Source organism: Pistacia vera, unplaced genomic scaffold (assembly GCF_008641045.1).
Source record: "Pistacia vera cultivar Batoury unplaced genomic scaffold, PisVer_v2 Contig421, whole genome shotgun sequence".
Classification (NCBI taxonomy): domain Eukaryota; kingdom Viridiplantae; phylum Streptophyta; class Magnoliopsida; order Sapindales; family Anacardiaceae; genus Pistacia; species Pistacia vera.
The window spans coordinates 340,170-484,348 of record NW_022196248.1 but is presented as its reverse complement, the minus strand read 5'-3'; the positions used below and the strand labels follow the sequence as shown (position 1 = coordinate 484,348).

Here is a 144,179-nt window from a genome sequence, read left to right as displayed (position 1 = left end):
GTGAAGGTCAATAAAACTTGTAGGAGTAGGAAGTGGCCTTAAAATCATCTTAGGCCATTGTTTTACAAAAGTGGCTTCTTTGACAAAAGTGGACAATGGCCTAGATGATTTTAAGGCCACTTCCTACTCTTACAAGTTGTATTGACCTTCAACGAACAGAAGCCCCACAATCAAAAGCACAAGGAGAAGGTAGTGACATCCATGTCATCTTTAGCGGCCCCATATGGAAGGAAATTTGCACCATTCGTTGAATCTTTATGCTCGAGAAGCACAATCTGATCCATACGTGAACGTGAATAGTCTTGGTTTATGACCAACCAAATGCCAACAAGCTGACTCTGAGCCAATCATTTTCACCAAAGAGGACACAAGATGGGTCCATGACAGATACAAAGTTTAATTATTTGCAAGTGCACGAGTCACAATCGCAACATAGTGCACGAGTAAGGGTCGATCCCATAGAGACTAGAGATACTCTTGCGATGCTAGCCTGATGAGAGTAACAAGAATGAAATAAAGAAAATCACATAAACAACATTAAAGTAAATCTAAATCTAACTATCTACAAAGAATCCTAGGGCTTTAACTCCATCATAATTATCAGGCTACGTGTTCATCATCAAAATATTATTCTCTCCACTACATTCTAGGGTTTGTACATCATCGAGTTCAACCTAGTACTTTCTTTATCTAAACAAGCTAGTGGCATATAACCTAGTCCCAATATTATTCTGACCAAGGACACAGATAATACATTCAGGCTAACATAGTGTTGAATGACTCTGTCGAAAGACAGTGACTGATCAACTTGTCAAGGTTGTTTGCCGACAACCTGGTGCGACACATGGGTGCTTGTTGTAGGCAAGTTCACTGGACAGACCTACTAGAGGATTCCATATAGATGGTAACCCTAGTGTCTATGGAATAAATCCTCTAACAAATAGTGGCGCATGTGATCCTTAAACTTGAGATCACTGGAGCGCCTTGTGCACCAATTAGTGTAGTTTGACACTAGCCTAACGTAGTTCTATTTAAAGCTATCAATATAGTAGTGATTGGTTGAATCAAGAAGTGTATCAAGACAATGGTGGATCGACAGAGGATTCATCACTCTCGGGTATGGGAGAAGTTATCTCACAACGCAATTCAATATATGGCAATGACACTAAAGCTATGGCCATAGTGGGATTGACTTGTTACTCAATCCAATTTATTATTCCAGTCATTGATCTAGTAACTGAATACAAAGATATCGAAGATAACTGAGGTTGACTCTATTTTTGTATCTCAGCCTCGATGAGATAACAGATGATTAAAGGATTGGTTTGCACGGTAACCATATCATTGATAGGCAAGCTGTTTCACTGAATCTGAATCTATCGGGTGGCCATGATGTCTTGCCAGAGGCCAATCTTGGTCTGTGTTTAGTGAGACGATTGACTGGTGTCAATCTGTCAATCGCAAGACTACTCACTACCGATATGATGAGGAGCGTTCGGGTCACACACATAAAAGACAGATTAAGGATGAATTGATGAGAAAGGGTATTTTCGTTATTAGCGATGAAATGGTATTTTCGTCATTTATGATGGAAAGGATATTTTCGTCTTTTGAGATGAAATGGCATTTTGGTAATCTCACAGTATAATTAAATTTGCTGAGGTCGTTGCCTATATTTAATTTCATAGTGAAATTAAAATTTGTGAGATTATGCATTTAAATATATTGAAATTCATATTTGAATTTAAATATATATTCAATATTAATATTTGATGATATTAATAAAGATAATATATGAATATGAAAATCATATTTGAATTTGAATAAGATGTCATGTGGATTATTACCTTGTTTGGTAATGAGGATTTACTATTCTAGTCATGGAATAAATTTATTCCTAACTAGATTGGGGTTTTAATTTTTGTTGTATATAAAAGGCAACTTAAAATTAAAATAAAATTGGAGAACACATTAATTAAATCCAAGCCACTCACCTGACTCTCTGTCACGTTTTTCTCTTGGTGGAGAAGATAATTTTTCTTGAAGAAAAATTATGCATCCTTTTTGCTTGTGTGTCTTGCTAGCACTTGAGACCACAAGTCGAAAACGCAACAAAAAACACACATAATTCCACAGGGTCTAATCTCGCTTCCTGTCACATTGGGTGAAGAGCATCAAGCAACCACAATAGCCACTTTTCTAGTGGTGGATTGCCCTTCCTTTAACATTTAATGTGATAGTTGGGTGACCTCTCCTATAGAGTTTAAAGGCTACAACTTCGATATACCATCAAAGAATCAAGCTCCCACGCCTCGGGGAATGGGTTATGTTAAAGGTTCTCAATAAGACTCCCAGGAGTGTTATAACAAAGCTATTCAGATCGCCTGCTGAGGTTGCCATATGATGATGGTAATCAGAGGAAACTCCCAACCAAAGGAATAGGAGATCGTCGATCCCCAAATTATTGATGGAGAAACTTCTATCGGCCGAGTCAAAAAATTAAAGGAGATCGTTATTGATAATAGCAACCCAGATCATACTTTGCAAATTGGGAGCGATCTAAACAAAACAACTACGGAAGAATTGATTAGTTCTTTTAAGGAAAACCAGGATGTACTTGCATGGACCCATAGTGACATGACAGGTATTGATCTGAAGGTCATGTGCCATCACTTGAACATAGACCCGGATAAGCGACCTATCCGGCAAAAAAGGCAAGCTATGGATCCTGAACGCTATGAAGCATTGAAAAATGAGGTGGATAAACTCTTGTCCATACTTATTTGAGAAGCTCATTATCCTAACTAGGTCGCAAACCCAATTCTTGTAAAGAAATCCAACAATAAATGGTGGACATGTGTTGACTTTATAGATTTAAACCAGGCATGTTTGAAAGACGCCTTTCCTCTATCGAGAATTGATTAGCTTGTGGATGCGACCTCAGGCCATGAGCTACTTAGCTTTATGGACGCTTACTTCGGTTACAATCAAGTCCCCATGTATGGACCAAATGAAGATCATATCTTGTTCATCACCGATCAAGGTCTATATTGCTATAAGGTCATGCCATTTGGCTTAAAGAATGTTGGAGCTACTTATCAACGCTTGGTGAATCACATGTTCGCCGAGCAAATAAGGAAGACCATGGAGGGGTATCTAGATGATATGCTCGTCAAATCCAAACACGCCTCTGAAGATGTCCTCCACCTCGCGGAAACCTTCCATATCCTTTGGAGGTATAGGAAGAAGCTAAATCTATCTAAGTGTGCCTTTGGGGTTGGCTGAGGGAAATTTCTGGGATTCATGGTCAGCCAGCGACCAATCGAAGTAAACCTAGAAAAAATTTAGGCTTTGTTAAATACGAGTAGTCTAACTAAACCAAAGCACGTGCAAAGCCTAACCGAAAGAGTGGTGGCCCTCAGCTGATTTATCTCAAAGGCCACTGATCATTGTCTTCCTTTCTTTGAAGTCTTAAAAGGAAACAGAAAATTTCAGTGCAAGCAGGCGTTCCAAGAACTCAAGAGGTACCTTGGACAACCACCTCTCCTTTTGAAGCCTATTCTAGTTGAGATATTACTGTTATATCTATCAGTTTCTTTATACGTGTTTAGTGCCACATTAGTTTGGGAGGAGGAGCGAGTTCAATGGCCGATATATTACATAAGTAAAAGGTTGCTTGAAGTTGAAAAATGATATCCGGAGATGGAGAAGCTTGCTCTCGCTTTAATTACTGCATCAAGGAAACTACGCCCCTTCTTTAAGCCACATTTGGTCCCAACGAGACCTTGAGGCATAGTGTTTGGTTCTCTTAAGGCCGGAGCGTCGTCGCCCCTTGATGGAACGCTCGGGACCTCACGATTATGCATTGTTTCCCCATGGGGAGGAGAGCACGGGCAAGGTCGAGGAGCATCCTCGCGGTAAGAACAAGGCATATTTAGTCTCTTCCCTAGAGGAGGACTAGGGTGATGTTTCTTCCTTTTCTTTAGATATGGGATCTAGATTTTCTTCCTCTTCTCTTCTTCAGTAAGAGGCCTCCTTGGCCTTGAAGAAGCAGCGGGGGTTTGGTCGTTCCTACTAACCCCAACAATAGGAGTTCTCTCTGTGGCTCCTTCTCCTTCGCCTTGAGAGGCAGGAACCTCTGCCTATATTGGGACCTCAGTTCGTTGTGCCCCACTTTCAGTGACAGCATTTCTCTCTACGATTCTTCCTCCTTTGGTTCAAGAGATAAGAACCTCGGCTTGTGCTGGGACCTCATTTTGTTGTGCCCCACTTCTAAGAACCCTTAGTGATGACGTATCAACACCATGGAGAGAAGGAGACGGCTCTTCCTCATCTATTACCAGTTTATATTTTCGCCTACGATGGCCCGTCAACATCTTTTTCCTCATAGAAAGGGCTGGAGAAGCCTCCTCAGTCTGTCTAGGGAGCTTGGGAATACGGATGGTGAATGTTTCCATGGGATTAGCCCCTCCCCAATCAGAACTCTTCAAGGGCAATTTCAGCGGTAGTTCTACAGAAAAAAAGGGAGAAAATACCTCGGATATTAGCTCGCATCTAACGAGGGGGGGGGGGGGGGGGGGGGGGGGGGGGGGGGGGGGCGGCAGTGAAGGGAATATGGGGGAATATGTCTCTTACTTCTTCGAGCAGGAACCGGTAAGAATTCAATGGTAGCTGACGTGTTCAAAAATTTGTGCTTCTTCAGTTTCTCAACAATAAGCAGATTCGTTATATCTCGAATCCTTAAAGAAAGTCCACTAAACAATCGGATTCTAGCACGAGTCTGCGAGCTGAGAAAAGTCTGCAGTGCGATTGTTTACATGAAAAACACAGCTCGTATGAGTATTTTAAAATAACAATGGACATAGGAATTGTCCCATGCATCCGAACCACTTTAAAAATCTCTCTTGTCTAGTTCTCTATTTTCTTTACGCATTTATTGCTTTATACCTCATTTTTTACACACACAAACCCAACTGAATCCTTTGGTTCAACATCAAATTTGCTATTTCATGGTCTTGCATAGATCCTTTGCGCAAACTTGTCGAAGGCTTGCGTACATCGTGGTGCAAAAAACCGCATCAACATACAGAAATTTCGGTTATGTCCCCTACAATTTGGACATTTTTAGATTTTACATCCTATCATTACCTCCAGTCCATCTCAATTAACCAAGTACCATAATCAGCAACAAAATAGTGCCTTAGAGTTAGGCACCCATCCATTATTACTATAGAACAAAATAAGTTGTGGAGTTATAGATTTAACAGTTAATACAACAAACAACTATATTACTCACAACACCCATCAATTTTTATCACATGCATGCTTCCCAATTAATCTTTCATATATCAAATGCATACTTCTGGGGCATTATTCGTGGGGACTGCCACCCTGTAAATTTTCAAGCCAACATTTGTTTTGGACATCCATCACCAACGATAACTCGAACAATGCAAGACAAGCCTCTTAATTCATAACATAATCTAGAACATTGCACTAATCCACTCCTGAAATATAAATTTTCTAGAAACTTAAAATGTGAATGTGATCATTGCATAATCTAGAACATTGCATTAATCCACTATTGAAATATAAATGTTATGCAACCTGAAACACAGAGTGTTTGATATGAGTGTAATTTATATATTTTTATGCCTTCCATATTATATTTTTGGTTATGTTTTATGCCTAGTTGAGTTGATTAGAGTTTATTTTGTAAGTTTGGCATATTTGGATAGACTTTAGGAAATAATTGAGAAAAGTTTAGGAAATTCAAGATTTTTGTTATTCTGACCAGTGCTGCTGCGTTTTTCAGGTTGTTCATGGAGTCAGATTTCTCGATTGCAAAAGTCTTCTTCAGAAAAAGTAAATTAGATGAATCAAGCTTTCCAGGAAGGTATTATGGGTGAGAATCCGAGTTCGTTTGGGTTCTCAGTAGTTGTTGCAAAACCGGACCTAGAATCCTAGTCGCGGAAGGATTTCCTAGCTGAGTATTGAATCTTCGAACAGGCCTAACTGGAGCTTCAGATATCGAAAGTGGGTGATTCAAAAGCCCAGATTCATCTACACATCCAGGAATACAACTTTTATGAAGTGACTAAGCCCAAAAAAGTTCTTTTACACTGCAAGAATCCTGGTGCAAGCTGGAGACGAATTTTGTTTTCCATATCTGATAAGATTTTGACAGTTTTGGAAGTCTATCTTTTAGGAAACATCTAGGAAAGTAATTTCTGTGATTCCTAGGGTAGAATTAAGGAAAAAACATGTTATTTATTGAGGAGTGTTAGGTTAACCAAAGGAGAGCAGCAGTAGAGTTTTTTGGTTAGTTTTTTATATTCTAAGTCAAGATGCGCGGCTAATTTTTCTTCTTCAGTTCAAGGGGATTTTGAAGCCTGAATTCATGTCATTGGTGTAACTTAACTTCAGTAACATTGTTCTTAATCTCGTTTTTATTCGAATTGTTTATGTTATTCTGTTTTAATTGTTTATGAATTTTGTTTGGGTGATTTAGTAATGGTCTGCTAAATTGTTTAATCGGAATTTCATCTGTTAGAATTAGGAATTGTGATACGTAATTGTCCTCTTTCTATTCAATGAGTAACACATGATGATAGATGATTATGGACAAGTTTTCAGTCTGCTATCTTGAATAACATAACCTAAGTTAAATAATCCGATCTTGTGTGATTATTGCTTGGATTGATCTATTTTCCTAATTCTTAAGGTTGCCATTGAATTAAACTTAGAGAGTTTATTTCTAGGTTGTTCAAAGGTTAGGATCTACTTGAAGAGCTTGTTTTAGTATTGACAATTAAGGGAAAATTCGGGTAACAGAGCTTGTTGCTTCCTAGGGTCAATAATTCCATAATAATCAGATAGAATAATGTTACGGTTAGTTCATGTTCAATGCATGTTTAGGTGGATCTTGAACCGAGAACTGATTGTTTTTAATTTGATATTTTCTACCATTTGAGATTTATTTGTTTCACTTTAGATTGCATTGAGTACAACCCCTTTAATTACTGTTGTCATGTTTACTGTTTAGGGTTTTATTTTATTTTACTATTGTTTTCGTTGTGGTTAGTAGTTAGAACATAGGAATTAATCAAATCATTCCCTGTGGGATCGACCCTTGCTCACCCTATATACAATTTAGTAGTTAGGTTTTAATTAATTTGGTGCATTTGGCACGCTACCAGTGTTCCCTACTAATAAAAATGCTTGAAAGCAATCACATACTATCTAAGACAATAGGATCTTGCGTGGCAACATCATTCACCATATCTTTGAAAGCAATGATATTCATTGTATAAGGAATATATCATGCATCCTTGTGCACATCGATCACGAAATTTATACCATCTTAAGGTAGAGGGCCTTAGATGAATTGAGAATCATGAAAATATGTAAATTTAAATGGGAGAAATGTAAGACATTAAACTTGAGATATGAGTAGGACCACAACATTATAGTTAGATGAAATGAGATATCTCATTTCAAGCATCATCGTGCAATAATCATATTTAGGATTTTCTTCAAAATTTGAGATTGAACTCAAAATCTCATTTCCTCTCTCTGCATAAGGTTTTTCAATTCATCAGCTAAATCCCTTGGTACTTCTACCCATTCCTATAAAGTCAGCTATTGCTCAAAACCACAATAACCCTCAGTAACCACATCCTTAACATCACGAATATAAGGAAGTGAATTGATTATGAAATTATTCTTCAGTGATTGACATTCATACACCTTTTTGAGCCTCGTTTTCGGCTGAGCCATAGTACTTACAAACTTACAATGTATGAATGCTTATCCTTTGTAGACAGAATATATTCAAACCATAAAAGGGTCTCAACATGTAGATTTATCTTTCTTCACTAAAGAACAACCATGGGTAATAGCTTTAACATTTGGCTCAACAAGAAAAGTTGAAGTTAATTTTGATAATTCTTTCAACTTCTTTATTAACTACGACTCGTCAACATCATTATTATCATCCAAAAAGTTTCAAAATAAACTCTTAACTCCTTTGCAAACTTAACATATTACCATTTTCTCTGATGGTAAATACTAAATCAAGTTTCCTCCAATGGTCATGTACCGAATATAAAGAAATAAGTCGATTTTGTCGCTTGTACTCTACAATCCCATGTGCACATAAGCATCCATCTGTTCTTCAAATTACACATCTTCAAGCTATTACATCAACACAAACTGAATCAGCCTGTTCATACTCACCAAATAACAAATCAAATGCATTTCTCAAGGTGAACCTTCTTAACTCTTTCAAAATGATGGTTTAAAGTGATGTTGCACAATCGTTGTACTATATTTGTTAAAGCCTTAATCTCGATGTTTTGTAATTTTAATATAGAGTGCATAAGAACCTATTGTTGTCTCTTTAATTTTGCATGTGCGCTCTTAGCCTTATTTAAAACAAAAGAAAACAAACTAACATTACTACATGAATTGGAAAAAAAAAGAATGAGTTTTTATATTTAATATTTACCTATTTCTGGTCACATTTTCAAAATGCATAATTGAGTTTGTGCAAGCTCCAACAAAGTTCTCCTTATACCTCTCTCCTTGTGGCCAGATGGCAAACCCTTTAGTCACTAGGGTTAACTATATCTAGGGGATCTTGTGTTCGAGTTATAGGAGACGTACTTATCACATTTATGCAATTACCTTGGTCCATTGGACTTTTAGGGTGTTTTGTGGCCCTGAGGATTAGGTAGGCTCCAATGTGGGCCTCAATACCTCAGATACCTAAAGATAAAAAAATTATCCTCGTATTTATTCTACAAATAAGATTAGTTAAACTAGGGAAAATACTTTGAATAGCATTGATTAGGGCTATCTCTTGTTTCAATCATAATCACACTAGGCAACATTAGGGATGAAATCGAATCGATTTGAGTCAATTATCTGGGTATTCGAACTTGACTCGAGCACTATAGTATCAAATTCGAGTTCGAGTATGAACCTGACTGACCCTAAGGATGTAGGTGTTAGAGTAGATGCCCTAGAGCCAATCAATTATTGTAGAATTGATTCTTTGTAATAATGTTCATTGATCAATAAAAGACATTTTATTCTATATCATGTAAATCATCATTGTATGTATTGATATATGTCCTTAGAATGGTAGAATCGTGACGAGGGTATCAAGTGTTTCAAATCTTGATAGTGAGAACCCTATGAGCACATATGGTGGCCATTCTAGAAACGTCCGTAACCCTAGTATTATTCTGAAGTAAGGGCACAGATAATACAGTAAGGCTATCATAGTGTTGAACGACTCTGTCAAAAGGCAGTGACTGGTCTCACTTGTCAAGGTTGTTTGATGACAACTTAGTGCAACACATGGGTGCTTATTGTAGGCAAGTTCACTGGACTGACCCACCAGAGGATTCTACATGGATGGTAACCCTAGTGTCTATGGAACAAATCCTCTAACGAATGGTGGTGCATGTGATCCTTAGACTTGAGATCACCGAAGTGCCTTGTGCACCGATTGGTGCAGTTTGACACTAGCCCAACGCAATTCTATTCAGAGATATCAATACGGTAGTGATTGGCTGCATCAAGGAGTGTATCAAGACTATGGTGGATCGATAGAGGATTCATCACTCCTGAGTTCAGGGGAAGTTATCTCACGATGCAATTCAGTAAATGGCAATGACACTAAAATTGTGGCCACAGTGGGATTGAGTTGTTGCTCTATCCAGTTTATAATTTCGGTCATTGGTCCTGTAACTAAATACATACATATCGAGAGTAACTGAGGTTGACACTATTTCTATGCCTCGATCTTGTTGAGATATCAGATGATGAAAGGATTGGATTGTACGGTAACCATATCATTGACAGGTAGCTGTTTCGCTGAATCCAAATCTATCGGGTGGCTATGATGTCTTGCTAGGGGTCAATCTTGGTATGTGTGTAGTGAGACGATTAATTGGTGTTAATCGCGATACTACACACTACCGGTATGATGAGGAGACTACGGATCACACACATAGAAGATAATTTAAGAGCCAGTTTATAAGAAGGGCGTTTTTGTCTTTTTAGGCAAAAGGGTATTTTGGTAATTTCACAGTGCAATTAAATTTGCTGAGATCGTAGCCTTTATTTAATTTTTTAATATAATTAAATAAGTGAAATTATATTTAAATATGTGTTTGCATAAATTTAAATGAATTATTGTTATTGTTATTGTTAAATGTTAATATATGAAATATATATATTAATTTAATTTAATTGAAATAAAAATAATAATTATTAAAATATCTAAATGGGGCTGTTTGGACATAGGAGTTGTTTGGGTTGGTGCCCAAGCCCATTCCATGATGGAATAGGGCATAGTGTGCACTATATAAGTGCAACACTTTGTGAAATAATTAATAGAATTCATTTTCATTCACAAAGCCAAAAAACTCCGGCCACCTTCTCTCCCACGCTAGATTGCTTTTTTTTTTTTTTTTACTTGAAACAAAATTTGCTTGATTTTGTTCTTGGTTCTTAAAGGCTAAAGAGGATATAGCAAATCTCTCTTTAGTTCGTTGGGGTTATCTTCGTGTGGACTACCGCCAGTTCGATCCTACTCTTGGGTTGGTAACGAAACCCGTTCAGAGACAAGTTGGAGGAGCCTCCAAACGTGTGTATGATTTCTTAAACTCTAAACTGATTTTTCTGCAGATTCTAATATAATGTATAAACTATAAATTTCTGCCCTGATCTTGGTTCTAAGGAACGATCTATGATGTAAATAATTTTTTTGTTTTCCGGTGCCATGTATGATCGTTTCCTAACAGTAGGTACATGGATCGAGTTTACGCAGCGGAATATAAAAACTTTATCCTGGTCCACAACCATGAACCCTAGATCCTTATACCCATTTTACATTGTTTGCATATGAAACAAATATTAAACAATAAATATCAGATTTCATACCAACATTTGAAGGCTCCTTCAATTGATACGAATCATTCCCACTCCAAGTTAGGAATGAACTCTCTGTCTCCATATGAAGACAGGATGTCGATCGCCAAGGGCTTCGATGTGCTAGCCAAACCCGCAAGGATCAACAATGAGAATGTAGGATTTTTCCTTAGAAAAATTCTCCTCCTTCACTATGGGTGTCCACGGTTTGGGAGAGAGAGAGAGAGTGGGCGGCTAGGGTTTATTTGAGTGAATTCATTTTTGTTTTTGATTTTCAATTGCACTTAAATAGTGCACAACCAAAACCCTAATCTAATATGGAATTGCAATTAACTAATTCCATATTTAGATTAGGCATATTCAATTACCAATTCAAGGTAATTCCCACATGGTATTTAATTCCAAATTCAAATTTGATTTTATATTATCTTTAATAGTAATATTATTTAAACATTAATATTAATTAATAATATATCATTTAAATACATAATCTCACTTATTTTAATTTCCCTATGAAATTAAATATAACTAACGACCTCGGCAAATTTAATTGCACTGTAAAATTACCAAAATACCCTTTCATCTTAAATGACGAAAATATCCTTCTCACTTATTTATCCTTAATCTGTCTTCTATGTGTGCGACCTGAAGGCTCCTTATCATAGTGGCAGTGAGTAGTATCACAATTGACACCCAATCAATCATCTCACTAAACACAGACTAAGATTGGCCTCTAGTAAGGCATCATGGCCACCTGATAGATTCAGATTCAACAAAACAACTTACTTATCAACGATATGGTTATCATGCAATCAAATCATGTCATCATCCATTATCTCATCAAGGCTGAGGTACAGAAGTAGTGTTAACCTCAGATATCCTTGACCTCTCACTATTCGGTTATTGAACCAACGATCAGAATAGATTGGATTAAGCTACAACTCAATCCCATTGTGGCCACAGATTTATGTCGTTGCCATTTATCGAATTGCTTAGTGAGATAATTTCTCCTGTACCTAGGAGTGATGAATCCTCTGTTAATCCACCATAGTCTTGATACACTTCTCGATGTAGCCAATCACTACCGCTTTGAAAGTTCTGAATAAAAATCTTAAGTTTAAGGATCACATGCACCACCATCCATTCAGGGATTTATTCTACAGACACTAAGGTTACCATCTATATGGAATCTCTGGTGGGTATGTCTAGTGAACTCGCCTATGGCAAGCACCCATGTGTTGCACCAAGTTGTTGGTAAACAATCTTGACAAGTGAGATCAGTCACCGCCTTTTGATAGGATCGTTCAACATTATGATAGTCTTACCGTATTATCTGTGCCCTTTAGTCAGAATAATATTAGGGCTATGAACACTTCTAGAATAGCCACCATATGTGATCATAGGGTTCTCATTATCATGATTTGAAACACTCGATACCCTCATCACGGTTCTACCATTCTAAGGACATACATTACGACATAAAATAAATATAAATTACATAATGTAGAAAAAGCCTTTTATTGATTATAAACATTACTATAAGACAACATTACAAAATGGATTGGCTCTAAGGCACCTACTCTATCAAAGGAATCGAGTTCGAACTCGAACTCAAAACCTAAAATTGGAATTTGGGTTCGTACATCGAGTTTTAGTCGAGCTGTAATCGAGTTTTATTCGAGCCTTAATTGAGTTCCATTATTCAAGCTTTAATTGAGTTTGAGTAATAGTTGTAATCAAGTTTGAGTATTCTAGCTTCAATCGAATTCTAGAAAATTTTGTGGGGATTTTGGACCACCAAACACTATCCACACACTTCAGAAAATTGCACAAGCAACAACTAAAACTTCAGAAAAAACTAGACGTTAATGGCCAAAAACCGACTGTCCCTTGCCAAAAACAATCCTTCGACACCAACAAGCAGCAAACAACCAAGGCAATCCAAGACTAGGGTTTTGAAGACCAAACCAAGACGGTTTGAATGGGACCAACCACGATCATTTCCAATCAATAAATCGACCGCAAATGAGACTAAAGAACACTTGTTTTCGCGAAAAAGCAATACGCTTTTCCAACAAGCAATGAGTCGAAGGGTGACGAAAAGCACACAGATGGAAAGAAGAGATCAAGACCTTTCTAACAATGGGTGGGGCATCGATTTCCAACATCGGTAACAACTGGAATCAGGCTAAGAAAAACCGAGATGAGCACCGACAGTTGGTGAGTTGAGAGAAAAAATTTCAAAGAGAAATTCACTCAATCCAAAATTAGTAAATGGAATACTAATAATAGACAACATTACAAATTTTAAATTACTCAATCATCTCAAGGGAAAGACTCTTGACAAATATCACTAAATAAATTAGTTGTATGCATTTACCCTTAATACGCACATATAGTAAGAACTAAGAATGACAAACAAAATTTTCAAAGGGAAAATAACAAGTAAACAAACCCAAGAATTTGCAGGACCCGAAATCACACATAGTCAAACAGAAATCTGCAATACCTAAGAGGTTGATACGCTAAGAGGAGATTAAGTAAGACAACGACCGACAAAGGAGAGGGAAGAAAACAGCGACGGGAAAGATGACGAAGGGAAGTTGCGATTTCAGTTTTCAAAGAGAAACGGTGAAGAATGAGAGAAGAGATATTTGTGATTTAGGGATTTTAATTTTAATTTTTATTCCCAAATTGTGTTTTACATTATTTGAATAGGGGTGGGTTTGCAAAATTTACAGTTTATAAATTTTGTATGACCCGTATTACTTTACAAACTATCTACTTAATCTGTTTAAAGAAAAAACTGAATCTGAGATTATTCAATGGGAATTGGGTCCCAGCTGAATCCCAATTTAGATGTGTTATAGACAAAGGACAATGCCAAGTAGCATCTACAACTACAACCACGGCTCATTTCCAATATATGGTCGCTGATCCACCGTATCATGTTAGATGGAGCTATATCACGGTCTTTTGTTTATCATATCAATGCTTATTTTACTAAAGAAACGCAAATTGTGTTTATTTTATTCGTCCATGTGAGTCCTACCGCGTTAATTATTTAATTTACTTTTGTGCCATGTAACATTCATTTTCCGTCAAATCTTATAGTCATACCTACCTTGTTCATTAGTTTATTTTGAATAATATAGGCAATTAGGCAAAAATTAATCTTGTTTATTATATATCTTTAATTAATTGGGATCAAACGTTCTTTAACACTAAACTAAAATGATTTATTTTTAACAGGTTCGGAATGAATGACTCAAACCAATAAATTTCTTTTCTCGAATGGCTTTATACCGTGTTAATAGTGCAATTTTGTGAGGTGTATTTTAAATATAAACCACAGAGTAACCTGAGTTTAAGAAGCTAACCACGTCCTCTTCGCACACCGCCCGCCCATCACTCATCACTGTCCAAATCCAAATCTCATTTTAAAAAATCACCACGTTTATATTTATTACATGATCTCTACATCATATATCCACAGGACAGGACAACCAACCAAACGATTTGTATAAATAAAAGCCTTCTGCTTCCAGCAGATCCAATCTCCCCACTCACTCACTCAAATCTCCACACTCTCAATACTCTCCACCATGGGCTTTCCAGCCAACGGCTCTGATGGCGCCAACTCATTCAAGTTCTTGATCTACGGCCGCACTGGCTGGATCGGTGGCGTCCTCGGCAAGCTCTGCCAAGCTCAAGGCATCGACTTTGTCTACGGCGCCGGTCGCCTCGAGAACCGTTATTCACTCGAAGCCGACATAGCTGCTGTCAAGCCCACTCACGTCTTCAACGCTGCTGGCGTCACCGGCAGGCCTAATGTGGATTGGTGCGAATCACATAAGGTCGAGACTATCCGAACTAATGTGGTCGGTACTATTACGCTTGCTGACGTTTGCAGAGAGAAACGTTTGGTTTTGATTAATTATGCTACTGGTTGTGTCTTTGAATACGATGCGGATCACCCGCTTGGATCAGGTATTGGATTCAAGGAGGAAGATACTCCGAATTTTATCGGATCTTTCTACTCCAAGACCAAGGCCATGGTAAGTTCTAAATCTAAGATTCTTACTTTATAATTTTGTCATATAGTAACAAATGTGAATTAATGATTCATGGAACTGATTGAGTATGCATGAAAATGTGTTAGATCTGATGATTTGTTTATGGGATCTAACTGCTTTTGTTATCTAAATTTTGGTAAATGGGGGAACTTGCATTTACACTCCCATTTTAGCTTCCTAAATGATATGTTGAATTGTCGTGTCATTGATTGCCACGCTTAGTAACTTGGTCCACACGCAATATTAAGATTCATGGTTATGGCATGCTTTACAGTTGAGGCTAGTGTCAAAATTTCATTTCCTTTTGCTTCTTTCTCAATTGGTATGAAAATACTGGCTAGATATATAAGCTACTGTGCGTAGCGCAATAAATCCCACTACTTTACCTTTTGTCATTGTGAAGATCTTAGCTTTAGTATTTGGAAGTAAGATAGGCATATCATGTTCGGTTAAAAACTGTGTTAAAGGTTACAAATTGTATAGTTTCGAGTTATTTTTCTAATGAAAAAGAAGAAATGTTTATGGTTGTTAGAGGTTGTTTGGTTGTTCTGATTGGTTGTTTCCTTATATATGAAAGGTGGAGGATCTGCTGAAGAATTATGAGAATGTGTGTACATTGCGTGTGAGGATGCCAATCTCATCTGATTTAGCAAATCCCCGCAACTTCATCACAAAGATCACTCGATATGATAAGGTAGTCAACATTCCAAACTCCATGACTATTTTGGACGAGCTCCTCCCGATTTCCATTGAGATGGCAAAGAGAAACCTCACTGGAATTTGGAACTTTACAAATCCTGGAGTGGTCAGCCACAATGAGATCTTAGAGATGTATCAGGAGTACATTGACCCCAATTTCACTTGGAAAAATTTTACTCTTGAAGAGCAAGCAAAGGTGATCGTTGCCCCAAGGAGCAACAATGAGCTTGATGCCAACAAATTGAAGAAGGAATTTCCTGAACTCTTGTCCATTAAGGAGTCCCTCATCAAATACGTGTTCCTGCCAAATAAGAAGACTGCCTGAGCTTGAAAATTTTAGGTTTGAATTTTTAAGTTTTCTTATTTATTGAATTTAGTTCCCGCAGGTTGATGTGATCTCAATGCTATATGGGCTCTTCTTCCCACATAACATACATGATTGCTCCTATTTGTATCTGAATACTTTATTCACAAATAAAATAGTCAGAAGTAATTTGTCAAGTTATAAATAAGTATTTGTAAGTTGATTGGTATTGGACTGCAATTGCTGAGGATTGCAACATTTCTGATCTTCTGCTTTCCCTAGCTGGTTCACTCAATGTAATTTTACAAATATGTCCTATTGCCATCTGTTTGGACTGCCAAACAGATAAAAAGGGATAGCACATTACTTAGGGATTTGAAATTAAGAGATTTGTACCCATTTTTATTGATGTAATAGAATGTTTGGTCTATTTTACATTCCCAGCCAAGTTTAAATTCTCTCTCTCTCTCTCTCCTCTCCCCCCAACCACCCCCCCTTTTTTTTTAATTATATTTATTTACAATTCTTTTTGTTTGCATGAGGATTTGATCTGTATAATGTAAAAAGATCTGTTAAGTTGATTTCAGGGGAAAAAAATGCAATTGATGCCACGGCTTAGTATGTTACTGGGATGCCTAGTTTTTGCAGCTTAGTTACCATTTAGTTGTTGCAGAATCTTTCTTCAAATGCTATGGCTTTATGGACAGATTCTCCTTGCTAGTTCTTTTTTTTTTTTTTTTTTAATCTAGACAAATAAGAAAAGAAGTTGTCCTATCTTAATGCTGACAGAGTTGGTGCAGACATGCTAGCAGTAGCAAGATAGCTCGAGGTGGCAAATCCTCACCATTTACTTTCATGGTAATTTTTCTGTCATTGCCAATAGCTAGCAATTAGATGAATTGTTCTGTCATGTTCTCTTAATTAATACTCACAACTCAAAAGTCAAGAACAGAGATAAAACAACTAGGTTTCTGTTTTCTTCAACCACTAAAAGTGATCCAACCATGAATTTTTTGTTTTTATTTTTGTAATCTGGTGTTCCCGTTGTTGAATTAGGTTCATCTAATGATTATTGACATATGCATAGTTATTTGATTGATTTTGTGATTTTTTTTTCTTTATTCCAAATGATAGTTTGAAGTTGAAATTATTGTAATTTATGATGCTTAAATATTTATTTCTAGATACAATATAAGGTCCTATCGCCCATTGAAGGCCAGATAGCATAGCATGTTAGCATTAGAGGTCGTAAAGTTACTTTTTCTTTTCTCTTGGAATAAAAATGGCTTAACTCTGTAATGACAATCCTCCCAAAAAAATAAAAATTAAAACCCTCAGGCTGTGGAAATATTATTAATCGACTGGTTGTATGTTTTATTGCATATGACAAGCCCGCTAAAATAAAAAGGAAACTGACTGCGAGGTCATTTGCTCTGCGGATAGAATACAAGAGTTTGAAGAAGTTTCATGGAATATTAAAGGTACAAAATCCAACAAGCAAGCATTGTAGTAACACTAGACATATAAAAGCAGAAACTAAATACAACAGAGTTACCAATTGCCTGTGTGATTTGACAACAAATGCCAATGGCAGTGTTATTCAAAGTCTTATTTCCATCTTGTAGAAGCAGTTCAAAATTACATGCCATTATCAGAGGACGGAAACTGCATTATGGATAGGGTTTAATTGCGTCCAAGGATTCCATTCTTAGTATACATGGAAGGACCGTTGAATTTCAGGCTTTTCTGAGATGCTGAGAAGGATGAAATAGGAGAAAGAGAGAAGATATTATATACCACAATTGGGCTTCTTACTTGATGAACTCCATCTTCCCAGATAATTGCACCTGACATAATTGGCTGCTGTGAAATCTTGGGACCTTTGACTGTCAATGTAAATGATTTCTTCTCCCCAACGCTGGAGAATGACAGGACCGACGGCTCAACATCAACACTAACATTAGGAGGCATATATGGTCTAGCAGTATAGGTTGAGTTTGGTGAGCCAACATTGGTAACTGTCCTGGTAAAGACACTCCAAATCTTCTGGCCATCTAGCAAAGCTAGAGAGAACGATGGGTAATTCAAATCCCAAGCTCTTCCAGACTCTGTGCTTGAGCAAACACTGCTATTGTCGCTGGTGACCAATCTTAGAGTGGTATCGTTATACCCTTGCATGCAGAGGAAGTTTATGTAATCTGTCTCATTTGCATCATAAACAAGCCCAGGGTCTATTGCGTCCACAGGGTTGAGGTGACCCGAACCATATGCAAATTCAAGGTCTGGGTGCTTTTTGGTGTCCATGGCATGAGCTATTCAGAAACAATGAAAAAGGGAATTAGTGGTCTATGTCATTTATATGTCCATGGAAATGGTAACTAGGAAACAAATTCACTCACCTGTGGTCATAAGGGCTGATTTAATGGCAGAAGAAGACCAGTTGGGGTGGGCAGCCTTGACGTAGGCGGCAGCACCACTAGCATGAGGACATGACATGGATGTGCCAGAGATTATGTTGTAATTGACAGCTCTGGTGTCTTCATTGTAGATGGAAGGTGGTGACACAGGAGACCAAGCGGCAAGGATGTCCACACCAGGTGCAGTGAGATCAGGCTGTGGGTCATCCATGGACAGATTTCAAGACAGACTCTAAGATTGAACAACTGGTGTAAATTGAAGCTTTTTTTTGTTAATACCTTGAGAATGTCAGGGCTGACAGGGTTTGGTCCTCGAGAAGAAAAGGATACAACATAAGGTGCCATGATATCCTTCCAAGTCTGACCAACAAGAATAGTTGCAATTGGATTTCTGAAAATTTACCCTTATTCCAGTTAAAATCATAATCAAAATGACTTTGTTAAACTAGCTATAATATCAGATACAAGTTGAAAGAAGGATGTGGTAGAGATGTTTGTTTACTCTGTTGTTCTGATGTATTCCAAAATTTCCTTGCCGTCTTCTGTGCTGATTTGAGTTGCTGGTAACGGGTAACTGAAGGCAAAGTCAGTAATAGAAGAATCAGCCATTATGGTACCCACACCGTCAGCTATCAGAATGCCAGAACCATCCCAGAGAGTCTCACAGAAAACAATTTTTCCTGCTACTTTGTATGAGTTCATGGCACCAGTGATGCAATATTTTGAAATTTCCGGGTCAGCTCCAGCGCTGTAGTTGGCTGCATCTCCTCCCCAGATCAAGGGATATGTGGTCCCATTGAGATCAAAACTATTGATGGAAAGCCCCTTTACGACGTAGATAAAGTGAAAATGGTATTAGAACACATAAACTTGAGGAAAAGTTACATGTTGTATACAAGGGGTTGTAATTTCACTCACAGCGTAAACTTGTCCATTGCCAAGCACCACTTGGGCAATAAATTTTCGGTCAATTGTACTGGCAGCAACAGTCAGGGTCCAGGGTGCATAATTGGAAACTGATAATGGCCAGGGCCCTGAATTGCCGGCAGAATTTGAGGTCAATATACCATGTCTCATGGCATGGAAAGCACCAATAGCGATGGGATCTTCAAAGTATTCGAGTGGGACATCAGCACCAAGAGACACTGATATAATATCAACTCCATCTGCTATGGCATCGTCAAATGCTGCCAAGATATCTGCAAGAGCGCATCCGAATGACCAGCAAACCTTGTACATGGCTATCCTTGAATTGGGAACTCCACCTCTGGCCTTTCCATTAGCTAGCCCGTAGTAGTTTGCATTAGGTACCTCGCTGCCTGCTGCAGTCGAGGAAGTATGCGATCCATGTCCCTCGGAATCTCTTGGAGACTGGAAATCGGTAATGTCATAGTAGTTTTCACTGTTGTAGTAGCGAGCTCCAATGATCTTACTGTGATTTCATTAATTCCATTAACTACTGATAGAAATGAAGCACAAATGATGTCACAGAGTATGGGAAGAAGAACAGAGCTTTACTTGTTGCAGGTGAAGTTGGCACCTTGACAGATTCCTTTCCATTTAGAAGGTGGAGCAGCGAGTCCATAGTCACTGAAACTCTCAGATTCTGGCCAGATTCCTACAAAAGAAAGAAGGTAAAAGTTTCATTATATTTAGAGCATCATCTACGATTTTTCGGCAAAATGAAGTTAATAGTGAGTATTTAAAATCAAGACCTGTGTCAAGAAGTCCAACGACGACGTCTCCTTCTTCAGCTGCTCCAACCTTGCTTTGGGAGAAACCCATGAAATCCCATGACCTTGTGGTGTGAAGCTTTAGTATATGGTTTGGAATGACTGATATTACGCCTTCCAGTGCTGCATAAAATCCACTTTTGTATTTAGGGTGAAACTCAAAAATATATATTTTATTTTCCATCAGTAGACACTTGTTTACAATCTCACCGGAAAACCTTGCAGCTTCTTCATCTGTTAATTTAGCTGCAAATCCGTTGAAGCTCCTTCCATAACTATAGATTAGAGACTGTTTGGCTGATTTTTTGCTGCACTCAAACGTTACAGATTATTCAGAAAGTAAGGTTTATTTTCAGCCTGCTCCAAGGGTGAGTAATCAGGCATTTTTAAGTTTTGTTTGCATGGTTTTGATTTCAGCCCTTGTGTGGGCAATGATGTGCAAATTAATAATTTGGACTGAGTATAGTAAGTGATCGTCTCTTGATTATACAAATGTGCCCGGTGGCAGCTCCACCCTTACAAGACCAATATTTTTTACACAAATAATAACCTAAAAATAGTTTTTTATAGGTTGGAAACGATTACAGAATACTCAAAACTACGACTAACTAATTTTGAATCCGTAAAAATATTCCACAAAGGAAAAATATTATAATTAAGGTTTTGTTTGAGATTATTCATTATTGTAGCTTCTCTTAATTACTTTTGGTCAAAAGTTTATGAATGATAAAAGTTTCTGAGGTGTTCTTTTTTTGTTTAATTTTTAAATCGCTTTTACTTTTAAAAAAGTATATGTGATAAATGTAAAATGATCAAAATACATTTTTTTAATTAACTTTTTTATTGTTAAAATATATTAAACATAATTTTTTTTGTAACATAATAATTAAATTAATTTAATAAATTGATGTAGATTTTTAAAACCCTACCAACAACACGTTAGAATTATGTTAATAATAAGCGTATTTTTGTAATCAACACTCCTTAAGCAGGTTTTGATTTGCAAACCTACTTTTGGAATCCTTTAATAAAATAGATTATTTCATAATAAATGGTTGTATAATCACTTTTTAAATTAGTTTGTTAAGTACTTTTTAAATTATAAATTAAGAAATGAGTCAATATGGGAGAAGTTACAGCAAACTCAACTTATTCTGATTTTATTGATCAGATTGATTGAAACGTTAATATAACATAACTCATCCTAAAATAAGATAATCTAAAAATTAAAATAATAATTAATATATATCAAATATATCAAAATTTTCCTACATTACTATGTTGTAGATATTGGAGCACTTGGTAAGATCTTGCTCTATTATCGAGATCATTAATAATTTTGGCTGCAAAAGTCAGTCCTGTTTTGTATGTACATGGCAAACATTAATAGAGTAATACCCTAGATAGAATTAAGGTGTTAAGTAAACTGTAAAAGTGTAACCCTAAAATAAAACTAATAAATAATAATATTTACTTGCTAATTTCATAGGTTAAAACCCTGCTTTGAGTGCAACATCAAATTTTAAATAGTTAGTGGTAGTAAGTAACCTTCCAATAACATTTTGTAGCATGGAATGGTGCGTGGATGCTAGTGGAAAATCTCCTTGAGGCCGATCTCCCATATACACAACATGAACCTAAGAAAACAAAACAAAACAAAAGTATAAATATGTATCCTATAATTATAAATATATGTATACTGGAAAAAACCATAAATACCTTCCTCTCATGGGCATGACAGTTTAGCGCAAATGCTATAAACAACAATGAATACAAAAGAGAATGGAGAGCCATTGACACCAAACTTTGTTGTATCTTGAAATGATTTAGGTTCAAAATTTAAGGTATTTATAAGAACAAAACTTGAAACTTAATTGTGATCTCCGCATACATCAAGCCGTCCTTTGTTGCTTCTGTATATTGTTATTGTCATCAAATTATGTTTGAATTTGTACGATAGTTTCAATTGAAATTACAATGTTTCCTATACTTCTCCCTTGTTTTGTTTGAAATTTATCTGTCTTTGTTGGCTTCGTTAGTATCAAGGAAATTTAATTTAATCTTTTAGCCGGTGACATGGAACCTTTTTCTTCGGTGTGGTAGCGGCTCATCAAAAATAGCAGTCGATATACACTTATGTCATACAAAACCCAAAAGAGCCCGATCAAAGATTTATCTCAATGAGGTTCCAGTCAAAGTCATTACACATTTCAGCAAGGCCCATTAACTTGAAGGTGATTTTCTTAAGAGTGATACTATTGGTCCCCTACTACTCCCCTACCTTTCATAATTTTTTTTAATTCCAATTTTATCCTCTTCAAATTTACTAAATTGGATAAAGTAAAAATACTAACTACATCTAAGATATATAATTATTTTTAAAACTCTAATTTTTATTCTACATTATAAAAGTTTTTTTTTAATTATTTTTTTAATGCATCTTTTATCAAAATTGGTTTAACTAGTTCTTTTTTTAATAGCTAGAACGAAGCAAATGATGTATTGTTTTTGAGAAGCAAGGCTGAGAAAATTATTTCATAGACCTAATAGTAGTATTTGTCGATGTATAACTTAAATTATTTTGTACATCTTAGTATTTTAAATTATTTCAAAATTACAAATAATATTGAATGAAGAATAGTATCTGATTAGTAAAAAAAAAAAAAAAAAATCATCAATATTTCATTTTGTAATCAAATTAGTTACATTTATCTCCAATAATTTAATAGTTGTATTGTATAAATTGTATTTGATTTAATCTCAATACAAGATTTCTTAAAACAAAATATAATTGATTTTTATCTAAATCCACAGAAAATAAAGATTAATAAAGTATGAGAAAAGTAATTATTAACATTTTAATAAACAAGGATTGTTTTGGAAACACACGAGGTTTATTTAGACATTTATTTAATAATTTAAAACTTTTCATGTGTAATAGATTATGTGGCTTTCCACACTTATGCCACATTATTCTTAATGACAAACGGATTGGCCAAGGACAAGTGTATCATGCACTCTCCATGTAAAGCCACCTATCACTTGTGTTGGCATTGAAGGATTGGATTAATGGCTGCCGTAAAATTGATCTTCCATATCAGAAAATATGGTTAGTTCCTAGGTAATATATTTTTGTAATTGTTTCCTGAACTAACCAATTGACTTTATTTCTTTATACGTATTGCTAATGTTGTTACATTTTGCTAGTAATGGCTTAAGGCTTGTTTAGGACATTACTTGAGATATGATGTTCTGAAAAACTATTCTAAATAGGATAAGATATGATTAAATTAAATATGATAGGATTTTAAGAATGTATTTGGTACATTTTTGGAAAACCTTTTTTGAAAATATTTGGAGTATTTTTTTACCCTCTACATTTGTTAATTTAGTTAAACAACCCCCACAATAAAAATTTATAAATTAACAAAAACACCCCCACCCACCCAACCGATTGCCAACAGCCAGACACCATAGCCGGATGGTGGTCGATAGTCGCCAGAATGACACAGGAACAATTGGATTTGGCTGGTCGTATGTCGATATGGCTTTTTCTAGTCAGATAAACCAGATCTACAATCAGAATCTGGTTATCATCAACGACTAGATCTCTAACTGTAGATCTGGCCGTTTTCAGCCAGATCCATGGTGGATCTAGCCGAAAACGGCTAGATCGGTGCACAATCGGCTAGATCCAACCTATTGTGCGTCATTCTGGTGCTGCTGACTGATGGTGATAGCGATGGCGGCTGGCGGCCGACGGTGGTGGTTGGCAGGCAACAATGGCTTGGGTGGGTGGGAGAGTTTTTGTTAATTTATAAACTTTTATTGTAAAAGGTAATTGTTAAATGTTTTGAGTTGAATAGAATAAGATTAGATTTTGAATTGAATAGTTAATATTAAAACAAACACGTTTTTTACTATTTAGGATAGGATAAGATAATAGAATAGAGTTTTAAAAACTGTAACAAACAGGGGGTTAATTGCATTACATATTTATTTTTCTAAATTGTACTATATTACTGAAGACACCAGAAATTATGGCAACTTGAAGTTTTGTAAATAGAAATGATAAATGAACATAGAGTTCGAAGAATCAATCCCCAATCATGAACTTAAAGTTCTAAATTTAAAATTTTGACTTTTATCTTAGAATCTGAAGTTTCAAACGTCAGAACCTGAAGTCCTGAGCTATGATTGTGATATATAGATTCTAATATCATGCAATTTATTGTTATTATTGTCATTTTATTATTCATTACATTTTATGCAATTTATCATTCTTTTACAATTATCGCATTTTATATTTTTATTTTTATTATTGTTTTGGGATGCCAGTATGCATTCTATGACATGCATCCGGAAGATGTGCATTAAGGAAAGAAAATTACTTATCCTTGTAAGATAAAGTAAAATCCTAAGTTATACAATATTCTAAGGAACTTGAAGTTCTAATATGATTCTTTTACCTTAATACCTAAAGCTTTAAAGCTTTTTCTAAGATTAATAAATGATCTTTTTATATGTTAATCTAACATGTACACTAATTACGCTACTCTTATTAATGAATATTTTTTGGAAATGTTGAACCTTGTGAAGCCCTGAGACTAGATGGAAAGAACTATGTTGAATAGGCCTTAGACACTATTCTCCACTTGGAATTTATGAACTTGGGTGAGGTGATTGAGGGAGGAAATACAACGTCCCTACAGGACAAAGTGAAGACTACTATTTTCCTCCGACATTATATTTAAGAAGGATTACAAGCTGAGTACATGGATATAAAAGATTTACTTCAATTTTTGATTAATTTGAAGGAGAGATTTGAACATAACAAATCAATAATGCTCCCAATGGCTCAATATGATTGGACTTATTTGTGTCTAGAGGATTATAAGTCAATTAGTGAGTATAATTTTGTTTTGTGTTTACAATTATTTTTTAAATTGAGGTTATGTGGAGAGATAATATCTGAAGAAAATATGTTAGAAGAAACATTATCCATTTTCTGCCCTCTTAATATGCTCCTAAAGCAACAATACTGGGAACGCAACTTTAAAAAGTATTATGAACTAATTTCTTGTTTGCCTGTTACTAAACAAAATAATGTATTGTTGCTAAGAAACCATCAAACTCGTCCAATTGGCACTCAACCGTTCCCTAAAGTGAACGCGACTACCAATAGTAATAATCGTGAGCGTGGGCGTGGGTGTGGGTGTGATCGAGGTCATGGGCGAATAAATTTTCGACCCAAAGGTGGTCATACTAAGAAGTTTTAGTCAAACCACCAAAAGTGGAACAAGGCTGAACCAAAGCATGAGAAAAGAAACAATTCACATAACAAGATCTTGAATGATAATGAAAACAAGTGTTATAGATGCAGAGGAAAAGTCCATTGGTCGCAAACATGTTGTATATCCAAATACTTGGTAGAACTATATCAAGCATCAATAAAAGGATAAGAAGATAAAGACAAATCACACTGATAATCCTGAGACAAACCATATTGATAATCCTAATCAAACTGGGTTTGCAAATCTTAATGTCTCAGACTTCTTTGGAGATGCTGATATGTGCCATTCAACTGGTGACGAGAATGCCTACGATTTCTAGGATTTATGTTAATCACCTTATGACATTTCATTATGTTATGAAATCATGTATAGTTTTAGGATCCATGAATATTTTTCTTTTGTTTGTTATCATGTAGTCCTTCATGTTTCATAGACATCTTGGAAAATAGCTTCAGTCTACTATGCCAGCAAGTCAATGCTTGATATTGAAACATGCTACGACTCACTTGAGAAGCTTGCCCTAGCATTAATCACCAAACTCATAAGTTATGACCATATTTCTAGTGCCATCCGATAACCATCCTCATGACCTTCCCATTGAAGAAAGTGTTGCACAAACCCCAGAATTCGGTCGACTCACCCATGGGCAATAGAAAGTACGTTGTGTCTCACCAAACGTCCATCCTCTAAGTGGACTCTGTCGATGGACAGATCCAGCAACATAATGGCATCGATACAGGACTCGTACTTGCTGTTAGGAAATGACCCGTTTGCTCAGCGAAACAACAAAATTTTATACAACTGTAGATCGTTCCTTAAAGCCCAAAATCAAGGCACAAATTTTACAGTTTATGTATATATCAAGAATCTGCAGAAAATAAAATAAATCTAAAGTTTAATTCATACCCACTTGGGCTCCGCCATATTGTCTCTAAACGTGTTTGCTCCATCCAAGTATAGCGAACCGTAGAGGTCTACACGAAGACATCACAGAACCAATGAGGGATTTGCTAGATCCTCCTTGGCCTTAAAATCAAAGAAGAAACAAAAGTGTTTGTTTTTCAATGAACAGTAAAAGTGCGGGGAGAGTTTTTAGGCTGGGTTTCTCTCTTTTCAAAAATTGAAGAATGAATAAAATAACACACACCCTTTTTCCAACTAAAACCTTTTCTTTTATAGTTATTTTAGTTGCCGTATTCCCATATGGAATGGCTTGCTCCAACCCAAACACCCCCAAATTTGCCAAACACCCCAATTAGATATTTTAATTTAATTCATCATTATTTCAATTAAAATCAATTAATATTTAATTAACATTTAACAATAATGATGATTTAATTAAATATGTGCGAACACACATTAAACCGAATTTCACTTATTTAATTTTTCTAACAAATTAAATAAAAGGCTACAACCTCAGCAAATTTAATTGCACTGTGAAATACCAAAATACCCTTTCGCCTAAAAAGACGAAAACACCCTTCTTTCTTTCTTGCTCTAAATTATCTTCTATGTGTGTAACCCATAGGCTCCTCATCATACCGGTAGTGTATAGTATCGCGATTAACACAAATTAATCGCTCACAAATACACAACCAAATTGGCCCCTAACAAGGCATCATGGCCACCCGATAGATTCGGATTCAGCAAAGTAGCTACCTGTCAACGATATGGTTACCATACAATTCGATCCTTTCATCATATGTTATCTCGACGAGACAAGGCATAGAATAGTGTCAACCTTCAGTTACTCTCGTATTAATATTCAGTTTCTGGACCAATGACCCGTATTAAATCTGGATAGAGCAACAACTCAATCCCACTGTGGCCACAGTTTTAGTGTCATGCCATATACTGAATTGCGCCGTGATATAACTTTCCCGTACCCGGGTGATGAATCCTCTGTCATCCACCATAGTCTTGATACACTCCTTGATAAGTCATCACCACCGTACTGACAGCTCTAGGCTAGTGTCAAACTGTACCAATCGGTGCACAAGGCCTCTCGATGATCTCAAGTCTAAGGATCACATGCACCACCATTCGTTAGAGATGTTCCAAGACACTGGGGTTACCATCCATATGGAATCCTCTGGTGGGTCTGTCTAGTATTTGCTACGATATATCCGCCTACAACAAGCACCCATGTGTTGCACCAGGTTGTCACCAAACAACCTTGACAAGTGAGATCAGTCACTGCCTTTCGACAAGGTCGTTCAACACTAGGACAGCCTTACCGTATTATCTGTGCCCTTACTTCAGAATAATACTGGGGCTACAGACGTTTCTAGAATGGCCACCATATGTGCTCATAGGGTTCTCACTATCAAGATTTGAAACACTGATACCCTTGTCACGGTTCTACCATTCTAAGACATATATCAATACAATTTGCAATAATATGATTTACGCGATATAGAATAAAATGCCTTTATTATTGATTAATAACATATTACAAAGAGTCAATTCTATAATAATTGATTGGCTCTAGGGCATCTACTCTAACAATCTCCCACTTGCACTATAGCCAATCATTCATGTATTTAATACCAAATGATTTCAAGTGCCTTTCATGCTTCTGCTGTGACAGAGGCTTTGTCAGTGGATTCGAGATTGTCGTCGGTATGCACTTTACTAATCTGCACGTCTTTCCTCTCAACTATCTCTCTGATGGATGGGATCGTCTGAGTATGTGTCTGGACTTCTGATGAGACCGTGGTTCCCTAGCTTGAGCAATTGCTCCATTGTTGTCACAATAGATGTCTATAGGATCAACAATCGTAGGAACCACACTAAGTTCTGGACGAACTTCTTAATCCAGGCTGCCCCTGTGCCGCATCTGATAATGCAATATACTCATCCTCCATTGTAGGATCCCTGCAGTGCTTTGGTGGGACTCTTCTACTCACGCACCGCCATTGAGACAAAATACAAACCCTGATTGCGATCGATAATCATCTTTGCGTTTGGAAACTAGCATCACTGTATCCTCTTACAGTGAGCTCATCTTCCCCTCCATAAACCAAGAACATATCCTTATCTCTTCAAGTCTTAAGAATATTCTTGACAGCCATCCAGTGACGCTCACTTGGATCCGATTGATATCTACTACAAGTGCTCAACACATGAGACATCAATCTGTACATAGCATGGCATACATGATGATCCAATTGCTGATGCATTGGGATCCTCTTCATCCTTCTCTCTCATCTTGTGTTTTGACACAATTCCTTAGAGAGATAAACACCATGTGACATCGGAAGAAATCCTTTCTTGGATTCTTCCATACTGAATCGTCTCAGTACTTTGTCAATATATGCACTCTGACTTAGGCCAAGCAACCTACGCAATCTATCACGATAGATCTTTATACCAAGGATGGTCTGCTTCCCCTAAGTCCTTCATGGAGAAGCTTGGATAACCAAGTCTTTACCGACTGCAAGTTCGGTACATCATTCCCGATCAGAAGTCTGTTATCGACATCAACACTAGGAATGCTACTGCGCTCCCACTCACTTTCTTGTAAACATAGGGCTCATCTTCGTTTTTGATAAAACCGAATTCTTTACGGCCTCATCAAAACGAATGTTTCAGCTCCTTGAAGCTTGCTTGAGTCCATAAATGGATCTCTGCAACTTGCATACCTTATTACTTGACTATCATGAACGAAACCATCAGGTTGTGTCATATACACATCCTCCTCAAGGTTTCCGTTCAGGAAAGCAGTTTTGACATCCATTTACCAAATCTCATGTCATGATATGCAGCAATTGCAGCATAATCCGATGATTTAATCATGGCAACCGCGAAAAGGTTTCTCTTAGTCAATGCCATGAATTTGTTTGAACCTTTGGCAACCAGCCTGCTTATAAGTATGCACGTTGCCATCCATGTCAATCTTCTTCTTGAAGACCCATTTATACCCTATGGGTTTTACCCCTTCAGGTGGTTCCACCAGAGACCACACTTGGTTCTGGTACATAGTCCATCTCAATTTCATGGCTTCAAGCCATTTAACGAAATCTGGATCCGATATAGCATCTTCGTAGGTTCTGGGTTCATCGCTTGATAGACTAGTACGTCACCATGTTGAGTCACAAGATAACCGTATCTCTCGGGCTCATGCGTACTCTCCCAGATCTACACAGCTCCTGTGCTACCTGAGGTGGTTCACTTTGATCCATAATTTGTGGAGTAACCTCCTCGATGCTCAACCACTTCCTGTGGCACATCATCCTGTCCTTCGTCAGTATATCTTGTGGTTCTAGAACTTCATCGAGTTCTACTTTTCTCCCATTAGTACTTCTTAGAAAATATTCCTTTTCTTGGAAGACACCAAATCGGCAACAAAGATTTTGCGCTCTTCTGGATGGTAGACATAGTATCCTTTGGTCTCCTTTGTATACCCCACAAATATACATTTACAGGATTTTGGGCCCAGCTTTGATTCAATTATTTCTTAACATAAGCTTCGCAACCCCAAATCCTTAGATAAGACAAGTTGGGCTTTCGCCCACTCCATAGCTCTATGGAGTCTTATCTACAAACTTTGACGGCACACGGTTCAAAACGTGAGTCGCAGTCTCTAGGGCATACCCCAGAATGGTGCAGGTATCACTAAAACTCATCATGGACCTAACCATGTCAATAAGGTCCTATTCCTCATTTCTGACACTCCATTGTGTTGGGGTGTATAAGGAGGGTGGTTGTGATACTATCCCACATTCCTTCAGGTACCTAGAAACCCCGAGCTTAAGTATTCACCTCCTCGATCCGACCGAAGAGCTTTAATACTTTTGCCCAACATATTATGTACTTCATTCCTGAATTCCTTGAATTTATCAAAGGCTTCAGATTTATGTCTCATAAGTAGACATAACCATATCTACTGAAATCATCAGTAAAGGTGATGAATATGAATTCCACCCTAGCTTTAACTGTTAGTGGACCACATACATCACTATGGATGATGCCTAACAGTTCAGTAGCCCTTTCACTTTGTCCTGTGAAAGGAGACTTGGTCATCTTGCCTAAAAGGCTGACTCCACTACCTCAAATGACTGGAAGTCAAAAGGGGCCAAAACTCCATCTCTTTGAAGTTTTACAATGCGAGTCTTATTAACATGACACAATCTACAATGCCAGATATGTTTGGTTTTGTCGCTATGTTTGCTTTCTTGTTTCAATATTGAGAATCTCTTTATTGTTTAAATCAAGAACATATAATCCATTATATAACCTTGCAATTCCAAATAGAATACGATTCAAACTAAAGGACAACAGTCCATTAGATATCTCAAAATGATACTCCATATTATCCAAACAGATACTGAATAATATTTCTAGAAATAGAAGGTACGTGATACAGTTATGTAATTCCAACAATAAGCCCGTAGGCAAAGATAAACAATATTCCCTACAGCTAATGCAGCCACATGTGCTCCATTTCCAACTCGTAGGTCCACCTCTCCCTTGGCGAGCACTCTACTCTGCCTTAGTCCCTGCACATCAGTACAAATGTGAGTACCACATCCTGTGTCCATGACCCAAGATGTTGAGGGAGAGAAGTTAATCTCAATCATGAAAGTACTGAATCGTAGCCTCTGACTTCTTCTTGCTTGTGAGGAAAGCCTTGCATGTTTCCTCCAGTGCCAGGCTTGCCACAAAAAGTAGACTACCTTGCCCTTTCCTATGCCACTCTCAGGACCAAGAGCCACTGTCCTTTAGGCTTGGCTTGGGTTTGGCCTTAGCCTTACCCTTGCCGTTACCCTTTGCTTTACTGCAGCAACCAGTAAAACAGGCTTAGACTTTTTCAAGTCCTGCTCTGCAGTCTCAGCATGTTCAGAAGTTCTGACAGGTTTTTCTCCATCGTGTATATTGAAATTCATTAACGAGCATAAGACAGGAAGGAGGATGAATGCAGAATTAAATCCATTTGTAATTCTGCATCCAAGCCACATCCCAAAGTCTCAAGCCTCTCTATGTGCTCGATCATCTTGAGCACATGAGGACCAACTTGGGCACCCTCAGTCAGACGACTCCCAAACAGTTTTCGCACCTTGTACCTTTCATGTCGAGCATTTGTTTCGTAAAGCTCCTTAGGTGTAGATTATGGAAGAAGCATCCATATTCTCATGCTGCTTTTGCAGCATAGGTGCATCGATGCTAACATCAAGCATTGTACGCTATCAGCATCATCAAGGAACTTTTGATAAGTCCTTTAACTTCCTGAGTGGCATCAGGATCAGGATCAAGCTCAACCATGTATGGCTTTTCAAGGATATACAATTTCTTTCTGACTTAAGTATAATCCAAGATTACGATACCATTCTAAGAAATTGGATCCATCCAACCGTTTTTCTTTTTCGATTATCGGTCGCAGGTTCATAATGCCATTTTCAGTGAATCTACAATTGCAGAAAAGAAAAGTTTATAAAGTTCTTATTATTTATATGGTCTTTTATTAAACGATGCTCCCACTATTTTACTCAAGCCAATAGCCCTCACTATTAACTCGGAAGGCCCGTTGGCTTTCCTAGTGGACTGAGATCCCATCCTGCCCATTTCAAACCTCGCTTTGGCGAACAAGCCAAAAGGAGTTGATTAGGTAGGCCAACAAACTTAATCCACACCAGTTGATAGTCCTACTATCAACCTCAAATGGTAAAAGCCAACAAGCCAATCACACAATCTAATGGCTCAACCATTGTCCTCAAGTGTGATCTCAGTATCAGTAGATGGACACTACATGTCACCACGTACACATAATATGTGTACTGTTCTACTTTTCCTATGTGCGTTTATCAACCTTCGCTTTGGCGAACAAGCAAAACCGTCATTTTAAGTCGACCCATCACCATTAAGGAAAACTCCAATGAATTTTAACCTCCCACTGGTAGAAGTGTACCCTTCGCCTTGGCACACAAGGTTCCGACGAACAGTGGTTTGATTAAAACCATGGTGATGGAGGCATTCGTGACTTAATATACTTAGTTGAGGGTTTTTTATTTAATGTCTCATCGGATTATTATCTTTGTTAGAATGACATTGTTTGGCTGTTATTCAACATTCAACCTTAGCATGCTTCTAAGAAAAATATTAAACGTGCCGGTACATGCCTAACTAAAACCGATCTCCTCGAGCCTAGAGGGATCGGTGGGTCACCTAGGGGTCCTGTATAAATATCTTGAGTCTTCAAGTATGGTTGCTTCATCTTTTGCTCCGCCTCCAAGTACATTACAAAAACGTCATTCTAATTTACAATAAAATTAATATTAATTTTTACATCAACAAATTTAGAAACCTCGTTTACATTCGAGGGGAATGAGATGAGAAAAGAATGTACATCAAGAAAGAGAGAAAGGCAGGAATATTACAGCCTACATACCCAAAATAATTTAAAACATTCACCTTAGGTCTAAGGCTCATGTACCGGGCACCATGCATATACAAACAAGTACAAAGCATACATTTCAAAAATAATCAATTTTTGAATTGGGTGGGTTTATTAATTATACCCTCTTAAATGTGCAGAATGTACATTGCCTTTACAGGTTATTAAACTGCAGATTAGACCCTTTGCAAAAATAACAGAATTGGGAAAGCTACAGTCTTCGCCGCGGCGAAGGTTTTATCTTCGCCGCGGCGAGGAAGCACAGACTTGCCACGGCGAAGGTTTTACTTCGTCGCGCGGTATACATGTACTTCGCCGCAGCGAAGGTTTTATCCCCGCCGGGCGAAAATTTCGAGAGGCTCAAGAGGTTCCAGAGGCAGCTGCGGCGAGACCTGGAAATCCCCAATTCGTACAGCTCACGTTTTTTGCAGTTTTTGTGTATAAACACGAATCCAAATCAAATCAAACGCACACATGTTCAACCAGGATATTAACCAACCAATATTACATTCATCAACACATTATTAAATCAATTTAACAATTGATTCATTCATCAAAAGTGGAATTACAGATTTTTCAGATTTAACAAATCTAGGTTTTCATGGCAGATTCATCAAGGCAACATGTTATCAACAAACCATTTAATCAACCATCATAAAAACTGTAAAATCTAGTACCTTAGGCTCTGATACCACTATTAGGATGACCTAGTTGCTCAACGGAAAACAAAATTTTTAACAACCGTAGATCGTCCTTAAAGCCCAAAATCAAGGCACAAATTTTACAGTTTATGTATATATCAAAATCTACAAAAATAAAATAAATCTAAAGTTTAGATTCATACCACGTTGGAGGCTCCGCCAATATTGTCTCTAAACGTGTTTGCTACCGATCCAAGTAAGGATGAACCGTAGAGGTCCACACGAAGACATCACAGAACCAATGAGGGATTTGCTAATCCTCCTTGGCCTTAAGAAATCAAGAAGAAACAAAAGTGTTTGTTTTTCAATGGAACAGTAAAGTGGTGTGGGAGAGTTTTTGGCTGGAGGTTTCTCTCTTTTCAAAAATTGAAGAATATAAAATAAAACACACACTTTTTCCAACTAAACCTTTTCTTTTATAGTCTTATTTTAGTTGCCCTATTCCCATATGGATGGGCTTGGGCTCCAACCCAAACACCCCCAAATTTGCCAAACACTCCCAATTAGAATTTTTAATTTAATTCATCATTATTTCAATTAAAATCAATTAATATTAATTAACATTTAACAATCATGATGATTTATAAATATGTGCGAACACACATAACCGTAATTTCACTTATTTAATTTTTCTAACAAATTAAATAAAAGGCTACGACCTAGCAATTTAATTGCACTGTGATTTACCAAAATACCCTTTTGCCTAAAAAGATGAAAACACCCTTCTTTCTTCTTGGCTCTTAAATATCTTCTATGTGTGACCCATAGGCCCTCATCATCCCGTAGTGTATAGTATCGCGATTAACACCAATTAATCGTCTCACAAATACACAGACCAAATTGGCCCCTAGCAAGGCATCATGCCACCCGATAGATTCAGATTCAGCAAAGTACTACCTGTCAACGATTGGTTACCATACAATTCGATCCTTTCATCAATGTTATCTCGACGAGACAAAGGCATAGAAATAGTCAACCTTCGGTTACTCTCGATATTATATATTCAGTTTCTGGACCAATGACCCTATTATAATCTGGATAAGCACAACTCAACCCACTGTGGCCACAGTTTTAGTGTCATTGCCTATACTAATTGCCCCGTGAGATAACTTCTCTCGTACCCGGGATGATGAATCCTCTGTCAATCCACCATAGTCTTGATACACTCCTTGATATAGTCATCACCACCGTACTGACAGCTTTGATAGAACTGCGTTAGGCTAGTGTCAAACTGTACCAATCGGTGCACAAGGCGCTTCGGTGATCTCAAGTCTAAGGATCACATGCACCACCATTCGTTAGAGGATTTGTTCCATAGACACTGGGGTTACCATCCGTAGGAATCCTCTAGTAGGTATGTCTAGTGAACTTGCTGCGGTATATCCCCTACAACAAGCACCTATGTGTTGCACCAGGTTATCACAAACAACCTTGACAAGTGAGATCAGTCACTGCCTTTCGACAAGGTCGTTCAACACATGATAGCCTTACCGTATTATTGTGCCCTACTTTAGATAATACTGGGCTACGGATGTTTTCTAAATGGCCACCTTGTGCTCATAGGGTTCTCACTATCAAGATTTGAAACACTTGATACCCTCGTCACGGTTCTACCATTCTAAGGACATATATCAAACATATTGTAATAATATGATTTACGCGATATAGAATAAAATGCCTTTTATTATTGATTAATGAACATTATTACAAAGAGTCAATTCTACAATATTGATTGGCTCTAGGCATCTACTCTAACACTTACCTCTCTAGAAGGTCGACATGATTCAACAATTCATTCATTGTACCTTTAAGGAAACCAATAATGAGGCAAAATACGAAGCATTAATTTTCGGCCTCTCGCTCGCCAAAGAATTGGGAGTTCAAAAGATCGAAGTTTGCTGTCACGTAGGTACCTCGCTTGGAGAATAACCATGTTGACACATTAGTAAACCTCAGGTCGGCCATCCAAACGACAACTTTGCAGACAACCCCACTCGTCTATCTCCAGTGGGCAACAGTGTGGAAGAAATCGTCATTTGAAGTATATGTCGTCAACACAAATGACTTATGGATGACACCTATACTACGTTACTTGATAGATGACGAGCTTCCAATCAATAGCAATGAAGTGCGATAACTCAAAGCAAAGGCAACTAGGTTCACCATTCACGACGACCAATTACTAAAGAGATCATTCTCATTTCCCTACATTAGGTACATCACTCTAGAAGAAGCAAGTATGTTCTAACCGAGCTACATGAAAGTGAATGTGGCAATCACACATGAGGACGTAGCCTCGATAACCCAGCTCCCACAACAGCCTACTATTGGCTACCATGTAGTCGAACTCTAGGAATTATGTTCGATCATGCAACAGCTGTCAAGATTTCGCACAAGTATCCCATCTTCCACCAGAGCGACTTAATTCCATCATCTCACCATGGTCCTTTATGAAGTGGGATATGGACATCGTTGCGAAGCTACCAACTGCACTAGGACAACGGGTCTACATGCTCGTAGTCACCGACTACTTCACAAAGTAATCAAGGCTAAGGCATTCCCCCAAGTCTGAGATCGTGGAATGAAGAACTTCATTTGGAAGAATGTCATTTTTTGATTTGGCGTGCCAAAAGAGATAGTCACTGACAATGATTCGTAGTTCATTAACTTTGAGTTCCAAGACTTCTGCAAAGAATGTGGCATCAAGCTAAGTTTCTCGACACCAAGCTATCCTCAGGTGAATGATCAAGCCGAGTCTTCGAACAAAACGATCATCAATACTTTAAAGAAGCGACTCAAGAAAGCTAAGGAAGCATGGGCTGACGAACTACCAAGTGTACTATGGTCTTACTAAACCATCGCTCGAATATCGATTGGTGAAACCCCATTCTCACTAGCCTATGGCTTTGAGGCCATGATCCTAACTGAAACTGGTGTTTCATTAGCGAGGTATCAATGGCAAGATAAAGACTCTAATCAACAATAACTTTGTTATAACCTTGACATCATCGACAAACTCCGAGACCAAACCCATCTACGAATGGCATCCTACCAGTAGAAGGTCGATTGACGCTACAACAAGAATGTTAGGACAACGGTTTTCAAGATCGATGACTGGGTGTTATGACGAGCCTTTCAAAATATGAAATAAGCGGGCAAAGGTAAACTCGGTCCTACTTGGAAAGGAACCTACGAAATCACTAAAATCAACGGATAAGAACCTTAAAAGTTCTAAGCACACGATGATCGTGACATCCACAGCAATTGGAATGTCATCCATCTCAAGCTCTATCACTTATGAGCCTAAAAAACGACCAGCAAATTCAACACTAACACTAGGGGACAAACTGAAGTTGGTTCAAACCTGTACATCCCCTAGCTTAGTTAGCCCAACAACAAAAACATACTCTATGTTAGAACTTGCAGCTCTACCTGTTAGTAGTAGCTCGTTTGATAATTGTAAACATACTTACAACTTTACCCATGGAATAATAAAAGTCTAGTTTTTATTATATCTCTGGTTAATTCAATATTGCAATTGTCGGCTCTATACCAAAGTTGTTGGTTCAACATCGCAATCATCAACTTTACATCAAAGTTGTCTACCCTAAGTTCAATCAACCTAATCGTTCTATACGACTCGGAAAGTTTGGTCATGAAGAGGGTTAAATCACTTGACTCATACCACAAACGACAAAGAGAATAAAAAGCGTATGACCCCTTGCATAAACATATTTATATTCCTCTAGAAGGAAGGAGTAATCAAGCTGAGGATGCTCCACCCAGAGTGTAAGGATTTAATAGCACATTGGGAGGTATTTGTAAAGGGAAAGAAAACTTGCTTGGGGTTTGACAATGAAGAGTTAGTGGAATACTCTAATGGATTGAGCTGGGAGGAGTGATGTAGACCGGTTTGGGCTGAACCACTATACATGGCACGTTTGCTTTTCTTTTCCCTCAAATTTTTTACTGTTATACTTTATTTGCTTGTTCTTTTATAAATTGTTTGTCATAGCTTTTGCCTTATCCAATAATTGCATTAGAAAAGTCGAAAATCACAAAGAACCTAAATTTGAGCATATAGAAAAAATGGCCTTAGGAGCTTTAAAAAGGCTAATTCACCCGCTTTCTCAGGCCATCCGATCCTTCAAACCTTTTCAAAAATATTACAAAATTTACATTCTAAACACTAAATTAAGAGAAATTTGCTTTAAAAACCCTTTTTAAATTAGTGAATTGAATAATGAACACATTTAAATGGTACTTCCAAGAAAGACCTTTCTATTATTTTTCTTTCCCGTACACTACATCTTCCTCATAAAAATACCCAATTGCTATGAAAGAGGACTTGTGGCTATGGGCTTAAAACAATTCCATTTTTTTTTCAAAATTAAATATCTCATACCAATAAACAACCATTTAGAAATTCATAATTGTCCGGTTAGGATCGATCTAAACCAACGTACCCCCTTAGTTTTATTTTATTTTATTTAATTCAGGGGAGGTCAAGGTAATTACGCAATGAGCTCAACCTCGTGCTTAGTTGCCACCGTTGAGTTTGGAACTCCGCTTGAATTGTATGTTTGGAACAATAGGGAAATACTTGCCAATTCCTTATTAACACCATTTTAATTATTAATCATATTGCTTTTTTGTTTGATTTTGTGAAATTCCTTAAACTTGGGCAACATTGATGATTTGAGACATATGTAATTCAATGTTTTTCATTGGGGTTATTTAAAGTTGTTATTTTGTGTTTGTTTTGTTACATATAGGGCCCATTTGGATCGGGTTGAAATTTTTTAACAAGGGTAATATTTTTTTAATTGAGCAGATTACCGTGTTTGGTATTTTTGTACAAAAACATTACTGGAAAATAAGATGACAAACAGTGTCAAAAAGGGGGTAAATCACCGAAAATAATATTACCTGGGGGGAGGGTGGTATTAAAATATTACTTCGGTAATCTAAATTTCTATCCAATTTTGCCCCAAAATAGTGGACAATGTGGACGAAAATATCATTGGCTTTGTTAATAATTACAAAACACCTAATTTGTAAAATGACAAAAACACCCCCACCATCACAGTGCCAGATTCCGGCCACCACCGCTAGAATCTGGTCGGAATCTGTCGTTACGACTCAAACTGGTCAAATCTGGCCGGTGGTGTGTCGATCTGGCCGTTGACAACCGCAAAAGGCCAAATCTGGAGTTCAGAGACGGCCAAAGAGTTGACCGTCAACAACGGCCAAGAGTTGGCCGTCATTGACCATCAACAACGGCCAGATCTGGCCTTTTCCGGCCAGATCCACCACAGATTTGGCCGAAAAGGCCAGATCAGTGAATAAACGGCCATTTCCGGTCATTTTTAGGCCGTCGTGATAGATTCCGGCCACCACTGACAGTGGTTGCCAGAATCTGGCAACTATGGGTAGGTAGGGTTGTTTTTGTTAATTTTTAAACTTTTTTCTGGGGGTGTTTAATTAAGTTAATAAACTTAAGGGGAATAGTATTTCCCAATTAATTAAACAAACAAATATTTTGGGAATAAGATAGAGAATAGGATTTGAAATAATAAAACGAACAAGCCCTTAATTATTTATATCTAGTAATCATCTAAAGGGCATTCTAGTAAAAGGGTATTTCAGGACATCTGTTATTACTATCAACCAAACACATTAATTATTAATATATCCCAATTGAACCAAGTACAATAATAATTTAAACCCAACCGAACACATTAATTATTAATACATCCCAATTGAACCAAGTATAATAATAATTTAAACCCGATAATCTACAATGTAATCTTTCTTTCTGGTAATCTTATTACTAAGATAAAAAAACATTATATGATCCAAACGCCCCCATAATGTATTTAGAGTAGATTTAAAATTCCTGGAAAATGATGAACAAACTCGTGCGAGGTTGAATAAACTCGTGCATGCATGAGTGGGGTTCAAAAATGTTAATAAAAAACAAAGGGATAACAGTTTACAAGGGTCATACTAATAACTCGTGCATGCATGAGTGGGGTTCAAAAATGCTAATAAAAAACAAAGGGATAACAGTTTACAAGGGTCATACTAATAAGGGAAATTCAAAATTAGCCACATTTTTAGGGGGCTTTAATAATTAACCCGTATTTCAAACAAATCAAACTAAAAGCCTTACCCACTTATATTTTAATACCAAAATAACCATATCTTTAAACTCCCCCACACTTACGCAAAACCTTCACCTTTCTTCTTCACTTCTCAAACTATAAAAAATAAAACATTAAATTTTCCAGAAAGTTTCAAAACGAAAGTATTTTTGACTTTATTAAGATAAGATCATTGATCTAAGCAAGTATTGTTGTAATTTATATATTGTGTGTTATGAAGTTGAAATAGGAAAGTTGGTTCAAATTATTTTGTGATAATTTGAAGATTGTTTCAATTTTTTATTGTGTTTTTTTTTCATTATGCTATATTAATTTTAGTTAGATTTCCATACATTCTGGTCTTAGGTAAACAAGGAAAAGGTATTGGGCATTAAAAACATGATTTTGGATGCCCATGCCATTCGCCACTTAGCATGAAAATATCTAGTTAACTAAGAGGATTATGCGAAGTGGATCATAACACATAATATGGTCCACTTTTAAACGAAGTGAATTTTTACCATGTTAAGTGAAGTTTTCAACTTTTGCTTTAACACTAGTTTAGAAACATTAACATTGCTACTACAAATTATATGTACTGTCTGTATATATTGGAGGAGTACTCAAAATGGAAAAGTTGGTCATGTTGGTTGGTTACAGTGGAGATTGGAATGTCATCATCGATAATACACGGAGTTGCAAAGGAAGCAAACAAAAATTGGTTCAAGTGCCTGTTGGTGTGAATTATGAGGGTCTTATAGACGTTTTATACAAGAGTCTTAGCATAGATTGACATAGGTCCAACATCAAAGTTGCTATGAAGCTTAAAACATCAATCAATGAAATGATTGTTGAGCTTAATGACGATAATGATGTTGTATGCTACATAGCTTTTTGTCAAAACAACTTGAAAGATTTCGTGCCCATTTTCATCACAAAGGTGCCACATAATGGAAGACATCGAAGTCAACTTCTTCACGTAGGTGTAAGTGGAGCATATAAATTTGCTAGTGGAAGTAACAAAATCAATGACTCGATGCCTACAAATTTAGAGTTGTTAAATCCAAATCTTCTCGGTCAATATAAATTTTGACCAAAGATTCCAAGAGATATTGACTTGTCTGGACATTGTGACGGAACCACCATTTACATGGAACCACATCTCATTTATCTTCGCCCTAGGGTAATCTCTCCCTTAATAACATGAAGTGTGTAAGAATCCCACTAAGGTGTCTACATTTCGAATGTGTGTGGTAGCACTTTATCATTCCGTATGGTAACAATGACTTTAAAATGGTCGTTGAAGAAATATTTATATGGTAATTTCTCTTTAACTCCTTTTTTTTTTTTTTTTTTTTTTGGCTTATCGTTGTACACATTTATAAATAAATGACTTGTCGATTTAAAGGAGTTTTTGAATTCAAAATACGAGTAATGTAAGCACACAACGAACAACGTTAAACCAAAAAAAAAAGGTCAAAAATATATAGTACAAGCTTATGCATGCAAGCACCACTTTAACTGGAATTAAAAGTGTAAAAAGTATAATTCTATCTTAATATAAATAGGAAAACACAATATGGTTAATATAATAAAAATACACAGTACAAGATTATGCATGCAAGCACCATTTTAACTAGAATTAAAAGTGTAAAAGTATAATTCCATCTTAATCTAAATAAGAAAACACGACATGGTTAATAAAACTCAGTTAATGTAATTAAAATTAATATTTTGGATTAATAAAATTAAAAAAGTTTTACAAAAATTGAGAAAAAAAAATTTTCCAGGTTAGTCAAGTGCTACTAACCAGCAGAAGCTTCTGCCTATTAGTGTGGTGTTCCCCACTTGGCTACCGTCAAGTAAACATATGATATTTTCAGGATATTTTCCATACACAGGGTTTTGCAAACTAGGATGCCCGTGTTTTGTTTTGGTTTTCTTGCTTCTAGGTTTTACGCCTAGATATAATTACGGGGCGTTAGATTTTACGATCAATATTGGAGCTCAATATTTATTATCCACCTTATGGAACACATAATTTATGTAATTTCTTGTAATTTGATGTTTTATGGTCTCATAGTTTTTTATAACTACTTTGATCATATCATGACTGATTTGATAACCCACAAAAGACCTACCACCACTAACTCACACTCATAATCCATCATTTTTTTCCATTTGGTAGACAGAACTAATTTGGTCCCCTTGGCTCTCATTTTCGACTTGCACTCGATAGGTTGGTAGTGCACAATTTGGTTTACATAAATGACACTTTGATACTCAATCAGCTGGTGCACAAGCTTCAGCCAATGAATTGGTATGCAACCATCCTTATAAATTTTGACTTTTTATCACTTCAATTAGCTTTCATTATTATTTGTGTGTGTAAAGAATGACAATTATGTTATCATGTTAGAATATTATTGGATTAGTTTTAGCCTTTTGAGGAGATTAGAATAGTTTGTCATTCTTTAGCATAATGATCTGTTTAGTTTCATTTGTCATTGATGTTAGTATTTAATGAAAGTTGATAAAATCAATATTTGATAACATTATATTACCTAATTATCTCCATAATCAAAAGTTGATACTTATAGTTTGGTCTTGCTTTTTATGCATAGGTCAAGCATAAGAGTAACTGAAGCTGTCCATGTTATTCTATTTGATGGCGCTTTCCATGTTAGTTGGTTTTTATAATGACCAAACAATTATGGAGGAGGATGTCAAGATAAACCGTAGTTTTCTTCCTTGTGTTCTTGCTGGAGTAGATGGTGAAGCAGTCTCGACATTTCAAATCATGCCCATGTTAGGTTGTCCAGTGGCAGTTGCTCAATTTGCATGTACAAGTGCTCAAATTGCATATGCAAGTGCGATTGCATTTACTCAAATTGCACGTGCAATAGCAAGTCTGAAAAGGTCTCAGCTTTTAAAACTTTTGATAGCGGTGTTAGTTATCGAGACCATGGTCTTGAAAAATATGTTATGGTTATTTGTGGTATTAGTGATACAATCCTATTAGGTTATGTGTGTTTGTTTGAAGAATTGTATTTTTCAATTCACTGATTTTTCACTAAAGGGTTACAAACTTTATATAGGGAGTTTCTAATCTACTGAATCTCCTAATTATGTCAGTTACAGATTACACAATATTGTGACTGACATAATTAGAAGACTACAGAGTGTCTAAAATTTTCTAAGAATAGTAAACCTAATATAATTAGAGGATTATAGAATAATTGAAGATTTATAAAATATTTAGAAAACTCAACACTCTCTCTCAAGTTGGTGTGTAAATGTTACACATGACCAACTTGTCTAAAACTTATGAGAATATCTGTTTGGGAACAGCTTTGGTAAGGACGTCGGCCAATTGATCCTTTGATCGAATCTTAGGAAATTCAATAATCTTTTCATCTAATTTTTCTTTGATGAAAAATCTATCCACCTCAACATGTTTCATAGGATAATGTTGAACTAGATTCTAAGCAATATCACATGCTGTTTTATTGTCACAATATATGTAATACCCAAGATGTCAAAGGTATGTTCCTAACTCAAAATAGTCTTTTAGATGTAAATTTATGTTAAAAAGTATAAAATCTAACTAAGGGTAAAATAGTCAATTCGTTTAAAACGGTATGAATCAATTATCCATAGAAAGACATTAGGGGCAAAATAGTCATTTTGCCTATGGATAAGCATTGAAAAAGTCAAAGATGAGTAGGCTTAATTGCATTTAATGGCATTAATTAAGTCATGATTATGTTTAGTGTGAAATGACCAAAATACCCTTATATGAAGAATTAAGGACTTATGAGTTATACAATTAAAATAATTGGGCTAATAATATAATTTTGGAAAAATTAATGAAATATTTTCCTATAAATGAGAGGAAATCCGTTCAAGCCAAGGGAAAAAGCATTTCTTCAACCTTTCTTCCATTTTCTCTCAAATCTTCCATGAAACAAGCCTTCTCTCTCTAAGTTTTAAAGGAGTTTTGCATAATTTTTCAAGGAGAACAAGATAGAAGCCTTGGATCTTCAAGTTGAAGGGTTTAAGGTAAGGATTAAAAACCCTAGTTTTAGTGTGATTTGAAGATTTGAAGTAGATGTTGAGGTATAATGTTATATATGTAGGATTAACGTGTAAAAGAAGACAAAGGCAAAAGATTTGTTGGAGGAATTATTTAAAAAGGTAAGGAAGAATCTCCCATGACTTTAGGGATTATGCTAGGGTCTGTAAATTTTTTTGAAACCTTAAATTAAGGCTTTAAGGCATAGAATTAGTTGATGGCAAGTGTAGTTGAACTCATTTATTCTATTTATTGCCTTGAATTCATTATACATGAAGCTATTGCTATTTATGTTTTATGAGTTGTTATGTTTGATTGAAGAAAATGAAGTGTAGATGTTGATTGTGGCAAAACTTATAGTATTGGAGTCCACATGGTGTTGAATGGTTGCTATTAGAAGTGTTGATGTGTTGTTTGCATTAGCTTATAATGTTATAACAATAATGGATGATTATGGGAATGAGATTTTACATTTAATTTAAGATTTTAAAGACTATTAAGGGGAGATTTATTTGATCCATAAGTTGACCTATTGGTTAATTGTCAATAGGAATTGATGTGGCATAGTTTAATATGAAAAATTCGGATTTGGTAAGCTTAGGGGTTATGTTAAACATGCTTCAGTATTTCGACCATAACTTAAGTTATAAAAATAGAAATGAGATGATTCTTGAAGCACTATAAAGTTAAGAGATAGACCTACAACTTTTATGTTTATGCCAAGAGCCATTTCATTTTAGAAATGAATGGAAAATGGCCTGAATTATAAACTTTTGGTTATTAAAGTTTAAGATTTAACATGATCAATTCTTATGATTATGAATTGATTATTAATGCATTATTCTAATTATGCCATGTACCCATTATTTAGATGATCTTTGAAAGATATACATGGTCATGATGTCAATGCATGATTAATGTTATGACACGGCATGAAGTTGCAATGTAATACATGTTTTAAGATGATTTGTGTGAGCAAGAGGTAATGTAAATGGATTGATAATCCATGGATGAATTAAAAATATTAAGCTCACCAAAATATGTATTTACATGCCATAAGATGTTAGAGATGCATATAGACATGATAGAGATGCATATAGACATGATGGAAAACGTGTAAGCATATCCTTGTATACCGGTTGAGGAAAGATGAATATATGCTTTAGATGCTAAATAACGTATAAGCACACCTCCCGATGATATGAGCTCTAGATGAATTTGAGGCTAGATGATATGAAGTGCTTAAGATGCTAAAAAAAGTCTGATCGGCTACACGTTAAATACTTCATATGCATTTAGTTGCACTACATGAGCTATGATGTTATTCATATCATAAGATGATTTATACTCATGTTAGATGATATTTAGATGTTATATCATAACATGTGATGTATGTGTACTATGTTTACATACTTATTTGTATGTGTACACATTGATATTTTTATAACCATGGGATAAAATGATGAAAAGCATATGAATTAGTAAGAAAAAGGAAGTATACCTAGATGTAAAAGATAAGTGGTGTGTTAACAAATATGTTTAATTGAGGGTCAAATAGCACATTTAGAATGAAATGGATCATTCCTTACTGAGTAACTAGCGCTCACCCTTTCACTGTTGATTGCTTTGCAAGTAGACCAGAAGCAAATGATGCTAGAGACAGCGGGGCTACACGTGAGGGGAGATGATTTATTGTTTTCTTGATGTAAATAATGTAAATGATAAATGTTTGTGAAACACCTTTGGAAGCTTCCACCCTATAAATATGTTTTGATTGTGTAATTTCCGGATAAATTCTTAAAGTTTTTGAAATTATAAGTTTGGATCCTGCGTGACATCTTATATGCATGTTTTGGATATTATTATTATTATCCTTACACAGGTTTTTTCTAAATACAACTCGTTCTCCAAACATGTATCCACGGGATTCTCATTGAGGGATATTCAGAGGATACCTGACTGAAAAGGGGTTTTACAATATAACTAGATTGGTTGATAGCCCATATCTTGCAAGAGAAATCTTAGCCACAAAGTTTTACAAATCCCAAAGTGTCATTCCCTTAAATTCTTCTTCAGTGTTTGAGCGTGCCGTAACATTCTATTTTTTGCTTCTCCATGTGACTAGATTACCACCTACAAAAGTGAAATAACCCGAGGTGGATCGCCTGTCATCCACTGCTCCAACCCAATCACCATTAGTATATGCATCCACATTATGGTAATCCATATTTTTAGTAAATAGGATTTCCTTTCCGAGAGTATATTTTAAATAACTCAAAATGCACGTGACTACATTCATACGTTGTTCTTTAGAGATGGCAATTGTATTCGGATTTCCGAGTACCTAGCCCGACCTGACCCATACGAGCTGGCCATTACCCGCTGTTTGCGAGGATGGGCACGGGCCTTGGTATGTTTTTATAGCCCACCCCCAGGTACAAGCCGAGCCTAGGACAGCCATTGTCCTGACCCAGCCCGAGTTTTTAACATGGGCCATTGTTAATTTTATTATTTTATGTATCAACCCAGCCCATGTTAATTTCTACAATTTATTTTTTCAACTCTCTCTTTATACATATATACAAAGCAAAGTGGTAACTTGCTATGAGTATATGCAAATTCTTCTTCCCAATTCATGGTATTTTTTCCTCCCTTCTTAGATAAAAATATCAATTGAAGATGTTTTCTATTGTTTTTATATGTGAATAAGAACGATATCAAAGGCTCAAATGCAATTATATAATGGTTTCTCAAAGAAAGCTACAATATATTTCCACATATATCAGAATTATTTCTTTAAATTGATATTAAGATACCCTTATATCTTTACAGACATTTGTGATCAAACAAAACAAATAGCTTCTTAATAAAATAACTTTTATGCCGATTTTGCTTTGGACTTGAGCCATTGGAGTCTAGTTAATTAATTGTACACTTCTCTCCTACTTGCAGTTTGGGTCATTAAAATAGGCCTAGATTGATAAGACTTGAAAATTAAAGCTTAGTCCAATCTCCGTCCAAGAATGTAATTTTATTTGATGATGTTAAATTGCATTCCATTTATTTTCCAAATAAATAAAATGAAAATGTCATTCAATGTTTAAGTTATCATTTAAAAGAAAAGAAATTAAAACTTTATTTTATTTGATTATGATTTTGAAATGAATTTATGATAACAAACAATTGCGATTTTAGTCAAACACAAGATCCCCTGTCCACCATATTAATCTATACACGCAAAAAATATGATGATTAAAGCAAGAGATACTATTAATTAAGTTAATATGAATGACAAAGAAAGATATATCAAAGATTGCCCATGAGAAAATAAATTGTAAAAGTTAACATGGGCGGAGACCAGAAGTTACAAAAGCCCATCGGGCTAGGCCTAAGCATTATCTGTCATCCCCATAATGGGCTTGGACCAAGCCCGGGCCAGGGCCCGGGGCCAGGGCTTAGGGGTACCTGGTCCTGACCCAACCCATTGCCATCTCTATTGTTCTTCAGGATTATGCATGAATTGGCTGACTACACTAAATGTATATGCAAGATCTAGCCTAGTGTGTGACAAGTACATCAATCTTCCCACAAGTCTCTAGTATATTCTTTTGTCAACTGGTATTTCATCAGTCTTGACACATAATTTCAAACCTTCTTTGATTGGTGTATCAGCTGGTTGACATGCTCAAATTCCAGTTTCCTATAGAACATCTAAGGCATACTTTCTTTGTGATTGAAAGATACCTTTGTTAGATCGAGACACAAATATTTCAAAGAACCTAAGTCTTTCATTTCGAATTCTTCTAACAAGTACTTTTGCAAAGCCTTCCTTTCTTCTGAACAGTTTCCTGAAACCGCCATATCATCTATATATACAATAAGTGCTGTGATCTTTTCTTGTTTTTTTTTTAGGAACAGTGTGTGACCTGAATTGCTCTGATGATAGCCAAAAGATGTCATAGCCTTTGTGAACCTCCAAACCATGCTGTCAAAAATTGCTTTAACCCATAAAGTGATTTCTTTAACTTTATACATACCTTTTGGCTATGCTTCCCTAGTGAAATACACCCTGATGGAGTATCCATATAGGATTGATTTTAGCTAATTCTCCATGTAGGAAAGCATTCTTCACATCGAATTGTTATAATGGTCAATCCAGGTTTGCATCTAAAGATAACAAGACATGTACTATGTTGATTTTAGCTACGGGTGCAAATGTCTCTATATAGGCAATCCCATGAGTACTAGGTTTCACTCACATTAACTACATGAAAGTACTAGATGCATTTGACAACCCAAATGGCATAACCATCTATTCATAGAATCCACAATTAGTTTTGAAGGTCGTCTTCCACTCATCACCCTCCTTCATTCTAATTTGGTGATACCGACTTCTCAAATCAATCTTAGGAAATATGGTAAAGCCATGCAACTTATCCAACATGTCATCAAGTCTAGGAATGGGATATCTATACTTGATGGTGATATTACTAATGGCTTTACTATCAACACACATCCTAAACGACCCTTGGGAACCAACAATGCTGGAACTGAACAAAAACTCATACTCTCCCTTACATAGCCTCAACTAACCAATTCATCCACTTGCCTTTGCAACTCCTTGGACTCCTTTGGGTATGGTCTACCCAACAACAAGTGGCATGCATCCATTAGTATAACATCACATACTACTTCATCAACATAAATTTTACCAATGAAGAAGAGAATTAGAACTATTTATTAACTTAAAGTGTGCTCACATTGCTCAACCATTGAATCTTGTAAGGTTGTGCATGAGATAAGGTTGGTAGGCTCAATTTCTCCACAAGTGTTGTAGATGCTACATTTGTAGAGCTCCCAGTATCAACTATTGTCATGCATCTTTTCTCTTGATGGGACACTGGGTTTGGAAGAGATTCTCCCTTATTCTTCACTAGGGTCAAATTGGGCATGCAAAACTCTCATTAGAACAAGACTATTACCATTGTCCACTTCCTTTGCTGCTTCCTCTTCACTATCGACTTCATCTCTTCACTTTTCTCTCCTTGCAAAGCCTCCTCAATCTCCTCAATTTCCTTCAATGGCATCACTCGTTTCCATGGCATTTGAAGCATTTCTGTTAGAGTAGATGCCCTAGAGCCAACAATTATTGCAGAATTGACTCTTTGTAATAATGTTCATTAATCAATAATAAAAGGATTTTATTCTAATCACATATCATTATTATTGCAATATGTATTGATATATGTCCTAGAATGGTAGAACCATGACAGGGTATCAAGTGTTTCAAATCTGATAGTGAGAACCCTATGACACATATGATGGCCATTCTAGAAACGTCCATAGCCCCAGTATTATTCTGAAGTAAGGGCACAGATATACGGTAAGGCTATCATAGTGTTGAACGACCCTGTCGAAAGGCAGTGACTGATCTCACTTGTCAAAGTTGTTTGGTGACAACCTGTGCAACACATGGGTGCTTGTTGTAGGCGGATATACCGTAGCAAGAACACTGGACTGACCCACCAGAGGATTCATATGGATGGTAACTCTAGGTTTATGGAAAAATCTTCTAATGAAGGGTGGTGCATGTGATCCTTAGACTTGAGATCACCGAGAGCGCTTGTGCACTGATGGGCAGTTTGACACTAGTCTAACGCAGTTCTATTCAGAGCTGTCAATACGGTGGTGATTGGTGCATGAGGAGTGTATCAAGACTATGATGGATTGACAGAGGATTCATCACTCCCGGGTACGGGAGAAGTTATCTCACAGCGCAATTCAGATATGACAATGACACTAAAACTGTGGCCACAGTGGGATTAAGTTGTTGCTCTATCCAGTTTATAATACGGGTCATTGGTCCAGAAACTAATACATAATATCGAGAGTAATAAAAGGTTGACACTATTTCTATGCCTTCGTCTATCGAGATAACGTATGATGAAAGAGCAAATATACGGTAACCATATCGTTGACAGGTAGTACTTTGCTGAATCTGAATCTATCGGGTGGCCATGATGCCTGCTAGGGGCCAATCTTGGTATGTGTATTAGTGAGACAATTAATTGGTGTTAATCGCGATACTATACACGCAGGTATGATGAGGAGCCTATGGGTCACACACATAGAAGATAATTTAAGACTTAGGAAGAAAGAATGGTGTTTTCGTCTTGGGCGAAAGGGTATTTTGGTAATTTCAAGTGCAATTAAATTTGCTGAGGTCGTAGGCTTTATTTAATTTGTTCGAAAAATTAAATAAGTGAAATTCGTTTAAATATGTGTTCTCATATATTTAAACAAATATCATTATTGTTATGCTTATAATATATATATATATATATATATATTAATATATATATATATATATATATATTAATTGATTTTAATTGAGATAATGATGAATTAAATTAAAATATCTAATTGGGAGTGTTTGGCAAATTTGGGGGTGTTTGGGTTAGAGCCCAAGCCTATTCCATATGGAAATAGGACAACTAAAATAACACTATAAAATAAAAGATTTTAGTTGAAAATGATGAGTGTTATTTTTTTATTTCATTTTGTTAAAAAAAAGAGAAAAACCTCAGCCCCAAAACTCTCCCACGCGACTGTTACTGTTTGATTGAAAATCAAATACTTCTTTGTTTTCTTCTTGATTCTTAGGCTAAGGAGGATCTAGCAAATCCCTCCTTGGTTCGTTGATTGTCTTCGTGTGGACCTCTACGGTTCGATCTACACTATAGTCGGTAGCAAACACGTTCAGAGACAATATTGGTGGAGCCTCAAACGTGGGTATGGTTTCTAAATCTTGAACTAATTTTTCTGCAGATTTGATTATTTTATATAAACTATGATTTTTGTACCCGGATCTTGGTTATAAGGAACGATCCATAGAGTTTATGTTTTTGTTTTCCGCTGCGTAACTGGTCATTTACTAACAGTGGTATCAGAGCCTCGGGTATCAAATTTTACAGTTTATTGTATGATTTATAACATATTTGGTTGATAACATGTTGTTTTTGAAAAATCTGCAAAATCTGAAAAATTGTTTATGGATGAATGACAAATGATAAACTGGTTTAATAATGTGTTGATGAATGATATTGGTTGGTAATATCCTGGTTGACAGTATGTGCGTTTGATTTGATTTGGATTCGAGTTCATACACAAAAAAAAAAAAACTACAAAAACGCGAACTGTACGAATTGGGGATTTCCAGGTCTCGCCGGCTTCGCCTTGGCGAAGTCTGTGGCAGCAAAGTCATACAGTAAAACCTCGCGCCGCAGCAAAGTCGTAGCTTCCTCGTAGCTTCCCAATTCGCATTTCATGAAGGGTCTAATCTGTAGTTTTATAACCTGTAAAGCGAATGTACATTCTGCACATTTAAGAGGGTAATTAATAATAAACCCACCCAATTCAAAAATTGATTATTTTTTAAATGTATGTTTTATACTTGTTTGTTATTGCATGGTGCCCGGTATATGAGCCTTAGACCTAAGGGTGAATGTTTTAAATATTTTGGGTATGTATGGCTGTAATATTTTAAATAGGGTCTGTGTGTCCTGCCTTCTCCCCTTTTCTTGATGTACATTCTTTTCTCATCTCATTCCTTTTGAATGTAAATCGAGGTTTCTAAATTTGTTGATGTAAAATTAGTTTAATATTAATTTTATTGTAAATTTAGAATGATGTTTTTGTAATGTACTTGGAGTCGGAGCAAAGGATGAGGCATCATACTTGAAGTCTCAAGATGTTTATTACAGGACTCCTAGGTGACCCACCGATTCCTCTAGGCTCAGAAGATCGGTTTTAGTTAGGCCATACGGCACGTTTAATTTTTGTTTAGAATGCATGCTAAGGTTGAATGTTGAATAACATGCCAAACAATGTCATTCTAACAAAGATAATAATCTGATGAGACATTAAATAACAAACCCTCAATTAAGTATATTAAGTCACGTAAGCCTTCATCACCATGATTTTAATCAAACCACTGTTCATCGAAAACTTGTTCGCCAAAGCGAAAGGTACACTTCTACCAGTGGGAGGAAAATTCATTGGAGTTTTCCTTAATGGTGATGGGTCGACTAAAATGACGGTTTTGCTTGTTCACCAAAGCGAAGGTTATAAACGTGTCATGGCGTAGTAGAGAGTACTATATTAGTGTACGTGGTGACACGTAGTGTCCACTCTACTGATACTAAGAATCACACTTGAGGACAATGGTTGGAGCCATTAAATTGTGTGATTGGCTTGTTGGCTTTTTCACATTTGAGGTTGATAGTAGGAGTTATCAACTGGTGTGGATTAAGTGTTGGGCCTACCTAATCAACTCATTTTGGCTTGTTCGCCAAAGCAAAGGTTTGAAATGGGCAGGATGGGATCTCGGTCCACTAGGAAAGTCAACGGGCTTCCCGGGTTAATAGTGAGGCTTTGACTTGAGTAAAATAGTGGGAGCATCGTTTAATAAAAGACCATATTAAATTATAATGAACTTTATAATACATTATCTTTTCTGCAATTGTAGATTCACCAAAATGAGCATTATGAACCTGGACCGATAATCGAAAAAGAAAACAGGTTAGATGGATCCAATTTCTCAGACTGGTATCGTAATCTAAAATTATACTCAAGTCAGAAAAGAAATTGTATATCCTTGAAAAGCCATACATGTGAGCCTGATCTAATGCACTCAGAAGTTAAGGATACTTATCAAAGTTCTTTGATGATGTTGATAGCGTACAGCTTGATGTTAGCATTTAAACACCTATGCTACAAAGGCAGCACGGAATATGGATGCTTCTTCCATTATTCTACACCTCAAGGCTATTTGAAACAAATGCTCGACATGAGAGGTACAAGGTGTCGAAAGCACTGTTGGGAGTCGTCAACTGAGGGTGCCCAAGTTGGTCCTCATGTGCTCAAGATGATTGAGCACATTGAGAGGCTTGAGACTTTGGGTGTGGTTTGGATGGAATTACAATGGTTTAATTCTGCATCCCTGTTTGACTTCTGCTCCGTTCATAATGATTTCATATGAACACGTGAGAAACCCTGTCGCTTGCTGCTGGACGCTAGCGGACTTGAAAGTCCAGCGGTTTACTGGTTGCGCAGTAAGCAGGGTACCAGGGTAAGGCCAAGGCCACCCCCAGCCACCAAAGGACAGTTGCTCTTGGGCCTGAGAGTGGCATGGAAGCGAAAGGTAGTGCTTCTTTTTGGCAGCCTGGCCACTGAAGGAAACATTGCAGGCTTCCTTGCAAGCAGAAGAAGTCAGAGGCTACGACTTCAGGTACTTCATGATTGAGATTACTTCTCTCCCTCAACATCTTGGGTCATTGACACAGGATGTGGTACCCATATTTGTACGAATGAGGAGCTAAGGCAGAGTAGAGTGCTTGCCAAGGGAGAGGTGGACCTGAGTTGAAATGGAGCACATGTGGCTGCATTAGCTTAGGGACTTATTGTTTATCTTTGCCTACGGGCTGTTATTAGAACTACATAACTATTATCAATACCTTCTATTTCTAGAAATATTATTTCAGTATCCGTTTTAGATATATGGGGTATCATTTTGAGATATCTAATGGATTGTTGTCTTTAGTTTGAATGGTATATTCTATTTGAAATTGCAAGGTTATACAATGGATTATAGTTCTATTTAAACAATAAGATATTCTCAATGTTGAAACCAAGAAAGCTAAACATAGCGATAAAACCAAACATATCTCTGGCATTGTAGATTGTGTATGTTAATAAGACACACATTGCAAAACTCAAAGGATGAAGTTTTGGCCCTTTTTTACTTCTAGTCATTTAAGGTATGCGAGTCAGCCTTTAGGCAAGATGACCAAGTCTCCTTTCACAGGACAAAGTGAAAGGGCTACTGAACTATTAGGCATCATCCATAGTGATGTATGTGGTCCACTAACAGTTGAAGCCAGAGGTGGATATTCATACTTCATACATTTACTGATGATTTTAGTAGATATGGTTATGTCTACCTTATGAGCATAAATCTGAAGCCTTTGATAAATTCAAGGAGTTTAGGAATGAAGTACAGAATATGTTAGGCAAAAGTATTAAAGCTATTCGGTCGGATCGATGAGGTGAATACTTAAGCTCAGGGTTTTCAGAGTACCTGAAGAATGTAGGATAGTATCGCAACTCACCCCTCCTTATACCACCCAACACAATGGAGTGTTGAAGGAGGAATAGGACCTTACTGACATGGTTAGGTCCATGATGTGTGTTAGTGATTTACCTGCACGTTCTGGGGTTTGCCTTAGAGACTGCGACCACGTTTTGAATCGTGTGTCGTCAAAGTCTGTAGTAAGACTCCATATGAGCTATGGAGTGGGTGAAAGCCCAACTTGTCTTATCTAAGGATTTGGGGTTGTGAAGCTTATGTTAAGAAAGACTTCGAACAAGCGGGCCAAAATCCTGTAAATGTATATTGTGGGGTATCCAAAGGAGACCAAAGGATCTATTTCTACCACCTAGAAGAGCGCAAAATTTTTGTTGCTCGATCTGGTGTCTTCCTAGAAGGAATATTTTCTAAGAAGTACTAGGGGAGAAAGTAGAACTCGATGAAGTTCAGACACAAGAATACTGACGAAGGACGGGATGATGTGCCACAGGAAGTGGTTGAGCATCATGAGGAGGTTCTCCACAACTTGTGGATCAAAGTGAACCACTCAGGTAGCACAGAAGCTGCGTATATGGGAGAGTACGCCATGAGCCGAGAGATACGGTTATCCGTGACTCAGCATGATGATGTACTAGTCTACCAAGACGATGAACCAGAATACGAGGACGCTATATCGAATCAGATTCCGTTAAATGGCTTGAAGCCATGAAATTGAGATGGACTCCATGTACCAGAACCAAGTGTGGTCTCTGGTGGAACCACCTGAAGGGGTAAAACCCATAGGGGTAAATGGGTCTTCAAAAGGAAGACTGACATGGATGGCAACGTGCATACTTATAAAGCACGGCTGGTTGCCAAAGGTTTCAAACAAATTCATGGCATTGACTATGAAGAAACCTTTTCACTGGTAGCCATGATTAACCATCCGAATTATGCTTGCAATTGATGCATATCACACTATAAGATTTGGCAAATAGATGTCAAAACTGATTTCCTGAATGGAACATTGAGGAGGAGTGTTATATGACCAACCTGATGGTTTCGTTCTTGATAGTCAAGCTAAAGGTATGCAAGTTGCAGAGATCCATTTATGGACTCAAGCAAGCTTTAAGGAGCTGGAACATCGTTTGATGTGAAGCCGTAAAAGATTCGGTTTTATCAAGAACGAAGATGAGCCCTATGTTTCAAGAAAGTGAGTAGGAGCACAGTGTATTCCTAGTGTTGTATGTTAATGACATACTTCTGATTGGGAATGATATACCGAACTTGCAGTCGGTAAAGACTTGGTTATCCAAGTGTTCTCCATGAAGGACTTAGGGGAAGCAGCCTACATCCTTGATATAAAGATCTATCGTGATAGATCGCATAGGTTGCTTGGCCTAAGTCAGAGTGCATACATTGGCAAAGTACTAAAAAGATTCAGCATGGAAGAATCCAAGAAGGGATTTTTTCCGATGTCACATGGTGTTTATCTCTCTAAAGAATGTGTCCTAAAACACAGATGAGAGAGATAGGATGAAGAAGATCTCATATGTATCAGCAATTGGGCCATCATGTATGCCATGCTATGTACTCGGATGATGTCTCATGTGCCTTGAGCACTTGTAGTAGATATCAATCGGATCTAGGTGAGTATCACTGGATGGTTGTCAAGAATATTCTTAAGTACCTGAAGAGGACTAAGGATATGTTTTTGGTTTACGGAGGGAAGATGAGCTCACTGTAAGAGGATACAGTGATGCTAGTTTTCAAACGAACAAAGATGATTATCGATCGCAGTCAGGTTTGTATTTTTCAATGGCGGTGCAGTGAGCTGGAAGAGCTCCAAACAAAGCACTATAGCGGACTTACAATGGAGGCTGAGTATATTGCATTGTCAAGTGGGCCAAGGAGGCAGTATGGATAAGAAGTTCATCACTGAACTTGGTGTGGTTCCCACGATTGTTGATCCTATAGACATCTATTGTGACAACCATAGAGCAATTGCTCAAGCTAGGGAACCACGGTTCTATCAGAAGTCCAGACACATATCAGACGCGACCATCTCATCGAGAGATAGTTGAGAGGAAGACGTGTGATTAATAAAGTGCATACTGACGACAATCTCACAGATCCATTGACAAAGCCTTGTCGCAGCAGAAGCATGAAAGGCACTTGAGATCATTGGGTATTAATAACATGAATGATTGGCTATAGTGCAAGTGGGAGATTGTTAGAGTAGATGCCTAGAGCCAATCAATATTGTAGAATTGACTCTTTGTAATAATGTCATTAATCAATAATAAAGGCATTTATTCTATATCGCGTAAATCATTATTATTGCAATAGCATTGATATATGTCCTTAGAATGGTAGAACCGTGACGAGGGTATCAAGTGTTTCAAATCTTGATTGTGAGAACCTATGAGACATATGGTGGCCATTCTAGAAATGTCTGTAGCCCCAATATTATTGAAGTAAGGGCACAGATAATACGGAAAAGCTATCATAGGTGAACGATCCTGTCGAAAGGTAGTGACTAATCTCACTGTCGAGGTTGTTTGGTGACAACTTGGTGCAACAAATGGGTGCTTGCTGGTAGGCGAATACATCGCAGCAAGTTCACTAGACTGACCCACCAAAGGATTCCATAGGATGGTAAACCCAGTGGTATGGAACAAATCCTCTAACGAATGGTGGTGCATGTGATCCTTAGACTTGAGATCACAGAGCGCCTTATGCACCGATTGGTGCAGTTTGACACTAGCTAACGCAGTTCTATTCAGAGCTGTCAATACGGTGGTGATTGGCTGCATCGAGGATGTATCAAGACTATGGTGGATTGACAGAGGATTCATCACTCCCGGGTACGAGAGAAGTTATCTCACAACACAATTCAGTTTGGCAATGACACTAAAACTGTGGCCACAGTGGGATTGAGTTGTTGCTCTATCCAGTTTATAATACGGGTCTTGGTCCAGAAACTGAATACATAATACGAGATAATCGAAGGTTGACAACTATTTCTTGCCTTCGTTTCGTCGAGATAACGTATGATGAAATGATCGAATTATACGGTAACCATATCATTGACAGGTAGCTACTTTGCTGAATCCGAATCTATCGGGTGGCCATGAAACTACTAAGGGCCAACTTGGTCTGTGTATGTGAGACAATTAATTGGTGTTAATCGCGACACTATACCACTGCCGACATGATGAGGAGCCTATGGGTCACACACATAGAAGATAATTTAAGACTCAGGAAGAGAAAATGGGTTTTTGTCTTTTTGGGCAAGGGTTTTTTGGTAATTCACAGTGCAATTAAATTTGCTGAGGTCGTAGGCTATTTAATTTGTTTGAAAAATTAATAAGTGAAAATCCATTTAAATATGTGTTCGCATATATTAAACAAATTATCATTATTGTTAAATGTTAATATATATAATCAATTTGAATATATTTCTGGTAAATCTAACTTTGTTGCTAAATTTTTGTCAGACATTTTGCAGAAGACTACAGGACAATGGCGGACAAGAAGGAGCTGGAAATCACTTCTCATGCTCCAAGTGTAAGCAACGAGGACACTTGAGAAGGAACTGCCCTTTGAAGGTTACTTCTACTTCAAAGGTTACTGCTAAAAAGGAGAAAACTGCGGATAAGCAGTGGCTTCTTCGCTAAGTAGGTCACTGCTGTAAAGCAGGTTGAAGGAAAGAATCAGACTATGATTCTGATACTTCGAAGAAGAAACCCGAAATTTCAAACGATTGCAGGGTGAAACTTCTACAAAGGTAAATACTTCTGAAAAGATGGTTACTCTTAAGAGGAAACGACTCAGAAAAAGGCAATAGTTTGCGTGGCTTGTAAACAGGAGGACATGAACGGGTAATTGTCACTGTCAAAGATCAAAAATTCTGAGGAATCATCATCAGGCACTACAAGCGTGGTGACACACACTCCACAAAAAAAGGGTTAATTGACGCAGATATTTTTGAGAGGTTTAGCTTTCAAAAGGTTAAGATTAACTTCGCAAGTCAAACACTTTGGGAGAATCTGGAAACCAAATTAGGATCGCAATGGCGACGGACAAGGGGAAGTACAAACTGCAGAGGTTTTAGAAAAGCTAGCAAGAAGACTGGAAGCTGACAAACTGTTTACATATAATATATATATATATATAATATATATATATATATATATTATATTATATATATATATATATATATATTATATATATATATATATTTTTTATTTATTTATTTATTTATATAATAATTGATTTTAATTGAGATAATGATTATTAAATTAAAATATCTATTGGGAGGTTGGCAAATTTGGGGGTGTTTGGGTTGGAGCCCAAGCCCATTCCATATGGGAATAGGGCAACTAAAATAACTCTATAAAAGAAAAGGTTTTAGTTGAAAATGATGAGTGTTATTTTATTTCATTTCATTTTGATTAAAAAAGAGAAAAACCTTCAGCCCCAAAACTCTCCCATGCCACTTTTACTGTTTGATTGAAAATCAAATACTTCTTTTGTTTTCTTCTTGATTTCTTAAGGCCAAGGAGGATCTAGCAAATCTCTCCTTGGTTCTTGTTGATTGTCTTCGTGTAGACCTCTACAGTTCGATCCTACACTTGGATCGGTAGCAAACACGTTCAGACACAACATTGGTGGAGCCTCCAAACGTGGGTATGGTTTCTAAAACCTTGAACTAATTTTTCTGCAAATTTAATTATTTTATATAAATTGTGATTTTTATACCTGGATCTTGGTTTTAAGGAACGATCCATAGAGTTTATGTTTTTGTTTTCCGTTACGTAACTGGGTCGTTTACTAACATTTCTTATCCCCTCAGTCTTGCTTCATGAAACTTAGCTTCTCCTTGATTGTCTCCATCATCTTCTCTTTTCCTTTGTCTCTGGTAGTAGCTTCAGTTTTATTATAAGAGGAAGATCTCTCGTAGAAAGAATTTCCTCTATTGAAACTCTTGGGTGTCGAAACCTTCAATGCCTTCTTTTGCTTCTCCACCTTGATTGTTAATTGCAAATGTTCTCAAAAGTGCAAAGGATTGCAACTCCACCAGATCAGCAATATCTCGGTCTTAGCCTCCCAAAAACCTTGCAATGGTTTGCTCTTTGAGTTCGGTTACCACACTTGTCATCATCAACCGCTCAAAATTCCTAATCTACACTTCTACATGCTTATCTCCTTTCTTAAGAGTGTGAAATTTCAAATAAAGATTTTGCTTATGATTTTCAGGCAAGAATCTTTTCTTCATCAATTTATTCAATTTCTCCCATGATCTAACTTTATCTTTCCCCTCTCTATCCTTTTGTTTTCCAACATTTTCCCACCACAAAGACGCATAACCTTTGAACTTAAGAACCGTCACCTTGCATTTATTCACATCTGAGTACTCTTTAAACTTAAAAGCCCACTCAATTTCATTCAACCAATCCAAGAAATCATCCAGATTCAACCTCTTTCAAATTCGAGTATATCAACTTTCAACCCTTTATCGTCATCATTCTCCCTTCTCCTCGTCCTCCGATCCATTCCGGACCCACTAGAATCACCTTCAATGTTGATTTCCTCTTTATAATAGTTTGACCGTGGTGAAGGTCTAGGTGAGGTGAATGTCTTTGTTGGTGTCGGTTTGGTTCATGGTTAGGTGAGGTGTGTTCTCAGTTTTGTTGGTTTTGGTTTTGAGTTTGAGTTTGAGTTCTCAAAAGTTGGAGAACTTCGATTAATTGCTCTCTAAGTTCGTCAACCTCTCTATGAAGTCTTCTTGTAGCTAACTCCCATGGTGGAAATGGGGATGAAGAACTACTTTTATGTGACATGGTGACAGTATAATTAGGTGAAAGGGGTTGGTTTTAGTGTTTGGGGTGAGATTCGGGTGAAAGCGCTTTGGTTAAGTGTTTAGGTGAGATTTGAGTGTAAATGTGTTTGTAGTGAATGGTTTCAGTGTATATGGGTTGGAGTTGAGTGGATTTATGTCGTGAAAGGTGTACAAGGCTTGAAATAGGCTTAGAAATGCAAAACCGGCAAAATGATTAATTTCTAACCAACAATGCAAAAATAGGTAAGGAAAGAGGTGAAACTAAAAGACGAAAAAAGACTCACTCTATCAACCTAAGCTCTTATACGTACCACTTGATCCATATTCAACAATTTAGAGTGAATTTAATTACTTCTGAACAATAACAATGTTCAACTGAGCACCAACTACTCTCAAATCGGTGAATGACAACTACCACAACTTTACACACCACAACAGTCCACAAATGCTTCCAAATGGCAATAACAAGTGATAACACAACTAGCTCCAATTGAAAGGCAAAACAATACTTCAAATAACACAAACAACACACAAAATACATAAGACAAAGTAACGATACAAGTCTAACAATCCACAGCGTAAAGGCTATGCCACCAGTCAATGGAAACCACCACCAATACTAAGCAAAAGATTGGATAAAGGAAAATGGATAAACACTCTCAAAGAGATTCAATTCATGAATATTCAACAACCCTCTTACATGAAAGAGAGAACCGTTTATATATGGTCTACACTGGGTGCCAAAATGGAAAGAGAAAATATGAAATAAAAGATAATAATAACCTAATGGGACTTTGCAAACAAGAAGTAAAATCATCCCCAAAAGTTAGTCAAATTCACATTCACAAGTAACCTAGGACTTTCCCAAAGTGGAAAGAGACATGGAGCCGCCCAATGCTCCCTTTTTGTCTTTGCCAAAACGGGAAAGGCTTGTAGTCACTCGTGTTTCCTTATCTCCTTGCATTAATGGCTCACACGGCTCCCATTTGACTAGTTCTTGAATTTCTTGGTCAATTTTGAAGGGAATGGCTCCAAGTGATTAATTGCACCCAAATACATGAATTGGGCCTAATAGATCGAAGCATGGCATACTTGTGCGGATTGGGTTGCCCTTGGATAAGTTGTTCTCATCTTGCACATTTCTTCCTTCTTGAGCCAACTTGAGGATGGGCTTGGCATTGACTTCTTCTATTAAGCTTAATTGGGCCAAATTGTTGCTAGAATCACAAATGACTTCTTCCATGGATTTTTCTTGGCCCGACTAATGAGATTTAGGCTCCCCTGGCGTTGAATTCATACCAGTTAACATCAAAATGAGAGTATGGTGACTATTGAGTTAACAACAATATTAGGATCACTCTAAGTAAATTACATTTGAGCCTATTTTACCATTATCTATGCAACCATAAAAGGCCAAAAAAATCAACAGTAAACAATTAGGATTAGGACTTGTGACCAATGTGGTTCTTTTAATTTAGGAAACGATTTGTAAACTTATAATTTATTAGAATTCTAGTTACTAAGTACATGTTTATACTTTAAAATATCTCTTTAAACTCAACTCGACACAAAAAATACCCTTTAAACTTAAAAGTTTTATTTTTATTTTTTGCACCATTTCTCCCCTAAATTATCGATCAACTTTCAGGAAAGGAAGAAAATCAGTACCGATCTTCGCGTAGAAAGATTTGATTTATCTTCATTCTCTAAGCTTTATTTCTTCATTACTCTTTGTTCTTAGATCTCTACTCTTTTTATAAGGATAGAGTTAGGATTTAAATTGTAAGGTGGATGAATATAAATAAAAAATACAAACAAAATAAAAATTTTGGAGGAGTTCAAATATTATTGAAACCTTAAATTTTCTATTATTTTTTGTTTTGATTGAAAAAAAAAAAAAAAATTGTTCTGATAATATTTATTTTTGATAGCTAAATCCAATAATTGGGTTCTACATGTGGAAATAAGATATGAAATTAAATTTTAATTTTAATTTTAAATCTCTAATAAATTAATAAATAGAATATATGTACACTTATTATTCTAAAAGTACAGTATAGAGGTTTGTTAAGTAACATTATTTTTTTCAATAATCTTATATTATATCAAGATTTAAGAGTAAATTCTTAGTAGATGAAAAAAGATTTCATAAAATAAATAAAGATATGAGGATGGGCCCAAAATGCAAAATAATAAACAATAAAAAAATCTAGTATTTACATTTTGAAACTAAAATATAAAATGTGTTTTTTAGTAACTCTAATCATGGAGATATGATCATCTAAATAAAAGATTAAACTAGATGTATCTAATTATTGAGGTGTAAATAAATAAAACAAGTCAAAATTTGTGGTATACTTACATCGGGTGTTGTCATTTATAATAATTTTATTTAAAATTAAATTAAAAAATATGAACATTAAGACAAAAGATGGGATAAATTTGATATTGAAATGGTTCCATACTCTTAGGGTGTGTTTAGTTCAGGGAATGTTGTATTATCAGGAATGTTATATTAATGGAAAGATAGATTATCTTGAAGATTACTGGGAATGTTTAGGGAAATGTGTTTGGTTGGTTGAAATAAATTGGTGGATATGTTATATTAATATGTTTGGTTCAGAGGAATAAATTGGTGGGTATATTATATAATTTACTAAATTGCCCTTCTTTTTAAATATTAATATAATATTATTTTTATTATTATTATTATTTTTTGAATAATTTTTTTAACCCCCTACATTTGAGATATTGCTAAAACACTCCAACAACCAAAAAAGTTTAAAACTTAACAAAAACACCCCAATCACCCCAAGCCACTGTCAGTTGCCTATCACCACTGCCGGTGTCAGATATTGATGGCCATAGATCTGGTCGGAATAGATTTAGCCATTTCCGACTAGATCTATGGCCATCAATATGGCCGAAAACAACCATATTGAAGCACGGCGATCATTTTCGACGACTTCCGACGAGTTCAATCGGTGGTGGTGGTGGTTGGGTGGTAGTGGTGGTCTTAGGGAGCCTACAATTTATTTTAACTATAAGGGCATTATTGTCCAAAAACTTAATTAAATAGGGGTACAAATGTAATGGCAAATTATTGTAAATTTTTTTTTTAAATAAGGGCAATATTGAAGAAAAATTTTATTAATAAGGGGTCATTTGGATTAGGGGTAAATAAGATAATGGAGGTAATATTCGTTTATTTTGTAAGATTTTTGTGTTTGGTTTGCAAGAAATAAAATATTACGGTAATCTTTTATTGCAATAGTGTTTACTGTTGGTAATGTGGGGGTAATCTTATTACCTTGTTAGTGTTAGGAAATGATCCATTGAGGCAGCGGAAAACAAAAAACAATAATAACAAGGATCGTTCCATAGAACCAAGATCAGGGTACAATTTTACAGTTTATATCAAAATAAGAATTTGCAGAAAATTAATCTAGAGTTCAAGAAACTATACGCACGTTTGGAGGCTCCTCCAAGTTGTCTCTGAATGTATTTTGCTACCAACCCAAGTGTAGGATCGAACCGACGTAGTCCACACGAAGACAATCGTAAGGAACTAAGGAATGATTTGTTAGATCCCTCTTTAGCCTTAAGAAACAAGAAGAAATGAAGAGTATTTTGATTTTCAATCAAAACTAAGTCTGGCGTGTGTGAGAGGAAAAAGGGGCTGTGTGTTTTCTCTTTTACAATGAAAATGAATGAATGAAAAACTCTTTTCTTTTACAAATAACCTTTTTCTTTTATAGAAAAATTTAATTGCCCTATTCCCATATGGAATAGGCTTGGGCTCCAAGCCAATCCAAACACCCCTTGTTTCCTAACACTCCCAATTAGATATTTATTTTAATTCATCATTATCTCAATTAAAATCAATTAATATATATTTATTGTATATATTAACATTTAACAATAATGATAATTTATTTAAATATATGCTAACACATATTTAAATGTAATTTCACTTATTTAATTTTTCTAACAAATTAAATAAAAGGTTACGACCTCAGCAAATTTAATTGCACTGTGAAATTACCAAAATACCCTTTCTTCTAAAAAGATGAAAACACCCTTCTTACTTCCTGAGTCTTAAATTATCTTCTATGTGTGTGACCCATAGGCTCCTCATCATACTGATAGTGTATAGTATCGTGATTAATACCAATTAATCGTCTCACTATACACAAGACCAAGATTATCCCCTAGCAAGGCATTATGGTACCGATAGATTCGGATTCAACAAAGTGCTACCTATCAATGATATGGTTACCGTACAATTCAATCTTTTCATCATATGTTATCTCGATGAGACGAAGGCATAGAAATAGTGTCAACCTTCGGTTACTCTCGATATTATATATTCAGTTTCTGGACTAATGACCTGTATTATAATCCGGATAGAGCAACAACTCAATCTCATTGTGGCCACAGTTTTAGTGTCATTGCCATATACTGAATTACGCCATGAGATAACTTCTCCCGTATTCGGGAGTGATGTATCCTCTGTCTATCCACCATAGTCTTGATACACTCCTTGATGCAGCTAATCACCACCGTATTAACAGCTCTGAAAAGAACTGCGTTAGGCTAGTGTCAAACTACATCAATCGGTGCACAAGGCGCTCCGATGATCTCAAGTCTAAGGATCACATGCACCACCATTCGTTAGAGGATTTGTTCCATAGACACTGGGGTTACCATCCATATGGAATCCTCTGGTGGGTTAGTCTAGTGAACTTGCTGCGGTATATTCGCCTACAGCAAGCACCCATGTGTTGCACCAAGTTGTCACCAAACAACCTCGACAAATGAGATCAGTCACTACCTTTCGACAGGATCATTCAACACTATGATAGCTTTGCCGTATTATCTGTGCCCTTACTTCAAAATAATACTGGGGCTACAGACGTTTCTAGAATGGCCATCATATGTGCTCATAGGGTTCTCACTATCAAGATTTGAAACACCTGATACCCTCGTCACGGTTCTACCATTCTAAGGACATATATCAATACATATTGCAATAATTATGATTTACGCAATATAGAATAAAATGTTTTTTATTGATTAATGAACATTATTATAAAGAGTCAATTCTACAATAATTGATTGGCTCTAGGGCATCTACTCTAATAGTTAGGGGGTGTTATTAAATCACTACCGAGGTAATATGATTTTTCTTCCCATTTTGCCCTTAATTAAAAACCATTTTGGACACAGTTGCCCTCAAATATCTACTAAATAACAATTACCCAACCCTCCTACATTTGAGAAATTAGCTAAAACACCTCAGCTACAAAAAGTTTAAAAGTTAACAAAATACCCCCAACCACCCAAGACCACCGTCGACCATGACTCACCACTGCCGACCGTCTATATCATTCACCGTAATGGTGCACGGCTAGCAGGATCTGGCCGGTCGTGCATTGGTAAGGCCTTTTCCAGCCATGGATCTGGAAACGGCCAGATCTGGCATTTCTATGCCTGTTTCACAACCAAATCTTTGGCCATGAAATGGCCACAAATCTGGCTGTTTTTCAGCCATGGATTTGTGATCGATGGCTATTTCCGGCTTTACCGATGCATGGTCAACCATATACAGCCAGTCGTGCGGCATTTCGTCAACTACCAGCAGCGGTGGTGGCTGGCTGCCGGCAATGGCTTGGGGTGGGTGAGGGTGATTTTGCTACAAATTAAAGTTTTATATGGCTGGGGTGTTTTAGCAAAATTTCAAACGTAGGGGGTTAAAAGAAATGATTCAAATAATAATAATAATAAATACTATTATATTAATATTTAAAAAGAAAGGTAATTTAGTAATCTATATAACATACCCACCCATTTATCCTTCCAACCAAACATATTATTCACCAATTCATTCGAACCAACCAAACACATTTTCTAAACATTCCCAATAATCTTCAAGGTGATCTTTCTTTTCATTAATATAATATGCCTTTATAATAAAACATATATGATTCAAACGCCTCCTGAAGGGTAAAATTGTAACAAAAATAAGATTACCAAGTAATCTTAAAATTCCTAAAAAGAATGGAGGTAATCTGATTACCTCCTGTATTACCAACAATGACTATAATTGGTTTTGAAAGATTATTAAAATCTTATATTACTTGACAACCAAACGTGATAATCAAGTAATAAAAGATGATATTACCTCAATATTTGAGGATTACCCCTAACCAAACACACCCTAGGGGGACACTTATATACTCAATGTCCCTACAACAACTGATAATAACCCTTCATCCTATTCTTACGGGTCCACCAAATACGTTTCTCCAACAACCCAATTTGTTTGATTGTGGGCCCACACTATGTTGGCCCATTAACGAGGAGGCCCCATGTGCATCACATAGGCCCTTAAGTAATGGACACGCACAAGTTTTTTAGTACACCCAAAAAGAACATGAACGACACTCTTGAATGAAAAACCACTATAAAGGGATGTAATTTAAACGTGCTTTTCAAAAGCGTGTGAACGCTCATATTTGTCATGTTGCATCTACAGCCACCACTAGGCTACGAGTCTTTCTTACATGTGGGTAAGGTCAACCCCGTTAAAACGCGCAATTTTGTTTGGTTAATCGTTGTTAAAATAAAATCCAATATGTTTAAAATTTAATTTATAGATGAGAATTTTATGTATCTAATTTCTGATAGTTGAAATGGGTTAATACAATTTTCCCTGGTAAAAACTAAAAAACCATGGAGGCTTCAAGACATTTTGTAATGCAATTGCAGAATTTGAAGCACAAATTAAAACATAGATTATTAATTCTTTTGTTGTCAGACTTTATTTTTTCAGTGGACCAATACTAAACCCTGAAAATTTGTCGTTTCATGGCTTTCTAACTTGTCTTTGCATCAACTGCACTTCTGTTTATCATAAATCTCCAAACCAAAATCTCTAAGCCTCTGGGTTTTGCCACTGCCACTACTACTAACACTTAGCGCCACGCTCAACTGTTTTGTCATCGCACTTCCATTTACCACCACTGACCCCACCACGCTCATGCTCATATCTATTGGATCCATCAACGATGACATAGGCCTTGCCGCCAAATTAAAAACTGGTCCCACTGATGGCGATAATGGCCATAACCGAGGGTTAGACAGCCCACTTTGAACTTGTGAATCATCCAAAAAGCATTACCTACTGTCGGTACCATCATATTCATCCCACAATTTCCCACTGTCCAAACAGGGATCAAACCCTATGGGGCCACTGGGGCCAATCCGCATGCTTGTGACACTGTAACTCCGTTATGTGATAACACGTCATTAGATGACGGAGGATAATGTCGTTTCTTTGTCTAGTTTGTTTCGTCCTTGGATGAATTATCATCTTTTTTTGTTGGGATTTTAAGGGTCCCACAAAAGAACATGGAAATAGCTAGAACTGTTCCCGTTCTGGTGGCTTCGATGATGGTTGGTTGGGTGTGTTCAAGGAGCCACTTGACAGTTTCACCGTTAGATTTATGACCAAGTTCGTGGGTGAGTTGGAAGATTCGAGCCGCACACATGGATGGTATTCGAATCCTACAGCCACGGCCTTCATGTAATAACCGCTTTCTACTCAAATACTCATAAAACATGTACATAATGAAATATATATAAAATAGCATAAAAAGGTTGGGCCCAAATTTTTCTTTTATTAAACATATACATTCTTTATAGAAAAAGTTGTATCATGTACAAAAGCATCAAAAACAAGGTGGACAGTGTAGTCATTTCCCTTCGCTCGCCGACGCCCATCCGACTGTGTCCTCACCTAGATCCTGCAAAAACATGGAAAACAACGGGGTGAGCACAACTAATGCTCAGTAAGTAAATCCTCTACTCATCTATCCCCGTAACACACTCTCTCTCTCTAATTCTTTTCTTACAATTCTTATTTATCTCTCTCTCTTATACTTCTCTCTATTTTCTCTTTCTCATAACTCTTTTCTACTAACTCTCTTTAGTAGTCACAGCCTCATCTTACTGGAGGCACGGCCAGGACTCGCTTCCGCTCTACGTGACTTCTCCTCATTCTAGCCGATCGGACTTGGTTATGCATGGATTTGGAACCCTTGGCCATGTGAGTGAATAATCTCTGTCTCGAGTACTCTCGGGTATAGCCCTCATCCGCATGCACTCTCACGGGCTACACGACTCTTCTCTCTCATACTCATGCCGCTCTCTCAATGCGGCGTACATGCGGGAATACTCTACCCCTTACTCACGGGTTCCCCATCGCACAACCTACTCTATTCTCTTTTTCTCTCTTTTCTCTTTATAAAGCTCACACTCAAAGTTCTCTACTCTTTTTCCTACTCTTTCTCTTATGCATAATTAGTGCATGTGGATGATTCATGCTCATTAGTGCCCTCATGAAATGAACAAATGCAATGTTGCGCCAAAATCGTCATCTGCACAGGTTACACTAAAAAAGGCATAACTTGCGTTATACACATCGGATTGCTACGATTTTGGTCTCGTTTTAAAGCTTAGAGACAGGGATATAACTTTTATGTTTTGGTCTAAACCCAGTTCAATCCGTAAGATGCCCAAACATTACTCAGAAAGTCACAGATGTGACAAGGCAGTTTCTCACTTAGGCATTTCATCAAACAACTCATGTGCATACCAAAGCTCTACTTATCTATAACTCTACTATTCTCTTTAATCATCCAAAATGGGAGAAAAACTCCCTCATACAGTCATAATTCCTGCCAAGGAAAACACTCCTAAAAATATTCATGCAAACTCCTCCAACTTCAACTCAATTTCAATCTCTCTTCACACATCAAACACTTCTCATAATTAAACTGTATTCAACAACCACAAAGCAAAGATTCATCTCAACTCAATTCTCAATAACATAACATACTTATACATACATAAATCTCTACTCAATCTCTACTCAAAGGATTTCTCAAATCTCAACTTAGGTTGGATTTACTTACCTTGTGAAAAAGTGACTTCTCTAGCACTTTTCCTTTCCTTTGTTGTCTTGTCTTCTCTCTTCAACTTAAAACAAAAACAAGAACAATAATAACAATATAAGACTTCAATATAACCATAAGCAAAACTCACATCTAAAGCAAGAATCCTTACCTGAGGATGCTTGAGAGGAAATTTCTACTAAAATTACCCAAAAGCTCTCTTAAACTCCTTAGAAATCTTGGGAAAATTGAAAGAAAAAAATGAAAGGAAGTAGAGAATGAGAATGGCGGTGGAAATGGATGAAAATGAAGGGTTTATTTCACTTAACCCTTTTTAGCTCATATTATAACCTGCCTTTCCCATTTTGCCCTTGTTCTTTCTTGGAAATTCCATCTATATTCTTTGATTCATTTCACTCACACCCCCACACTAACCTATTCTCCATAAAATTTTCTTACATCTTACTCCCCACTTTTCTTACTAATTAGGGGTAGAAAGGTCATTTTTACCCCTATGAAGAATTCTCTAGAAACTCATTAAATTTTTCAATTGGCTCGTCGCCGCGGCAAAGAAACTTCCGTCGTCCCGGCGAAAAGTTACAGAGTTGACACCGCCTTACTCAAAGCCAACATCGCCGCGGCGAAGACTGCAATTCTAAGAATCCTCAAAACTCAACCAATTTCAACATACAAACTCAATTAAAACCGAATCAATGAACATTTAAGTAATACAGCAAATCTTAACTACATACCTCAAGCGGGGCATTACACTTCAACCTTGGTGTGGCGGTCTTTTGTCAATGAACGTTTACAGGCTATAACGAGTATCATCATAGGTATTTGCATTGACATCTGCATCTACATATTTATTGGAACTACACTGACAGGTGGCAGTAGCTTTTGATCTTGGTCATCCGAGTCTATGGGCTCTTGTTTCAACAGCAAGGCCTGTAACGGTGTCATGTACTTGATCTTCCTCTCGCTTTCTAGAGGCTCTCTAGTGATACGATCAGAGGCTACTACAACGTCGTCTAGTTCATTTCCTTGAAATGATGTCATTTTTATAAGAAGTGAAGTAAAAAAAAATGGAAATAAAATGAGTTTGGGTGTAAGAAAGATTGAGAAAGAATGGAAGCGAATGGAGTTTGAAATAAGTTGGAATGGAAATTGAGGGAGGAGGATGAATTGTACAATGGGGAGAATGATATAAGAGAAGTGTGGGGGGATGAGATGATGAAAAGTGTTGGGAGGTAGATGGTTTAGCATTGGTAAGTATGGACTATGGAGCATATGGTAAAGGTCATAATAAATGGAGGAATGTACAAGTAGGACATATGGTGTGAGTTTGAGCCAATAGGGATTGAAGGTGATGTAAGAAAAGAGTGGAATAGTGTTGTAAAATTAATTAGTTGAATTTAATTTAATTTGGTACTTATGGTCCAAACTTTTAACAATAGAGGTCCATTCCATTCTTTGTCTATTCAAGTAATGAGATAAAAGAATAATAAATATCTTAAGCAATATGTTTTAGAGGTGGCCAAAAAGCCCGAGCCCAAAGGACCCTGGTCCTAAAACTGTGAGAGGGGTGACCGGGCCCAGGCTGGTCCCTCCTCCAGGGCCGGGCCTGGGACCAGTTAATTTCAGAAGATCCCCTAACAAATATCCAAAACCCCCTGACAAATAAAACCAAGACCCTCTAACAAATAACCAAAACCCCATGACAAATAGCCAAAACCTCCCTAACAAATAACAAACCCCCTTACAAATAGTCAAAACCTCCCTAACAAATAACCAAAACCCCCTGACAAATAGCCAAAACATCCTTAACAAATAACCAAAACCCCCTTGATATTTATCAGACCTGGCTTGGGACCGGTACAGGCCCTCACAAAAGTGACAGGCTGTAACGCCTACATGGAGGTACGTAATTTAATTTATGCTCTTATACCTTTAGTTGATTTTTTTTAAAGTTATTTTGAGAAAATGTGAAGAAAATGCCTTAAACTTGCATTAAGGGTAAAATGGTCTTTTCACTCAAAATTAGTTGAAATTGTGGGGAGTAAGAAGAGATAGAATTTCATGGAAAATGCAATAAAAATGAGGGCATTATGGTAATTGACTAAGGGACATAGATGGAATTTTAAAGAAAGTGCAAGGGAAAAATGGGAAACTATATATAATTTTATGTTATATCAAGGATTGAAGAGTGAAACCCTAGCCACTCTTCACCCATTTTCACGCCACCTTCACCTCCATATCTTCTCAATTTCTTCAATTCTTCTTCAAAGGAAATTCATAGATTTTAGGTATGTTTGAGTGGATTTTCAATCCCAAGCATCTTTAGGTAAGATTTCTTGCACTAAGAGGTGAGTTTTAATTTTTAAAGTGTTGAATTTTGATGGTTTGTGTTCATAGGATTTAAGAGGAAGAGAGTTTGATCAAAGAAGATTCTTAAAGGGTTGGATTGTTCACATATAAGGTAAGTAAATCCTACTCTAAGTATGATTTAAGTTATGTTGTGTAGAGAATTTCTTTTATGCATATATATGTGTTATATGTAGAATTGTTGATGGATTTGGTGTTGAATGATAATTATAACTTATCCATGAGAAGTTGTGTTGGTGTATTTGATGCTGGATGAATGTTTGGATGAAATTTGGAAGAATTGAAGTGGAAATTTTGGAGTGTGTATTTTGGGCAGATTTGGCATTAAATATAGAGGGTTTTATTCCCATTTTTTGGTGGCTTAGAAAAGAGATAAAAGTGTAGCCAAATTAGAGTTGCTTTGTGCACATAAGTTGTTTGATGAAATGACAAAGAGAAGTGTTTATATTAGTATGATTATGTGTTATATTGAGAAGAGTTTGTAGATGGAAGAGAATGACATGTTTGCATTCCATATAGCATAATTGCATTTAAACATGTGAATTTAGAAAGAATTATAAGCATGAAACCATCTACATGCATATATATTCATAAGAGCATGCAAAAGCACTAAAGAAGGTTAAAGAGTAAATAGAAAGAAATGAGAATATTAAAGAAGTTCAAATCTGAATTTTATTTAACGAAGTGTAAAAAGATAAAAAGAAGAAAAGGTTGTGGCGATGGGGAACCGTGAGTGACAAGAAGAATTTTCCCCACATGGACACCACTTTTAGTGAGCGGCCTAAGAAGAAGAAAGAAGAATTGGTACAGTCCGTAAGAATGCATGTGGATGAGGGTTGTACCCAAGAAAGAAGAATACACTCACACGGCCAAGGTTCCAAATCCATGCCTCAACCGAGTCCGATCGGCAAAAGAATAAGAAAAGAATGAGAAAGAATAAAAAGAAAGAAAGACTAGAAAAGGAAGCAAAAAAAGAAATACAGAGAAAAGAAACAGAATAAGAATAAGAAAAATAGAAAAGAAAATGCATGTTTTATACATTTGTGCATTTGCATTATATATATGCATATTATCATGCCCATTATCTGAGTAGTGGGAAATTAGAACAGAGAAAGAACAAAGAGAAAGAATAGAGAAAGAACAGAGAGAAAAAATAGAGTAAGAGTAGAGAAAGAATAGAGAAGAATGAGGAAATGTGAAGTAAGGAAAGAAATTCAGAATTTAAGCAACGGAGAGAGAAGGGTAGCATAGCGGGTTTACTTACTGAGCAATAAGTGCTCACCCCATTGTTTTCAATGTTTTTGCAGGTATCAGGTGAATTGCGATCATTTGAAACAGTTACGCAGCGGAAGGGTTGGGCAAAACTGTCAAGTTAACATTTTGAGACTTTATTATATTATGTAAAATTTTGTGTATAAAGAAAATTAAATATGGGCCCATAGTTTTATACTTGTTTATATATTTTCTTATATATGTATTTGATGAGTTTTTATTGTTATTTTACGAGTATACTAGCTAGAAAAAGAGTCATTACACAGGCCTAGGATCGATCCAAACCAATTTGGGCCCAGGCCCCATTTGCCCACCTCTAATATGTTTAAAACACATAAAGAAAATAATACATGCAAACTAACCCTAAAGGGTTGGCCTAACAATCAAGGAAGTTTGCTCATTTCCGTAGGGTTACCTGGTTCTTTGGGCTTGTAGGGTGTTCAATGGACCCCCAGCCCATTTTATGCCAAGTTTTAAAGAGTAAAGCCAAAGCATTTGAAAGATGGGCCAAGAATGAGTTGGCTTTATGGCTACTTATTAGTTAATATGGTGGAGACACATTGCTTGGAAATTTCATTCCACTTTTGAATACACCCAATACAATGACTTAGGACAATGTGGATGCTTAGCAATCCTAGACTGATAACATCATACATTTATAAATTTAAAAAGAAAATTTCCATTTCAAATGATATTTGAAACAAATTCTTTAAGACAAACAAAATAAATGGTATTTCTAAATAGTTTCAAACAAAATAAGTGATACATTTTCTTATGTGTGTTTTCAAATACTGTTTATATCTTAAATATAAATATATTTTTTTATTTTGTTGTTGTTCGTTATTCTACATTGTAATCAAAATAAAAGGCTTTTAGAGATAACTTCTCAAATCGACTTTGCTAAGATTTTATTCATATTTATAGCAAACATTACAACATGATTAGCAACTTCCTAATCATGAATAAGATACAAAAGAAAGTGCATGCTAATTTAATGCTACAAAAGAGGAACAATTGAAGACTAGTTCCACTCAACCTCAGCAGTAACCCATGAACACACGTTGCTTAAACGTAGGCTTTGAAGATTAAATATTGAACCTATCAAAGTTTTATCCAACTGCCTTAACTCTCCTTCTCAAATGAAGGGGTGATTCTACCACACCAAGTTTGTCACACAAGAATTCAAAACGAGAATGTGACAAGGCCTTCGTAAGACAATCTGCAATCTGATCATGTGAAGGTACATATCGGATTTCTAGCTCTTTCCTCAGAACCATGTCTCTAACAAAGTGAACATCGATCTCAATATGCTTAGTTTGAGCATGAAACACGAGATTTGTTGCAAGCATAGCTACACTTAATTGTCAACCCATACAATTGGTTTGGAAGAGAGAGGAAAAGAGAACTCTTTCAAGAGAGAAGTCAACCAAGACAATTCTGCAGCAAGATTATCTAGTGATCAATACTCCGACTCTGTATTTGATCTCGCTATTTTTAGTAAACGATCCAGTTACACAGTGGAAAACAAAAATATTTACGACATGGATCTTTACATAGAACCAAGATCTAGGTACAAAAATTACAGTTTATATATGTTAAACAAGAATCTGTAGAAAATCAGTTTAAAGGTTTAGAAACCATACCCACGTTTGGAGGCTCCTCTAACTTGTCTCGAAATGAGTTTCGCTACCAACCCAAGTGCAGGATTGAACGATGTAGTCCACACGAAGATAATCATAAGGAACTAAAGAGGGATTTGCTAGATCCTCTTTAGCCTTAAGAAACAAGAAAGAAAAATCAAAGAATACTTTGATTCTAAGCAAAAAGCAATCTGGCGTGGGAGAGTGTTTTGGGGGCTGGAAAGTTTTCTGTCAATGAGTGAAATGAAAATAAAGAAAAATCTCACTCTCTCTAAATTAAACCTTTTCTTTTATAGTCCAAGTTTAATTGCCCTATTCCCTTATGGAATAGGCTTGGGCTCCAACCCAAACACCCCTTGTTTCCAAACACTCCCATTTAGATATTTTAATTTTGTTTATCATTATCTCAATTAATATATATTTAATATATTAACATTTAACAATAATGATAATTTATTTAAATATATGCGAACACATATTTAAACGTAATCTAACGTATTTAATTTTTCTAACAAATTAAAAAAAGGCTATGACCTCAGCAAATTTAATTGCACTGTGAAATTACCAAAATACCCTTTCACCTAAAAAGACGAAAACACCCTTCTTTCTTTCTGGCTCTTAAATTATCTTCTATGTATGTGACCCATAGGCTTCTCATCTTACCGGCAATATATAGTATCGTGATTAACACTAATTAATAGTCTCACTAAACACAGACCAAGATTGGCCCCTAGCAAGGCAATATGGTCACCCGATAGATTCAGATTCAGCAAAGTAGCTACCTGTCAACGATATGGTTACCGTACAATTCAATCCTTTCATCATCTGTTATCTCGACGAGATCGAGGCATAGAAATAGTGTCAACCTTTGGTTACTCTCGATATTGTGTATTCAGTTATTAGACTAATGATCTGTATTATAAACTGGATAGAGCAACAACTCAATCCCACTACATGTTGCTTTTTAAAAGACCAAGAAACTAATTTGTCACCAAAATAGACATAATAACCTACTACTGAGCAACAATCATCAGGGCAACTAGCCCAGTCTGCATCGAAGAAGCCAATTAAAAGATGTCTGTCACTGTGCTTAATATGTAAGCCAACAGAAATAGTGTCGCTTAAATAACGAAGAACTCTCTTCACCGATTGCCAATGAACCATTGTGGGTTGTTGCTGGAATTGACTCAGTTTGTTGACAGTGAGAGTTATGTCTAGGCGAGTGTGTGTAAGATATTGGAAAGCCCTTATAATCTGTCTATAGGATTTAGGATTCTGCATGATTTCACCATCCTGTTTAGATAGATTTTTGTAATACCTACTTTCTACTCGTATTCTCATAAAATATGCATAGTAAAATACATGTAAAATAGTATAAAAAAGTTGGGCCCAAATTTTTCTTTTATTAAATATATACATTCTTTCTACAAAAAGTTATATCATGTACAAAAGCATCAAAAACAAGGTGGACAGTGTAGCCATTTCCCTTCGCTTACTAACGTCCATGTGACTGCGTCCTCACCTAGATCTTGCAAAACATGGAAGACAACGGGGTGAGCACAACTAATGCTCAGTAAATAAATCCTTTACCCATCTATCCCCGTAACTCTTTCTCTAATTCTTTCCTTACAATTCCCATTACTCTCTTTGCTTTCTCTATCGGTTTCTCTCTCTATGTTTCTCTTTCTTTTCTATTAACTCTCTCTTTCTAGCAAGTCACGGTCCCATATGACCAGAGGCATGGCTGGGACTCACTCCCATTCTCCGTGACTTTTACTCATTCTAGCCAATCGGACTCGGTTATGCATGGATTCGAAACCCTTGGCCATGTGAGTACATAATCTCTCTCTCAAGTAAACTCAGGTATAGCCCTCATCCGCATGCACTCTCACGGGCTACACCACTTCTCTTTTATACTCATGTCGCTCTCTCAACGTGGTGTACATGCGGGAATACTCTACCCATTACTCACGGGTTCCCCATCGCACAACCTACTCTATTCTCTTGTCTAGCACTACTTTCTCTTTATTCTCTGGTGCTCATTCTCTTTCTTTCTCTCTATTCTTAGAGTAGTTTAAACTCAATTTCTCTAGTCTCTCTTTCTAATGCATAATTAATGCATGATTAATGCATATAGATAACTCATGCTCATTAATGCACTTATGAGAGGCAATTATGCTATGTAGCAAAAATTAAGGCTTTCTACTCTTACTCATGCTTCTCTTGAGCATTTCATCATACAACTCATGTGCATATAAATCTCTACTTTAACTATAACTTTTCTCTTTTCTTTAATCATCCAAAATGGGAGAAAGGCTCCCTTATACTCTCTAATTTCCCTGTCAAAGGAAAACACTTCTATAAATTTGCTCAAAACTTCATTCCACTTCAATCAAACTCAACCCAACATCAAGCAACCTCCATACTTCTACATCCATCTCAACAAATATAAAACATACATATACATACAAAATCTCTACTCAAATAAATTCTCAAATCTCAACTTAGTTAGCATTTACTTACCTTGTGAGGAAATAGCTTCTCTAATACTTCTTCTTTCCTTTGGTAGCTTGATTTCTCTCTACAACTTTAAATAACAACCACAAAATAAGACCTTAACCAAAACATAATAAAACTCTCATCTAAAGCAAGAATCCTTACCTTAGGATGCTTTAGATTAAAACTCTACTAAAAATTACTCAAAAAAAGTCCTTAGAAATCCTTGGAAGATTGAAGGAAATTTGAGAAGAAGTAGAGAATGGAAGAGGCAGTGGAAATGGATGAAATGAAGGATTCTCTACGCTTAACCCTTTTTAGCTCAACTTATACACAAGCATTCCCATTTTGCCCTTACTCTTTCTTGGAAATTCCATCCATATCCTTTGATTCCTTACAAACACACCCCCAAACAAACATATTTTCTATGAAATTTCCTTACATTTTACTCCCCACTTTTCCTGCTAATTAGGGGTAGAATGGTCAAATTGCCCTTAAGGAAAAACATCTAAAACTTAACAAAACTTTTTAGTCGACTCGTCGCCACGGCAAAGACAATTCTGTCGCCGCGGCAAAACACTCCAACAGCGACTCCGTGGGCTGCAGCACCTCTTCGTCGCGACGAAGATTCTTCTTCGCCCCAGCGAAGTCTGTAACACAACATTTCGCCAAGTCTTCATAATTTTCAGAGCAAACACTCAACCAACTCAACACACAAACTCAATTAAAACTGAACCAATACACATGTAAGCAATACAGCAAATCTTGAGTACATACCTCAAGTGGGGCGTTACAATTTTTGCCTACTACAAGTGGTGTTGGGCAGGCTTTGACATGTCCCATTTCAGCTTTGTTAAGTAATTCTCAAATATATCTTGATTGTGTAAGATACATCACAGTTTCATCCCTGCAAACTTCAATTCCAAGAAAATAGTGTAAAGACCCCATGTCTTTGAGAGCAAAAACCTTATTTAACTTGTGAATGAAAGTTTGCACAAGTTTGTCGCCATTGTCTGTTATCAAAATGTCATCAACATAGATGAGAATAAACAAGACTTTGGTTGTAGACTTGAAGAAAAAGAGAGAGGTGTCACATTTGGAATTACAAAACCCCCAATCAATTAAAGTGTTCTTCAACCTGTCAAACCAAGTGTGTGGAGCTTGTTTAAGCCCATTGATAGCCTTGTCAAGTTTACAAACAAAATCTGGCATTTAGGATCAACAAAACCCTTTGGTTGCACCATATAGACATCTTCAACAAGTAAACCATTAAGAAATGCATTATTTATGTCTAGTTGTCTTACCTCTGATCCTTTAATGGCAGCTAGAGTGAGTAACAATTTGAACTATAGAAGGTTTAATGACAAGGTTAAATATCTCAAAGAAGTCAATGCCAGGGGTTTGGTGGAATCCCTTGGCAACTATCCTCACTTTGTAGCATTCTACTCCCATCAAGGTTGTATTTTAGCTTGAAAACCCATTTGCTTCCAACCAAGGACTGGGCTACAGATGATGGAACTAGATGTCATGTCTGATTTTGTATTAGAGCATTATATTCAGTTTGCATGACCTTCTTCCAATTACTATTGTTGAGAGTTGTTGAAACAATCACAGGTTCCATAAAATTCAAACTTTCATTGGTCTCGACAATACCTACGTAAGGGAAATTTTGTTTGAATATTCCATTTTCCCTCGAGTCATCATAGAGTGGCTGTTTTGTTGAAAGTGTCATTACTTATTTGCGTCTCATTTGTGGCACCAATTTCTTTTTTAGGTTCAACTTGTGACTCATCTATTTCTACTTGAATTGAGGGCTACACATATTCTACATTCAAAGGAACTGCAGTGGCAAAATCTTGAGATAAATCTCTTGGTGAGATAGAAGTTGAGCCTCGGGAACTTGTTGATGCTATTGAGGAAGTTTGATGATGGCTTGTACGAGCAGAATCTGTTGTGTGATGACCAGAACTTAATGGTGAGTGCCATGACAATGGTGAAGGAATAATGACAAGACTCATTATTGTTTTGGTATTTAGGAACGCAAAATGGAAGGGAAAATCTTTTTTCACTGAATACTACATATTTAGAGAGATATATTTTTCCAGTGGAACAGAGACATCAATATCCCTTGAAGAATTCACTAGAACCAAGAAACCACACATTGTTGAATGAAATTGGAATTTATGAGTTCGATATGGTCTAAGACATGGGAAACAACTACAACCAAAAATCTTTAGAAAGGAATAATCTGGAACTTTGTTAAATAATTTTTGCATTGGTGAGATGTTTTGAAAAATAGGGGTTGGCAATCTATTTATCAAGAAAACAACACTCTCAAAAGCTTCCCACCAGAATGTTAGTGGCATTTTAGCCTATGCTAAGAGAGTTAACCCTATTTCAACAATATGCCTGTGTTTCTTTTTTGCTCTACCATTTTGGACTGAGGTATATGGACAAGTGTGTTTGAAAAATTATTCCTGACTGTTGAACTATTTGAGAAAAGGGTAGATACTCGGTTCCACAATCAGAGTAGAGTTGTTTTATTTTAGTTCCAAATTGATTTTCAACAAGATTTTTGAAATGACTAGAAGCTTGAATAGCATCACTTTTGAGTTTGAAAGGACAAATCCAAGTGAAACGACTAAAATCATCAATGAAATGTATATAAAATTGATATCTAGAGGATGAAAGTAATGGTGCAAGTCCCCAAGGATCAGTGTGAATTAATTCCAACACGGATTTTGCATGTGAATCGGAATTGTTAAAGGGCAAAGCATGTGATTTTCCAAATTGGCAAGCATCACAAAAATTTATTTCATTTGATTTGGAATTGACATTGCATTGTTTTAAAACTTGAAACAATATTCTTTTAGATGGATGGCCTAGTTTCCTATGCCATTCATCCTCTTCTGAGAAAGTAAAAGGACTGACACATGACTCTAGACTTGACAAATTAGCAAAAAGAGAAATGATTTGAGAACGTGAGGCTTTGATTTTGTGATGTTGGACTGATTTGAAATGGAAACAACTTCAAGCTTGTACAGACCATCTTCAAGTTTCCCTTGTAGCATCACTAGTCCTATTAGCTTGTCCTTCACAAAACAACCAAAAGAGTTAAACTCAACATTTACCTTATTATCAGCTACCAACTGAGATATACTCAACAAATTCTTTGTGATATTAGGTACACATAACACATTATTAAGTAATAACTCTTTCTGCTGAGTGGGTAATTTTGAGTTACCAATGTGACTAATAAATCTTTATGAATAGTGCCCTTCAATGTTTAGTCCACATGCCTCGTCTTGTTGAGTACATTTTGCAAGATTACAGTGATGAGATTAACACTAAAAATCCTTTAGGAATGCATGTATGTGGTTTTTCTTTGTTTATCATTCTATTTTTTTTGTTTGAATTTGTATTGTTTTGTTTTAGCGTTGTATTAAGATTAACTTCTCAATCAATTTATATAATATTCCGAGATATGTTGTGACTGTACATGATGCAATTATTATTAATAAATAAATTTATTATTATTATTATTGACAAGATATGAATTTATTCCATTACAGCTTTTCCTTAATTTATGCATGCTGAGATCAAAGGATGATTACAGTTTCAATAAATCACCTTAATCCTTGGGATTGATTGAATTAATGCAGATTTGTAATTCATTGTAATTCATTATTTTTTTTATTTTACATTTACAAGAATTGTATATATTTACCATTGTACAGGCTCACAAAGATATATAGAAAATACAAATTCTTCTCTCTTGTCTTTCTCTTTCTCGTTGGCATGCTCTGGTAGTGTCTTTATCCAGAATTGCATCTCTTGCCTATCTCTCTCTCTATTTCTTACATGGTATCAGAGTACTGACAACTAGCTTTCACATCAATCTGACCTCTCTATTCTGTCCCTAAAATTAAACAGATTCTTGGTTAGTATTTTTTTTCTCTTTTCTCTCCTATTACCATCACAATCTATCAAATTCCAAAATGGAAAACAATACAAACAAGAAAAACCCAATCACTACACATGGCCCAACCAACACAAAAAGCCCAACCAACACACATGCCCCAATCACACAATCAAGACCTAATCAAGCTCATGCACAACCAAGGCCTAATCCAACCCACATATCCAAACTTGATCCAGCCCTTTACCCATTTGGAAAGTCAGGTTACAACCCGGCTTTCCCAGTTCAAGGCCTGACCCAGCCTCACTCTCGGGTTCTTTCCCTCGATCGGGTCAGGATCCAATCACCAATCCCTACATGTATCCTTTTCACCTTGTACCCGCCGTCGACAGCAATCACCCTGAACTAGGCGATGTGCTCTTCTCCTCGGTGGCAGATGGTCCCGAATTAGTCCTCATTAAACAGGTTCTCACAGGATCTGAAAATTATGCCTCCTAGTCACAAGACTTCCGATGAGCTCTTATTACAAAGGACAAAGATCCTTTTCTTGATGGTTCTTTCCAACTGTCACCTCAACCACACCTTTAACGCCATTAAAACCATTGCAACATGTTGGTTAGTCTTGGATCAGTAATTTTCTCTCACTAGAAGTGGCGGCGAGGCTCCCACCAACAGAAATGGCCACTGAGATCTGGGCAAATATATGGGAGATGTATGGAAAGTTGGACTTAGCCAAGACTTTCACACTCCGACAGCGCCTTGTCGAACTCAAACAGGGGAACCAAATTGTCATCGCTTATTCCAATCGACTCTTCGTCATTTGGAACGAGTTAGATGCTGCCGAAGAGACCTTTAAAGGCTCGCAGAAGACTTTTCAACAATACCAGCGAATCAGAGATCGCGACAGACTGTTGCATTTCCTCCTTGGCCTGAGCGAGAATTTTTTGGCATTTAGAGCTTAGATCTTGGCCACTTCATCACCACCCACACTTTGGCGAAGCTTCTAATTGGAGGTACAGGATGAAAGTCAACGCTAGTTGTACATAAATAGTTCAATTGGCGAGCCATTAGTGTTTACAGGGACGAGAGAATACGAAGTGATGCTAGGGCAATAAGAGATTGCAAAAGGGTCTATTTTATATGAAGAAATCAAGGGCCTAGATTCTTCTTTGATGCGATATGACTGGCAGAAACTGATTGTGTTTTTAAATGCATCCAAGGGCCCAAACAATGCCACATCAAAATCTGGGTTAACTAAGTCAACAGGCTGGTCAACTGGGTCAAACTCTTAGTCCAATAATTCTAGAAATGGGTCAAACGGATCAGGATATTCAAAATCTGGAAAAGGGCAACTATATTGTGATTATTGTAAAAGGCGGAACCATGATCGAGACCACTGTTGGAAGTTGCATGGTCGTCCAAACTCCACCAAGAACAAAACTGGTAATACCTCATCATTTCAAGTTAATACTCTTAATTTTGGAAATCAACCAGCTCCCACTCTAAATAAGAATAAGTACAATCAATTAGTTCAAATGCTGAATAACATGACAAATACGCCCATAGCATCAAACGCATATACTTCTTACTGCTTAAATGTTATTACAAATGATATGTGGATTATTGATTCAGGAGCTAGTGATCACATTATTTGCCAATCAAAATTTTTTACTATTGTTTCCACCACATCATCAACTTATGTTTGCATGCTGAACGGCAACATAACCCTAGCCACTCATATAGGGAATATCCAATTGTCTGCATATTTAACACTTAGGAATGTATTATGTGTTTCTGCATTCCATTTCAACCTCATTTCCATTTCTAAAATTTGTGAGGATAATAAGTGCATTGTAAAGTTTTGTCCTAATACATGTGAATTCAAGACCCTTCTACTAGGAAACTGATGGGCTTGGGTAGAGGCAATAGAGGTCTATACTACTGGGCACCTGTTGAGTCTTTTAATTTACCTACTTGTATTACAAACAAAAAAGTTTCCAATTGTAATACAATGATTTATAAAACTTCTTTTATTTATCATCAAAGATTAGGTCATATTGCCACTATCCTACAACCCCAATGTCCAATTTTTCCATTAGCTAAACAAGCACGCATTACCTTTCCACAAAGCACATCCACCACCACTCAACCTTTTGCCCTAATTCATCTTGATATCTGGGGACCATATCACACCCCAAATCATGATGGATCAAGATTTTTCCTCACTATTGTCGATGACTTCTCCTAGGGTACATGGACATTCCTTATAAATCCAAAAGCCAAACACTTACCCATATAAAAAAACTTCCTATCCATGGTTACCACCCAATTTCGTACATCTATCCAACGAGTTAGGACTGACAATGCTAGAGATTTTTTTAATCATAGCTACTCTTCTCTTTTCTTATCACTTGGCGTATTGCATGAAAGTTCCTGCACATATACCCCACAACAAAACGGGGTTGTCGAAAGAAAACAACATCATTTATTAGAAGTAGCTCGTGCGCTCAAACACCAAGCCAATATTCCCCTCTCCTTTTGAGGTGAATGTGTGATCACAGCTACATACCAGATCAACCGCATGCCAACCAAAGTTCTCCGTGGAAAGACTCTTTATGAGTTATTATTCAAGAAACAACCCAATATTGATCATCTTCGAGTTTTTGGATGTTTATGTTATGCTGCTAATCTTGGGTCACATGAAAAGTTTGCACCTCGAGCCACTTGTATTTTCATGGAATACCCAATGCTCCAGAAAGGTTACAGGTTGTATGATCCAATTACAAACAGATTCCTAATTTCTAGAGATGTTGTGTTTCATGAAGACATCTTTCCATTTGCCACAATAGATATAGTACTCTCCCTATCTCCCTGACGGTCCCCTACAATTGATGACTCTCCTCCACTGGATCCCTTATTTGATTTGATACCTGCTCCTTAGGTTCTTGAGCCAGATATTACTCCCACTTCAGAACTTGATACAGCAGTTCCTGATGATTCTCTGACAGAATCGCCTCCTCAGACCCGCTACAGTTTCTTCTCCCAAATCTTATGATCAAGTTCAAGTAATTCACACAAAGCACAGTACTAACCAAACCAGACAGCCCATCTGGACAACTGATTATGAGTGTCCCATCATTTTAGATTCTACAGGTACACTATATCCTACCTCTAACTATGTGAACTATGATCGTCTTTCTCCTGCTCACTGAGTTTGTGTTAGCCATATCTCGGCCAACCGAGAACCTGCTAGTTACTCAGATGCAGTCCAACACTCCCACTGGCCCCAAGCAATGTCTGGTGAACTAAATGCTCTAAGTCAGAATCATTCATGGGATTTGGTACCTCATCTTCCTCATAGGAAAACTATTGGTTGCAAATGGGTTACAAAATCAAGCTCCGGGTTGATGGCTCTATTGAACGCTACAAAGCTGGCTTAGTTACCAAAGGATTCACTCAACGTGAGGGATATGATTATCAGGAAACTTTTTCTCCGGTAGCTAAACATGTCACTGTTCGTACTTTCCTCACTGTTGCTTTCATTCGTGACTGGCCTCTTCATCAAATGGATGTCCATAATGCCTCTCTTTATGGAGACCTTCATGAAGAAATCTACACAAATCTTCCTCCTAGGATTCGCAAACAAGGGGAGAATACAGTATGTCATCTATGAAAATCCCTCTACGGCCTAAAGCAAGCATACCGACAATGGAATGAGAAATTCAGCAAAGCCCTCACTATCATATGATTTGTTCAATGTAAATATGACTATGCATTATTTACCTGGCACAAAGGTAAAATATTTGTTGCTCTTATCATCTATGTCAATGATATCCTTATCATAGGAAATGATAAAGTCAGCATCAAATCTTTGAAAAAGCATCTCAATAAACAATTATATATTGAAGATTTGGGAAAACCAAAATATTTTCTAGGAATTGAAATTGCAAGATCTTCGACTGGAATATCTCTCAGTTAACAGAAATATGTCCTGGAACTCATTTATGATTCTGGATTATCTGGATGTAAACCAAGTGTCATCCGGTTAAATAAAACACCAAGCTAATCACTCAAGAATATGATACTGGGATATCCTCCTCAAAGAATAATCCACCTCAAAGAATGATCCACCTCTTGAAGATCCCACAAACTATCAAAGACTTGTTGGCCGGCTAATCTATCTTACCATGACTCGCCCCGACATAAGTTATGTTGTCCACATTCTCAATCAATTCATGCATGGACCTAAACAATCTCACATGAATGCAGCAATAAAGGTGCTGAAATACTTAAAAGGATGTCCTAGCTTAGGACTCCTCCTACCTCATGACAAAGGTTTGGATATCACAGCTCACTGTGACTTAGATTGGGCCACATGTCCGATGACAATAAAATCACTCATTGGTTTCTGCACTAAGCTAGGGGAGCTCTTATTTCTTGGAAAACAAAGAAACAATCCATAATTTCTCTCTCTTCAGTAGAAGCTGAGTACAGAGTCATGGTAAAAATGACATGTGAGATCATTTGGATTCTAGGTTTGCTGGAAGATCTAGAAGTATAAGTACGAAAACATGTTCTCTTATACTGTGATAATAAAGCTGCCAACAACATAGCAGCAAATCCAGTATTTCATGAAAGAACAAAATACATAGAAATTGATTGCCACTTCATCATAAACAAAATACGAGAAGGGGTAATCAAAACTTTACACATCCGAACTTCAGAACAGCCTGCGGACATCTTTACTAAGCCACTGTGTAGTAGATAACATTCATATCTTCTTAGCAAGCTTGGAGTTTTTGACATCTACAAACCACAAGCTTGAGGGGGAGTGATGAGATATGAATTTATTCCATTACAGCTTTTCCTTAATTTATGCATGCTGAGATCGAGGGATGATTAAAGTTTCAATCAATCACCTTAATCCTTGGGATTGATTGAATTAATGTAGATTTGTAATTCATCATTTTTCCCATTTTACATTTACAAGAATTGTATATATTTCCATTGTACAGGCTCACAAAGATACATAGAAAATACAAATTCTTCTCTCTTCTCTTTCTCTTTGGCATACTCTAGCAGTGTCTTTATCCAGAACTGCTTCTCTTGCCTATCTCTCTCTCAATTTCTTACAATTATTATTATTCTTCTTTTTTTTTTTTTTTTTGGTTAAAAACTCTTGACAATTTGAAGACTATCAAGGATTTAGTTAAAAATCAGTTAAATCTTCTTTGACAATTATCGAACTGTCAAGAATCTGTCAAGAGGTCCTTGACAGTTCAAAAACTATCATGACCCTTTCTTGATAGGGGCTACAATGTCATTGACCCTCTCCTGACAAGTAATACCTGTCAAGAAAGGCCTTTTTTCTTGTAATGACTCAACATTTACTTTATTATCAGCTACCAACTGAGACATACTCAGCAAATTCTTTGTGATATTAGGTACACATAACACATTATTAAGTAATAAATCTTTTTGCCGAGTGGTTAATTTTGAGTTACCGATGTGAGTAATATCAAGCTTGTTTCCATTGCCTACTACAAGAAAATTCTTACAGTTATAATCTTGTTTCTGATGCAGATTTCCCAAATCATTAGTGACATGATGACTTGCTCCAGTATCTGTATACCATGAAGGATCTTTAAGTGTTTCAGGTGAGGGAATAAAAGCATTTGGTGACTAGTTTTTGGGCTGGTCAACTGATTTGATGTGGTACCCATGAAATTGATCAAATCAGTTCCAACAAATTGAGGCAGTGTGCCCTATTTTGTTGCAAATTTGACACGTTGGTTTACTTCCATTACTTCTTCCTCCTCTTCCACGAAATCTGCCTCTAAAGCCTTTACTATTGCTGTTGTTTGGTGGTTGACTTTGCCCTCTACCATAACTGAAGTTGGATGGCCTGTTTTTAGGTATATTTATTGCAATGTGGGCTGTAGCTTGGCTCAGACTGATGCCACCATTTTGATAGGTATTGAATTGTTCTAACCTGTTTTCAAAGGTTAGTAGAGTAGTCTGCAACTCAATCCAAGATAGTGACTCTTTGTCATCGAGTTGAACCACTATTAGGGTGTACTCTGCATCAAGACCACTCAAAATTTGGGTGATTAGATCAGACAAGGATATTGGGCTACCTGCTAAGGTAAGGTTGTCTGAAAAGGCTTTCATGGTGGTCAAATATTCCTCCATCTTCATTCCCCCTTTCCTGGTATTTTACAATTCATCTTTATAGTAAATGACTCTTGAATTGGTGTGTGCACCTGAGAGCTCCTTCGTGGCAGCCCATAGCTCTTTAGAAGTTGATTTTTGCATTAGCTGAGAAACTATGTCTGCATTCATGGTGTTGTATAACCATCCTAAGAGCAACTAATCATTTGAAATCCAATCTTCATAATCTAGATTGGGCATTTTCACAGTACTGCATGGTGTGGTTCTTGGAAAATATTAAGGAGGGCAGGGCTTTGTGCCAAAGATATAGCCAGCTGATTTGTGGCCTCTAATAACAGGTAGGACCAGTGTTTCCCTAAGATATAGTTGGTTTGGTCAAGTTTGATTGAACTGTAAGGAGTAAGTGAGATTTTGTTTGAAATTTACAAATCAGATAAGGAAGATGGTTCACTAGTACCTAGTGATTTACTGTTGCCTAGAGTGTGATGCGTGTTTCCTACAACATGCAATATGTAGCAAGTATACTAATCGCTCAAGTAATAAAGTGATGAGTGAGTATCGTTCCCACGAGGACTGCTAGCTAAGCACTAATTATTCTACTATTTTCAAGTTGGAGCATCAATTTCTTTGGATTGATGGGACCTATTTCCAATTAAAACTGAACAATAAATTTTAAACTAAAATTAACTATGAATGCAAGATGAAAAACACGGATAGTAATCAATTAAAGTAAAACGGGTAGGGTTTTAACTTCATTCGGATTTTATGGGTTAAACCTAAAAATTAAACTACATTCACAATCATATGCATTAGTTGTAAATCGAACTCACTAAGGTGTTAAACATACCTTCTCAGGCTATGTTTTCCTATTCTTCCTTATTAACTATCCGCACCCAACAATTTGAAAGTTAACAATTCCAAACCCATTAAGTATAAGAATTCTACAATGATTTCATTAATTCTTGAATTTATCTCTAGCATCCAATACTATAATGGCGTTTACCCAAGAAGCCTAACATGATTCATTTCTCAAACTCATCATGTTCATCACATAAAGCATTAAAACTCATAGCAAACACACAATCAAAGCATAGTCATATGAACATAACACAATCAATAACTTAACCCATTAAAAATCTGAATTACAATCAAAACCCTAACCCAAAATGGGTTAGTTCATAGCTAAATTAACACTACAAAAACGAAAAACAATAATATTCAAGTTCAACATAATGAAAAGTAAGAGAAAAGACAAGAAATCTCCCCAAATGATGAATCCCTTGGTTCAAAATCGAATCTTCGCCCTTTTAATTGCTAAATCTCTCCAAGCTTAATCAAAGAAAATGCAAAAGATGCTAAACCTAATTCCTGGACGACCTTTGACAAAAAGGCTAAGTGTTTCTTTTATACCTCGCCCCAAAATCCTCAGAAAAACACGCACAAAATAAAACTGTGCGTTTCACAAAACTGGAATTTACGACTGTCGCCGCGGCGAAGAAGAAATTTCGCCGCGGCGAAGAACCAACAGATCTGGTGCATGACTGGCTCACTTCGCCATGGTGAAGCTTCTTGAAAAGCTCTGAAATTTATAGAACTGCCACTCTGCTTGGTTCCTCACTCGATTCTTCGATTCTCTCTCCCTTTGGAACAAGCCTCATCATGCTTTATCCTGCTTCAGAACTCTCCTAACTTCTAAGATCCGCTAAATTCTGAGTCAAAAATTTCCAATTTTTTTCCTTATTTGCTCAAAATGTCCTTTTTAACCTGAAATACGAAATGTAAAGAATTAAGCAACAATTTAGGTCAAAATGCACTAGAAAGTACCTGAAATCCGATTAAAAAGTCTAATGAAAACTGTATAATCCACGGATTATCAAATACCCCCAAACTAAAGATATGCTCGTCCCCGAGCATACAGTACACAACTAAAGGAAACAAAAGAACAAATTACGAACAAAAACACAAAACACACACACATCAAAACTGAAAAGTGAACAAAACCAACAAGACTCAAATTCAACAAACGAATTGCCTAGAAATTGCACAAGTCTCAAAAGTTGTTGAAACATTATTATCTGGAAATGTTCAACACTCCAAGAAGTTATAAGCTACATCGACTGTCTTCCTCAATCGGTTCACCAAGTAGGTGATCCCCACTTCAATCCACATCCTAACTTCCTGGATTATTTTATGCAAAAATGTAAAGTTTATCAAATGGTGGCAGACTCCATAAGCCCAAATATCGAACTACTCTCCACTAATGAGGACTAAACAAAGATGAGAATCAAAAGGTCTTTAAAAGGGTCCGTAACGTTAGGCTCGGGTAGTGGGTTCCAAGAAAAAGAGAGAAAAACAAGTAGAGAACTCGTTTTCCTCTACAAACACTCAAGTCAAATCGAACTCCACTTCTTTTCAACCAGCAATCAACGTGCCACTTATTTACCACCCTCAAACTTGTATCCTTCTTATTTTTGTACAACAAATTGCGGGTTTAAGGGTACGTGCGTTGCTAACCTGGGTCGCCAAGCACTGCTAGGCAGTTTTTAAGGCGATTACTATTTTCCAGCCGATATACCCTAAACCCGCAAACGAATTTATTATTATATAATATATATAGATATATATATATTTAAACATTTAATTGAATTGAGGTGAACTACCTCTTTTATATATTTTCTTTTTTTTTTTTCTGCCCTTCTCACAACCCCCAAACTATTCTTTTGGCTTATTCGTACAACTCTTTTTCCGTTCTTTGTGTTTGCACTAAGGCCGAATTCTCCTAAGGGTACGAAAAAGTGTTTAGGGTAACAGGATCGAACAATTTTCGGTTTGCCAAGAAAAATAAAGCAATACTGATTCATACGGCTCAAACGGGTGACTAGGGACAATTTCATTCCTTGGTCGGCTAGAAAGGCTCAAACGTTCCAACAAGAATGCCTAAATCATCTCCCTAACCATGTCTAATCCTAGAATTTCGCCTCAAGCACTTCTTTACTAGGTTCTAGAGTCCACCAACATTATCAAACTTCACCTAATCACATAAAATGAATCTAAGCATGCCGAAATAAATGAAAATTGTGGCTGACCCACTCAACAAACCTCAATCAAAATCCAGTCAATAAACATAAACTTGAAGCAATGCTTAACATTTCTCAACAATAAAATTGCAACAACCCTATTCTCATCATTGATTTATACAATTCATCATTGGCAAAAACAAACAAACTAAAGAAAACATAACTAAAAAAAATTTTTTTTTTTTTTTTTTTAGTTTAAGGTGTACATGGCGTTATTCTACCAGAGGTTGCCAAATACTGCTAGGCAGTTTTTAAGGCGGGCACTGGTTTCCAGCCAATATACCCTTAAACTAGGTTTTATTTCTATTTCTTACCCTCAAACTAAACATGACATTGTCCCTAATGTTCCAATATGCATAAATCAGGAATAGAGAATAATAAAAACAACAAAGGTACGAGAATGCTCCCTGGTTAATCCACGAAGTGTCGCTCCACAATGAACACCCGGTCTCAGACTTTTCATCACCCATAATCTGTCAAAACAATTGAAACTGTGGTATCCCTTATGTTAGCACAAATTCACAACTAACTTGAAAACATTACAACCTAATCTCGTCCTGTCAACAACTACAAATTAACAGCAATAACTAAACAACTAAACAAAATCCAAAACAAAAATAAAGCTGAGTTTAATGTTTAGAATGAACAACCAAATCCAATAAAAACAAATAAACATAAAGACAAACAAACACAGGTGCTCCGGCTCATTCTTCTTCTTCCTCTTCTTCCTCATCTCCCTCATCTTCCTCTTCTTCCTCGGAGTCTATCCACTCATCTGAGTTCCAGTCCACCCATTGGTATGCTGAAGTGTCAACGTTGAGCTCCTTAAAGCTATTCCTCTGCATCTCATGCATCATCTGGGTCTGCTCAACCAACCAATCCTGATGTTTTTTCATATATTTCATTAAACCCATCATTTGCTGTATCATTTCTTTCTGTGTAGCTGTGGAGCTGGATGATGTGGCAAAGCCTGTTCTCTGCCTTTTTGCCCCTACTGTTGGTTGCGCAGCTTCCGAACGGTCAAGGTACTTCCTATAATACTCTGAGTCTAAAACTGGGGCAGCATGAATACGGTGCTCGTCACCCTGAACCTTGACTCTAGCTCTAAGGCATAAGACTGTGATGAGATGTGGGAAACCGTAACTTGTTCGCCCTGGTTTGGCTGCTAGCTTAATGTTGTTCCAGATCATGTCTCCCACATCGATGCTCTTCCTTGTGGCAATTGAGTAAAGCAGTACTGCCTTCTCGTGAGTAACTATGTTGTAGTGCGATTCCGGCATCAATTTCGCACAAACAAAATATTGTCACAGTCTAGCCATCGGTGTCAACTGAGTTCCCTTGAGAGTCTTCTTCTGTTTCTTCGAAAGTGCCCAATCTGCATCCGGTTTTGCAATGACCGGAGGGATGACATTGTCCTGAAACTGTGATCTCTTAAACTGCACATACCCATCTATGAGAATTTCAGGCAGGTTATAGAACTCATTGATCACCCTTTCCGTGAACATCAGTCCCTCTTACAAAAACTATACCTTCCGGACAATCCGAGAGATTGGCATAGAACTCCCTTACTAGCGGCTCTACAGCCGGTTGTGCAAGAGCACTCATGAATATCTCCCAACGTCTCCCTCTACTCTAATCCAAGGCCTGACTCGCGTTCAATCTGCGCTCAGGAATAATACCCTTATCCTTTCTTTGCATTGCCCCCTCATACCTTTTACGGGCTTCCTCATTAACAAAACGGTCGTCAACATTTTTTCCTTTGCCCTTACCCTTGTATTGATGCTTAACTTTGGGAGCGATTGTTCACAATAAAAATCCACTCAACAATTGTACCCCAACAATTCAAACTTAGTTGTTCCACACAACCAATTTAATCCTGCAAAAGCAACCAACACTTCCAAAAATTCGCGCTTTACCCCCAAACGACAAATTTTTCAAATCCACACAAACACTCCATAATTTCACAAACCCACACTCCTGACAATCACTTAATGCACAAACTACTCTTCCTCTAACAAAATCAATGCTCACAATCACCCAAATTCCACAACTCAATCGCAACAAAAATTTTCAGATCTATAATTAAAAACTTGAAATTGTGCGATAAAAAGCTTTGGGTATGCCAGATCTTACCTATATGAAGCAGTATTCGCCACCAATTGAACCAGAAACATCCCGGATTGAAAAGCTCCAAATTTTGGATCCAAAAATTTTCGTGAAATTTTCGCGAAAATTGTTGTTGAAATTGGTTGTTTTGGTGTTTAGGAAGGTTATGGAGTAAGAAATTTGGTTGGAAAAGCACTAGGAAAGCAAAAGATTGAATTTTGAAAATTTTTCTCTCAAGTGAAAATGAAAAGTTGCGTGAAGAATGAAAAAGAAGAGTGGGTATTTATAGAAAAGGACCGTCGCCGCGGCGAAATTCATCTTTCATGAACCCTAAAAAAACCTAGGTTTCACCATGGCGAAGAAAAATTCTTCGCCGGGGCGAAAACCTCCAGAGGATAGACAGCTTACTTCGCCCCGGCGAAGAATTTTTCTTTGCCGCGGCCAAATGCCTTAGCCAATTTTCGAAAAAAAAAATTTCACTTTCTTCGCCGCGGCGAAAACTTCCAGGAGCTACCCCAATTTTCAGGTTTCTTCGCCCCGGCGAAGTCTGGAGCATTTTAATTCCTTTCTTTGGCTGAAAACTTCACCTGAAACACCCAAAAATACACACATTAAAATCATACAAACCATAATGAAAACAAACAAATTCAAAAAACCAAAATGAAAAACAAACAATTAAAAACACTTGGGTTGCCTCCCAAGAAGCGCTTGTTTGTAGTCGATAGCTCGACTCTCTCAATCCTTCTCATCAGCCCGGACTATCCAAGTACATCACATCCCGGAAATTTTCCTTGTACTGGAGCTTCAATTGCTGATGATCTTTTTCACACAGTGGCCTTGTTGAGAGTTTCACCACCCATTTCCATCCCTTGGTCATAACTTTGGTCGTTCGACTCTTCTCACCTACCACCTTCCATTTTCTTTGCTTTACTTCACCCTTTTTGATCTCAGAGACCCGTTCCTTGTGCGAACTCAAACTCAACTGTGGCGTGTCTCAGAATTTTGTGCAGCCCCGTCTGTAATGGTCCTCAATTTCGAACTGATTCGGTTTGACAATGTAGCTCTTAATTTCCACCTTAGGATTATTCAATTGGAAGGGTTCAATTTTTGACTGATCCACCACATCGATTTTTAAACACGACTCTTTCCTGGGTGGAGCTCTCATTGATTCAAGGACATTAAATGTTATTTCTTCATCTTGCATCCTCATGATCAATTTCCCTTCTTGAACGTCGATTAAGCTCTTCCGGTGGCTAGGAATGGTCGTCCCAAGATAAGAGGAATCTCTTTGTCTTCTTCCATGTCCAACACAAAGAAGTCCGTAGGAAAAATAAACTTGTCCACCTTAATCAACACATCCTCCACAATCCCCCTCGGATGCTTTACTAATCGATCTGCAAGTTGCAAGCATATGGTTGTCGGTTTAACTTCACCAATTCCTAGTTTCCTGAAAATAGAAAAAGGCATAAGATTAATGCTAGCACCTAGGTCACATAAAACTCGATCAAAGGAGATATCTCCTATAGTGCACGGGATAGTAAAACTCCATGAATCTTTGACTTTCGGGGGTAGCTTCTTCTGGAGAATGGCGTTGCACTCTTCCGTAAGCATCACCGTTTCCTCATCTTCTAGCTTCCTCTTGTTCGATAAAATTTCTTTAAGAAATTTCGCGTAACTTGGCATCTGTTGCAATGCATCTGCAAAAAGAATGTTAATATGCAGTTTTTTAAAAACATCAAGAAATTTAATAAACTGCTTATCCTAATTTTCTTTTCTGAGTCTTTGAGGAAAAGGTACGGGTGGTGTGTGATGCGCCAACTCTGGTGGAATCTCGGGGAATGGCAATTCCTCTTTCCTTTTCTTTTTCCCCTCTTCCTGCTTCTGCTCATCTTTCCTTAGACTAGGTGGTTTCTCTTTAGCTTCAATTTCTTCATCAACTTTCTCATCAGATTCTTTATTTTTCTTTGATGAGGTTTCCTCTTTCCTTGAATTTCTCACCTCTTCTAAAACTCTTCCACTTCTCAACGAAATTCCATTAACTTGCTCACGTGGGTTAGTTACTGTATTGCTTGGTAAGGAACCCTGCGGTCTCTCATTAAGCTTCTCGACCAGTTGGCCTATCTGTGCCTCAAGATTCCGAATGGACGCCCCTTGATTTCTAAAATTGATCCTCGTCTCATTCATGAATCCCATTGTCTCCTGCATAAATTTCCCAAACATATCTTCCAACTTCGTCACTCTTGGATCTCCCGGTTGATTATTCACCCCTGGTTGGTTATTTGGAACTGTCCTCTGGTTCCATTAGTTATTTTGCTAGTTCTGATTTCCCCAAGCCAAATTTGGATGATTTCTCCACCCCGGGTTGTATGTGTTGGAGTATAGGTTGTTTGGTTGCCTCTGATTCCCTGCCAAGTAGTTCACTTGCTCCATTGATGAAGATGACGAAGCAAATGTGTTCCCAACTTGACACTCGCTGCTCGCATGGTTTCCTGCACAAAAATCACAAGTTAGTTGAGGTGCTTGTATAAAGTTTACCTGCATAGTTCCCAACTGTTTCTGAAGTGCAGTGAGTTGGGCTGAGATGGCTGTAAAGGCATCAACTTTATGAAGACCCGAAGATTTTCTTGGTGTAACTCTCTCATTTGGTCTTTGATAATTGTTGCTTGCCAAAACCTCAAGCAACTCATAGGCCTCTTCTGGTGTCTTGTTTTGCAAGGCCCCTCCTGAAGCTGCATCCACCATGGTTTGCACGTTACCCATCAATCCATTGTAGAATGTTTGGACTTGAAGCCAAACTGGCAAGCCATGGTGTGGGCATTTCCTCATCAATTCCTTGTATCTCTCCCAAGCCTCATACAAGGACTCGGACTCATCTTGTAGAAATGATGTGATATCATTTCTCAATTTCGCTGATTTAGCTGGAGGAAAGAACTTGGTAAGGAATTTATGTGCTAGATCATTCCAAGTTGTTATAGTTCCCGGTGGTAATGCCATCAACCACCCCTTGGCTTTATCCCCCAATGAGAATGGGAATAACCTCAACCTAATTGCGTCATCCGACACTCCATTCGACTTGAAGGTGTCACAAATTTCCAAGAAATTTGCAATATGCTGGTTCGGATCTTCCTTCAAATCACCATTAAATCTAACCGACTGCTGGATCATCTGGATGATTGCTGGCTTGATCTCAAAGTTGTTAGCTTGCACCATAGGTCTAGTAATACTCAACCCACTACCATTCACTGTGGGAACTGAAAATTCCCTCAGTGTCCTGTTTTCTTGTTCTGCCATTTCAACAACTATTACATCTGCTTCAACAAAAAAATCATCTCTTTCTCTTCTCTCTCTGTTACGTCGTCTGACGGTTCTCTCAATCTTAGGATCAACAGGAACCACTGATTGACGTCTCATTCTTCACATAAACTGCAAAAATAGAATTGAAGGAAAGTGAGATCATAAACCAATTGAAAATTTAAAAACAAAAATAAAACAAATAATGATAAAAAACAAAAACAAAAACAAAAATAAAAACTCCAATCTAGCTAACTATAGAAAAACTCAATGTTAACTTAAAACAGTCCCCGGCAACGGCGCCAAAAACTTGATGCGTGTTTCCTACAATATGCAATATGTAGCAAGTATACTAATCGCTCATGTAATAAAGTGATGAGTGAGTATCGTTCCCATGAGGACTGCTAGCTAAGCACTAATTATTCTACTGTTTTCAAGTTGGAGCATCGATTTCTTTGGATTGATGGGACCTATTTCTAATTAAAACTGAACAATAAATTTTAAACTAAAATTAACTATGAATGCAAGATGAAAAACACGGATAGTAATCAATTCAAGTAAAATGGGTAAGGTTTTGACTTCATTCGGATTTTATGGGTTAAACCTAAAAATTAAACTACATTCATAATCATATGCGTTAGTTGTAAATCGAACTCACTAAGGTGTTAAACATATCTTCTCAGGCTATGTTTTCCTATTCTTCCTTATTAACTATCCGCACCCAACAATTTGAAAGTTAACAATTTCAAACTCATTAAGTATAAGAATTCTACAATGATTTCATTAATTCTTGAATTTATCTCTAGCATCCAATACTATAATGACGTTTACCCAAGAAGTCTAACATAATTCATTTCTTAATCTCATCATGTTCATTGCATAAAGCATTAAAACTCAGAGCAAACACACAATCAAAGCATAGTCATATGAACATAACACAATCAATAACTTAACCCATTAAAAATCCGAATTACAATCGAAACCCTAACCCAAAATGGGTTAGTTCATAGCTAAATTAACACTACAAAAACGAAAAACAATAATCTTCAAGTTCAACGTAATGAAAAGTAAGAGAAATGACAAGAAATCTCCCCAAATGATGAATCCCTTGGTTCAAAATCGAATCTTCACTCTTTATTGCTATCTCTCCAAGCTTATCAAAGAAAATGCAAAAGATGCTAAACCTAATTCCTGGACACCTTTGACAAAAAGGCTAAGTGTTTCTTTTATATCTCGCCCCAAAATCCTTAGAAAACACGCACAAAGTAAAACTATGCTTTTCACAAACTGGAATTTACGACAGTCGCCGTGGCGAAGAAGAAATTTTGCCGCGGCGAGAACCACAAATCTGGTGCTTGACTGGCTCACTTCGCCGCGGCGAAGCTTCTTGAAACCTCTGAAATTTACAGAACTGCCACTCTGCTTGGTTCCTCGCTCGATCTTCGATTCTCTCTCTCTCCTCCTTTGGAACAAGCCTCATCATGTTTTATCCTGCTTTAGAACTCTCCTAACTTCTGAGATCCACTAAATTCTGAGTCAAAAATTTCCAATTTTTTTTCCTTATTTTCTCAAAATGTCCTTTTTAACCTGAAACACGAAATGTAAAGAATTACACAATTCATATCAAATGCACTAGAATATCTGAATTCCAATTAAAAGTCTAATGAAAACTATAATCCACGGATTATCAAGTGTTTGGAGGAGTAGCCATGAGGGTGAGGGTATGTGTTTGTTTTTGTTATCATTGATGGCATTGATCAAGACTGACTCATACCAATTAAAATAAAAGGCTTTTAGAGATTACTTCTCAATAGACTTTGCTGAGATTTTATTCTATTTTTAGCAAACATTACAACACGATCAACAACTACCTAATCATAGATAATACAGAAGAAAGTACATACTGATTTAATGTTACAAATAGGAACAACTGCCGACTAATTCCACTCACCTCAACATAACCCATGAACACACGTTGCTTAAACGTAGGCTTTGAAGATTGAATGTTTAACCTGTCAAAGGTTTATCCGAATGCTTTAATCTATTGTAGGACACATTAAAAACAAATACAAAAAACAAAAACAAAAACAAAACAAAAAAAAAAAAAAAACTTAAAATATCCTTATTTCATCATAAATATAAGCTTACATGAGAATAATGTTCAATTATGTAAAACCTATTATCTTAACTACTACGTACACGTACCGTCGAAATCCGGTGGACTACTTTGGTTAAACTAGAAGGGATTTAGAGGACTTTATAAAAAGAAAAGATTTGAGCTGATGAACAAACTACACTTGCTTTAAACATCACACACTTATGGAATCTGGGATAGTTTTCAATAACGTCAACATCATCCATTGAGCCGCTACATCTAACAAGACCCCCCAAAGAGTTGCTTCACTACTAATGACCATTGGTAAGTGAACCATTCTCACAGCTGGTTTTCTCAGCATCCTTCTGAGCATAGAATCTCCGGTACATTGAATCAACCTCGGTGAGATAATATGTTCCTGGAGCCAAAAGGCTAATGTCTTTGTTCGTCTGAAGTCCTTTGATCCATACCTATGTTCATTTACCTTCAATACTTCAACAAATTTCTCTGGAGAAACTGCATCAAAAGCACATATCCATGGAAAAGTTTCAAGGATATTTACATAATATATTCAATTATAGTTCTTATCAACACCAACAGGACCCCTTGTATGACTAGATTAGATGCTCAACTATATATACTTGAAAACAGCCCAAAAAGTTGATGTGTGTGTGGTATATTGGTTCTTTACAGAGCACATCTGCAGGGAGCAATGGGAATTACCTCAGTCCTTGACTTCAACTTCGCGCGCAACATTCATCACAGATGCAATGTTTGACAAGCTAAGGGATTTTGACCTTCATTGAGTTTCAAAGAGAACATTGTAGCAGTTAAACCACTACCATATGAAAACTACCACCCGTTTGCCAGCCTACAAGTTATCAAACAGAATTAGGATCTGTATGTACTAACAGACCGAGAATGTCAAATTAGAACATAAAGCAATTACCAGTTCAGTGTGCTTGTTGTAATAAGGAAGCCAATGCTGAATATAGAGATGCTGTGTATGTGTTACCAATTTGTTTTGGTATTAAAGTGGTTGGCTGAACCTTTGCATCATAAAGGGGCTTTGCAACTTGTTGGGATACCTGAAGAACCATGATATCAGCAGGAGCTCCAATTTCAACATTTAAACATTTTGTGATTTATATTCAAGAAACTTTGGCCTTGATACAATTTGTAATAGGGCAATTAATAGGAGACATGCAAGGTAGCACCGAGGTTACTTGTCATTGCAGAGCTATTAGCTATATGGAATAGGAACCAAAAAGTGCCTTGCATTGCAGACCTATTAGCATATTGGAACAGGGTAAATGAGGAAAGTGAACATCTTTTGGTACTTGAGAAGATATTCAACTAACTGTCACTTTGCTGTCAAACGTAAATTCAAATCACCAACCTCACTGTCCCCTAGAATATATAAACAAAAAGAAAAGAAAAATTCCTCAGAATACTATAGCCAGGGTTCAAAGCAGACCTTTTCCAGATCCCGGCTTTGGTAGCTTTCATCACTGGATAAAGTTGAAAAGGGTCCCAGCTTTCTTTAGCAACCTCTCAACAACTGAAAATAAAGCAAATAAATCATCAATCACCAGGTACATGTACATCAAATTTAAAAAAAAAAAAAAAAAAAAAAAGAAAAAAGAAACCAAGATTCTAAAAGCTATAATACTAAAGAGAGGTAAAGGAAAAAAGGAACCTAGCATTCCTCAAGAAGTCATTATAAAAACGAGCAAAGCTTTTCTGTACAGCTGCAGTAGTTCAAAAGATTAAAAACAATGTGTAAGAAACAAGCAATTGCTTCACTTATTCTAATATTTCGATGAATCAAAATAAATAACTCTTGATGAATCATAATGAATACAAATGCACCTTGTTATATGGGAATAAACACAAAATAGTCAACATCGACATAGAAAACTGTTTGCCCTCCGATTTCTCATACCTATAAAAAGGAAGGCCATCAGGCATTTAAATAGCACAATCAATCACTAATATCCATATGGAACAGAAGTAAATGCTTTCAGGACTTTAAATGCAGACTTACTTGCTGCATAATGTTATAACAAGCAATCAAGAGCCACGAGGTAGCAAGTCTGAGAAAGTTTCCCATCAACAACCTACAGCTAATTGTCAACAGATGAAATCCATGAGGTATTAGAGGAAAAAAAAAGGCCAGTTGCAGTTCAAGTACAATAGCAAATGGTTAAGATCAAGATGCAGGGCAGTTATGTGTATTTCATATATTTGAAATTCAAATATTTCAAGTAATTGCTCTGTCAAAGGCAACCATATACCAACTAAAAAGTGATTTCGTTTGTTATCCAAAAAATATATATACCACTAAAATGTTACTCAGTGTGCAATGGAAGCCCTACCAAAGAGGAGCTTTGGAGGAGGTGTCTAAAAATGTTCTCATATATTACTATCTGGCCAGCAACTTGTCAGCCACAAATTACATGGACTAAAAGTATTCAAAAGATGCAATCAAAATCCATCTGAAATTTGCATAACCAGTCAAGAAATTATCAGGCGAACATTCTATACAAAAACTTCGGCAAAAGATGGCCCTCGTTGAATCAAGCAGCAAAATTCATATATATATATATATGTCAAAGGGCATGGCAAACATTACCGGGTATTCACTAGCAAGGTTTGGCTTGTAGAAATCATAGGCATGAGACATTGACTTCCCTAAATTTGCTTTCAAAAGTAATAGGAGCATCAGGTCCTATGCAGGGCAATAGCAGCTGCTCCTCCAGTGGGCCTGGCAGGTCCTTCTGCATAAACCTGTTACAAAAGACATGCCGTAAAACATAGAACAATAAAATTTGGACTGCCCATTGATATTTTACCCATTTTTGTGATATATTCATTTCTGTTATATTCCACCCAGTGAAATGGCAAATAGTAAATTTAAATGCACTCATGCCCACTGGAATCACAGCTCACTGAAATTTAACAAAAGTAATGTTTGAAGAAATTTTCTCATACCGCACTGTCAGTACACACAACAAGTCCATAGCGTCCGTCCCATGAACTACTCTCCACCCAGTTTACGCAGTTAAATAAGGCAGCAGTTTCCTCCATAGCATGCATTAGTTGAGTCAACACCTTCAATGTCAGTATTTCCGTATTTCTGTTTATTTCACGCAAGAAAAATATTACTACATAAGGAACACATTTTAAACAGCCCGAATCAGACTATGAAAAGGAAATATGCAACAGAGCTATACCCAGTATAATTTGAATTATATCACTGAATTTTACTACATAAAATGGTAAATATAGAGGGGATGCAAAGCTACCACGATCAAAGCCAGGTTCAGCCTTAAGCTACTTGCTCGTTTATTATCTGTCTAGATTTAAAATCTTAGGTGCAAACCTAAGTGCATAAATAAAAAAATAAATAATAAAAAAAAGAAGAGCTACTAATATTTGCGGCTTCGACTTTATTTGGTTAAGCTGAAAAAAATGATTCAGCTAACATCTTTCTAAAGGAAGTCCGCACTTGAGATTAACTATGGATCACATATACATCTACTTCAACTAAAAACAGTTGCAGCTCTCCAAATATTTACCCCAATTACATTTCAGACTTAGAATTCCAGTCACGCCTCATCCACTCAATGAAGAAATGCAATATTTCAGATGCTTAGAGCACACGACCGGAAAATACCTCAAAATTTGCATCAGGAAGGTCTTGATGGATTTGCTCTTGTCTATCACGATTTTCACTTCCTACTTCAAGACGACCAATTTGTTTTGGATCAAGCTTATACTCTCCAAGAGGGAAGTAACAACTGTCAAACTGGAGATCCCAGAGTTACACCAAAGGGTTAAAACGATATAAGCAACACTACTACCTGAACTATTAAAGAGTTAATATCAAAATACTTAAATAATCATAAACAAAAAAACAGGTTTATTTGCAGCTAGCATCATATAAAAGGGCGAGGGATCAATGTGGAATTGCAACCTCATTGAGATGACATCTTCCACCTCTGTGCAAATGCCATACAATCTTGCCCAAGTCCGATGGGTACTTCCTCTCTCCTCCATACAGAGCCTCCAAAGCTTCCTGTTTAGCAAATTGAAGAAAGAAAAATAAACTAAAATTTAAGATATTATGCAAAGGCAACTAGTTAGTTTACAAAAAAAAAAAAACATGGAGTTAATGAACCAAATTCATACTCAGAACACAACCTATTTCTTTCTTCTTGCAAATTAAACAAAAAATTAACAGAACCACAAATATAGTTCTTTCCACCCCAAAGAATAAAAATAAAAAAAATCTTTCTCTCAACTCAACCAACGTCAAATATGTGACCCTCCATTCCAGGAAGAAAGATCATGGTTTATTGTCATCAATATAAAAATCTCCCACCAAACTAACCATATAGGCATCAAGAGGTAATAGTTTTGATATAATTAACTTTTAGTCTTGCCTGATGATCAAAAACGTATAATAGTTCATCTTGTTTAGAGTGTTCGAGCGCTTTATTGAAATAAATAAAAGAAGGCATTAGATTCTATAACCACCAACATTTAAGAGCAGCCTGAATTCATCCACCAACTCAAATCATGCCTCTTGAACCAGCTACCTCCAAATAAAAATTTAAAAAAAAAAATCCCTAAAATTAAAGCTTGAAACACAATAAAACCGAAAAAAAAAATTAAAAAAAGAAACGAAAGATCAAACAACAACAAGAGTGTGAGATCGTCACCTGTTGAACACATACTGGGGGAAATAGATGTCAATAGCAAGGATTCCAACATTCTTTGCCATTTCTATTAGTCTTTGATTCTGAAAACAACAGCAAAAACAAAGATCAAAGAAAACAAGAGCAACAACAATAGAAATTTGTGTTGCTATGCTTTCTTTCTTGTAGGTGTGATGGTCAGGTGTGTTGAGCTGGTAGTTGTTTACAGAGAAAAACGAACCTCGAAAGTCGGAGACGGAGAGAGAAATGGTGAGACTCATATGAATGTGCTCCTCGGTATTTATAGACAAAAATTTTAATGGAAATTAGAAATTAATTGAATAGAAAAGCGGTCTTTCTTTTTCTCTTGCTCTACTCCAACGCAGACTTGAAGAGCTTCTGTTATGCTTATTCTTGGCTGCTCTATTTGATATTTGCCCCTTCTGTTCCAATTTATTTACTTCTTTTACCATTATATATCTTACCCGTGATATTACCTCACCAGTAATGTTACTGGGACTACATATTCGAAAGCAAAAGTTTTAAAAAAATAATATTAATATTATTAACCATTAGATTTGATTGATTAATGATTACAAAAAATTCTATTAAAATTTATAAAATAACATAAATTTATTATTGTTAGTAAACCGTTAGTCAATTAGTATAATTTATACTTTTAAGAGTTAACAAATATTTATCAAAATTTTTTTTTATAATTTGTTTTAATTCTACAAATTTAAGGATAGAAGATATTATTTAAAAAACTTCAAGGGCGTTTTTGTTTTGCAAATTGTAACAAGTTAAAATGAATTTCTTTGTTAGTATTAGGCTGGCGAGACCTAGTGAGAGTTGTCAGAGTGACAGCGCATTGTCAGTTTATATATATAACAGTTACTTATTTTTGTCCAAACATAAAATATTAATGACAAATCCACGTAAAATCTAATTACAGTATACAACTTCAATTATGATTTCCTCCTAATTTTTAAAAATCTTATTTCGTGTATGTAATATATAGATATTTTTTAATTATCAATGAAATACTTACTGAAATGAAAGAAAATCAAATTATAATAACACATTTTTGTTATTTTTATCGTGTGCATTTAATGGGATTTCTAATGCTATAGTTGCTTTCCAATAATGAAATCTGTGTTTAAAAACTGCTTTCAATAAGTATGTTAATATTAATTGAAATCATAAGAATATTTTTCTTTTCATTTTAAGAATTCAAAATACGAAAAAAAGTGTAAGTTTATAAAGAAGCGATTTAAAATTATAATGTCCCTAAGATTTAACAATAATTAAAGAAAGAGACAGGAGGAGGACGTTAGGCAGGCCTTTTTCATCCTCCTTTTCGTCTTAATCTGTATTTTTATTTACTATTTGTAATTTATAAGGAAAGAGGATTCTGTATTTGGACATTTGTGATTGAATCTAATTATAGAAAAAATCTCAGTATTGCATATAATGGAAAATTCCTCAAATTAATTGAATTTGGCATTTCGATTTGGTTTTTTCAAATTGTGTACCCACTACCCAGCAATCTGCCCAATCACTCTCAGATACCTTCTTACTAATTTTCTTTCTCCTTCTCTGCCTTTTGTTCTACATCATTCCTTCTTGGACTTAAATGGTATTGGTCACTGATTATCTTAGCAATCTCTATTAATTTCTCTTCATCTGGCGTATGACATCTAATTTTCCATTAGCTCCTGGCAAGAGGGGCTGCCGCCGTTGCAGGCACCGCTGCCCTATTTTCTTTTTAACTTTTCTAATTATTATAGTTTTAAACTTAATTTATTTTTTTCAAATTATATAAAAATGTCAAAATTACCAATTTAGTAAATACCATTTTTAATCTTATTAAATGCTAAATCTAACATTTTCTAACTGCATTTTGTCCTCTTTTAAGTAAGAAAAATGATATAGTTATGAAAAAATATACTGAATTCATGCACCGCAGATGTAACACCATCTTGATCATACATTAATTATGAAAATTTTTTTTTTAGAAAAAAGATAATACCACGTATATCAGTACATGAATTTAGTGTATTTTTTTAAATAACTGTAACATTGCTCCTTTAAGTAATTCTGAAATTTGTATCTCTTTTTTTTTTCATTTCAAAACACGTAGTCCCTTGATTAATATTATCTTTTTAAAAATATAAGCAATGTTATTCTTACAAAGATACATATAAAGAGAGGTATACAAAAATAAATTTAACCCTTAAAAAAAGAAAAAAAAGATAATTATAAAGATTAAGAGTAAAATTTATTTTTTTATATTTCTTTCTATATGTATATTTGTAAGACTAACATTTCTCATAAAAATAAATGTATTTATTATTTTAGATGCATAATAACAAACAATGACTATTATTAAGATGAAGAACTGACGGTGACAGGTCATTTTACTTTTCTTGTTACCCGTACTGACAACAAAACCCTTGCCAGCTGTAAATACCAAATGAGATCTTACTCAATTGGCAAAGAGCAAAGGATTAGCAAAATTTGAAGTTCGTACCATAGTTTCATTTATTCCAAATTTTTACTTTTAAATTAATAAAAAATTATTTAATTTAACGTTTAAAGGGTAAAATAGTAATTTAAATGGCATTAGATTTTAAATAAAAATAAAAATTTCAACTTAATCCTTTACATCTCAAATTTTTTACACAAGCACCCTTTGTCACTCGCCTCCCTCATGACAATCGCAAAAAATTAAATTTGACCGGATTCTGTCGCCGTTGGACATCACCACCACCACCAGTAGCTTCCCCCACTCATCCCCAACAAAACCTATCCATCTCATTTCTTTTTTCTCTTCTTATTCTTCTTCTTCCTTTCTTTCTTCTTCTCTCCTTCTCGTTTGCTCCTTACTAATTTGGAATAATCTCAACAAGTGAGATAAAAAAAACATATATATAAAATAATTAAAAAGGAAAAGAACATATACAAATTTATAAGAACTATTTCACACCTTCAATAAAGGGAGAACAACATTTTCCCATCTAAGGTTTGATGAAACGACACTTTCCCACCGTTCGTCAGGTTCTATTAGTGTTTTTAGTTAATATTTGACTGAAAATAAGAAAATACCCTTAAATAGTTTATTATAAATTAAAATTAGTTAATTCAAAATCTTTATTCAATTATTTATTAGTTCAAGTATAAAGATACATTTTTTTATTTATTTATTTAATTAATTAAGAATATTGATTTTTTGTGTTAATTAGTAAAAATGAAAATATTATAAATAATAGTGATGTGATATTGATGACATTATAAATAAATATTAAGATTATTTAACTTTAAACAATTTTATAGTATTACTCCTAAATTTTTAGGTGGGTTTAACTATTTTTTTTTTTTGAATTTTTAATATTTGACTTTTTGACTAATTAAAAATTTATAAAGTGAAATATTTAAAAGTATTTTCGTCTTTTCAATAAAATATTAACAAAAAACATAACAGAATCTAACGAGTAACGAATGATGAACAAGTGTCATTTTGAAACTTGATGGGTGAGAAAATATCGTTTTGCCTAACCTTGGGTGGGAACATTACGTTCTCCCTTCAATAAATTGAATCTGAGTTGGTAGAGTAAAGCAGTTTTTGCTTTTTGGAGTAGGATAAAACTCCACTGTTGTCCGTTGAGTGGTAGTTGGTGAAGAGTGCGTGCGGGGCGGGTATCTCACTAACTGTCCTTTGCTGTCAAACGAAATTCAAAATCACCAACCTCACTGTCCCCTAGAATATATAAACAAAAGAAAAAGAAAAAATTCCTCAGAATACTAATAGCCAGGTTTCAAAGCAGACCTTTTCCAGATCCCGGCTTTGGTAGCTTTCATCACTGGATAAAGTTGAAAAGGTCCCAGCTTTTCTTTAGCAACCTCATCAACAGAACTGAAAATAAAAGCAAAATATCAATCAATCACCAGGTACATGTACATCAATTTAAAAAAAAAAAAAAAAAAAAAAAAGAAAAAAAAACCAAGATTCTAAAAGCTATAATACTAAAAGAGGTAAAGGAAAAAGAGGAACCTAGCATTCCTCAAGAAGTCATTATAAACAAACGAGCAAAGCTTTTCTGTACAAGCTGCAGTAGTTCAAAAGATTAAAAACAATGTGTAAGAAACAAGCAATTGCTTCACTTATTCTAATATTTCGATGAATCAAAATAAATAACTCTTGATGAATCATTGAATAATAAGCACCTTGTTATATGGAGAATGAACACCAAATAGTCAACATCAGACATAGAAACTGTTTGCCCTCCGATTTCTCATACCTATAAAAGGAAGGCCATCAGGCATTTAAATAGCACAATCATCACTAAATATCCATATGGAAACGAAGTAAAATGCTTTCAGGACTTTAAATGCAGACTCTTGCTGCATAATAGTTATAACAAGAATCAAGAGCCACGAGGTAGCAAGTCTGAGAAAGTTTCCCATCAACAACCTACAGCATAATTGTCAACAGATGAAATCCATGAGGTATAGAGAAAATAAAAAGGCCAGTTGCAGTTCAAGTACAATAGCAAATGGTTAAGATCAAAGAGCAGGGCGTTATGTGTATTTCATATTTGAATTCAAATATTTCAAGTAATTGCTCTGTCAAAGGCAACCATATACCACTAAAAGTGATTTCGTTTGTTATCCAAAAAATTATATACCAACTAAAATGTTACTCAGTGTGCATGGAAGCCCTACCAAAGAGGAGCTTTGGAGGAGTGTCTAAAAATGTTTCCAATATTTACTAGTCTGGCCAGCAACTTAGTCAGCCACAAATTACATGGACTAAAAGTATTCAAAAGATGCAATCAAAATCCATCTGGAATTTTGCATAACCAGTCAAGATGAAATTATCAGGCGAACATTCTATAAACAAAAACTTCGGCAAAAGATGGCCCTCGTTGATATCAAGCAGCAAAATTCATATATATATATATTGTCAAAGGGCATTGCAAACATTACCGGTATTCACTAGCAAGGTTTGGCTTTAGAAATCATAGGCATGAGACTTATGACTTCCCCTAAATTTGCTTTCAAAAGTATAGGAGCATCAGGTCCTATTAGCAGGCAATAGCACTGCTCCTCCAGTGGGCCTGGCAGGTCCTTCTGCATAAACCTGTTACAAAAGACATGCGTAAAAACATAGAACAATAAAATTTGGACTGCCCATTGATAATTTTACCCATTTTTGTGATATATTCATTTTCGTTTATATTCCACCCAGTGAAATGGCAAATAGTAAATTTAAATGCAACTCATGCCCACTGGAATCACAGCTCACTAAGAAATTTAACAAAAGTAATGTTTGAAGAATTTTCTCATACCGCACTGTCAGTACCACAACAAGTCCATAGCGTCCGTCCCATGAACTACTCTCCACCCAGTTTACGCAGTTAATAAGGCAGCAGTTCCTCCATAGCATGCATTAGTTGAGTCAACACCTTCAATGTCATATTTCCGTATTTCTGTTTATTTCACGCAAGAAAATATTACTACATAAGGAACAGACATTTTAAAAGCACCGAATCAGACTATGAAAAGAGGAAAATATGCAACAGAGCTATACCCAGTAATAATTTGAATTAATTCACTGAATTTTACTACAATAAAATGGTAAATATGAGAGGATGCAAAGCTAAACACGATCAAAGCCAGGTTCAGCCTTAAGCTACTTGCTCGTTTATTATCTGTCTAGATTTAAAATCTTAGGTGCAAACCTAAGTGCATAAGAATAAAAAAAAAAATAATAAATAAAAAAAGAAGAGCTAGCTAATATTTTGCGGCTTCGACTTTTTATTTGGTTAAGCTGAAAAAAATATTCAGCTAACATCTTTCTAAAGGAAGTCCGCACTTGAGATTAACTATGGATCACATATACATCTACTTCAACTAAAAAACAGGTTGCAGCTCTCCAAAATATTTACCCCAATTACATTCACTTAGATTCCAGTCACGCCTCATCCACTCAATGAAAGAAATGCATATTTCAGATGCTTAGAGCACACAGACCAGGAAAAATACCTCAAAAATTTGCATCAGGAAGGTCTTGATGGATTTGCTCTTGTCTATCACAGTTTCACTTCCTACTTCAAGACGACCAATTTGTTTTGGATCAAGCTTATACTTCTCAAGGAGGGAGTAACAACTGTCAAACTGAGATCCCAGAGTTACACCAAAAGGGTTAATACCGATATAAGCAACACTACTACCTGAATCTAATTAAGATTTTATCATCATAATACTGAAATTAATCATAAACAGAAAACGGTTTATTTGCAGCTAGCATCATATAAAAGGGCAGGGATCAATGTGGAATTGCAACCTCATTGAGATGACATCTTCCACCTCTGTGCAAATGCCATACATCTTGCCCAAGTCCGATGGTGTACTTTCCTCTGCTTGCTCCATCATGACCTCCAAAGCTTCCTGTTTAGCAAATTGAAAGAAAGAAAAATAAACTAAATTTAAGATATTATGCAAAGGCAACTAGTTGAGTTTACAAAAAAAAAAAACATGGAGTTAATGAACCAAATTCATAACTCAGAACACACCTATTTCTTTTCTTCTTGCAAATTATATGACAAAAAATTAACAGAACCACAAATATAGTTTCTTTCCACCCCAAAGAAAAAAATTAAAAAATCTTTCTTCTCAACTCAACCAACGTCAAATAATGTGACCTCCATTCCAAAGGAAGAAGATCATGGTTTATGTCATCATAATAAAAATCTCCACCACCAACTAACCAATATAGCATCCCAGAGGTAATATGTTGATATAAATTAACTTTTAGTCTTGCCTGATGCAAAAAAACGTATAATAGCTTCATCTTGTTTAGAGTGTTCGAGCAGCTTTATTGAAAATAAAAAGGGCATTAGATTCTATAACCACAACATTTAAAGCCTGATTCAATCCACCAACTTCAAATCATGACTCTTGAACCAGCTACCTCCAGAATAAAAATTTAAAAAAAAAAAATCCCTAAAATTAAAGCTTGAAACACAATAAACCCGAAAAAAAAATTAAAAAAAGAAGAACGAAAGATCAAACAACAAACAAGAGTGTGAGATCGTCACCTGTTGAACACTACTGGAGGGAAATAGATGTCATAGCAAGGATTCCAACATTCTTTGCCATTTCATTAGTCTTTGATTCTGAAAACAACAGCAAAACAAAAGGATCAGAAAACAAGAGCAACACAAATAGAAATTTGTGTTGCTATGCTTTCTTTCTTGTAGGTGTGATGGTCAGGTGTATTGAGCTGGTAGTTGTTTACAGAGAAGACGAACCTCGAAAGTCGGAGACGGAGAGAGAAATGGTGAGACTCCCATGAATGTCTCCTCGAGTCCTCGGTATTTTAAACAAAAAATTTAATGGAAATTAGAAATTAATTGATTGAAAAGCGGTCTTTCTTTTTCTCTTGCTCTACTCCAACGCAGCTTGAAAGCTTCTGTTATGCTTTATTCTGGCTGCTCTATTTGATATTTGCCCCTCCTGTTCCAATTTATTTACTTCTTTTACCACTTATATATCTTACCCGTGATATTACCTCACCAGTAATGTTACTGGGACTACATATTCGAAAGCAAAAGTTTTAAAAAAATAATATTAATATTATACACCATTAGATTTGATTGATTAATGATTACAAAAAATTCTTTAAAATTTATAAATAACATAAATTTATTATTGTTAGTAAACCGTTAGTCAATTAGTATAATTTATACTTTTAAGAGTTAACAAATATTTATCAAATTTTTTTTATAATTTGTTTTAATTCTACAAATTTAAGGATAGAAGATATTTTAAAAACTTCAAGGGCGTTTTTGTTTTGCAAATTGTAACAAGTTAAATGAATTTCTTTGTTAGTATAGGCTGGCGAAACCTAGTGAGAGTTGTCAGAGTGACAGCGCATTGTCAGTTTTATATATAACAGTTACTTATTTTGTCCAAACATAAATATTAATGACAAATCCACGTAAAATCTAATTACAGTATACACCTTCAATTATATTTCCTCCTAATTTTTAAAAATCTTATTTCGTGTATGTAATATATAGATATTTTTAATTATCAATGAAATACTTACTGAAATGAAAGAAAATCAAATTATAACACATTTTTGTTATTTTTATTGTGTCATTTAATGGGATTTCCAATGGTATAGTTGCTTTCCAATAATGAAATCTGTGTTTAAAAACTGCTTTCAATAAGTATGCATATTAATTGAAATCATAAGAATATTTTTCCTGGGGGGGGGGGGGCATTTAAGAAGTCACATAATCTTCAAGTTCAACGTAATGAAAAGTAAGAGAAATGACAAGAAATCTCCCCAAATGATGAATCCCTTGGTTCAAAATCGAATCTTCACTCTTTTAATTGCTAAATCTCTCCAAGCTTAATCAAAGAAAATGCAAAAGATGCTAAACCTAATTCCTGGACGACCTTTGACAAAAAGGCTAAGTGTTTCTTTTATATCTCGCCCCAAAATCCTTAGAAAAACACGCACAAAGTAAAACTATGCGTTTCACAAACTGGAATTTACGACAGTCGCCGTGGCGAAGAAGAAATTTTGCCGCGGCGAAGAACCAACAAATCTGGTGCTTGACTGGCTCACTTCGCCGCGGCGAAGCTTCTTGAAAAGCTCTGAAATTTACAGAACTGCCACTCTGCTTGGTTCCTCGCTCGATTCTTCGATTCTCTCTCTCTCCCTTTGGAACAAGCCTCATCATGTTTTATCCTGCTTTAGAACTCTCCTAACTTCTGAGATCCACTAAATTCTGAGTCAAAAATTTCCAATTTTTTTTCCTTATTTTCTCAAAATGTCCTTTTTAACCTGAAACACGAAATGTAAAGAATTAAGCAACAATTCATATCAAAATGCACTAGAAAGTATCTGAAATCCAATTAAAAAGTCTAATGAAAACTATATAATCCACGGATTATCAGAGTGTTTGGAGGAGTAGCCATGAGGGTGATGGGTATGTGTTTGTTTTTGTTATCATTGATGGCATTGATCAAGACTGACTCATACCAAATTAAAATAAAAGGCTTTTAGAGATTACTTCTCAGATAGACTTTGCTGAGATTTTATTCATATTTATAGCAAACATTACAACACGATCAACAACTACCTAATCATAGATAAGATACAGAAGAAAGTACATACTGATTTAATGTTACAAAATAGGAACAACTGCCGACTAATTCCACTCAACCTCAACAGTAACCCATGAACACACGTTGCTTAAACGTAGGCTTTGAAGATTGAATGTTTAACCTGTCAAAGGTTTATCCGAATGCTTTAACTATTGTAGGACACATTAAAAAACAAATACAAAAACAAAAACAAAAACAAAACAAAAAAAAAAAAAAAAACTTAAAATATCCTTATTTCATCATAAATATAAGCTTACATGAGAATAATGTTCAATTATGTAAAACCTATTCAATATCTTAACTACTACGTAACACGTACCGTCGAAATCCGGTGGACTACTTTGGTTAAACTAGAAGGGGATTTAGAGGAGCTTTTATTAAAAAGAAAAAGATTTGAGCTGATGAACAAACTACACTTGCTTTAAACATCACACACTTATGGAATCTGGGATAGTTTCAATAACGTCAACATCATCCAGTGAGCCGCTACATCTAACAAGACACCCACAAAGAGTTGCTTCACTACTAATGACCATTGGTAAGTGAACCATTCTCACAGCTGGTTTTCTCAGCATCCTTCTGAGCATAGAATCTCCGGTACATTGAATCAACCTCGGTGAGATAATATGTTCCTGGAGCCAAAAGGCTAATGTCTTTGTTCGTCTGGAAGTCCTTTGATCCATACCTATGTTCATTTACCTTCAATACTTCAACAAATTTCTCTGGAGGAAACTGCATCAAAAGCACATATCCATGAGAAAAGTTTCAAGGATAATTTACATAATATATTCAATTATAGTTCTTATCAACACCAACAGGACTCCCTTGTATGACTAGATTAGATGCGTCAACTATATATACTTGAAAACAGTCCCAAAAAGTTGATGTGTGTGTGTATATTTGTTCTTTACAGAGCACATCTGCAGGGAGCAATGGGAATTACCTCAGTCCTTGACTTCAACTTCGCGGCAACATTCATCACAGATGCAATGTTTGACAAGCTAAAGGGATTTTGACCTTCATTGAGTTTCAAAGAGAACATTGTAGCAGTTAAACCACTACCATATGAAAACAATACCACCCGTTTGCCAGCCTACAAGTTATCAAACAGAATTAGGATCTGTATGTACTAACAGACCGAGAATGTCAAATTAGGAAACATAAAGCAATTACCAGTTCAGTGTGCTTGTTGTGAATAAGGGAAGCCAATGCTGAATATAGAGATGCTGTGTATGTGTTACCAATTTGTTTTGGTATTAAAGTGGTTGGCTGAACCTTTGCATCATAAAGGGGCTTTGCAACTTGTTGGGATACCTGAAGAACCATGATATCAGCAGGAGCGCCAATTTCAACATTTAAACATTTTGTGATTTATATTCAAGAAACTTTGGCCATTGTATACAATTTGTAATAGGGCAATTAATAGGGAGACATGCAAGGTAGCAACCAAGAAGTGACTTGTCATTGCAGAGCTATTAGCATATATGGAATAGGAAAAATTAATAGGGAGACATGCAAGGTGAAAACCAAAAAGTGCCTTGCCATTGCAGACCTATTAGCATATATGGAACAGGGTAAATGAGGAAAGTGAACATCTTTTGGTACTTGAAGAAGATATTCAATTAACTGTCACTTTGCTGTCAAACGTAAAGAATTCAAAGTCACCAACCTCACTGTCCCCTAGAATATATAAACAAAAAGAAAAAGAAAAAAATCCTCAGAATACTAATAGCCAGGGTTCAAAGCAGACCTTTTCCAGATCCCGGCTTTGGTAGCTTTCATCACTGGATAAAGTTGAAAAGGGTCCCAGCTTTTCTTTAGCAACCTCATCAACAGAACTGAAAATAAAAGCAAATATAGTCAATCACCAGGTACATGTACATCAAATTAAAAAAAAAAGAAAAAAAAGAAAAAAGGAAACCAAGATTCTAAAAGCTATAATACTAAAGAGAGGTAAAGGAAAAAGAAGGAACCTAGCATTCCTCAAGAAGTCATTATATAACAAACGAGCAAAGCTTTTCTGTACAAGCTGCAGTAGTTCAAAAGATTAAAAACAATGTGTAAGAAACAAGCAATTGCTTCACTTATTCTAATATTTCGATGAATCAAAATAAATAACTCTTGATGAATCATAATGAATAACATAATGCACCTTGTTATATGGAGAATGAAACACAAAATAGTCAACATCAGACATAGAAAATTGTTTGCCCTCCGATTTCTCATACCTATAAAAAGGAAGGCCATCAGGCATTTAAATAGCACAATCAATCACTAAAAATCCATATGGAAACGAAAATGCTTTCAGGACTTTAAATGCAGACTTACTTGCTGCATAAATAGTTATAACAAGAATCAAGAGCCATGAGGTAGCAAGTCTGAGAAAGTTTCCCATCAACAACCTACAGCATAATTGTCAACAGATGAAATCCATGAGGTATTAGAGGAAAATAAAAACGCCAGTTGCAGTTCAAGTACAATAGCAAATGGTTAAGATCAAAGATGCAGGGCAGTTATGTGTATTTCATATTTGAAATTCAAATATTTCAAGTAATTGCTCTGTCAAAGGCAACCATATACCAACTAAAAAGTGATTTCGTTTGTTATCCAAAAAATATATATACCAACTAAAAGTTTACTCAGTGTGCAATGGAAGCCCTACCAAAGAGGAGCATTGGAGGAGGTGTCTAAAAATGTTTCTCAATATATTACTAGTCTGGCCAGCAACTTAGTCAGCCAACAAATTACATGGACTAAAAAGTATTCAAAAGATGCAATCAAAATCCATCTGGAAATTTTGCATAACCAGTCAAGATGAAATTATCAGGTGAACGTTCTATAAACAAAAAACTTCGGCAAAAGATGGCCCTCATTTATATCAACAACCAAAATTCATAAATATATATATATATATATATATGTCGAAGGGCATTGCAAACAATTACCGGGTATTCACTAGCAAGGTTTGGCTTGTAGAAATCATAGGCATGAGACATATGACTTCCCCTAAATTTGCTTTCAAAAGTAATAGGAGCATCAGGTCCTATTAGCAGGGCAATAGCAGCTGCTCCTCCAGTGGGCCTGGCAGGTCCTTCTGCATAAACCTGTTACAAAAGACATGCCGTAAAAACATAGAACAATAAAATTTGGACTGCCCATTGAATAATTTTACCCATTTTTGTGATATATTCATTTCTGTTTATATTCCACCAAGTGAAATGGCAAATAGTAAATTTAAATGCAACTCATGCCCACTGGAATCACAGCTCACTAAGAAATTTAACAAAAGTAATGTTTGAAGAAACTTTCTCATACCGCACTGTCAGTACACACAACAAGTCCATAGCGTCCGTCCCATGAACTACTCTCCACCCAGTTTACGCAGTTAAATAAGGCAGCAGTTCCTCCATAGCATGCATTAGTTGAGTCAACACCTTCAATGTCAGTATTTCCGTATTTCTGTTTATTTCACGCAAGAAAAATATTACTACATAAGGAACAGACATTTTAAAAGCACCGAATCAGACTATGAAAAGAGGAAAATATGCAACAGAGCTATACCCAGTAATAATTTGAATTAAGTCACTGAATTTTACTACATAAAAAATGGTAAATATGAGAGGGGATGCAAAGCTAAACACGATCAAAAGCCAGGTTCAGCCTTAAGCTACTTGCTCGTTTATTATCTGTCTAGATTTAAAATCTTAGGTGCAAACCTAAAGTGCATAAGAATAAAAAAAATAAATAAATAAATAAAAAAAAGAAGAGCTAGCTAATATTTTGCGGCTTCGACTTTTTATTTGGTTAAGCTGAAAAAAATGATTCAGCTAACATCTTTCTAAAGGAAGTCCGCACTTGAGATTAACTATGGATGACATATACATCTACTTCAACTAAAAAACAGGTTGTAGCTCTCCAAAATATTTACCACAATTACATTTCAGACTTAGAATTCCAGTCACGCCTCATCCACTCAATGAAAGAAATGCAATATTTCAGATGCTTAGAGCACACAGACCAGGAAAAATACCTCAAAAATTTGCATCAGGAAGGTCTTGATGGATTTGCTCTTGTCTATCACAGTTTCACTTCCTACTTCAAGACGACCAATTTGTTTTGGATCAAACTTATACTTCTCAAGGAGGGAAGTAACAACTGTCAAACTGGAGATCCAAGAGTTACACCAAAAGGGTTAATAACGATATAAGCAACACTACTACCTGAATCTAATTAAAGAGTTTAATATCAATAATACTTGAAATTAATCATAAACAGAAAAACAGGTTTATTTGCAGTTAGCATCATATAAAAAGGGTGAGGGATCAAACGTGGAATTGCAACCTCATTGAGATGACATCTTCCACCTCTGTGCAAAATGCCATACAATCTTGCCCAAGTCCGATGGTGTACTTTCCTCTGCTTGCTCCATCATGAGCCTCCAAAGCTTCCTGTTTAGCAAATTGAAAGAAAGAAAAATGAACTAAAATTTAAGATATTATGCAAAGGCAACTAGATGAGTTTACAAAAAAAAACATGGAAGTTCATGAACCAAATTCATAACTTAGAACACAACCTATTTCTTTTCTTCTTGCAAATTAATTTGACAAAAAATTAACAGAACCACAAATATAGTTCTTTCCACCCGAAAGAATAAAAATAAAAAACATCTTTCTTCTCAACTCAACCAACGTCAAATAATGTGACCTCCATTTCAAAGGAAGAAGATCATGGTTATGTCATCATTATAAAAAATCTCCACCACCAAACCCACCAATATAGGCATCCCAGAGGTAATATGTTGATATAAATTAACTTTTAGTCTTGCATGATGATCAAAAAACGTATAATAGCTTCATCTTGTTTAGAGTGTTCGAGCAGCTTTATTGAAAAATAAAATAGAAGGGCATTAGATTCTATAACAACCAACATTTAAGAGCCTGAAATTCAATCCACCAACTTCAAATCATGACCGCATCTTGAACCAGCTACCTCCAGAATAAAATTTAAAAAAAAAAAAAATCCCTAAAAATTAAAGCTTGAAACACAATAAAAACCGTAAAAAAAAATTAAAAAAAGAAGAACGAAAGATCAAACAACAACAAAGAGTGTGAGATCGTCACCTGTTGAACACATACTGGAGGGAAATAGATGTCAATAGCAAGGATTCCAACATTCTTTGCCATTTCTATTAGTCTTTGATTCTGAAAACAACAGCAAAAACAAAAGGATCAAAGAAAACAAGAGCAACAACAAATAGAAATTTGTGTTGCTATGCTTTCTTTCTTGTAGGTGTGATGGTCAGGTGTATTGAGCTGGTAGTTGTTTACAGAGAAAGACGAACCTCGAAAGTCGGAGACGGAGAGAGAAATGGTGAGACTCACATGAATGTGCTCCTCGAGTCCTCGGTATTTATAAACAAAAAATTTAATGGAAATTAGAAATTAATTGATTAGAAAAGCGGTCTTTCTTTTTCTCTTGCTCTACTCCAACGCAGACTTGAAGAGCTTCTGTTATGCTTATTCTTGGCTGCTCTATTTGATATTTGCCCCTCCTGTTCCAATTTATTTACTTCTTTTACCATTATATATCTTACCCGTGATATTACCTCACCAGTAATGTTACTGGGACTACATATTCGAAAGCAAAAGTTTTAAAAAAATAATATTAATATTATTAACCATTAGATTTGATTGATTAATGATTACAAAAAATTCTATTAAAATTTATAAAATAACATAAATTTATTATTGTTAGTAAACCGTTAGTCAATTAGTATAATTTATACTTTTAAGAGTTAACAAATATTTATCAAAATTTTTTTTTATAATTTGTTTTAATTCTACAAATTTAAGGATAGAAGATATTATTTAAAAAACTTCAAGGGCGTTTTTGTTATTGTAAATTGTAACAAATTAAAATGCATTTCTTTGTTAGTATTAGGCTGGCAAGACCTAGTGAGAGTTGTCAGAGTGACAGCGCATTGTCAGTTTATCTATATAACAGTTACCTATTTTTGTCCAAACATAAAATATTAATGACAAATCCACGTAAAATCTAATTACAGTATACAACTTCAATTATGATTTCCTCCTAATTTTTAAAAATCTTATTTCGTGTATGTAATATATAGATATTTTTTAATTATCAATGAAATACTTACTGAAATGAAAGAAAATCAAATTATAATAACACATTTTTGTTATTTTTATCGTGTGCATTTAATGGGATTTCTAATGCTATAGTTGCTTTCCAATAATGAAATCTGTGTTTAAAAACTGCTTTCAATAAGTATGTTAATATTAATTGAAATCATAAGAATATTTTTCTTTTCATTTTAAGAATTCAAAATACGAAAAAAAGTGTAAGTTTATAAAGAAGCGATTTAAAATTATAATGTCCCTAAGATTTAACAATAATTAAAGAAAGAGACAGGAGGAGGACGTTAGGCAGGCCTTTTTCATCCTCCTTTTCGTCTTAATCTGTATTTTTATTTACTATTTGTAATTTATAAGGAAAGAGGATTCTGTATTTGGACATTTGTGATTGAATCTAATTATAGAAAAAATCTCAGTATTGCATATAATGGAAAATTCCTCAAATTAATTGAATTTGGCATTTCGATTTGGTTTTTTCAAATTGTGTACCCACTACCCAGCAATCTGCCCAATCACTCTCAGATACCTTCTTACTAATTTTCTTTCTCCTTCTCTGCCTTTTGTTCTACATCATTCCTTCTTTGACTGAAATGGTATTGGTCATTGATTATCTTAGCAATCTCTATTAATTTCTCTTCATCTGGCGTATGACATCTAATTTTCCATTAGCTCTTGGCAAGAGGGGCTGCCGCCGTTGCAGGCACCGCTGCCCTATTTTCTTTTTAACCTTTCTAATTATTATAGTTTTAAACTTTTTTTTTTTCAAATTATATAAAAATGTCAAAATTACAAATTTAGTAAATACCATTTTTAATCTTATTAAATATTAAATCTAACATTTTCTAACTGCATTTTGTCCTCTTTTAAGTAATTTTGAAATTTGTATCTCTTTTTTTTTTCTCATTTCAAAACACGTTGTCCCTTGATTAATAATATCCCTTTAAAAATATTATGTATTTATTATTTTAGATGCATAATACGTAATAACAAACAATGACTATTATTAAGATGAAGAACTGACGGTGACAAACAGGTCATTTTACTTTTCATGTTACCCTTACTGACAACAAAACCCTTGCCAACTGTAAATACTAAATAAGATCTTTCTCAATTGGCAAAGAATAAAGGACATGTTCCCACCAAACATTAGCAAAATCTCAAGTTCTCATCCTAGTTTCACTTATTCCATATCTTTACCTTTAAATTAACAGAAAATCGTTTAATCTAACGGGTAAAATAATAATTTGAATGGCATTAAATCTTAAATAAAAATAAAAATTCCAACTTAACCTTGTACATCTCTAATTTCTTGCACAAGCACCCCTCGTCACTCCCCTCCTTCACGACAGTCGCAAAAAATTAGATCTGGCCGAATTCCATCGCGTTGGACCAGTAGCTTCCCCCATTCATACCCAACAAAACCTATCCATCTTGTTTCTTTCTTCTCTTCTTATTCTTCTTCTTCCTTTCTTTCTTCTTCTCTCCTTCTCGTTTGCTCCTTACTAATTTGGAATAATCTCAACAAGTGAGATATTAACACTATATCTATTAAAAAAACATATATATAAAATAATTAAAAAGAAAAGAACACTTCCATGGCAACAGAACCATGAAAAATCTGAAATGGTATCATGTAAAAATTGAGAATTGTAAATTACATTATTCATCCATCAAAAAGAATTCATGTCGTAGCCTTGTTAAGCACACGAATTCTTCTGGTCGGATTTGCACCGTTCCCGTGAACCATCTCCACCCATTCAACCGCCGTTTCAGGCCTGATCTAGCCAGATTCCGGCACCACCGAACCCCCCAACACTTCCATCTGAATCCTCACATCACGCTCACCAAAACCCCTCTCTTTTATTCTCTAATACCTCCAATTCCACTCATCTTTTCGCATTTCAAGTCTCTGCAAATCGTCGGATTTCCTTAGTGTTGATCTGTGGTTTCCTGTTTGAAGTCTGTTGTGTGTAATTACCTAGTCGTCGGTGATTCTCCATCGTTTCCAACCTTCCCATAGCCACCCGCCCACCACCTGTTTGACAAAATTCCTCACCCAAAGCCACCACCCAACTCTCCCAAAACATTTATCCATAAATATGATTTCTTCCTCAAAGCCATCAGAATAAATCTAACCTTGTGAACAATACCACTATCCTACTCTCAAATTTACGAGAAGAATAAATAATTTAAAAAATAAAATGGGAGATGTTAATTCTTTTTTAATAGAGAATTTACATAGAACAGATGGTGTGCATAGTAGGAATCTATTACAAAGACTTGGAATGCGGAGGTGGCGGAGTTAAAGATGAATTTGGGAGAGGAAAGATGAGTGGAATTGGAGGTATTAGAGAATAAAATTCAAAGGTTAAAATCACAGAAAGTCAAGAGCGAGAACAATAAGAGGTTTGTTAGCACAGCATAAAGTCCATTGTGATTTGGGAAGAAATTAGGAAATGATGGGTTGATTGGATTTACTAAACTTCATACTATATTTTATTAATTTGGCTGGATGGTGATAGTGGCTGGGTGGCGATGGCGGTGGCGGCAGTGGTTGGGTGGTTAGAGATGGGGATGAAGTGAATTATTGAAGAATGTGGTGTTATTGAAATAAAATTGAAAATAAGATAGTCATTTTTTATTATGCTAATTTGGGGGTTAAAAGTAATTTATTGATCAAGGGTAATTTGGTAATAGTACTTATTAGATCCCAAAAATGAAAAATGGCGTTGATTTAAAGGGGGAATTTGAAATTTATGAAACCAAGGGTAAGAACTTCTAGATTCGCTAAAACTTAGGGTGGGAACCAAGGGCGGTTGTAGCCCTTGAGCGTAGGCCATATTTGAAAAAAATGTTATTAATATACGGGCTATAAAAAATTGTTAATTAACATATATATTTAGACATATTTTCAAATTTAAAAAAAATAAGAATTATTATACATATTGTATATCTAGATCTATAAAAAAATTTGTTATTAATATATGTATATTCCAAGCCCACATCATATTAAAAGTTTAAAACTCTCTCCAGTGTTTTCCTACACAATTTTACTTATTTTTTTATGATTTTATCCTCAAATTCTTTACTCTCTCTTTCTCTTTCTCATGTTATTCTCTCTTAAAAATTTTAAAGACTGAAATTGTTAAATTTTCATCACTCAAAGTATCATGATTAGCTATATATTTTGTTTTATAGATTTTAGGTATGTGTATTGTTCATTTCAATTTAGTTTATTTAAGGATTGAATCATTTTTTTTCTTTTTGAGGTTTTTTATTCTAATTTGAGAGAAAAAAATATTAATCTTGGGAGTTTATTTTGTATTTTCTGTTTAACAATGAACCTGCTTTCTCAAATTAAAACCTTAACTATATTTTAAAAGACATTATTCTTCATCCTTTACCTACCACTTTTCTATATTTTAAACGTCACCGTTCAGTTATTCAAAATTATTAAAGAAATTTGAATTACTATCTATGTTTATACTAAAAAAATTTCTCCTATTTTATTAAGTTATATTAAAAGCAAAATAACGTTGACTTGATTTAAGTTTTAGTTGACTTTAGCTTAATTAAGCTAAGTTTGACCAACTCTATGAAAATTTATATTATTATATTTGAAAGCCAAAAATAAAAATATTAAAAGAAGGTTTTGTTCAAGGCTTACTCAACACTTTTACTCAAAATTTTACTTCTCATAGATTTATTCAAGTAAGAAAATATTGTGTTAATGTATATTATTTTTTCTCAAATTCTTAATATTATATTATTTTTTTATTAAGATTTGGTGATTTTTTAAAATTTTTACTAATTATTTCGTAAATAATGGCCGAGCCGCGGAGGTCTTCCCTCGACAAAAATCTTGAATCCGCCACTGGTGGGAACATGTGGTTTACTTATTGGCAAATGGCAATCGTATTGCTATCATAGTCTCTCACCCATGTCCCATCCAATCTAATTTTTAGGTCTATATTTTTCTTAAAAATAAAAATAAAAATCTTCAAATTGACTAATATATCACCTCCGTTATCACGTGCATGAAGTTTTATATTATTCCTATTAGTATTTGGCTTCTTCCTCATTTATTACTTGTACGATATATATACAAATTTATAAGAACCAGTTTCACACCTTCAATAAATTGAATCTAAGTAGGTAGAGTAAAGCAGTTTTTGCTTTTTGGAGTAGGATAAAACTCCACTGTTGTCCGTTGAGTGGTAGTTGGTGAAGAGTGCGTGCGGGGCGGGTATCTATGCTAAGTTGAAGGAAAATAAGATACAGATTTTTGTTTCTTTTAATTATTTATTTGTAAATACATTAAAATGTGTGTTTACTACTATTAGGAGAAATTAATTTGGTTAAATAGATTGGTGGCATTTTGTAGTAATGTAATGTCACATGAGTTGCATATGGAATTATGTAAGCAGTTATCGGTTGACAGTCGCAACCGGTGGCCCACATGATGTTATAGTGGAAACAATGTCATCTATCTGAATGAAAATTATTGAAGCAAATTAATACACATTGTTGAAAAATTGATTGGATCGGAATTGGATTTTACATAAAACATTATTAAATTTTATAATTTCTATCACGTGTATTGATTGATGTAACGCTTACTTGAAACATTTATTTATATGACAAGTTAGGTGTTAGAAATTTGACTTTGGATGTCTAATAATATCTACATATGAAAATTATTAATATTATATATATTATTAATGTTAAAAATTCACCAATTTATAAGGTTTTTTTTTCATTTTTTATAATAGTATATAATTGTTTTGGAAATAAAATTATAAATTATATAATTCTTTCAATAACAAAATTGTTTTTTTTATCATTCACAAAAATAGCATATGTCAAAAAAAAAAAAAAAAAAAATTCATATTTTCTAATATTTCCTTTATACTCATCTAAAACATCAAGTTAGGTTAAAATTAAATTATACTCATCTAGAACATCTATAAAATAAATTCAGAGTGAGTGATGCTATTGAACCCCCATGTTTTATATTTTTAAACCCCAATTATTATTAATTTTTTACTTACTAATTTATCCCTATAAGACCTAAAAGGGTTATACGTATCTAAAAATTTTATTTTCTCTTTCAATCATGAACCTTAATTCAATTAATCTTAATTCTATTTTTAAACAATGTGGAAACAAAATTTATGTAATTGAAACTATTATTTGCTTGGTTATTTTCCCTTTTAATTTTTCTTTACTTTTGCATTTATAAGTTAATTGATGCACTCAAATTTTTTAATTGTTATTCTAACAACCTTAGAAGTGAAAGGATTTCATCTATAAACATTACAATTTTTGAAATTTCTATGAAAGATAAAGAATCATGTTAAATTCGCAATGTTTCAGATTAGAAATTTCAATCACCATCACTTGTAGTTTAATTTAATAATTATGAAGGTAGCTCGCCTAAACCTGGATGTTTAATTTAAATTTAATAATATGCATTTAGCTGGTAGATTTTGTGACTAGCACAATATGCACACTAAAAATATTAATTTTTTTGAGCAGCTGGAATGTGCTCAACTACTCGTACTGTATACTAGGAAATAATAAATTTCATTACCACACCAATAATGAAAAGAAAGATTCATTTGTACTAATTGAAGTTAGTTGGGAAGTGACTTACTTTCATTATCATCCTTAGGACCTAACTAGGCTACATCAAATTATATGCCCTTCGTCCTACCAACCCAATATTACAAAATGTGGATTGAGATATTGGAGAGATTTAAAAGAGTACATAAAAATAGTGGTTAATTAACATAATTTCTCAATTTTTGATTTAGTGGGATCGTGATACACCATAAACCAGGTCAAATCTTTCAATCATAAAACTAAATAATGGGATTTTACTTTGACTTCCAATTAGTCTTATAAAATGCTTGAGCTGTTTTATTTGCTTTAAAATTTTCATTTTTGGGTGAAATACTTCAAATAATTTCATAAATATTATATTTAGGATTTGACACTGTGAGCTGCTACCACCCAACTGCCAACGTTGTCAGTTATAAAATTCAAAAAATTAATTTAAATATTCTAATAAATTTAAAATATGATTCCATATTTTGCAATCGTCGAGGACTTTGGCAACAGGCCAATGAGTTTGAGTGTCCTTCAAAATTATTTTTAAAAATTTGTTTCAAGAAAGATAGGATTGTTTGTTAATAAATAAATAAATAAATAAAAAATGTTTTAAACACGTAGATGATACTATATCTTAAAGAGATTTTGTATGGGCTTTGAAAAATTGGACTTTAACTAACAAAGCAGATTTAGTTTGCTCACTTAAAAGAGCATGTTCCTTTCTGTATCATATTCATGTTCATTTTATATCTTTTTTATATTTAATTCATTACAGAGTTTAATCAAAGTTTGAGCCCATCAAGGCCCATCTTTTATATAAATAGTCCAAAGACCGGGCCCAACTTGTTAAATTGCAGCCCAATTTTTTTTTTTTTATCAAAATGTGGGGGACCGAGACTGCAGTCTAACAGTAACAGGACACTTTTTGGTAGATTGGAAATTTGTCATATGGATACTCAAATTAAAGCAGTATTTATATTATCACAACTTGACACATGCAAACATTTTCATAATCAATTATCTTGGCAGTGAAGAACTGCATACATTGATTCTCTTTCTTACACAGATTATTCACTGTATCTGTGAACAAATAAATCAAAAACTGAAGTTTGATCAGAAGAATTGGCTGTGCACAGCTCTATATTTGATAGTCTCTGTATATATAATAAAATAAAAGAATGAAGGAATAATTTTACTAGTTTAGATTTCAATTGTCTTTTGATTAAGAGCCAAGTATCTCCACCTCTCTTTCTCCACAAAATCTGCATCCAAGAACCTTGAAACAAATGCCCAAAGCCTGTATGTATCTTCAAAATTTGTCAAGAATCCCAGTGCAGCTGTTACCACTGATACCCCTCTAGCATTTCTATCTCCTTCTCCACTTCTTCTCTCCAGTACCCTCTCCCTCTCTTCTTCATACTTGTCCGAGAACCATATATTCACTAGAAATCCATTACTTAATGAAATATTGTACCTATCAGCTAGCTTTTGTACCAGTGCAGGATCAACCTTTTCCCCATTCCAATCAAATATATTGAATGCTACAGCCGGACCTCGGTCAAACATTACCTTTGGTCCATAGATTCTGACCAGGGGGAGCCCATGTTCTGAATATGGATGTCGAAGACTCATTAGTGCGTTTACTAACCAGTTTATCAGGTACCTTGCTCTATGACTGATCAGTATTAGGCCTAATGAATCTGCATCATCCAACCCTTTACATTCCAGTTTTGTCTTCCCATCATCAATCATGCCGATTTCTCTGATAAAAGATTGGGTGGATTCATTGGTTGTCTCTAGTTCCACGATTTCAGAAAATGATAACTCCTTATGTTTCACTCTCACATTGGTTCTTTCAGCTTTGTGCAATTCAGATTCTTCAGAAGTAGCCATATTATCTTTCTGTAACTCTAACTTTGAACCTTGTTCCGTTTCTGCATCAGTAAAAGTTGAACCTTCTGGCACTTGAGATAGTCTCATAGCCGGGACAAGACTCACAATCCCAACGTTTGCAGCACCAGTTGAACTCTGCAAGACTGAAGCTCTAGATATCTTGATAAACAAGCAGCCGAACCCGGAAGGATTTTCTCCAAAAATCTTGTAAAAGGAGCAAATGAGGAAGTCAGGCTTAAAAAGGGAGAGGCCTAATGTATCCATGTCCTTAGGCCCCAATGCACTTGCATCAAGCAATACATGCCAACCATTGTCTTGAGCCGAGCTCATCCACAGATAAGAATACCTTGCTCCACTCACTCTTGATTGAAGAGGAAATACAAAAAGTCCCTTTTTTCTGTTCTTGCTCTTGCCCACTAACTTCTTCATCAATTTTTCCGAATGAATTTTCAGATTAGGCCACGAGAACTCCGTGTTCTTGACTCGCGCTCCTCTCTTCTTGGAGCTTTCCACCATGGTTTCTACTGCCTCATTTTCATAATCATAAACAGTGAGTAGATTTTTATTAGAATAAAAGGGATAAGATTCTGCCAGAAGCTTGAAAGCAGATGATTGATTGGCTGTGAACACCATGGTATAATCCTCTTCGGAGATGTTCATAAAAGCCATGATTCTTTTCCGGACTTTGCATTCCAATTCCGATTCTTTACCGCCAAATTGCATTCGAGAATTCAAGTTCACAGACTTGTAGCAAATATCAAAAAAGGGTGGTTCTAATTGAAGTGATGAAGATGATGACGAAGGGGCCTGTAGCTGAGTATAAGAGAAGAGTCCATGTCCAATGTAATCAAAACAAACATGATTCGACAAGGAGAGATGGAAATAATGTTCGGATCGGACTCGATCTGCCTCATCATTCTGGGAATATTGTGGAAATACTTTGGTGAAATTAGAATATGATTCGTGTAAAGACGGCAAAGACTCATGATTGGTGAAATGATCATTTGTTGGGAAAAGAGAACAAGTTGTGGTAACTTTAAACTCTTTTCTTGCAGAAGCTGCCGTTGTTGGAGACTTGGGAGATAGAGAATGAAACTCAGGATGCTCAACAAAAGGATTTGGACAACAACCATTACAGCAGGCTCCTGAGGACTCTCTCGCGCAAGGTGAAGGCATACTGTTTTCCTCCTTTCACCTGATTTATTAGTTTGTATTTTCTTCTTCTATTTCGGTAGAAATCACGTAATAATACTGGTTTTTTCTTTGATTGGCTTAATGTTGTGTGAAAATTCCACGCACATATAAAGGTCGTCATTGACTTTGTCCACCATTAATTACAATGCCAATTTCTTCCATTTGCTTCTACAAAACGTTGGCGGCTGACTTTAGGAATGAAATATCAGTTAATTTCGTCTTAATCGAGTAATTATAAATTATTATCTTCTTAATTACATCATCAAAGTGACTTGATATCTAACTTTAAAGGAAGTGGTGGTAATGGAAAGAGGATAATAATTAGACGATCTGATTGGAAAACAACAAGCAGAAAAGGGCAAGGGAAGCTTTCGAAGTGGCCGGCATTGTTTGGAAACTGTCTTTATGTGACTGATATTCTTATACTTTCCACGTTATTCGAAGAGACTAGTCAATTCAATTGCGCCCACCACTCCACTAGTCGTTTCTGACAAGCAATGCCGTGTGTAATATGTTTGGGAGAAATCTCCTAGACATTTCTAGGTCATGAACTTAGGCTATAGTAGATGTTTCATGCTTGGCAGGCCCAAGACGATTTTTTGTCCATATAGATATTGCTTTCAATTTTTTTATTTTCCATCTTCGTAATTTTATTTATTGTATTTTTTTCAATTTTCATCTTCATACTTTTATTTTTATTTTAATTGCATTTTTTTCATTTTCCATTTTCATGCTTTAATTTTTTTTTACTATATTTTTTAATTTCCCATTTTCATACTTTTATTTTTAATTGTATTTTTTTTCATTTTCCATTTTCACACTTTTATTTTTATTTTTATTGGATTGTTTATTTTCCGTTTTTATTTTTATTGGATTTTTTCATTTTTCATTTTCATACTTTTATTTTCATTTTTTTTTATTATTAATCTAAGAACAAATTCTCCATTTTGATAATTTTATTTGTGGGTTTATTTTTATTATTAATCTGAAAAAATACTCTCCATTTTGATAATTACATTTGTACTTTCTAATCTAAAAATATAACACTTAATTTCTCCCGAATTCTGTTTAATGTAAATGAACCTAGATAATTTTAAATAATTAAGGATGCGTTAGTTTATGAAATACTTTTTTTTTTTCCATTGGAATTTATGAATCGAGTAATCAACCTCAAAAGAAATGAATAATAATTGTTGCAATATAGTTATAACTTTTGTAATAGAAGACAAAAATGTGGCACTTTCTCTTTCTTTCCCTCTCCTTCCTCCTCGTCTAATTCACTCTCACTTTGTTCTAAACTCATTTCGTTCAAATCAAGATTTTTGCTACAAAATTGCAAATAGGAATCCGTTGTTGACATGTTTAATATAAAATTTTTGAGCCAAACAAAGTAAGTGATAATTGGAAAGGGTTTTATCAATTATATAAATGATCAATTTCATTTTATTTTTTCTGTGTCTTCAAACAAATATGTTTTCGTTTAGTTCATTTTTCTATCTTCTAATTTTTTTTTTTTTAAAGAAAAAATAGAAACACATTCATAAAAGAAGACACGCTAAGTCTCTCATAGACTGCCCTAGGTCAAACATATTTATGTACAAGAAAATGACTTGATATCTGAAATTTATTGTCAGCAATCGTTTGGTTCATAGCTGATCCGGAAAGTCATAATACTACCCTTTGCATCAAGCAACACCATCTTTTTGTTTTTGTACATTCTGTTTATCTATTAATTAATAATACTAGTTTCTGCCACTGGATTGCAACCAAAACTAAAGTAGTTAAAACCATTAACAGTAAGTCTTGTGCAAATTTCATTGCATGGTAAGTTGGAATGTGGAAGGATCGTATTAACCCTGAATCAGCTATGAACCCTTGTTATCTACTAACGCTTCAAAGTCCTACTCAAACCCTAATACATCTACTTCATATTCTATCTTTATCCTAATTCACCCAAGACCCTGAATCTTATGTGAATTAGGACTCTCACTTCGACAAAGGTATGTAAAACAAGTCTTTCCTATTTACTAGAAATCAACTATTATGGACTCGGAGTCTTACTAGGATTAGAAGATCATATGTTCACCATATAAGCAGAGGTTGTTATTGTATGTCCTAGGAACCAGTCTTGTTGTCGGTTTCAGGACATTATGTCTTGTGAATGTATTATAAATAAATAAATAAAAAGTGTTCTTATTTCACATGTTGATTACTGCTTCATTTATATTATATTTAATAATGCATGTGAAAAGTCCGGATGACACGGATCTTTAGAAGATCAATCATCGAAGAATTCCTTACGCAAGTAATGTTAATTGGGCAATAACATTGCATAGTAGGCATGTTGAATGTCTCCATTGAATATCATGTGATGGTATTAGTGTGGGTGATTAAAAAAGATATGTCACTAGGCATTAGCATGGATAAACGGTTAGTAAACTGTTTATCGAATACGACCGATTATGATGAATCACACGGACATTAAAAATGTGGTCAATGATGCATCGTAGAATTGTGCTAGTGTACCACTAATCCTTAGACCTGAGACATCACGGTTGGATTCAACATAGGATGCATATGGTTTATATAGTGTATAAGCACGAGACTAATCATGTCTTGTGTAATAAGCCGGTTTAGTCAGATGTTATTCATGTGCAAGGACAAGTGATGGTTAAGATGAGATTCGTTAACTCAAAATAGTTCAATCTCGAGTTTCCAGATGAATGTCAATAAACATTGGAAAAGGGAAATCTTTGGCCAGAGTATAATGAATGTCAGATGAAAAGTAGTTTCATGTTAACAAGTTTCATTGTATCGATTGACAATTCAATTAAAGATTAAGTTAAAGGTTTTGACATACCATGGACCATTCTTAATCGAGATTAGATGACGAAGAGATTTTACTACACAGTACGTACGATCAGAATAAGTTCATTGGAGTTTACACTTTATTTTGGTTTAGGGTTATGGAACATTGTTAGACGTTTACCATAATCAGTGGCAGTTTCAATTATAAAAAGTTATAACGAAACGTATTAGAATCTGATATTAGGCCCACAGCTAGATCATAGTAAACCAAAATGGTCACACATAAAACCAAGCTCAAGGAGAGAGAGTAATACATATCATTGATCAGGTTAATGATGTTCGAACGTAAACAGTTGCGTTCAAATTAATGTATTGATGAGAAATGATTATCCATTAATATATAGCACTAACCAAGGGTAATAAGGATTTATTAAATATTATTATTGAATCGGATTCAATAATTGGGACAAAAGTACATTGGTTTTATTCTAAAGAGTTAGAATATTTAATGGGCTTATTATGAATTAATCATAAAACCAAGGACTTAACATAAATGCCATTTTTCCAAGATTAATTTTAAATTGTTTGAGGATTTCCCAAGACAATTTAAAATTACACTGTGTGCCCATGATATATAAACCAAGTGTTATACCATTTTCATTGATTTAAAAAATTGAAACAAAAATCACTCTCTCATTTTCTCTCACTTTCTCGACTCTCTCTTCCTTGGCTTGTGTGGATCACATTTTGAAATTCTTCAATCTCATGAGAAAAATTAAAACTCCAAGAAAGAAGATTCAAGCTAAGTAGAAAAAGGAGTAGGTAATTTTCTATTCCTTTTCTTTAAAAGAACATGCTAGTATGTTTGTGTTATACCTTGTATCCATGATCTTGTTCATCATTTTTACATAATTTCCATGTCCGAAATGTATAAATCCCAACAGAGGTCTTGCCTCTCATTAAGCATCTATTATTCAATACTACCTATTAGCTCCTATGTTCTTGCTCTTAAGAATTGTACACCTTCGTCGTAGCTCTAGTCTCCAATTAGACTTCGGTAACCCTTGCTCCCCTTAGCACTCACTAAATAGCCTTTTTCAGCCTTACTGACTTGAGTGGCGGAGTGCCTATGGCAGACATCACACCGGTGTTTTACGTAAGCTTCGCACTTGTTTCTTTATGTGTGTAGGTTCAGCAGATCACAGTGGCCTCAACCTCACAAGATCAGTTCTTTTTCGTAACCGTAGATTTTTACCATCTATAGTTTGGCGCCCACCGTGGGGCCTTTGAAAATCAACCTTCCTTCAACAATCTGCTCGACAAAGAATCACGTCATGGTTGAAACCACAAACAATGCCTCAGCAGACCTTAGAGCTAAGGTCAAGGCCCTTACTGTGTTAATGCAACAACACTCAGACAAGGTCACAGTTTTGGAAGTCAAGAACGCCAACATCCAGGTTGAGAACCAAACCCTACAGGAAAAAGTAACTCAATTCTACTCTCTCGATTTCCTATTCAACCAGGTGCCAAAAAACCTTTTTCAGGTCCCTGTGAACTCCATGTAACCTCTAATGACCCCAGACCTCAGATCCTCGGCTTCAGACCCTCAATCTTCCCAACTCTAGTCATCTTTAATAGATGGCTTGGCTCCAACCATAATAAACACATCCAACCCAGCCATGCAAACATGACCCCTCTCAACTGACCAATCACTCACCCTTGATCCAATCACTCAAATAATCCCAAACCAGCGATTACAAACATTCGCCACCATTAGCCAACCCATTCATCTAAATGTGAGTGACACACTCTATTACCAAGTTCCACTCGGCTCAACTCATCCACATAGGTTGAGTGGACACCCTTACACCTATCACCACTCGACTCCACTCACCATCATGGGTCGAGTGGCCCCCAAACTACCCCATTCACCATCCATGCTGGCCAAAGCACACGAACAATCACACTCGACTCCACTCCTCCAAAAAGGATGAGTGGAGACCCTAGCTCCCAAATAACTCTCCATGCTGGCCATAACCCCCATACCTCACCTCTGAACTTAGCTCATCCTAGCATGTCGAACGGACAACACCTTCACCACCACACCATCAATGCAAACATTTCATCAATCACATTACCCCTTGAGCAAGTATTGGCTAAAAAGTTAGCCGACATGGAAGCCATGCTAAGGTGTATACCTAGAGTACCAACCCTAGCCAAGAAAAGCCTACCCTATAGCTATGTCAACTCACCTTTTGTGGATGTCATAGCCCTAGCCGAGATGCCACATAAATTCATCTTCCCAAACATAAAGCCCTATGATGGTACAACTGACCTGGATGATCATATTGCCTCCTACAAACAACAGATGTTTGCCTTCTCAATACTCTAAAACCTAAGAGAAGCCTACATGTGTAAGAGCTTTGATTCTAGTCTCTTAGGACCGATGCTCCAATGGTACACCAACCTTCCCCATAACATCATAAGCTCCTTCATCCAACTCGCCAGCACCTTCGTTGAATAGTTTACCAACAATAAGAAAATTGAAAAGCTATTGACCGATCTATACAAGGTCTACCAAAATCGGGGAGAACCACTCTAAGAATATGTTAGTCGATTCAATAAGGAAAACATCTCCATCCCATCTTCCAATATTGAAATAGCAGTGGACACTTTCAGGAAATGACTCTTCCTTGATGGAGAACTCTACAAGGACCTTACCAAACTTGGCTATCACACTGTGGAGGATGCTCTAGCCCGAGCCATCACTCAAATCAAGAAAGAGGATGAGATGAGCCAAATCAGACACACCTCTTATGATGACCGCCGTCAAAGGTGGAATGACAAACTCCCTAAACCTCTCTAATATGAGCCACATTACCCATCTCCACCATGCGACTCCAGTAGAAACAACAGGAGACCGAATGATTACCAATCGGCTCGACATGCAAACCAATCATCCAGTTCTACCCCATTCACCGTCCCAAAATAAATCCACAACATAGAGCCAACCTAAATAGTAGCAATCATGAAATGGGTGGGACAGACAATGAAGTGGCTAGCCAAGCTCAATCTTGAGATCATTAGAGATACCTCAAAGTGGTGTGAGTTCCACGGCGATCATGGTCAGAACACCGTTGATTGCCTCGCTCTTTGTTTAGAGGTTGCAACCTTATTGAAGAAATGACACCTTTGGGACCAACTAACCAAAAACTCAAAAACAGCATCAATTAGAGAAGCAAAGGTAGAGAACCATCTTCCCTTCCACGAGAACCAACCCCGAAAGGGTTTTGTAACATCATCTCTGGTAGCTCCGAAGTCAGTGGGGTGAGCCACTCGTCTGCCAAATGATATTTCTGATCTAGTCATAACCCTGAAGCCCGCTCATCCCATTCATAAACACCAACCAAACAAATCATTTAGTTCGAAGATGATGAACCAGTCACCCTAATCGTTCCACACACCAAACAGATCATTCAAAGGGGTATTTTCATCTTTTGGGATGAAAATGTATTTTGGTAATCTCATAGTGCAATTAAATTTGCTGGGGTTGTTGCTTGTGTTTAATTTTAATATCAATATTAAAATTAGTGAGATTATATTTAAATATATGTGCGCATGTATTTAAATGGATTATTATTATTTAATTAAATGTTAATATATTATTGTTTATATATATTAATTGATTTTAATTATAATAATAATTAATTAAAATTTAAAATACCAATTAAAGGGTGTTTGGTTGCAAGGGTGAACTAGGGTTAGAGCCCATGACTATTCCTAAGTGGAATAGGGTTTTTAATTGTTGTACTATATAAGTCCAACTTAAAATTAAAAACATAGGAGAATTATTCACTCAATTAAAACCCTAGCCACACAAAAGCTCTCTTTCTCTCACGTTTCACTCTTGATTGAAAAAGAAATTTTTTTTTTTCGTGTTTTTATTTCTTTGACTCTTGAAGCCCTTGGTTATTCTAGCAAAATAATCAAGGGTTCTACGGATTGTCTTCGTGTGGATAGCATGAGTGTGTTTCTATGTTGAATCGAGTAGCAAAATCAAATCCAGAGATATTTGGAGAAGCCTCCAAACGTGTGTAAGCATTTTGAATCCTTGTATGGATTTATTATATTGTTGTAATGCATAATTTATAAACACTATAATCTATACCCAGATTTGGGATTAAGCATTTGATCGGTTTTTATTTGTTTTTGAAACTGTGTTTTTCCGCTGCGTATACCCGATCACTTGCTAACAGTTTCATCTCACTCGACTTAGTCTAAGTGATCGAATGGTGCCAACCTCAAAACTCCACATGATCTCAAAAGCTTACTTGGCCTTAAGGGCCTAAACACAATTAAGTTTCCCCACTAGGTCTAGACTAATATTCACGCCTTCAAAAATCACTCCACTCATCCAAGCAAACCGAGACACGCTGAGTGAGATAGTAGGGTAACTTAAACTTATCTTCTTTCCTCCAAAATCCCCAATCCCTATCAATCTCAGCAAAACAATCCCCAAATTCTCCTCAAAATTGACCAATGTCAACAAAAATCCTCCTAAACAACCTAATATTCGATCTAGAATTAGTTATGGCTCAAAACCTTTGAAGAAAAACGCAAAAATTCATACAGATGCTTCGTCTCCGCAAAATCCTCTCTCGAAGACCTCCAACTAAAATCCAAAACTTTTTGTTTCTTCACAATTTTTCTCTTAAAATCTACAACTTTTACCCCAAAACAAGTCTAAACTTATGAAGAACCTACAGAGAAGGCGAAACAAACAAACAGAAGAAACAAAGAGCAAATTATCGTGCAACTGTGTCAAAAAACCTCCTAAGTAGAACCGAATCTCTCTGTAAGTCATCTCCCTTCTTTCTTTTTTGCTTTCGAATAACGAAGAAGATGATTTAAAAAGATGTAATTAATGCCTTACAAAAGTAACTGGTGGGCATTAAAGGCATGTCCTTTCACCAAGGGACAGGTGGTGAAACCATATAACGTTTAGAGAAATTCGACTTTCCATTTTCCCACCCATGGCTTTCATCTAGTCATACATGTGTCGTTTGTGCAAGCCACTGATAAAAAACTTGTATGATTCGGTCAAGCGTATGGGTCAAAACCAAACCGATTCAACGTATTAGGACACCATGTGCAATTGAAGTTTTTCCTCTAAGACGAAGACATCCCTTGTCTCCATTCTACTCGATTTGCTGAGTGGCTGTAATTGAGCTTACGTGATCACATACTTACATGACAGTACTAGCTGATTGGTATGACATTGGCACCTTTGATAGTTATAATCCCACTCAGCTCAATTGACCGAGTGAAGACATCTATAGGGTATGTCAGGTATCTTTCTACTGTTTAACACACCATCCAACCTAATATTCTTCCATTCGGCCTAGTACTGTCATTCAACCTCTACTCGAGTTTAACTCGCGTAAACTAAAGATGGAATCTACTTCACCAAATCAGCAATTCCATTCAACTCAGCTTTTCGAATGGGGACCCTACAAAAGACATAGCTCACATTCTTCCACTCAGCTCAGTCGATCGAGTGGGGACATCCACTAAAGGTACTTACAGCATCCTCCCACTCGGCCTGGTTGACCAAGTAGGGACATCTAAAAAGGATATATCTTGCATCCTCCTCAATAAGAAGCACCTTTGCTTATCCAAGGTACTCTCTCGCTATTCGCCTAGTACACCTTCATTTGGCCCAAGTTACCTCCACTCAAATTGGATTACTCTTCAAGCTAAGTACTTCTTAACATAGAGAGTGGAGGGCTAATTGTATAGGCCAAAACTCATTTTGGGCCTTACCAGGCCTTAGCATGAAACATCTACTAAGTAGCTTGAGGCCATGGCCCAATTTCGGTTGGGCCTATACCAAGATCCATGTCAAGGACCACACCCATGACACCAACCCAACCTCCGTAAATTGGGTCATCTAGATTGGGCCTCATCATTAGCCTATCTAAGCCCAGGCCCATTGGCCCTTATTATCTACTAGGGGTCCAGAGTCTTACTCAAACCCTAATACATCTACTTCTTATTCTATCTTTATCCTAATTCACCTAAGATCCTGAATCTTATATGAATTAGCACTCTCACTTCTACAAAGGTAAGTAAAACAAGTCTTTCTTGTTTACTAGAAATCAACTATTATGGACTCAAAGTCTGACTAGGATTAGAAGATCTTATGTCCGCTATATAAGTAAAGGTCTTGCCTCTCATTAAGCACCCATTGTTCAATACCATATATTAGCTCCTAAGAATTATACACCTTTGTCGTAGCTATAGTCTCTAATCAGACTTCAGTAACCCTTCCTCTTCTTAGCTCTCACTAAATAGCCTATTTCAGCATTGTTGACTTAAGCGTCAGAGTGTCTATGGTAGACACCGTACTAGTGTTTTCCATAAGCTTTGCGCTTGTTTATTTGTGTGTACAGGTTCAACAGATCATCAATGACCTTAACCTCACAAGATTAGTCCTTTTCCGCAACCATAGATTTTTACCATCTATAATATCATTAATTTAAAATATAAAAATGGAAGCCAAAAAACATACCTCTAGCCATAATAATCAAATTCCAAGCCCTATTGTGAGAAAATAAAACCATTGAAATACCATAAGAGATGCTTGTAAATTGGGTTTAGTTCTAGTCTATTCAAAAGTCTTAATCCAAGCAATTGATGAGAAATCACAGACTACCAAAGACCCAAAATTTTTGTTTTAAAGAAATTAATGTAACCAATTCCTTGAATTCTTCTTTTCCATCAAACGAAGAGTCGCTACCAGATAGGTAGTTACCAAATAACTAAAAAGTGAGAAGTTAAAGATAGTGGGCCATAACTATAACTTACAGTCTCCCACTTCGCCCATTCAACATTGAATATGTGCCAATTCAATATTGATACATCATTAAAAAAAATTCCCATAGATATAATATCTTCATACCCAAACAAAAAGAGTTTAAATTGCTTGAATCATGGTGATAAGTCCTTTAGAGCAATTATGTTCCATGTATTACAATGCAACTTTCCCTATTGAATGAGAGCCATATGTGGTATATAACTTTATGAATGAGCTTCCAAATGCTCATTCAGGGTCAACAAACGAAATTCAAACATGCACTGCCATTCTCAAAACTTCATGTATACAACTAAATGAGAGAAGACAAATATAAAATGAAGTCTTTCAAATAAAAAAAAGGCAATAAAAACATAAAGGGTATCTCAATCACATAAAAACTACATAATAAAACCGAGTCTCATATTCTCAACATGTCCCTTATAAGCAATAGGTGGTAAACCTTTTGTTAACGGATCAACAATCATCAATCTAGTACTGATGAGTTCAATAACCACCTCGTTTGCTTTCACATGTTCTCGAATAGCTAGATACTTAATGTCGATATGTTTACTATGACTTTCGCTTTTAATGTTCTTGACCAAAAACTCCAAGCCTCAAAATAAAACTCCTTACCATATAGCCGTGATGTCACTTCAAAGCATGATACAAGCTCTGCTTCAATGTAGAAGTAGCAAGCAGAGATTTTTTTGCACTTTTCCATGAAATGACCCCTCCAGCTAATAAGATGACATATCTTGATTTTGACTTTTTTGAGTCAAGGCAACAAGCAAAGTCAGAATCTAAATATCCAATCACTTCTGGATGATCAGATCACATATAAGTAAGCTTGTAGTCCTTAGTCCCTTGAAGGTATCACATGACTTTCTTTGCAGCTCTCCAATGGTCCAATCCTAGGTTACTTTGATATATGTCCAACATTCCAACTGCATATGCAATGTTTGGTTTTGTGCAAACCTGAGCATACATTAAACTCCAATGGCAAGGACATAACACATTTTCTTAATTTGTTATTTCTCTAAATTATTTCTTGGGCTTTGTTCCAAACTAAATCAGTCATCTTTGAGCAATAAGTGCAACACTAGATGAACAATCCTTCATATAAAATCTCTCTAAAACTTTATTAATGTAGGCTTCTTGAGACAATCCTAATGACTCTCAGGACCAGTCTCTCTCAATCTTTATGCCTATGACATGAAGTTTTGCCCATATCTTTCATATCAAATTGTTTCGAGATAAATTGTTTAACCTCATGAAGTAAGCCCAAATCACTTGAAGCAAGTAAGATATCATTTATAAATAGGACTAACAAAATTATTTTGCTCCCACTAACTTTATGGTATATCATTAATACATAATATTCTTCATAAAACCAAATGAAGAAATGACATTATGAAATTTTAACTACCATTGGAGGCTTGTTTTAGCCCATATCTAGTTTTCTTCAGCCTATAAACCAAGTAATTGATCCCCTCTCAAATGAGACCTTCTTGTTGTTTCATGTGAGCCTTTTCCTCTAGGTTTCCATTAAGGAATGTCATTTTTACATCCATTTGATGTAGCTCCATATCAAAATGAGCCTCCAATGCCATGATTATCTGAAATGAATCTTTCTTAAACAGGAGAAAAGGTATTGTGATAATCAATTCCTTCTTTTTGAGTGAATCTTATGGCTACAACTCTGACCTTATATCTTTCAATAATGCCTAAAGATTCTCTTTTGGTTTTAAAGACCCATTTACAACCAATGGTCTTTCCCCCTTTAGACAATTCAACAAGATCCCAGACTTGGTTATTAGCTATCGGATTCAACTCATCCTTCATGGCATCATACCATAATGTAGATTTTTTCCACTCATAGCCTATGAAAATGTAATAAAGTCATCTTCAACACCAATATCGATGTGAGCTTCTTGTAGGTACACAACATAATCTAAAGAAATTGCAGGTTTCCTAACTCTTGAAAACATCTACAACTTGAGAATGCTGAGTAACTAGATCTATAAGAATATCCTTATGATGATGTGGTTCTTCAGTAATTGGTTGTTCCTGAATTATCAAATCATGATGATTGTCACGAAACAAAACCAATCTATGTGAAGATGGAGGAGCAGGTTCAAAACTACTATTCTCCTCAAAAACTAAGTTTCGAGGTTAGCTACTCCCACTAATATCATTATTCTCTAGGAACTTTGCATTCTTAGATTCCACAATTCTCGTCGCATAGGATGGACAGTAAAATTTGTATCCCTTAGACTTTTCTACATGGTCAATGAAATATTCATTAACTATTTATAGTCTAACTTTGTCTCATGTAGATTGTAGACCATATATTTAGTTGGGCAACCCCATACATTTACATGCCTTTAACTAGGTTTCCAACCTTTTCATAAGTCAAACGACATTTGGTGAACCGCTTTGGTTGGTGAACCTTATTTAGTACATAAGCCACAGTTTTTACAGTTTCACTCCACAAAGACAACGAGAGATTGGAGTTACTAATCATACTCCTCACCATGTTCATCAATGTTCGGTTTCTCCTTTTAGCCACACCATTTTGAGATGGTGAGCCTAACATAGTGTATTGTGTCATAATACCTTGTTCTTCTAGAAACCTTACAAATGAATTTGGCAATTGTCCATAAAATTGATTATCTTATTGCTATTTGATTCACCAATTTTTTATGAAGAAAAACCTAAACTAAACTAATCAATCGAAAAAAATTAAAAACTAAAAGTAAAATAGACTTTGAACAAAACCCTTGATTGTAAAGCAAGGTGACTAAACTTAGGGTATAGATTTCACACCAACTCTACTTATACATATTGATAATATATGCTAACCTTATTAAGCTTTTTCTACAGGTCAAACTCCTTAGAATTCCAATCGAATAATTACCAGATTAACTCCTAATTACTAACCTGAGATATCTCTAAATCATATTTAAGTATTAAAAGATAATTATGCTTTATAAAGATTACTAAAACTTCACAATTTGCGGTAACATATCTCTAGCATTTGCTCTACCCATGGTTTTATTACCTTAGACCAACTAAGTATCATCTCTCGATCTCAACCTTGTCCATTAATTCATTCAATTCTCGGGCCCTTCAGAATTAAAAGCATTAAGCACATTAATAAAACTTAGAAAGAATGCTTATTGAAGATTAACAAAAATACATCAACACATAATCATAAAGATTGGCCTACATCTTAGCCCTATAAAATAAATTTAGTTCATAATCATTATGAAAGAAACAATCATCTTTATTAAAATAATCAACATGAGTTTAAGAAAGAAATAAGAAGAACTTCTTTATATTGCGAATTGAAAGCTCTAGAAGTTCTATCACTTTGATCTTCTCTTGCCGTTAGCCTTCTCTAATTCTCTTCTATTATTCTCCATAAAAGTGGCTAAAGACATATATTTAAATATCACTAGGGTGCTAGGGTTGTGTTTCCCACTATCCTATTCAGTTTAGAACTCTTAAAATAGGAAATACACATAATAAATTTAATGTAAAAAATTCCAAAATCGTGGTTATGCCATGGCATTGTGCCTCAGCACAGTTGGTTTTGCCCCGAAGTCTTGATTTGCCCATAATGTGCTGTGCTACGACACTATGCCGTGACATTGGAAAGACATTGACTTTTAAGCATGATAACGTTCGAATCTGACCAAAAGTAGTCATATGATTGTAGCAATTTGAATTAGCTTTCCAATGGCTCAAGCATCATCTCAATCTGATTTCTATAGAGCAAGTTATTGTCAAAATACTGAAGCATGTTCAAATGGGGGCGTTTTCTAGGATTTGCACTTCTACTTTAAAACACCATAACTTCCTTGTTTCAATTCCAATTCTTGAACCGTTTGTTTCTTGTCGTCACTCTTTCCGTTGCCGATATTATTCTTCATTTGAATATCATCTTTAAACATTGATAACCTAAAAACACTATAAACATACACATGATCTCATAAAAGACATTTATAAAATAATTAAGTTAAACTGCATAAATCAAAACTAATTTCCCATAAATAACCCCAGTAAACAATTAAGTACATGCGTATTTTCAAGCTCTTATCATTCTATGTTTAACTATCTCACAAAAGAGTTGATCACAGTAACCCTTCAACACTATTTTATGGAATCGTGAATCATGTAACATTTTATAGCCCTGGTATAATTGATTAACATAAAACACATTCATACAATTACCAGAAAAACATTATATACTTCAAAAATAATAAAAAACATTCGAGTATTATTAAGACCCCTAAAATAATTTTAAAAAATCCCTATAAATTTATTTAAATACTTTTCTAGTTAAAGTATGTGAATCTTTAGTATAACCTGGAATGCATTTAATATTAACCAATCTCACATAATTATTAAATAAACTATGGTAGCGTTTGTTCTTTTATCTAAAAACTAAATTAGTCTGAATTGGTTTACAAACTGAATATTTAAATTATATATATGTATAGTCTGATTACAAGTGTTAAGTTGTTTGTTTTTGTGTATAAAAATATCTTAAAATTATCATTTTGATATATATGCCCCTTTGATTAAATGTGGAAAAGTAACCCGCACGGCCCGACCCGACCCGGCCCGCGGCGAGTTACACAATTTGGCGGGTTGGTCCTAACCCACCCGCCAACAAAGGCAGGCTGGGTTAGGCCCGCCATTTTGGAGAAAATGGCTGGCCCAGCCCGGCCTGCCAATCCTAACCCGCCGGGTTAGCCCTATTTTTTTTGTTTTGTTTTGTTTTATTTATTTAACTTTTCAAATTAATAATTAACAATTATAAATGTAATTGTTTTTAGTTAACTTTTCAAATATCAATAATTCAATTAAATTAATTTTTTTTTGGTTAACATTTCAAATATTAATTCAATAAAATTGTAATATAAGAAAAATTAGACTTATTCATTTATCAAAAAATAAAATAAGAAATTACAACAATTATTGCCTCGTTAAAAACCTCACCAAGAAAACCCAATAGGAGAAAAACTTAGTAAAGAAAAAAGAGTGCAATAATTGACAATTAATTTACAAATTACATTTTACAAAACAACTAATTTGGGGGTGGTTCACTAGGACCTCCCTCATCCGTATCATCTATATTACAAAATTGAAATGATTCTATTAAAATATCGTCGACAACCTCATATTGATCTTGATGGCGCGACCGTTCCCAGTCTCGAAGACATGTGAGGACTTCAATCATTTTTGGAGAAAGTTTAGTCCTCCTTTCATTTAAAATTCTTCCACTTGCACTAAATGTTTGTTCGGATGAGACGGTTGAGACAGGAACAGCGAAAACATCCAAAGGCAAGTCTTGATAATACCGGAAAAATACATTTTCTGGCTCTCCAATAGTCTAAGAGATCAATGTTGGCTCTCTGTTATGGATCTACTGGTAACATTTCAGGGGTTGCCAAATATTGTTGAAGCTCATTACTCTGCGACTGCATGGAAGACAGTACATTAGTTGTTGTTGTTGGTGGAGCTTCTGAAGAGGAGGTTGTGCTTCGGATTCGGGTCCTCTTCGGCCTATTCAGTGCACCCCAAGAGTAGAAGTCTTCATTTGTTTCTTCTGATGCAGCTTCCCTGGATGTTTCGCCTCTTTGCGGGTTCCCATACCTGTTTTCATACTGGAAATATACTTCGAAAAGTGTATTTTTTACCTCTCCTATTTGATTGGCATATACTTCGGTTTGTAAATTTTCACATAAATTGTCAAAACCATTTTCTAAACCTGCTAATTTAATTCTAGGATCAAATATAGCACCTAAACAATAAAGAAAATGAATGGGTTCCCAATATTTTAAAAAAAAAAATTCCATTGCCTTTATTGGTGCATTTAAAATTACATTGTCTTTGTTTTTTATAAATAACTCGGAAATTTTTATAATTGTATGTATTACCAATGGACTAGTAAGATAATACACACCAGAAAGTTGTAAAGTGGATTGGTAAAAAGTTTTAAGAAAAGAATGAAATACTTTAGCTATTTGCCAATCATTTTCTACCAAATAATGAGGACCTCTATTATTTGCTACAAAATAACTAATTATATTAGCATAAGGTAAACATGAATCAAGCATTAAATAAGTACTATTCCATCTAACAGGCATGTCTAATGCAAAAGTTCTAGGAGACATATTTGATTTTATACAAGCGTCTTGAAATTCAGCATTTCTTTTATTACTACTAGTAATCCAAGCTAAACAATCTCTAATTCTATTAATATTTTCTTTAATTGTTTTCATACCACTTTTCACAATTAAATTAATAACATGGCATGCACAACGTTGGTGAAAAAACTTCAAATTGTTATATAAAGGATAATTACTTTGAAAATAATCTATAGCTTTACTATTAGAACTTGCATTATCTAAAGTTAAACTTATCACTTTACTAACAACATCATAATCTTCTAAAACTTCAATAATTTTATTATAAATTTGTTCACCACTATGATCAACATCCATTAATCTAAATCCTAATAAAGATTTATTTAATTTACATTCATTATCAAAATAATGACTAGTCACACAAATATAATCTTGTTTAGCTCTACCACTCCAAATATCGGCAGTTAGAGCCACACTAACATGACAAGTATGTATTTTATTTTTTAATTCTAATTTCATTTTTTTAAACAATTTTATTAAATCATTTCTAGTTGCAGTTTTAGAATAACTTTTAAATCCTGGAAAAAATGAATTTTGAACAAATCTTTCAAAATATTTATCTTCAGCCATATTAATAGGTTGATCAGTTGCAGCAATATATAAAGCTAACTGTTCCCTATATACATCAGAATTATAACGCTAAGTAGTACCCATATTAGTTATTTGAGTTTGATTGCTTTCTCTATTTCCATGTTGATTAATATGTTTATTAGCATGCCTTTTTAAAGTACTAGTACCATTACCTGAATCAGCTTTATAAATATTTCCACAGTATTTGCATCTCGCTTTCTTGACTTGAACGCCATTTTCTGTCTCGTAAAACTTGTCGAAATGCGCCCAAACGTCTGATGTGTGTCTGTCTTCGCTTTCGACGGCAGTTGATGATCCCGCCTCAGCTTGAGATGAAGTTGGACGAGCACGACGATTACGAGGACGACTTCTAGAACCACCGGGAGCTGTTGGAATCGACGGCATATTTTGAGGTGTATCGGATTCTGAGACTGGGATTGGGACAGCGGGACTATTTGAATCTCCTGCATTCATAGTAAAATCAGCGGGACTAGGACTAGGATAGTAGTTTTCTTCATCATTGAAATTGATGGGAGAGAAATATCTATCCATTGTAGTTGAAAAAAAAAATTGATGTAGAAGAAATAAAAATTAAAGAAAGAGAATTGGAATATGGAAATTGGAATTTGGAAAATTGGAAATATGAATTGAAAATTGCAAAAACTAATAAAAATTAAAATAAGAGCAAATTGATAACAAAAAGATTAAGAGAATAAATGAATAATTGAGAGAATAGAGATTAGAGAATATGAGAGAATGAGAGAATTTGAGTTGTGAGAAAAATGTGAGAGTTTAGGGCCAATTTATAGAAAAAAAATGGGAAAAGAAAATAACGAAAAAGACCCCTCCAATGGCTATAAAACGGCTATATTTCAAGGGTAAAGGGGTAATTTGAAAAAACAAATAAAATTTTCAATTTTTTTTTATTTTTTTTTTTTTGGCCAACCCGCAGGTCAACCCGGCGGGTTGGCCGTTGGTGTGTAACAGCCAACCCGCGGGTTGGTGGTCCTTTCTTTAGAAAGGACAAAACAGCCATTTTGCAACCCGGCCCCCCAGGGGTTGCTACCAGGTTGGGTTCAACCTGGCCCGCCTTATTGGCGGTCCGGGTTTAACCCTCTTCATTGTGGGCCGGGTTAGGGTTGACCCGCCTAACCCAGCCCATTTGTTCCACCTCTACCTTTGATATTAAATTAAATGTTACTAAATAACATTTTAAATTTTATTAGTCTAAATAATGCAAGAACTAATAAATTGACAAATTTAAACTAAATTATATCAAACATAATAAAATTCTAGCTTAAAAAAGAAAAAAAGTAAATACAAGGATAGGGAAACCTAGATTAACTAAATACTTGATTAAGAAGTTCGATGATAATAGAAACATAAACTTTGAAGATGAGAAAAAATATTTAAACTTTTGAAGTAAAATATGTTGGCATTGTTAGGAAACGATCTAACCCATGGCAGCGGAAAAAAAAAAAAAAAAAAAACAACGATTGATTCCTTTTTAAGCCAAGATCAGGGTACATATATTATAGATAATATGTTAAATAAAAAAATCTGCAGTAATATGGATGATCAGAGTAAAGATTAGAATTCATAAGCACGTTTGGAGGCTCCTTCAAATTTGTCTCTGACTGGGTTCGCTACCGATTCAAAATATAATCGAACTAGTGGTAATCCACACGAAGACAACCCGAAGAGATAAAGAAGGATTTGCTAGATCCTCTTTAGCTTCAAGAACCAAAACAAAATCAAAGAGAATTTGATTCAATGACCAAGGGTGGCGTGAGATGTAGAGAGAAAGGAAGTTGTTTTTCT

The 144,179-nt window shown here is 35.7% G+C and overlaps 4 protein-coding genes, 1 non-coding gene and 3 pseudogenes across 6 annotated transcripts; 2 read left to right on the top strand and 6 right to left on the bottom strand.

Annotated features, from left to right (window-relative positions):
- The first annotated feature begins 14,342 nt into the window (after positions 1–14,342).
- LOC116142897 (bifunctional dTDP-4-dehydrorhamnose 3,5-epimerase/dTDP-4-dehydrorhamnose reductase) lies at positions 14,343–16,478 on the top strand. The gene is made up of 2 exons (XM_031428310.1): positions 14,343–15,002; positions 15,598–16,478. The coding sequence occupies exons 1-2, from the start codon at positions 14,550–14,552 to the stop codon at positions 16,042–16,044; spliced, it is 900 nt and encodes a 299-aa protein (XP_031284170.1). The 5' UTR covers positions 14,343–14,549; the 3' UTR covers positions 16,045–16,478.
- A 1,207-nt stretch (positions 16,479–17,685) lies between these two features.
- LOC116142871 (cucumisin-like) lies at positions 17,686–21,979 on the bottom strand. The gene is made up of 10 exons (XM_031428280.1): positions 21,893–21,979; positions 21,722–21,810; positions 20,384–20,481; positions 20,156–20,296; positions 19,959–20,058; positions 19,359–19,872; positions 18,943–19,265; positions 18,720–18,831; positions 18,423–18,636; positions 17,686–18,335 (listed from the first exon to the last, which is right to left on the bottom strand). Exons 1-10 carry the CDS (start codon positions 21,965–21,967, stop codon positions 17,707–17,709), a joined length of 2,295 nt encoding a protein of 764 aa, XP_031284140.1. The 5' UTR covers positions 21,968–21,979; the 3' UTR covers positions 17,686–17,706.
- A 44,668-nt stretch (positions 21,980–66,647) lies between these two features.
- LOC116142922 lies at positions 66,648–69,769 on the bottom strand (annotated as a pseudogene).
- A 24,807-nt stretch (positions 69,770–94,576) lies between these two features.
- LOC116142951 lies at positions 94,577–94,683 on the top strand. Its single transcript, XR_004130063.1, has one exon. It is a non-coding gene; the product is annotated as a small nucleolar RNA R71 (small nucleolar RNA).
- Positions 94,684–97,454: 2,771 nt separating this feature from the next.
- On the bottom strand, positions 97,455–101,951 carry LOC116142883 (annotated as a pseudogene).
- A 3,703-nt stretch (positions 101,952–105,654) lies between these two features.
- Positions 105,655–108,597, bottom strand: LOC116142921 (annotated as a pseudogene).
- Positions 108,598–111,368: 2,771 nt separating this feature from the next.
- LOC116142881 (hydroxymethylglutaryl-CoA synthase) lies at positions 111,369–116,549 on the bottom strand. 2 transcript variants are annotated; one of them, XM_031428296.1, is made up of 13 exons: positions 116,393–116,549; positions 116,172–116,252; positions 115,393–115,499; positions 115,082–115,214; positions 114,367–114,510; positions 113,997–114,155; positions 113,380–113,453; positions 113,204–113,279; positions 113,025–113,080; positions 112,802–112,889; positions 112,225–112,365; positions 111,995–112,144; positions 111,369–111,783 (listed from the first exon to the last, which is right to left on the bottom strand). In XM_031428296.1, the coding sequence occupies exons 2-13, from the start codon at positions 116,232–116,234 to the stop codon at positions 111,577–111,579; spliced, it is 1,398 nt and encodes a 465-aa protein (XP_031284156.1). In that variant the 5' UTR covers positions 116,235–116,252; positions 116,393–116,549; the 3' UTR covers positions 111,369–111,576. The 2 variants fall into 2 exon arrangements, with proteins under 2 accessions (XP_031284156.1, XP_031284154.1); XM_031428294.1 differs by having other exon boundaries at positions 116,172–116,535.
- Positions 116,550–123,819: 7,270 nt separating this feature from the next.
- LOC116142873 (molybdenum cofactor sulfurase-like) lies at positions 123,820–125,968 on the bottom strand. The gene has a single exon (XM_031428284.1). It carries the CDS (start codon positions 125,886–125,888, stop codon positions 124,020–124,022), a length of 1,869 nt encoding a protein of 622 aa, XP_031284144.1. The 5' UTR covers positions 125,889–125,968; the 3' UTR covers positions 123,820–124,019.
- Between the last annotated feature and the right edge of the window lie 18,211 nt (positions 125,969–144,179).

Excerpts from the sequence above, each read along its gene's own strand:
- LOC116142897 (XM_031428310.1), top strand. The coding sequence starts at position 14,550 with ATGGGCTTTCCAGCCAACGGCTCTGATGGCGCCAACTCATTCAAGTTC. Across the intron at positions 15,003-15,597 it reads ACTCCAAGACCAAGGCCATG|GTGGAGGATCTGCTGAAGAA; the intron begins GTAAGTTCTAAA and ends TATATATGAAAG.
- LOC116142881 (XM_031428296.1), bottom strand. The coding sequence starts at position 116,234 with ATGGCAAAGAATGTTGGAATCCTTGCTATTGACATCTATTTCCCTCCA. Across the intron at positions 114,511-115,081 it reads TCCTGATGCAAATTTTTGAG|AAATACGGAAATACTGACAT; the intron begins GTATTTTTCCTG and ends TGAAATAAACAG. Across the intron at positions 114,156-114,366 it reads TTGTGTGTACTGACAGTGCG|GTTTATGCAGAAGGACCTGC; the intron begins GTATGAGAAAGT and ends CTTTTGTAACAG.
- LOC116142871 (XM_031428280.1), bottom strand. The coding sequence starts at position 21,967 with ATGGCTCTCCATTCTCTTTTGTATTCATTGTTGTTTATAGCATTTGCG. Across the intron at positions 20,059-20,155 it reads CGTTGGACTTCTTGACACAG|GAATCTGGCCAGAATCTGAG; the intron begins GTCTTGATTTTA and ends TTTCTTTTGTAG. Across the intron at positions 18,336-18,422 it reads ATCAGCCCTTATGACCACAG|CTCATGCCATGGACACCAAA; the intron begins GTGAGTGAATTT and ends GTTTCTGAATAG.
- LOC116142873 (XM_031428284.1), bottom strand. The coding sequence starts at position 125,888 with ATGCCTTCACCTTGCGCGAGAGAGTCCTCAGGAGCCTGCTGTAATGGT.